The sequence below is a fragment of the Dipodomys ordii genome, unplaced genomic scaffold (genome assembly GCF_000151885.1).
Source record: "Dipodomys ordii isolate 6190 unplaced genomic scaffold, Dord_2.0 Scaffold194, whole genome shotgun sequence".
Lineage (NCBI taxonomy): Eukaryota > Metazoa > Chordata > Mammalia > Rodentia > Heteromyidae > Dipodomys > Dipodomys ordii.
Window position 1 is genome coordinate 721,957 of NW_012267410.1, and position 144,179 is coordinate 866,135.

Below are 144,179 nucleotides of genomic sequence, written 5' to 3' on the forward strand. Positions count from 1 at the left end.
TAGCTGGAAAGCATAGAGGTGAGGGTCCCAATATTCCCTTCAAGAGCACACCCCTAAGACTAAACTTCTCCTAAGATCTCACTTCCAGATCCTACCACTCCCAACAGTGCCATGGACAAAGCTTCAAACACACAGCTTTTGAGGAACATTCAAATATTCTATAAACATTCTATATCAAACTATCAGCTCTTATTTCCTAAGTAAACTTTCTACACCCATGTACTTTTAGTTACTAGTTTTTAGTTGACAACAAACTCCTCTGCATGTGGGCCATAACAGTAACAGTTGATCCAGCTTGATCCACATTAACAAAGCCCATCAATTAGTCCACACACAATCTAGGCAGGTGGGGCGGGAAGTAAGGCCCCCTCCCCCCATCTCCACAAGGCTTGCCTACCTTGTGAATGCTTTTTTTTAAAAAAAAAACAAAATTCAAAGCTAGTGGCCTGTTTCTGTCACTGGTAACCTGAATTGCAGTTAAGACAGACAGACCCAGATGAGTTACATTACATTACAGCATACTGACAGGAAATAAATCTAGGGGAAAGACTAACATGGCTATTTTTAAATGTTATGTGACATCTTATATTTTGACACATATAAAATGTATATATATAGTATGCATAAGGTATAATTATTTTTGTATATTGTATAATTATACAACATAAATATGCATACTATTATATATATATATATATATCTCATGTAATATCCATATAAAATATGGATAGAAATTCAAGCATGGCTGTGTAAGTTCCTAACATCCAGTTGCTTGTGGACATACACTATGATGTCCACACAATTTAACTATCTGACAATTCTTGAAGTGTGTAACTTTCATTAAGTGACACATGACTACCTTATAATGTTTTCCAACTATCCCATAAATCAGTTTTGAACTCTGGGCTTAAATTTTTTGGCATTTTTACATTGAAAAGCAGAGACTGAAGTAAGGTGGTCAGGTCTGGCTGGCACCATATTGGCCACATGGTGGGTGGTAGGGTCTGGCATCTTCATGTTGGGGAAGGAAATGCCTTGGCCTCCCAGGTGATGGGCGTGCCCAGATCCCTGGAGGCAGGGGCAGGCACTTGGCTGATAGGTTACTGAATCTGTCAGTCCAGTGCCTGGGATTGGGAATTTCCTGTGGACCTGTCCCCTGTGCTGGCCCTACTTAGGCCCAGACCAGTACAGACCCCATTATGCCATGCCACGTGTTTCTGTGATCATGTCCTGTATCCTGTCTTCTGGCTTGTCTCTGGTCTTCACTGCATCCCAATTCAACTTTCCATCAGAGCTGGATTGGTTTGTTGGTATGGTTTTGTTCTTTCTTCCCTCTCTGGCCTGTTTCTTAGCTGTGTTATGTGTATTTGGGGGCTGCAGGCCTTTGTAACAACTGGCTGCCTGCAACCTGCTATGTAATAAAGACTCCAATGTTCCATTTTCCAAAATACGGCTTCTGGGATAATTCACCTTACAAGACATAGTTGAATAGTAGATTATGTGCTGGATGCTGGTAGCTCATGCCTGTAATTTTAGCTACTCCTGAGGCTGAGATCCAGAGGATCTCAGTTAAAAGGCAGCCCAGGGGAGAAAAGTTGTGAGACACATCTCTAATCAGCAAAAAGCAGGGCATGAAGTGTGGCTCAGGTGGCAGAGCACCAACTAAGTAAACTTGTGAAACCCTGAGTTCAAACCTTATCCAAGGAGGAAAAATTTACCAACAACTTAGCACATAGAAGCCTAAACTCAAATTGTTTCGGCATATAAATGGTTTGTTGATTCAGTGGGAACCCCTGTAACGTCAAAACACTTTTAATAGCAGTTGCCTGTAAGTCACTTGTGAAGGGCTTAGTTATATTACACATAGCAATTCCCTGGGTTTCCCAGGGGAGGTTGATGCACAGTGACAACTGTAAATAAGTATTGTGATTACAGGCAGGTACCACCAAGCCTGGCTAAAACACACACATACAAAAACCAACAAAAAAACCCCCTATGTTCCAAGTACTTGTAAAATTATGGTGCTCAGGTCAATGTTCAGAGATTACAGAAGCCACTCTTACCCATAGCCAGTCACCGGTGAGGTTTCTTACACACACACACACACATACAGAGACACACACATAGTTGTCATAATACTTTTTTTTATTACAATATCCAAAAATCTTGAGTATGCAAGTTTAGAGGATCTCAAGACCCCCTTCTTCAATTGTAGGAATGTGCCATCTCAAGACTCTATATTCAAACTATAAAGAAGTTCAAATGTAAAGAAAAAAGAAAATGCAGTATTTTCATAAACATTCTGTGTCTCTTACTACCAATCACATATTCTTTTGTAAACCCTGAAAAATTTCCCTGTAAAGCAAATAATATATATATAATATACATATATTATATATATATATATAGTGTAGGTATATAAAGTATTGGTAGCTCCCCTTCCCCAAAGATCAGCTGTTTTCCTTAATCATCTGTTATTAGTGTCAACAAAAGGCTACAGATACCTATTACTTTGAGAATTAAATACATAATTGTGAAATTCAAACAAGCCAAAGGGCAAGAGGAAAAAAGCACTATATGGATGGCACATGGTCGAAATCACCAAAACATCTGTCTCTCTGCATCAGGGCTCTCTGTTGCACTCCCATGAAAGTCTTCATTATTGCAATCACAGCCTCAAAGGCACTGGACAGTCTCCTTACTGCCATCTCCCTGTGGTTCCAATATTGCTCTGCAAATGCACCAATTCCCGGTAGGGTCTGGAACCAACTGGGGGCACAGGCCTGGTACTGGGGGCTGCTGGCCAGCCGGAACCTGTTGTGTGGACACAGGGGAGCCTCAGCCCTCTGATGGGCTTTCTGAGGGGTTGAGGTTCACTCCATTGCTAAGCTACGTATGGCCTCACGTTTCCAACTGCACCCCTGGCCTTTTACTGGGGATTCTACGACATGAGCAATTTGAGAGGATCACTGACCAACTGTTGTTTCCAACTAAAAAGAAAGTGAACAGGCTCACCTGCCCCTCTACCTGCCACTCTCAGTGGGCGTGCACGAGGCTGTAAGGGCCTGGGGTGGCAGATGTGAAACAAACCGAGCTGAATAGAAAGATCAGGCTGTGAGGCTGATCCAGGCTGGACCCTGGATGCTGCAGACCCTCAATGGGTGGCAGAGCCAGGTGGGCAGCGGCTCTGGTGAGGCCCGGAGCTGGTGTGGCATGGCAAGGTCACTGCACCACTGTCACTGCAGGGCTCTGACGAGGTAGAGCTTCTCCCCATGCTCGCTGGTGAAGATGGGTGCCTTCTTATAGTGCTCCACCAGCTCGTCCATGCTGTGGAATCGCCGCTGCCCAATGCAGTAGACATTGTCCACGAGCTGCACCTTGAAATGCTTGTTCTTCCCTGATGCTTTGAGAGACACGGAGAAGTCGCTGGGCTGGGGAGGAAGCAGAGGGGAGTGAGAACCAGCACCGGCAAGAGAGTGCCTTAACTCTGTTGGGGTCAGCAGCCTAGCTCTGCGGCATGGAACCAGACCACCACCTAGCATAGCTCCACTGTCGGTTATTACCCAGAATGCCAAGGATGCCCAAGGCAGGTCAAGATTCCTGTGCTCTAAGTGTCCTAAGTACATTTTGATCTTTTGACAAGTACAAAGTCGAATAACCGCCCTCACCTGGATAGTGAAGAAACTCGAAACTGTCACTTCCCAAACTACTTTTGATAAATTAGGAACAATTCAAAGTGGTTTGCATGAAAGGAGCAGCAGCTACATGTTCCATCTCTTCTTGACTTGCATTAGCAGTTTACAGGTTGTGTTTGGCAGATCTGTGTTACCTCACAACTCTTTTGCTGTAGATGCATTATTAAATAAAGGTTTTGTGAATTTGACACTCAAATTCAAATTTGATGATCTGATAATCAAGATGGTGACTATTGTGTGGATAGTATATACTGTACAGATATACTGGACAAAGGGTGACTCGTATCCAGCAGGACACAGAGGGGGATAGTGTAAGATTTCACCATGCAATACAGAGCAGTTTGTGATTTAGGACTTAGGACTGTTTATTTCTGAAGTTTTCCATTGAATATGTTTAGACTGTGGCTGACTATGGGTAACCTAAACTGAAGGAAAACTAAGGATTCCACCAAGGGCCACTGTCCTCTGAACAGCCCCAAACCACACTCTTAAGTGATTGAGGGGCTGCACAATTCTGAACCTATCTCTCTTTTGGTAGGATCAAACTACAAGATGGATACAAGTGGGATCTTTCAAGTTAGTTGTCATTCATGTAGTTTTGAAAGTAAAACACACTGCAAATGAAGCAGTTACTTCTCAGCAGGTTCACCACCAAACACCATGGTCACTGTGAACAACAGTCACCGATCCTAGCGACTCAGGAGACTCACCAAGGCCAACTGTACAACTGTGTGCAAGTCACAACCCGAAATACCCAACCTTCTTTCTCCCTGGCTTCAGGGATCAGGCTCCTGTTGTTAATAATATTAATTTCTATGCTAGAATCAGAGTCTTTAAAAGATAGAGGACAGGCATGGTAGTGAATGACCTTCTAGCTGTGCAGGAAGCATGAAGGATCACATATCTGAGGCCAGCCAGCTCCAGGCAAAAAATGGCAGACCCTATCTTAAAAATACAGCAAAAATAATTGAGAGCATGCATCATGTGGTAGGTCATGGGTCTAGCAAGCACAAGGCCCAATACGACCAAGAGAAAAAATAATGGAGGTGATCTCAACTTTGCTTACTGTGCTAATTTGATACTCTAATCAGCACACAGACAAAGCAGCCTCATTTTCAGGGAAGGTGAGGAGCAATAAGTAGTAAATGTATGCTACACCTGATGTTAATTAAGTCCAATGATCAGCTGATAATTTTGAGTACAGAAATTTGCTTTTGAGTTTCTTAATTGACCATCTTGAGTGTGTGTGTGTGCCCGCATGCGTGCGTGTGGTGTGTGTGTGTGCACACACATGCATGCCACAGTAGTAAAACTATGCAGAAGCTAATTTTTTAATTCCACAGGCTCATGAGCAGAAACTTTAAAATTAAGGGCATAGGACCAACATATGCTAAGCAGAACTGTGGAAAGTTTGGAAGTATTCTTAACTCTGACCAAGTAGACTTTTCATAAGCAATCTCAAAATGAGCAATCTGTACTAGTATACTCCTTTACCTATTATAGGCGGTGGCTATGTCCCATATCCAACATCTGCTTGGGACCAGATGTGTTTTAGATTTTGGATGTTTTGAACTTTTGAACATTTAGCCATTTTGGGGGTCTAAAACACCAAATTCATTTATGATTTTCATTACACAGTTTTTATGTTTATGCTTTTCATTACAGTTTCATGGTATAAACTTTTCTCCTTGTGGCCATACCATAAACACCCCTTCCATGAGCAGCAGGGTCCTGGCAGCATAAAAACTTGCTTGGGGATAACATATTTTGGAAGTGTGCAGTGAGGACACTGGTGGAGGCTGCAGTCATGGATGGGATGCTCACCAGAACCACGTGAGGTCCGTTTGTGCTGTACAACATGCTGACTGGCTTGTCTCAGGTTGAGTGACTGGAGAGGGAGCAGAGAGGCCCATAATGCTATATAAGTTACCCGCCACTTTTGCCACATTCTACCCATTAGGAGAGAGGATCAAGCTCTACCTTCCAAGAGTAGGACACTGAAGAATATGAGAACATCTTTCTATGTCAGCCATAATGTCACACTCATTAGATCTATAGCTGGACTAAGACCTAACTAGGTTCCTTTTTTTTTCTCCTTCCCTTCCTTCCCCCTACCCTTCCCACCTCCTCCTCCATTTTAAAATATCCTTCCCTCTTCAATTCCCTCTTTGGCTTCCTCCACACTGTTCAAGTGTTCTTATTCCTTTCTTCTCCCAATCTAGTTTTGCTAACCACTGGGCTGATTGTTCATAATCTCTTATGCTAGACCACGTTACTGTCACTTCCTTTTCTGACTACTCCTCATAAGGAATTAAGTCTGCTATTCTAGTTGCAGTTTTTAAATCAGAAGATCCAAAGAATTAACAATTAATTCATTGCTCTTTTTTTTAGGAAGGCATTTTCCAGGTGGAATCTGAAGATATTTAATGGGTTTGGTAGAAAATCAGCCTCTCTGGGGGCCCTTGTGATCATAGCTTTGCTGAAGTTTTAGGTCTCCAATTTGAATATAATCCCCTTTAAATCCAAGGGCCTGATTTAATTCCCCACTGGTATCAGGGCTCAAAGTATCTGGTGCTGGATAAATGCAATGAGTTAGGAATTCCCAATTTGGGCCACTTTTTTTCTACTATTCATTCTATAAACTTATCTCTGAAGTATTTATTCCATAGTCCTAAAGGCAATCCACATATAAAATGATCAAATATTAAATAAACAGGAGAATCTTAATAAAGCAAAATCAATCATCAACTAGACAACAATCCTGGCAGTCCCATTTACCTAAATCTTTTTAAACACATGTCACCTTTCTTATTCTTTTCCAAGTTAGGATATATTCTTCATTTATCCCTTCTCATTCCTTTCTAGTATTATTTTTTAAGTTAAAGGTGCACAGTTCAGTTCAAAGACTCCGAATAATGACCTTGTAACTTTGTCTTTTCAGTATCAATCTGATTGTAACCAAATACAGCAATTTAGAATAGAATTTTACTGTACATGTAAATACAATGTAATAATGAAAGGGTAAACCAAGTGTATACACCATAACTCAGTGGTTCTCAAATTTGAGCAACAGAATCACAACAGAATCACAGTGTGTACACACACACACACACACACACACACGGGAGATTGAAGTTCAACAGGCTGCAGGAAGAGAACTGGTAGTTTGTTCACTGGTGATCTGCCACTCAAGCCATAGTTTCACTTCTGGCTTTTTGTTGGGTAACTGGCAATAAGATCCTCCATGGACTTTCTGCCTGGGCTGGTTTCAAACTATGAGTCTCAGATCTTGGCCTTCTGAGTTAGCTAGGACTGGAGGCAAGATACTTCTTCTTCTTCTTTTTTTTTTTTCCTGTATGGTCCTAGGGCTTAAACTCAGGATCTTTTTGCTAAAGTTTTCCCACTTGAGTCCCAGCTCCACTTCTAGATTTTTTTTTTTTTTAGTGACTAATTAGAAGAGTCTCATGGCTGTCCAGGCTGGCTCCAAAACTGTCATCCTCAGATCTCAGCCTCAGATCTGAGTAGTTAGGGCTACAGAGAGACTCCCATTTTAACCAACATAAAGCAGATACAGTGGCAAATGCCTGTCATCCCAGCTACATGAGAAGCACAAATAAGAAGACTGCAAGCCAGCTTGGACTAAAGAAAAGCAGCAAAGCACCACTTAAACACAAGGAGAGCAAAAAGAAAATTTAAAAAAAAAGCAAAGATGGTTTATTTTATATAAAATATATCTTGATAACAATTTTGTAAATGTTAAGTACTAATCTATAAAGGTTTCTGAAATTCTGATAGAACTTCAGGAAACAAATCCAAATGGCATACTGGGAGAGGAAGCTGTGTTCTTCCTGCCACAGAAGCCTCTGATAGGGCTGATCAGTGTAGTCTATGGCTGGAGGGGATGGAAGCACACAGCAGTGGTGGACCAGGGAGCAGAGTTAGAGGGATGTTCTTGGGCAGCAAGGATCCCTAACTTAGTGAGCTCGAAGGCAATCTGGCTGCGGTGTGGGTGCATTCCACTAGAAATCACAGCTTTTCTCCACCAACAATGACCATACTGCACCTCTGGAGCTAGGAACAAGAAATGTAGAAGCCATCTCTATGGGGTTGGGCAACCACCTTCCTACCATGTATCTCAAGATCAAAACAGAAAGGTTTCCTGTGGTATTTCTTTGGCAAGTCGCAAAGCACTTTTCAAAGGGCACCCTGGATCTCTCTGCTGGGGGTGGGGGCCAGTGAGGAGGGAAGACTCTGCTATGGAGAGCTTCTGCCTGTGAGAAAATATTTCCTGAGGTGCCTGTTACCCAGGGCCACAAAACGGAGGGCTCCCCCACGTGAGAGTGACGTACAGGTTGGCAGTGGTGGTGGTCTGGGTAGTGGCGGAACCATCTGATAACACACTACCCACTCAAACAGGAAGCACCCCAAAAGGGCCAAGGAGGCCGCAGCTCCAGAACATCCACTGCATCTGCATGTATGCTTTGCTGAAGAAAACATTACTGTTCAAAGGAACCTGAGGCCATTTGATTTCTCCTTACTGCTTATTAAAACTGAGTGATGGTCATATGCCTCTTCATAAAATAAGGTATGACTCTGTTATGTTCTATGGGGTAGACAAACATATTCATGTTTTCTGTAGCTACAGCCAAGAAGCCAAAACAGAACAAAATCTCCAGAAGGTTTATGTTTATGTTGGTGTTATACACTTATCAGCCCCATATTTGCTTTGATACCTAAGTGGTAAGAAAAATTAGTGTCAGTGACTCATGCCTATAGTCTTAGCTACTTGGGAGGATTGCAGTTTGAGGCTACTTGGGCAGAAAAGTTAGTGAATGTTTCTCAACTGATGGCTGGGTATAGTTATCCCAGCAATATGGAACATGGTTCCAAGGCCATCCATGAAACACAATAACCAAAGCAAAAAAGAAGGGCTGAGGGGCATGATTCAGGTGACAAGAATACTTGCCTAGCAAGCAGGGATGGCAAGGCAAGGTCTCTCTCCAAGAGCTCTGGCTCACCTGAGAATCAGGAGAAGGGAGTCAGGTGATGAAAACTGAATTCTAGGGCTGGGAAGGTGGCTCAGTGGTAGAGCACTTGCCTTGCATGCATGAGGCCCTGGGTTCGATTCCTCACCACAACATAAGCAGAAAAAGCCAGAAGTGGCGCTGTGGCTCAAGTGGTAGAGTGCTAGCCTTGAGCTGAAGAGCTGAAGGGCAGTGCCCAGCTCTAGAGTTCAGGCCCCACGACCAACAAAAAACAAACAAAGCAAGCCCTGAATTCTAGGAAAGAGTCCATACTAGACTGTCTTCTAGAGCTTTCTAGGATTAAGAATTAAATAGGATTAAAATAAGAAATATTATAAAAATCCAGGCTTAAAACTTCCATTTGGTACTGGGCAAAAAGCCTGGCAATTAAAAGTAACTTGTTATCTTTGAAACAAGACAGATGCACACAGGCACTATTCATGGTAGCCTGCCTTTTCTTAATACTAATGTAGTCAGGAGGAAAGAGGGCAAGCGATGGGAGGAGAGCTGGTCAGTAATCCGTGGAGGCATTCACTCATTCCATTGCTCCTGACCTGGAGGAGTGTGAACTTTGACAAAGAGCTCTTTCCTACTACTCTAGCAGAAACACATGGTTAACTACAGCTTTATTTTTAAACTCAAAAGAGTAAAAACTGTTGACAGCAAAACATTTTAGGAGATGAATGCTAGTTAACAAATGCTAATAGCTTTGTGTAAAATTAAACTTCAGGGTAGAGTTCTAATTTTAATAATAACTGCTGTAAAAATGTATAAAACCGTCAAGAACACATGATTAGGGGTAGGGGTACAACCCAGTGGGAGGATGTTCTTCCAGGATGTTCTACCTTGAGAGAAGGTCTGAGAAAACTGTGGTTTTCTACTATATGTGTGTGTGTGTGTGTGTGTGTGTGTATGCGTGTATGTGTATCACATTAACATTTACACACAAATATCCATACAAATATATTTACATACACTCACATATATACACATGTATACGCATACACGCAAACACACACATATATTTTCCAGCCTCAAAGTTTGCCCTCAGGGGCTCAAGCTTGCTTGACATGCTTGCTCAACTGGCACTCTACCACGTAAGCTATATCTTCAGTTCAGCATTTTGCTGGTTAGTTGGTGATGGAATTTAATGGACCTTTCTGTTCAGGTCAGCTTTAAACTATGATCTCTTGGTCTCAGCTTAAGCCAGTGGAAGCCAGCAGAAATATTAAAATGTACAAGTACTGTAAGGAACTCATAAGTCTTTTATTTCCTGATGAAGTAATATTACTAGTTAAAAAGAAAAAGAAGCTGGATGTGGTGGCTTACACTTGTAGTCCTAGCTACTCAGGAGGCTGAGATCTGAGCATCTTGGTTTGAAACCAGCCGGATTAGTAAAGTCCTAGAGACTCTTATCTCCAATTAACCCCCAAAAGCCATAAGTGTGGCTCAAGTGGTAGAGTGCTAGCCTTGGGCAAAAAAGCTCAGGAATAGAAACCAGGACCTGAGTTCAAGCCCCAGGACTTGCACACTCTCACACACATACAAAAGGAATGTGTACTCACTGACTTTGTGTGTTGGCAATATGCACATTAAATCGTCCTTACCAAGATAATTTATCTCTACCTGAAATGAATGTGTTGTCTGCCAAGAAAATAAGAAAATAATAATACACAGGAGGGACCATTTGCTCAGAGATGTCTCCCAGACCTCTGGCTGATGCTACCCTATGTCACCCCAGCCTCTCAGCACCTTTTCAGACCTACCTAAATACTGACTGAGCATCTTCTTAACACTCAATACAAGGATGACAGATGGAGCAACTGAGAAAATAAAATGCTGATAACTTGCACAGCTTGCTCCGAGTATAGCTTCCGGGTCTCCAATCAATCAACATAGGCGGATATGTAAGAACTTCTGAGCATAGAGATATAAGCAGAATTTTTTTTACACTACAGAGGTGTGGGTCACTGGTGGTCAGAAAATTAAACATGGAGGACAAGAAACAAATTGTGTTCCTTTAGCTGCTAAGGAAAAATGGCAATGGAAATAACAAGTCTACTTGTATCTTCATCCCTTGGTGACTCCGACATTCTGATAATCCCAGATACATGGATATGGCAAGGTTTTAGTGTGCTTTTCCTGCAGTGTACATTTCTTCCATCAAAAAAGAATTCCCAGTGTTCACAAATAGCTCTTTTACTTTTTAATGGAGGAATACGCTTTCCCCACTTTCTTCTCTTTTTGTGCCAACACTCTTGCATACAGCTGGCACTCTATCACTTGAGCCATGTCTCAAGTCCAGTTTTTTTGGTATTACATTGAAGATGGAGTCTTGCAGACATCTGCCTGGGCTGGCTTCAAACCATAATCCCCAGATCTCATTAGTTAGGATGACAAGTGTGAGCCATTGGCACCCAATGTGAGCTTGTATACAATCCTGGCTGAAATTTTGCATTGAAATGTTTACTATTTCTAGCCAGGCAGAAAAAAATCTATGAAGCTCCATTTCTAATTATCCAGCAAAAAAGCAGGGTTGGGCATGGCTCAAGTGGTAGAGTGCCACGCCTTGATATCATACTCCAGTGACCTCAGATAAGATGGGAGGTAGGAGGGTTTGTAGACCAGCTCATTTATATGACAGCCACTTGGAATATATGTTAAAATGATACCTATTTGAAGACAGGCTTCCTCCTGCCCCCCAGCTGCTATGTTTATTTAAAAAGTCAGGCTTCTGACAGGATCCTGCAACAAGGGGAAGTCCCAGGCTAGATGATGGAAAGAAAGCAATAGTAAAGAAAAAGAAGATAGCTACCTCTAAGCCCCATACAAAGACCAAGTCCCTTGTTAACCTTTCTATCTCTACATATTGTGCTGTGTGATTATGTCTGATCACAAATCTAAGGGCTCTTGGTGGCTTAAAAGATGGTGGTGAAAACCAAGCTCAAATATAATAAATGCTGACATGAACAGGAAGGGAAGGAAAAGAAAGATGGGGGCCTGGGAGCAAGGTAGGAAAACAGTAAGCAAGGACTTTGCCCGCTTGTCACCCATGGACAAGTCGTCCTCCAGGGCCATGCTGTAGAGGAGAGCTAAAAACAGACTGGATTATGGAGCCCCGTAGGGCCTGGCATACCCTTGCCATAGGCCTGCAACCAACAGCTGAGGACAGCTATGTCACAACCAGTCCACGAGGATGAGCTGCCCAACACAGCAGCAGGCCCAAGGCAAGGCCATATGCGTACAGAGCCAATGGATGTCCCTGTCCTCATGAAGCCCTTTGTGTCCCCTGCACCTGGACTAAGATCTGGACATGAGGTTAGGGTGTCCTATCTTGGTTTCTTCAATGCAAACAGAGTGTAAACAAATCTGGGAGGATATCCATAAAAATGGCCCACACCATTACTGTTTTATTGACAAAACAGTCACTAGTCTAAAGTAAGACAGATGAGTGGTCCTGCCTCTAAGAGGATTTGACCCCAGAGTTCAGACAGCACCAACCACCTCCATGTGTCTCACAGGAAAGCAACAAGACCCTTTGGGTCATGATTCTGGATGCCACTCTTCTCACTGACCCTCTACCTAAGGAATTTTCTCTCCTAGTCCCAAATATGAAAAAACCAAATGGGGCAAATTTCTCTATGTCTTTTCTGCCCTTCCCATTCTACCTTCTAAGAAATCTCTTAAAGGCTAACATTTTAAATTGAGCTAAGTACTCTGAATTGGTCACTTTCTACTAAAAGTGGCTTTTGAAGGACTGCTCTCAAGTTTCTGCTCTTCAGAGTTAAAAAGCACTGCTGTGCTCCATTCCCAACAGGTCCCTCACTACTGTGATGGTGAGGAAGTTCACAGAGCTTCTGTCCATAGAACAATTCTATGTGATGTTGTGCCAGCTGCGATAAGCTCAGAGTTCATGTTTTAGCTGCAGTTTGCTTTCAGTGTGCTATGGGAACCCCAACAAAGCTGCTGACATCATAAAGGGGGTCTAGTTTCCACCAGCACAAGGCTCCTTATGCTTCAGAGAATGGACCACGGTAGGTAGGCCCTCTCTCTTAGGGGCTGTGCATTCTTTTCTGATCAGTCAGAGTGGGGGAAAGTGAGCTTATTATACTATCCCACTCAAAAGGCAATAATCTAGAGCATGTGCTTACATCTTACAGAAGAACCTGAACCAGTAAAACTTCAAACACACTGAATGAACTAGGTAGACGGAGTATTTAGGGAGATGTGTACAAAACTGGCTGAGTAGACCTGTAAGGCCCAAACCAAGAGACTACCTTGTTGTGAAGCTGCCTCGGCCTTCCAGACAAGCCCAACCCACACAACCCTCCAATTAACCACCTGCTGGAGGAAGATCTGCTGCCCGCCAGACAAGTGGCCTCATCCTTGATTCACTTCACATCCAAAGCCCATCTCAAGCCAGGGATGTAGCTTTCTTTTCAATTCAGCTCGTAAGTGCTTTTATACGCCGTTCAGAAATGAGCTCAGTAGAGAGGTCTGAAGCTGAAATGACCTCAGGATTATATGATTTAAAAAAAAAAAAAGGCAAACCAAGTCACAAAAAAGCTGCATCAGAAACCAGGTGCCATCTTGCTGAGAACCCTCTGTGTGGTTGGGACAGACAGAGCACAGTAAATCACCCCTGCATGGGATGGGAAAGCAGTGTCTCTAGAGTAAAGGCGGTCAGAGAGAAGAGTTGTACCTCAGAGAGATACAACTTTCAGGAGTGAAAAAGTCCTTTCCAGATTCTTCCCCCTTATAATGGAGGCTGCCTGCTGACTTTATCCCAAATCCTACTCACCTAACCACTGAGGGTAGGTATCTTCACAGGACCTGGAAGAGGAATGAAGGGCACCCCAAGGTCACACTATAAAATCGACTTCCTCACTGTATGCCTTTCCTCCATCCTGGGTATGAACAAGCCCCCAAGTGGCTACTAGAAATCATGGACATACAGAATCCCGGAAATAACATATTTTGTTTCCCCGACATTTTACAGATCCACAACTAATAAAATACAGCAAAGATTACAATGTGGAATAATAAAAGTTATTCACTGGGGTTGGGGGGGGGAGATTTTTTCATGAAATGTCAGATGTGGGTGGCAGTGGGAAACTGAACTCAGGGATAAAATAAGCGCGGGTTGGGAGAGGGGGAGACAATGATTCATTTCCTTTCCTCCCAGGATCCCCCCCACTCCCCAGGCCATGGGCAAGCCGGGCACTTACCGAGGACTCGCTGTCCCTAATGAGGAAGTCGCCCTCGACGCCCCGCTCGTTGAGCGCGCACTCGGCCTGGTGGCGCGTCACGTTGCCATAGTACCACTCCCGGCCCGCGAAGCGCCCGCTGGACGAGGGCCCCGTGTAGCTGATCTGCGGGGCGTGCGCGGGGTGCAGGGCTGGCCCATCACTGAGGACCACCACGTAGTTCTTGGGGACAAGGCCCACCTGGCCCCGGGAGTTTTTGCATTTCCACCACTCGGGATCATTCTCGGGCTTCTCGATCACCTCCATGGTCTCCCCCTTCTCGAAGTTGAGCTCCTCCTCTGTGACCGAGCTGAAGGGGTACAGGGTCTGCACCACGTGCAGCACCCGTGCGCCCTGGCCATTGCTCATGGCGCCGCCCCTGCGCAGGCTCAGGAAGCTCGGGGCCTCCGCCGCCGCCTCGTCCACCTCCTCCAGCACGTAGTTGGAGGGAAACCAGCCAATCTGCCCGTTGAAACTGCCACGCCACCAGCCATCGCTGCACTTCTCCATGACCGTGACGCGCGAGCCCTTCACCAGGGATAACTCGTCCTCCCGCTCGGCCACGTAGGCGAACTTGACAAAGGCGGGGATGTTGAGGTCATAGATGCGGTCGGCGCCGCTGCCATTGGCGGGGTACTCTGCATCCGTGCTGGGCGTTGGGGATGCGTCCCGTGCGCTCGGCTTCCTGCGCGTCTTGCCCAGGCCTGCGGAGACAGGGCAGGGACTCAGTGGGCACTACGCACCGGTGGGGCACCTACCCAACTTCCACACTGCCAGGGCGCCTGGGTATGTTACCAAGGGGACAGTAGAATGGTTACAAATGGCAGTGCCCGTTGGGAAAACCAGGGTGTCTGTTGGTGGGTGGTGAAGTTACTAAAAACTTAAAGTGAAATTCTCCTTGGCCCCAGCTGGCCTGGGACACAGGATGCAGTAACAGAGGAAAAGATTAACTTTGCTTCCGAAAGGCTGGTCCAGTTTTAGAAAGCCACGGTGTCAGTTTGGGAGAAAAATATGGCAGAAAGGCACAGAGAAATATCATCTAAACATTCTAAACAGGAAATTGAACTGAACAAATTCAAAGATCTGGCCCAATTCTGGAGGGGTCGTGTCTTAGCAGAATTTGCACCCCTGCCCCTGTACCTCTCTTCTCCCCTCTCCCAGGCTGACTGTGCACCACCCTACCTGCCTGGACATAGGCTGGCTCTTCCTGCAACTTCCATGTCTCTGCCTTTTCTTTCAAAACAGGGGACTAATTTTCCACAACAGATGGTATATGAGTTAGTAAAAAAAAAATGAGCTAATAAACATTGTGATTGAAAACGCACAAGTGGGTCATCAAATGAGCGGAATGGGCTATGGTCTGCTTGTAGATATGTAAGGGTAAAACACAATCTCAGAAAGCATCGTGGGTAAGATTAGGAAGGGTTCTTTAGCTCCATGAGAATGAAACACATTCTGCACAAAAGAAAACAAAGTTTAAAAAGTCCAAAAGTGAAAATGCTTTCACCCTGCTAGTATGTACAGAATTCCAGGAAAGCATGTTGGTGGAGCGCTGGGAACCAGCCCTGCAGGGTGGTGGGGGAGGAGGTCACTGGCCTCACTCCTTAGCTTTTCCAGACACAGCTACTTACCAGACAGCTCTGCTTCAGCCTTTAGTCACTGGGTTAAGTTAGGGTGGTACAGGCACAGTAGGTGCCAGTAGCTCACACCATAATCCTAGTTACTCAGAAGGCTGAGATGTGAGAATGTGCATTTGGAGCTAGCCCAGGAAGATAAAACCTTGAGTCTCATGTCCAATTAGCCAGGACAAAGCTGGAACTGGAGGGTGGGTTCAAATGATAGAGTGCCAGCTGAACAAGCAAGCAGAACAGGCCCGAGGCTCTGAGTTCAAACATATGTATTGGACAAGAAAGAGGGAAAAGCAAGACTACAATGGTACAGTTTTTTTTCTTTAAACTCAAGGCCTGGGGCTTGCTCAGGGTTGCTTGCTCGGCTGGTGCTCTACAACTTGAGCCAGGTTTGCAGCCTAGCTTTTTGCTGGTTGTTAAGTCTCACAGACTTTTCTGCCCAGGCTGGCTTCAACCCATCCTCTGGATCTCTGCCTCTCAAAAAACTAGGATTACAAGTGTGAGCCACTGGCACTAGGCTCATACCTTCCTTCTAGCTTACTTTCCTCTCTTTATTTTCATTTTTTGCCAGTCCTGGGGTTTGACTTGGGGCCTGGGCACTGTCCCTGAGCTTCTTTTGCTCAAAGCTAGCACTCTACCACTTGAGCCACAGCTCCATTTCTGACCTTTTCTGTTTATGTGGTACTGAGGAATCTAACCCAGGGCTTCACGCATGCTAGGCAAGCACTCTACCTACTAAGGCACATGCCCAGGGCCCTCACTGTATTTTTTAACCTGCAATAAGGCTGATTCTAAGAAATACTTCTGCTTTTTACTTTCTGCTTTGCTGAGCATGCAGGAGGTCAATGCATTAAAAGCTGCAACACCATTGTCCAGTGAGGCTACTGTCCCTAGGACATGTCTAGGTTCAGAGCCTGGAGCAGGTGAAAAGTGGCCACTCCCACAGGACTGACTTAAAGGGAACACTCCAATTCATTTAGATAATGACATCTGCTGTTTTCTTTCTTTTGTGTATGTGTGGGGGGGTCCGGTCATGGGGCCTGAACTCTGGGCCTGGGCGCTGTCCCTCAGCTCTTCAGCTCAAGGATAGCGCTCTACCACTTGAGCCACAGCGCCACTTCCGGCTTTTTTCTTTTTGCTTATGTGGTGCTGAGGAATCGAACCCAGGGCCTCAGGCATGCAAGGCAAGTGCTCTACCACTGAGCCACCTTCCCAGCCTGACATCTGCTGTTTCATTTCAGACCACATTTGACTCGAGTGCATGAGAAAGGCAAAATAGAGAGGAATAGGATATAAAGTTCAAATTTAGATTTCTACATAGGGCTATCTACCTTTATAGGAAGACAGGATATGCCAGAACTTACAACTCATTTTTTCACATGACTGCAAATGTAGGATAGTTTAACTATATGATGAGAATACTGTGATAATTTTATAATCCAACAGCATACAGTACAGGTTGAATACCTCCCAGTCCAATAATCTGAAATCCAAAACTGCTCCAAAATCCAGAACTTTTTGAGCACTCACATAACATTGTAAGTGGAAACTTTCACATTTGACCATGTATGATAGGCCTACCAAAATATAGATGCATTAGTAAAAATTATTGCCATTTCCCCTAAGGAAATATTGTATAAAATAATCTCCAGGTCATGTGTATAAGTCAGTTTCTTGGCCAAACTTATAGTTGTAGCTCCAAACAAATCTTATGTAAACAAAAAATACTATAAAGTATGAAGAAAAAAAATACCTGAAATATAAAACACTTCTGGTCCATGGCATTTTGGAGTAGGAATTCTTTTTAAAAAAATTGTCAAGGTGATGTACAGAAACGTTGCAGTTATATGTAATGAGTACACTTTATTGTCAAACTTTGTTACCCCCTCCTCGATAAGGTAATGCTAAGCAAAATGAACTCCTACATATGGAATCAAGAGGTTTTTGTTGTTGTGTGAAATTATTTTTTTCTTCCATCTTTCGCCTCCTTTGGTTTATCCCCTGTTGTCACTGTTTTTGATTTTGGTACTCTGTGTATCGTATATACAGTTATCTGAATTGGGGAAGGGAAGGGAAACAACAAAATGGTGAGACAAAGGACAAAGGGTGAACCAGTGCAACAGTGATACTCACAAGACATATATTCAAAATGAACTTTACAACATGGGGGGGGGGGAAGAGGGAGAAAAACAACAAGAGTAGGGATTCTTAATTTTTGTACAGAAGGCAGTGGTGTCCAAAGCTTGTCAAATAGGCAGAAAAATCTCTCAGCAAAGAACATGCTGATGTAGCCATGACCAGACAGAGTGCCATTTTGATAATGATGATGTCAGGAAATAGTACTAGAAGTATTTTAATAGGCCTTGTTAAATGTGTGAGTCACCAAAACTACCTAAGAGGCAGGTCTTACACTCACCAAGACATGAAGACACTGGGGCAGAATCCAACAGAACAGACACAGACACTGGCCATCACAATGAACTGTTGAAGACATTTTGGAACTGACTTGTGACTATGCTGTTACTACTTTCAAAAACAAGGTAATTTCAGTGAACTCGGGCAGCAACTGAGACTTTACAGAGTGAGATGAATAGACAGATGTGCTTGCTGCCCACCTGGAACTCACATTCCCTGCCAAAGATGGAGCTCTCCGCACCAAACAAATGATGTAAAATGATGTGAACTGATGTTAACTGGGTCACAGGATGGCTTAGGGCAGGGTCTGAAAGAACTCCAAGTTGCCCATGGCATGTCTGCTTACTTTAGCATCACTGTATGAAGTTATTTCCTTACTCCTACAATATAAGTAATACCATGCTGGTTTTCTTGGACTGTCCTAACACAAAGAGTCAGAGACTGGGCACTTAAACAGCAGACCTATATGTCCTCAGAGTCTGGAGGTTTGCCTCTTCTGAGAACTATTCTTCTCTCCCTGGCTGCTCCCCTGGTCTCTCCTATACACCTTTATCTCTTCTAAGAACATGTCACACTGGGTTGTTTTAACTCATCAATTACCTTTTTGAACCCCTCTTCTCCAAATACAGTCACAGTTCTGAGATAAGGGAGGACAAGACTTCAACCTGTGACTTTGGGAGGGATACTGTTTCACAGGTCCTAGTTCAAAGGATTTTTTTTTTTTTTTGGTCATGGGGCCTGAACTCTGGGCCTGGGCACTGTCCCTCATTCTTCAGCTAAAAGCTAGTGCTCTACCACTTGAGCCACAGAACCACTTCTGGCTTTTTCTGCTCAAGTGGTGCTGAAGAATTGAACCCAGAGCCTCCTGCATGTAAAGCAAGCAGTCTACCCCTGAGCCACCTTCCCAGCTCCCTAGTTCAGAAGATTTGTATCAAGTACACAACTGATCTTAACCAAGTGACAGCTTTTAATTCCCTTTTACAAAGAACACAATTTTTCCAAACAATGCCCAAAGTCCTCTTGAAAGATGCTTGGCCATGATCCCAGCCATTGCCAGACGGCCACTGAGCTAGAAAGTGTGCTTGCCATGCTTTTGGCACATAGAAGCAGATATCCACCCACCAACAGTAGCAATGACATATGTAGCTGCTGGTGCGGTGAAATTTAAGAGGCAGTCAGTCACCTGGAGGTCAGAAGGGACTCAAGCATTGCTGATAATAATGTTAACTGTTATAACAGTCCTTGATGAAACTAGTATTGTCCTCTGTCAGTAGTCAGGAACTAAGACTGGAAAGGGTTGAAGAACTGAACCTAATGCCCTCAAGCCAGTGAAGTGGGGCAGACCAATGTAATCAACCAAAGCCTAGTTAATCCATGATTTTCAAGGTACCAGTTCTGTCAGAGATTGGTATGTTTTTTTTTCTAAAGAAAACACCTCTGAGACTTTGAATTGAATGTCAAGAAATTACCAACTTCCCTTCCCTGATCTTAGGGGATGACATGGTTCCAAGTAGGAGTAAGCCAAGGCCCAAGATCTGGGTTAAGAGATGTGATAAGGGTCATAGACGTAGTGCTGGGTGCCGGTGGCTGACACCTGTAATCCTAGCTACTCAGGAAGCTGAGAGGTGAGGATCACCGTTTGAGGCCAGCCTAGAAAGGAAAGTCTGTGAGACTCTTGCCTCTAATAAACTACTCAGAAAAAGCTGGATGTGACGCTGTGGCTCGAGTGGTAGAGCTCAAGCCTTGACCAAAAAAAGCACAGGGTCAGTGCCTAGGCCCCAAGTTCAAGCTCCAGGACTGGCAAAAAAAAGTTATAGGTAGGGACGTTAGAATAGTAGACAGACAGCTAAAGCAGCTAGACAGTGCTGGGGTAGGGAAGCACTGTGTGCAGGTGACAAAGTTACTTGGGCTGCTAAGAAAAGATGTTCTGACTTCTCCTTTCTTCCATTATTCTCCTCCTCCTGCTCCTGTCCAATGGCAGAAAACAAGGTCATGTGGCAAGAAGGGATGAAAGACCTTGAAGACAAGGCAATATCTGATTTGTTTTACCATTCCCCACTGCAAAGATAGTCTTCTCTTCTGTGAGGAAACTTGTAGACTGCAATCCAAGGGTCAGGCCTGTAGTAGGACTGCTTATGGGTGAGGGGCTGGGGGCCTGATGCTCTCTTCTGGCCTGGACTTCACCTGAGACTGTAACCCAGCTATATGAGACAACTACAAGAGGTCACAACAGGCAGCCATTCATATGTATGTCAGACAAAGACAGAGCTGCCACACACCTGACTCAGGGCAAGTCCCAAAGGAGCGTCATGCCTTGGAATGCCACCCATGGCGCAGCAAATGGCCCTTTAATTTGGAGACAAATCAATACCATGACCATGCAGGTAAAGGGGGACAATCAATACCATGACCATGCAGGTAAAGGGGGACCATGAGACTCCAGTGTTCCTAACTTTCTCCACATGTACTTTTTCCTACTCATCTTCTACTCATCCCACCAGCTCCTTCTTCTTGTGATGGAAACACTCTGAACCCAACATAATAACAGGGTGGCATGCTTTTATTCAAAACTAGAGGCAAGCTCTCAAACCCATTTCTAAACACAGATGCTTCATTAACCAGGGCTTATATTCATTGTTTACACCATATGCTTGGAGAGAACATTTCCTAACACAGTCTCTAGGAGGGGACTATTCATCTGTAGCCCAATAATGATGCCTGGTGCAGGCTGCACAGAGCACCAAAGCCCTTCCAAAGGGCACTAAGCTGGTGCCCATAGCAGTACCCAATAAGAACCTGTCTCACAGACATATTCTTTAAGTATGTGAGCTCTTGCTCATACAGGACCCTCAGATGCTCCCAGTGCTACCATGTTTTATTTACTCTGGGACATAGTACACTGTGTAGAAGGGTGTTTTAGCCAGGTTTTATATAAATTCAAATGATGTGTCCTTGTAATTCTCATGTTAGTTATAAAATATGACTGCACAGAATTTACTTACTGTGTGAGTGTTTTGGTTGAGTCGCTGCAACTTGCTCTGTATTATGGATCAGAATATCTAAAATGTGACCTTAAAAAAAAAAAAGGACTTACCCAATTGCTGGTAAGCTGTTTTTAGGTCAGGTGAAGAACATTTGTTTGCAAAGCACTAACTTTGTAGCCTATCAATAATGTACAAACAGCAACACTTTTGCATGGGGGGAACAAAGAAAGGAATAAAAACAAGATGAGCAAAACAAAAGCAAGATGCCATCTCTTGGGGCCCCTGCTCAGGGTCCAGCAGGATTTTAATGCTGACATTAAAGATTAGGCTTAGAGACAATCTCATTCTCCTTAAATCTCTCATAAAATTCTGAGTATTGGGCTGAGGGTTTGGCTCAGTGATAGAGCACTTGCCTAGCATACCTAGCTTGCTTTGTGTTCCATCACCTGCATGAAGAAAAATAATACTTATGTTTAAGATCAATGAGAAACGGAAAATAATCTGCCCTGGCTACTATCATGAAATAGCATAGAATGTGTAGCTTAGAAACTACCAAGAATTTATTTGCACAGTTCTGGAGGCTGGAAATAAAAAAATCATAGCACCAACCAATTTCAGGTCCCGTTTGGATCCATTTCCTGGCCCCACAGATGGTCCTCACAAGGGGGAGAGGTAAAGGGTCTCAATGGAGCTTCTTTTGTAAGGGCATAGGTCCTCTATTTTCAGAAATTCTGCTTTCATGATGTACTCACCTTCCAGAGGTCCTGCTTTTCTACTGCCATCACATGGGGTGAGGACTTTGGGGAAGAAACATGCATTCAGTTCAAAGCTGGTAGGCCAGTGGTTGGTCATCAGTGGGGAAAGGACCAAGGAGTCCTGTGTGTGTACTGCCAAGGAGGACTGAATAAGGCAGGAGGTTCTGCTATTCATTCCCACCTCCTCCTGTCCCCCTGCCCAGAACAGGTGCAGCTGCAATGCTGTTTGCTCTAGGGTCTCCAGCAGGAGAGCCCTCAACAATGCATTCTGTAGATGAGACAGCCTACAGTCTTAGAAGGAGAGCCAGCTGGGAGATGCCCAAGGATGGTAGAGTTTTCAGCCGTGGAACAATGTCACCAAGCTCTCTGATGAAGTTACCTCTGTGGGTGTCATTGTGCAATGGCCTAATCTGCATTTAATAATAACAATAATGAAACACAGACACTATGATGCTTCTTGCTTTGTGAGCGGAGGAATGGCACCATGTTAAGTGGCAAACAGCTGAGTTGAATTTAAGGGTATACTACATCTTTCCACTTTGGTGACAGTTTTTCTAGCTGTTAGATCTCTGATCCTGAGCTCCATTTTTATTGACAATAATAGGCACATTTTAACTTTCCTGAATAAAATTACATATATTGAAGATAGAGTTCTAATAAAAGCTTGAAATGTGTCATACATTATTAATGTTGGTGATTTAAAAGTCAAAATCTTTTATATACTCTTCTTAAGATGAAGGGATATTATAAGAGACTCCTTTAAAACATGGTCTCACTGTCATCTTCCAGCTGGAGTTCTAGAGACATAAGATAAAACATCAAATGAATTTGATAACTCAGAAATATATTCAAAGCAATTCATTAAAAGCTCTATGAAAAAGTCACTTAATTTTTGCTATGAAGCCAGATTTATCCGAAAGATTCCTGGTACTTATAATACTATTTATATAAAGTTAGAATTAGAGGTTATTAACTTGTGGTTATTTCCCCTACAAGAGTGAGGACCAACCATCAACTAAAAATGATGAAGGGCTTTTTATCACTAAAGGCCACCACATGCCAAGGAGCTATGACAAGATCTGATTAAGAAGCACAGTAACCACAGTACATTTTTATGGAAGAGTTAGTACGCACTTGCTGTCTGGTTGCTAACAGCGTTTCATGTGCTGGGTGATGATTCAATTCATATCTAGTTATTCAGATGTGCTGATAAGATCGGTTTGCACTTATTTGGAGTACCCAGTATAAAAGCTCATCATCAATCAGGAAAGATAAAATTCAAATTGACTAAACTTAAGCATGCTTGAACAAGGTGACCGGGTAACAATGAATGCACTGATTCTGTTGTTTTCATCTGACTAGCACTTTTTAACCTCTTCTCTTATTTAAAGGTCCCTGCCACCCATGCTAGGCCATGGAAGGACCACCTATGTCCCTGGTCTTATATGCACTAGACAGCAAGTTGACTCACATATAACCCCAACCCACCTCCAAGTCTCTGTCATGCTGTCATCAGGGCCAAGTTCCGTGAGGTCCCAATAGTAAGAGAGAAAACTATCCCCTCTTTTGACAGCCAGAATATGCTAGAAACAAAGGAGATTAAAGACTGGATGAAAGTTGGCCCAGGAGCCTTTGTTCCTTTCAATGGGAGAACTTTATTTAAAAAATAAAAGCCAGTATCTCTTTTAAAGCTGAATCAGTCCCTGGATCTCCCTAAGCAAGTCACAGGCAACACAGCCATGGGAAAATGCCCTGGATACATGGGCAGGTGACAGTTTATAAGGGACTAGTGTGTTGTGGGCCATCCCTCACAGTCAAGAGCTATCTCAAAGATGGCTAGCACCTAGATTCAGAAGAGCACTACAATGCTGCGATAGGTATCCATGAGGGATCTGGCTCATAACCGCTCCTCCCCACACAGGTCTTACAGAACCCACCACACCAAGGTGTCTCCCTGGGCATGACCATGTGTAGTCTCTAGTGTGACCTCAAGGCCTGGCACAGGCAGACGTTCAACCATGGTTGGCTCAGCTGATAAACTCTTGATTACTGAAGCTACATCCACACAGTCAGTACCTATACTGCCAGAAGGGTGATCAGGGGATTACCCAGGAAGACCTATTCTCAGATCACAGAGCATATATCCCACGAACCCTTCCCTACAGTGAGTGTTTCTTCCTCTCTCAGCAAAGCTTCAGGAGCATAGTCTACACAACGGAGGCTGAACTGTCTGATAGTTTCGCATTATACGACTCCCTGATCCACCCCAACTTTCTTCTTTTTCCACAGTGGAATTACCCAGACTATTTCATATACCACATAATAAAACATTACCTCTGAGTGCCATAGAAAATTCCTCCAAGTCCAGGGAGAGGGCACTATACAGGATAAAAGTGAGGGGAGAGGAAACGATTTCTAGGGAGGATGGAAGCTGTCACCCAAGGCAAGCCCATGTGGGGGGCTGTCACTGCTCACTGTGTGTGCAAGAGTCTTTCTTCCAGTAGGAGGCTTGCCAGTATCCAGCTGGTAAGGAAGTGTTGAGGAAGGAGCTTAACAACCCACTCTCTTTCCCTACCATTGCACAGAAGGACCTTGTGCACAGGGCTTTGAAGGTGAACTCCCATGTGTGGTTGTAACAAAGAAATACCTTTTTGAGCAGGCAGGTGAAAAACATGACTGAATATATAAGCTTCAAAATATAAAGTTTTGAAGTATATGGATTTTCTAAGAATGTGAAAGTCAAATGGCAACACAGATGCCAATGAAAAGAACTTTTTTTTTAATTGTAATTTTCAATTAAAAATACATATTTAGTACCTCTCAACACATACACCCGATCCAGGAGCTGGAGTACTTTTGAATATGCAAAAGAGTATATGAAATGTGGCACCGACTACATGTGACATTCTGGAGTGTGATTTGAAATATCACTGCATGGGCCAAAGTTCAGCACTCACACCGAACTTTTCAAAGCCACACCTGTTCCCTGAGATGAAATATGATAAATGAGTGAAGGGGAATGTACAAGTGGTGAATGGCAGGTGAACTATGGCATGGTTGAGCCATCCTTCAAACTTGGCATCCCATCTCTTAGCTTTTGGCCTCCAGAATTCCACAGCATCTCCATCTGTACCCGGATGTGGAGGCCACTGAGCACAGCGAATGGTGTACATACAAGTCCAAGTGACAGCTGATGCTGTTTGTTGTCAGCAGTGACAGAGGCGAATCAAGCACAGAATGGAAGAAGTGGGGCTTTCTCAAGATAGATGCATGAACCTGCTTTTCTCTTAAGAGGCTTCTGAGAGGACCAGGTCTACCTCTCCTGGCTTCCCCTCTTCCTGTGGGAAAGGGTAGAAGCAATTGAGACATGAAGATACCTATGCATCGTCATAAAAAGGACATGCAGTCAACACAAAATGGGTCAATGGAAAGAAGAAAAGAGCAGCCTGTATCTCAAGTAAGAGTGTTAGAAGATCTCCACAAACCAGAGTCCTGGGTGTTCTCTTTTTACTTCCACTCAGGAGAAGGGTTTGGAGGGACCTATCATCCACTGATAGCCTACAGTGGACAGTGCCTAGCCTGGTTTTGCAGGGTAACATGTTAGCAATGCTGGTTAAACCCCAAATGCCTGACCATCAGAGAAAACTACTGATTCAAGTAGACTGAACCATGGAGCACAGTTCATTTTTAAACTATATCTGAGGGTGAAAAAAGCTCATTTTTAAAACATTTGAGGGGGGAAAACCATGGGGAAAGATACAAAAGGATCCAGTGGTCCTTTGGGGCATCTCATAGATAATTTTTTTTTTTGGTTGGTCGTGGGCCTGGACTCTGGGCCTGGGCACTGTCCCTGAGCTCTTCAGCTCAAGGTGAGCACTTTACCACTTGAGTCACAGCACTACTTCCAGATTTTTCTGCTTTTGTGGTGCTGAGGGATCGAACCCAGGGTCTCATGCATGTAAAGCAAACACTACCACTGAGCCACCTTCCCCATAGCTAACTTTTGTCATTGCTGTATTTTTCTTATTAACACAATAGGTTAAACACTATAGATCTGATCAATACGTTTACTATTCATTCATGCTCTGCTTACAAACACCCACTTGTAAATTTTACAAGTTAGCCAATCAACTGTCATGTCCTTTAAAGAAACCAAAACACAAAAGCAAGCAGGATTTTCTGTCAATACCACTACAGCCTGGCCTGCTTCCTTGAAGAAATATAATTGTCCCTAGCCTCAAAAAACAGAGCTACCCCCCTGGTGGCTTCCACAGCTGTGAGAACCACTGAAGACAAACTGAGTATACTCACAAAACCCACAAACTTAGACGTAGAGATGGAAAGCAACAGTAGCTTAGACAGACAGAGCTCTGGATGAAACATGACACTTGAAAACATGTAGGTTGATGTGCAGAAAAACATCTAGTCCCATCTGCTCTGCTAGCATATGCAGGAGCTCTCCCAATGTCTACTCTACTACGGGACAGATAGAAAGAGGTTATGATCAGCAGGAGTTACGATCAGCCTTGCTCTAGTACAAGAGACTCAGCAATCAGCACTACACATCCATCCAGTTAATAATGCATCTAGGTAGCCTTGTGGCCACCCCCTGGAACAGACACTAAAATGGAGTAGAGGAAAAGGAATATTTTAGACCGAAGGATAGGAGTTAAAAAAAAGTTGTGCAGGCCATATGGAGAAATATGGTCCTAAACCTGTTAAGAAGACTATTCTCATCTCTAGGCATATTTAATTCATACCTTGATTCCATGTCAGTAACTCTTTAGCTAGGAAGGGGTGTTCATTTCATTCTTTAGAAAACTGTGACACAATGAGATAATAAGAAGTGATCAACATGTCATCACTGGGGATACTCCCACAGATTCCACAATCTACAGTTAGCCCAACTCCCTTAAAAAAGGCTATAGTGTTTACACAGAACCTACAAATATCTAAACCATCTCGAGCTAACTTACATCACTCGATCATATAAGGGCTATGTAAATAGTTGTGAGATAATGCTATATCAGTACTGGGCTAGAACTCAGGGCCCTGGGCTCTGTCCCTTAGTTTTTCCACTCAAGGCTAGTAATCTACCACTTGGGCCACAGCTCCACTTCTACAGACTCATCTTTCCCCCCAACTATTTTAATCTACTTGTGTTGGTAGTACCCGTAGACATGGAACCTACAGACAGATTTGATACCTATCTTTCATCAGGACACAAGGGGTTGTCACCAGCCCGCTTCCCAGTGGGGAGAGCAATTTGGGTTTCACATACCCTGCAAGTACTCCACATCTGCTTCTCCATTAGTTTTCTAAGGTTCAGACCCTATCTACCACCACACACGTCTCTCAGTCTCTCCTGGCTTTTGTTCCATTAGTAATTTTTTCAAAACAATCTGCCTCTATTTATTCTCTAATTATCTTCCCAATAATCCTTTGTGAGTTGTTTTATGTATTTGGTTCCAAATACTTAGAAGCTTATGAAATACAAAAACAAAGCCTGAGTTTGAGTGTCTGGCACCATACTACTGTCGAAGTTTCCATAGTACTCGGGCAGTATACGTGAAAGCCCATTTCTATTGTAAATGATCTGGCAAGAAAGCATTGCAATGAATGCTAAATTACAATATGAGATGTATAATGCATGCTGTCACAGTGATGCATGGTATAACAAAGAAGGAAAAGTAAACCTGAAGTGTTCAGTGCAACTCTGAGCACCCACAGTTCCTGGCTAAACGTGGTGAAGAGATGATTCACAAATTATTGGAGAAGCTGATCATTCACAATAGAATTGAGACATCTTTATTTTCTTTTTTTTTTCCCTTTTTAAGCATTTTTTAAAATTTTTTATTGTGAAAAAACTGTACAGAGGGGTTACAATTACATGGGCAAGAAAATTAATACATTTCTTATCAAGCATTGTAGCCTCCTCCTTTGTTTCCCCTTCCCATCCCTTCCAAGCCTCCCCCTCCCAATCCTTCCCCCACTCCCCCACCAAAGTTGTAAAGTTCATTTTCGACATGACAACTTGTACTTGTACTTTATTTTCTTCCTTAGCTTACAGGCATACTTCCCTGGGAGGTAGCTTGGCTTTGTCCTATTTTTACAATGAAGAGGTGGTTTCACCAAGAATGGCTTAGTTTGGGAAGCACGTTTCAATGATATGCAGGATGACTAAAAGGAATTTTCTTATCACAAAGAACACTGGATGCAGAAAAATAAATGACTTCTAAGACAGATGTATAGGTCAAACATCTACTGAAAAGAGCCTGATTATATCTAGCTTAACTGCATGATGACAGTGAATCTTAAGAACAGCCTGATTTATAAAACCTGATCCTGACAATACATGTATATAAACACTGGAGAAGTATGCATAAATTCTGTTTATTATGGAATTATGAAAACACAGGATTCATTCTCTGGCTTAAACTTCTCTCTATATTCCAACTTTAAAAAAAATATGCCTGACTTTAAAGACTAGGGTCACCTTGAAAGTGGATTTGTGGGTCAAGTGGTAGAGTGCCAGCATTTAGCAAAAAAGCCAAGTATGAATATGAGGCCCTGAGTTCAAGTCCCAGTACTGGTGAGTGCACGCATGCACACAAGCATGCACGCACGCACGCACGCATGCGCGCGCGCACACACACACACACACACACACACACATATAACTCTGTTAGACTTTAGCTAGGAACTGTGGCTCATGCCTGAAATTTCTAATTAACCTGCAAAAAAGCTGGAAGTGGAGATATGACTCAAGTGGTAGAGCATCAGCCTCGAGTAAAAAATCAAGTGGGGGTATGAGGCCTTGAATCCAAGCCCTAGTACCAGCATGTGTGCACTCTTCTCTCTCATTCATACTTTCTCTCCTTCTCTCTCTTTCCAAAAAGAGTGAAGGCAACTGACTAATGACTTTATAAATACAATCCTAGGAAGATCTGTTTCACCTGTATCACGCCAAGATCCATAAAGGGCAAGGACGGCTGAAACGGTATTGCATCCCTTACCAGTACAATGTAACAGGCCCAAGTCTATAGCCAAATTACAAATCCATTTCAAGAAAACATATCCCTGCGATACTGAGCCTCTGGACCACGTGAATGAATAGATGAATGAATGAATGAATGACTCTTATTTTTGACATTCAAGAACCAGGCACAGTTACTAAAAAATGAATCCTTTGGGGCTCGGGCCATGTTCATTGAAGTAACTGTTGGTTAGCATTTTAGGGCCGATAGCAAATAACCAAAACAGCTGTAGGACTAGTGGCCAGGGAGCGGCTGAGTTCACTATCACCACACCACCAGACAGACATCTTAATCTCCCACCCTAATCTGAGTCTCTAATTCCTAACACTGAACAGCCTAAAAGAGACTAAAGTCAGCCTGATCTGTGTTTGAATTTGAATCCCATTAGTACTGTGTGTTCTTAGTGTATCATTTAACTTCCAACGTTAGGAAAAATAAGGTTATTGTTACTCCCCTCTTAGGGCTATAGAGATGAAAGATGGATGTGCCACCTGGAGTGCTGTCTGATGCTGTATGGCACAAGCTGCTGGCCATTCAACATATGGGTGTATCAGTTGGGGACTTGGTTTGGGTTTTCTGTTGCATGCATCTCTGCTTGGTTTGGTGTATAGGCTGTGCACTTTTTACTAAGCAGGAAGGGCAGGAAACAGAATATAGCACAGCACATTCCTGGACACCAATTACCACACGCTGTCACAAGGTGTCTTTGAACTGGCCTTTCTGACAGGAAGGGCTATGGGGATGGTATCTGGGGGGATGTTTCCTCCTGTTTCTCCCTTCACTTCTCCCTAGTATTATTCAAGCTGTGTTAATGGTTCAGAACTATCTGCATGCAAAGAAAAGGAGGCTGAGTACTACGGGTGACTGAAGCCAATAATCCTAGCTACACAGGAGGCTGAGACCTAAAGGACTGTAGGTTGAAGCAAATCCAGGAAGGAAAGAAATATTAAGACACCATCTCTAACCAACAAAATACTAAATTAGGCACATGACTCAAACTGTAGAGCATGAGCAATGAGTAAGAAAATCAAACAAAAGCTTGAGGCTCTGAGTACATTTCTTAACAAGCATTGTTTCCTCCTCCTTTGTTTCCCCTTCCCATCCCTTTCCATCCACCACCACCCCTCCCCCCCAACCAGAGCTGTAAAGTTCGTTTGTCCACATAAAGTTTTCTACATCTCATTGTTGCAATGGGTCCACCACTTGTATCCCTATTTAAACAATTTTCTTTTTCCCTTCCCCTCCACAAAGTATACCAACATCAAATACAGTGAAAACAGGGGTTATATCGTGGGGAAAGGACATACAAAACAACAAAGAAATCATCTTATGAATACGTTAGAAACAATCGCAAGTAAGAAAAAACATTTGAACCCTTTGGCTATAATCAACTCTAATAACAACAGATGCTAGAGTGGATGTTGTCAGAAGGGAACCTTACTGCATTGTTGGTAGGAGTGTAAACTTGTTCAACCACTTTGGAAAGTAGTATGGAGGTTTCTCAAAAGACTCCACATAGAGCTCCCCTATGACCCAGCAATCCCACATTTGGGCATTTACCAAATGATCACAAAACAAGACCATACTAAAGCTACCAGCACAACTATGTTTATTGCAGCATTATTTACCATACCCAGGTGCCCCTTAGTAGATGAATGGATCAAGAAAATGTGGTATATATACACAACGGAATTCTATGCCTCCATCAGAAAGAATGACATTGCCACCAGGTAATTTCTACGACACAAAAACCTGAAATCCACGGAGACAGGATGTGCTCTGCTTTTCAAATTTTCAAATGGGTTGGGAACTAAACTGCCAAACAGCAGTGTGAGGTAATGAGATCTTTCCAAAGTGGGCAAAGAATGGGTTAACGCCATTGAGTGGATTATTAGCACAACAGTGGGCTTGTTCTAAACGTAGCCCCTTCTTGCTCTCCCATGGTGCTCCCAGCCCTTCTGCCTTCTGCCATGAGATGATGTAACAATAGAAGCTTTCAGCCTCCAAAATGAAATAATTTCATTTTCTTTACCAATCACTTAGTCTTTGATGTTGCTGTAGAAGAAGAAAATAAACCAAGACAATTTGGGGAGCAGAAGGCAAAAATGAATAGTTTAAATAGGGATAGAGGTGGACTCATTGCAACAATGAGATGTACAAGACGGTATGTAGAAAAATGAACTTTACAATTCAGGAGGGGGGGAGGGGGATGTAGTTGTGGAGGCGGGAGGGAAGGCATGGTAGGGGAAAAACAAAGGAGGAAGCAACAATGCTTGATAAGAAATGTACTCGTTAAAGGATTGGAAAAGGATCTACCAATCAAATGCCCCCAGTAAGAAAGCAGGTGTAGCAATCCTGATATCTGACAAAATAAATTTTTCATTAAAATCGATACAAAAAGACAAGGACGGACACTACATAATAATACAGGGAACAATCCAAGAGGAGGATATTACCCTCATCAAGTTATATTCCCCAAACATTGGTGCACCCAGATATGTTAAACAAATACTCTCAAACTTACAGAATAAAATAGATCCCAATACGATAATACTAGGAGACTTTAACACCCCACTCTCACCAAAGGACAGATCTATCAACTGGAGGATTGGTAAAGAAGCTACTGAATTAAGTGAGGCCATACTTCAAGCGGAATTAACTGACATCTACCGAGTATTTCACCCTAAAATAACACAGTACACATTCTTCTCAGCAGCTCATGGAACTTTCTCCAAAATAGACCATATCATAGTTCATGCAAGGAACTTACGCAAATACAAAGGGATCGACATAATCCCCTGTATCCTATCTGATCACAGTGAAATCAAGCTAGTTCTCAGTAACAAAGCATACCGCAGAAATTACTCTAACACATGAAAATTGAACAGCACACTCCTTAACAATGTCTGGGTAATGGAAGAGATCCAAGAAGAAATAAAAAATTTCCTACAACTCAATGAAAATGAAAACACCTCGCAAAGAAACTTGTAGGACACAACAAAAGCAGTCCTGAGGGGCAAATTTATTGCCCTCAGTGCCCACATCAAGAGAATGGAGACAGACCAAGTAAATAATCTCATGTTGCAATTCAAACAGCTAGAAAAACATGAAAAAACAGAACCTAAAGTTACTAATGGAGCCAGATAACCAAACTAAGAGCAGAGATTAATGAATTAGAGAATCGGAGAACCATAGCCAAAATTAACCAAACAAAAAGCTGGTTCTTTGAATAAATAAACAAAATTGATGGACCATTGGCAAGATTAATTTAAAAAAGAGAGGAAACCCATATTAACAGGATTAGGGATTCCACGGGAAAAATCACAAACGTACTCAAGATATCCAAACAATCTTAGCGGACTAGTTTCAAAAGTTATACTCTCTAAAGGAAGAAAACCTGGCAGAAATTGATGCATTTTTAGAGAAATATAAGTTGCCCAAACTGAGCAAAGAAATAAATCAATTAAATAAGCCAATATCATACAACGAGATACAGGAAGCAATCAGAAGTCTTCCAACAAAAAAAAGCCCAGGACCAGATGGATTCACAGCAGAATTCTATAAGACCTTTAAAGAAGAACTAATACCCATACTCCTCAAGCTCTTCAGAGAAACAGAGAAGGAGGGAGCTATCCCAAACTCATTCTATGAAGCCAATATCACACTCATCCCCAAACCAGGCAAAGATCCAACCAAAAAAGAGAATTACAGGCCAATTTCCTTGATGAACACAGATGCAAAGATCTTTAACAAGATTCTAGCTAACAGAATCCAGAAACACATAAAAAAAAATCATACACTATGACCAAGTAGGCTTCATCTCAGAGATGCAGGGATGGTTTAACATACGTAAGTCAATAAATGTAATCCAATACATCAACAGAGCCAAGGTCAAGAATCACATGATTATCTCCACAGATGCAGAAAAGGCCTTTGATAAAATTCAACATTCATTCATGCTGGAGGGGATGTGGAGAAAGAGGAACCCTATTACACTGCTAGTGGGAATGTACACTTATCAAACCACTTTGGAAAGCAGTCTGGAGGGTCCTCAGAAAGCTATATATTGACCTCCCTTATGACCCAGTCATACTACTTTTAGGCATCTATCCTCAACAACAAGAACCAGTATACAAGGACACATGTAGCTCCATGTTTATTGCAGCACTGTTCACAATAGCTAGGATATGGAAACAACCCAGACGCTCCACCACAGATGAATGGATCCAAAAATTGTGGTATCTATACACAATGGAATATTATGCAGCCATTAGAAACGATAAAATAATGACATTTGCAGGGAAATGGATGGAGCTAGAAGAAATCATGTTGAGCGAGGTAAGCCAAGAGCAAAGAGACAAACAGTACATGTCTCCCTGATAAGTGGATGTTAAATCCAAAATGTTAGGTGATACGACAAAATTAACAGGACTTAAGAAACAAAGAACTCCCACTCATCTGATCGAACCACTACTAAATAACCCCATGCTGCTGATCACATGTATGGGGTATATGTGTACACCGTTATATGTTATAGACTGTGATAGACAATTTGCTCCAGGAAAGTTAGAATGAGTTTGTGACTTTAAATGAGTATCACTATCCCACAATACTGTGAAATTTGGGAAATTATGTAATCACTTAATCACAATAATAAAAAAAAAACCAACAAGAAAACTAGAAGTGGTGCTATGGCTCAAGTGGTAGAACATGAGCCTTGAGCTGAATTGCTCAGGGACAGCTCCCAGGCCTAGAGCTCAAGCCCCATGACTGACCAAAAAAAAAAAAAAAGAGAGATCTTTCATGCGATCGTTTCTAATATATTTATAAGTTTATGTCGTTGTTGCTTTGTATGTTCCTCCCCCACAGTATAACCCCTGCTTTCACTATATATGATATTGGTATATGTGGAGGGGAAGGGAAAAAACAAATCGTTAAAACAGGGATACAGGAGGACCCATTGCAACAATGAGATGAACAAGTCGTTACGTTGAAAAACGAACTTTACAACTTTGGTGGAGGGGGGACGGGAGGAGGATGCAAAGGGATTGGAAGGGGAAACAAAGGAGGAGGCTACAATGCTTGATAAGAAATGTACTCATTATCTTGCCCATGTAATTGTAACCCCTCTGTACAATATTTTCACAATAAAAAATACGTTTATAAAAAAAAAGAAATGTACTTGTTATCTTGCCCATGTAATTGTAACTCCTCTGTATAGTATTCTCACAATAAAAAAAGAAAGAAATGTACTTATTACCTTGCTTGTGTAACTATAACCCCTCTGTACAGTATTTTCACAATAAAAACACTTATTTAAAAAAACCTAAAAATTAAAAAAAATTACAAGAAAAAGAAAGTAAACTAAGACAGTTGTGACAAAACTCAGGATGATTTTGAATCCTCTATGCTGGAGTCATGCCTGAAGCATCTGACTTGCCAAATCCTCTAGACATCCTGCCCTCGGCACAGCTCACATGGTTTGCTCGGCTCAGTTTCTCTTCCTGCTTTCCTAATTCCCTATTTCTGTGGATTATTCAGGCTCAAAGCACTCAAGTCATCTGTGATCAATACTTCTATCATCCTGGATCAAATAAATAGAGTCTAGAGGTTTCCCTCCCAAACTCCCTTCTTTCTTCCCATGCTCACTGCTGAGCTCAGGGCTTGGGACATCAACCACTGCTTTGAGGCCTTGTGCTCAGTCTCTGCTCAGTCTAGGTTTGGTCTTCTAATCTCATTGTGAAGAGCAGGATCTGTATTCTGCCATATTCCACCATATTCCACCAGCCATGCAGGAATACTTAGGATTCTCTTTTCACATGGAGTCACTTCTGCTGTTTTTGAGGTGGAACACCCTAACATCAAGGCCTCCTGGCAGCTCCTGACCACCTTGGCCACTGACTTTCAACATCCTTTCATAGGCATAGGATAGCTGGCCATACGGATAGCTGGAGACCAGGTGTAGACACCTAGCCAACCTCTTACTTGCTCTCCGAGTTACCTCAACTGAGAGCCCTCTCCTCTTGTCCTGGCCTTGGCCTAGACCAGAATCACCTTCATGATGACTTCACTTAATTCTCAGAACTTTGGTGACAAAGAAAGACCTATCCCCTTATGCAGCTGATGCAAATGAGGCTCAAAGAGGAGAGAAACCCCAAGAAGCCACTCATCTGGCAGGTGGCAAAGGCTGAACTTGAAGGCAGGCATTCTTCGACTTCTGAGTCCTCCCACTCCTGACCCCTATATGACGCTTTCTGAATGTCCAGTGGCTAAACTACAATTCAGCCCTGGCATCCACTGAGGCAGGAAGGACACTGTAGCAGTATTATTCCTCCCACCAGATGAAATAACATCTGACCATGCTCCCTTATCTGATCTGTACATACCCTATTACACGGGGGGCAATCCCCACATAATGTTTAACACATCCCTATTTCATAGCCTTTGGTTATTACTTGCAAAAGTCACTCAACAGAGAATGCAGTAGCATAGAAGAGATTTCTTGGGCATCAAGGAAAGGGCAGCCCTAGCTCACACTCAGCTTCCACAGTAATGAGGCTGTAGGATTCATTACTCAGGTTTGAAACCTGTGCGTTTGTTCATAAGCAGAGGACAGATCCATCATCTCATAATGCCTAAATGAGAATTCCTGACAATTAGCAACCAGTGAGTCTGGGAGCCTAGGAGTCCACATATGCCCCTTGCCTCTGTTATAACCAAAGAAAGACAAGTGAACTGCTCAGAATCCAACTGGGAAATACAGCAGGGGTTTCCTCACTTGTGCCCTACAGATAGGAAGAGAGCAGTAAAACTTTCTGTAAACCAATGAAGCTCTCAGTTCTTAGGGGAACTACTGTGAACAATCAGCTGATCGTGTGGGCATGCTGTTTCCCTTACATTTCAGGTCTAATTGAATCAGACACTCAGTGATGTACTCTAGTGTCTGAAGGATATGGGCCAAATGGAAGTCACTGTAGCAACTGTAAATGCTTAAGAGAGCTCAGAGCCTAATCACAGCATGTTCTAGGTGGATATCTGACTTTCTGGCCTAGTATAGTCTCTAGGCCACTCCTGGGTTTGTAAAGTTTACTGTAACAGCAGAATTAACGTATTTTCCCTGACCCATTTGATGCAAGAACCCTGTTCCCTCCAACACTGTTATTTCCACAAACAAGAACTTTCCATCAAATTCACAAAATTTACACTGCAGCCATCTACCCCAGGGACCTCATTCAAATTCTGCTATTGCAGACCTACTTTTTCATTTCTAGAATGAACATGGTATTGCTGAAATGTCTGCAATGTTTCATATTGCTGACTCTGGGGCTGTGTTCCATTTCAAATGCACAAAGATGTTTACCACTAAATCTAGATAGTCACTCTGGTACAAGAAAAGTATTGAATTTAGAGCTGAAGTCCTCTCCATGCCTCCTATCTGTGACTAGGGTATTTCTAGGAAGGTCAAAGGATTACTAGGACTTAGTTTTCCCATCTGGAATTAGCAACACTATCAAGGCAAGCCTGTGGTAGTGTGTTATCTACTTTAATATCAATTGATATTTCCTTACATTTATGCCCTGTAACAAAACACATCTCACTTAACTATTCTTCCACACTATACCTTCCAATTTAAGTCAAATCAACATGCTTAATATGGGCACAAATTGTCTGAAGTTCCTGAGTTCTGGAATATTAACTTTTTGGTTGTATTTATTATTTTTTTTGTGGGTACTGGTAATGGGGCTTAATCTCAGGGCATGAGTGCTATCCCTGAACTTTTGTGTTCAAGGCTAATGCTCTACAACTTGAGCAACAGCTTCAGTTCTGGCCTTTTGCTAGTTAATTAGAGATAGGAATCTGACAGACTTTCTTGCCTAGGCTGGCTTCAAACTATGATCCTCAGATCTCAGCCTGAGTAGCTAGGATGAAAAATACAAGTAGGGTACACTGCTTAGAAAGAGGAAATGTGTGGTATACAGTGTAAGCAGGTGGTCTTTTCATGGTTGTTTTGCAGGGATTTGCTACAGGCATTTATTGACCCCAGTCAAAGCAATCTTCTGTTCTACTTTGGTCCTGAAGCCTGGCTACTGCCTCCGGTTTCTTATAGACTATACATTAAGTCAAAGAAAATTACAGGACAGGCTGATCATAGGATAAATCACTGTATATGACTAAGCACACATAGTGTCTTTTGTGATACACAAGTGTGCTCTAAAATGAGAAAGACCTAAATGACACTAACAGTCATTCAGGCCCTGGGGAAGGAAAATGCTTGGCTCTGTGGGGCACATAGCTTCTACAGGCAGGCATTGGCTCATTTCCTTTCACAAGAACATGGTGCCCTGAAACTTCTTGATGTTTAAAAAATGTTAAGAATGCCAGTTATTGAAACTAGGTAGATGTCTGTATTTTATACAAAGAAAGAATTCATGGACTTCACTCAAAACCCAAAGTTGGATTTGAAAAAAGAGTAAAAGAGTCACATAAGAGAAATTCAAATCTCCTTAATAAAGATATGTATGTCCTTAACTCATTTGAAAGTGGTACAAGGCTTTCTACACACATTGATCTAGTCCCTGCTTGCATCCAATGGGCTCCCAGGCCAAACCAGACCTGCCTTAGTTGCTTGGCTTATGCCCCTTCCTTTCTTCCTCCACAGTGCAGGAAAGGAGCCCTGGGGTCTTACCTGGGAGCTCTCCCTGAGTGGACACAGAGAAAAATTCAGTATTCTGTTTACCACACAAGTTAGAGGGGAGAGAATGGTTACTAGATTGAGAGAACTAAACATCCTGATAATGCCAACTCCCTCCAACGTTCCCTCTCTCTCATGGCTCCTCACCTCCACCTGCCACTCCCCTGTGCGTTCCCTGTTTCAGGCCTCTAGGCCTTCTGTCTGTACAGTGTATGCTTGTCTGCTTCTCTTCCAGTTTTCTTTACCCCTAATTATCCTCAACTCTGCAGAGGACCTCAGAACACCTCTGTTCAAATATTCAACTGCTCATGAGCATCCAGACACGCAGTTTAACTCCTGTGCATGGATCTACAACCTCATTATCTGTCTCCCCACTATGAACTTTATGTTCCAGCAAGAGGATGCTACTCCCTATTCTGAGGTAAATCAGGCTTCACAGGACCCTGAACCTGAACAAAACAAATGAACTCTCAAGAACAGAGGCTCTGTATATCTATTTGATTTCCAGGACAAAGATTGGCACTTGATAGATGCACTCAAAAAAGACTAGTTTCAGGAAGCCAACATTGTCCCCGCTGGTTTGTATGTAGGAGGGGACTCCCATCACTCCTGGAGTCTGGGTTTGTAAATGTCTTGTAGGGGGAGAGACTTCTGTGAACCCTGTCAATTTCACCAATAGGAGCCATTCCCACATCCTTATCAAAAGCATAGATCAAAATAGGGTCCAGCCTATTTGTAGACAGATACTGGAAAGTTACCATCAGAAGCCTCTCTGGGTGTGCAGGTCTGGAAGGAATCACAGAGGAGGGTGTTCTGAGGGACATGGTCACACTGGGACAGGTACCGGAGGAACAACCCGAAGGACAAGTAATTATGCCTAGAGATGCCCAAGGAGGTGGTTAGCAAGGGACACGTGTGAAGGACAGCCCTCTGGAGGGGAATAGTAGTAAATGATAAAAGGAACTTTTGGGATTCATGGACCTAAGTGAGCCATTAAAAGGAGAATTTGATTCTGGGGGACTGTGGTGAATTCCAGCTGTTATCAGAGTGGTAGGTAGAACTGTTCCTCAGTAACTTGCAAGAAATGTTTGAAAAATACCACCCGGGGAGCAGATTCTCTGTTTCAAAAGCTTTTCAGCACAGTGCTTTTCTAATGCTTCACCCACATGGTTTTTAAGTCAGGTTGCAAGGTCAAGTCCAGATGGCAGCCTGGAACCTCTCACTGCTGAGTTCGGAACTGTGAAGTCTGAGCCCTTCAAACTATCAAGTGCATTTTGCTGGCTGAAATCATTGCTGACAATTGTTCCTTGTTATCTGTGGAAAAGTTCTCTTGACTATTCATGGTAATATGCAGAACATGAAAGAAGATCCACTGCCACGTGAGAGAGTAAGAGCTTATATCATTCTATTCAGTGACAAATTATTAAAGGAAAAGAACATTAACACTTTCAGAATAAATGGCATGGCTCTCAAGTGGTAGAACACCTGCCTAACAAATGTGAGGCCCTAGGTTCAAATCCCAGTACTTCCCCAAACCAGAGCAAAACAAACAACAGAAAACACCAGTAAGGTTAATACTTTCATAAGAGAAGAGAGAAAATAGAGCAAAGAAAAAGGAGAGAGAAAAGAAAAATGCTTTCTTCAAGTTGCCTAAACAAACTACTGTGTGTGACAAAGTTAAGTTCACTACCAACTTTAGCACCACAAAGAAGTCTAAGAAAACAGGAGGGAAACATACAGCTAGGCACCTGTGGTTAGGTGTACGCTCACATTTTCAAACACTATACCCCAGTGGAGGAGTCCAGAACAATCTATTCCCAACAAGGCAATTTCCAGGAAAATCCTACTGTGCACATTAGAAGCGAGAGGATGTACACAGAAGTAAAAATGACATGTTTCAATGCTGCTTTCACTCGTAACACACAGCAGAGAGCTTTTCTGCAGTCTCCACTATCAGTTGAAAAACCATGCTGTGATTATAAGGACACACAGGTGACAGTAACTAAACAGGAAGCTATAAACACTTTGGTGCCCATCTTCTTAGCAAAAGAGACTACTAGGAGATAGGAGGGGCTACTAGGCCCTCTCACCTTCCTTCTTGTCTATGTGCTCTGCATGGAAGTCAGGTTACAGAGAAAGATGCTACTCCAAAGGGAGGTTTCCTATCAGGGGCGCTATCCTTGCTCCTCAATAACGCTTCACATAATACAATCCAAAATTCATGCAAAACTCAAGCTGAGGTAACAAGGAACCTGTCTGTCCAATGCATAGCAAGCCTTCAAGTGGGCATGATAAATACATCCAAACAAAAAGATATACTAAAAATGGGAGCCGTTTCTCCGATGCCTAAGTACTCATCTCCAAGGGCTATATGAAACACACTCTAAGTATTTTTGCAGTATATCATACTTCATGCAAATGTTTCCAAAGAAACGCATGCTTGAACAAAGTCTGAAGCCCACGGGAGAGCTGCCAGTCTACAAAAGAGAAGATTTGCTCAGCACAGCCCTAGAGGGCAAAATGAGAGCCAAGGAGAGGAAGTGGAAGAAATGCAAAAATTTTATTCTATTTAAGGAAGTGCTTTCTAACAATCTGTGTTCTCCAAAAATGGAATTGGCCCACTCTAGATGCAAACGTGTTCCTGCAGAGCTGGATGGCCATCTGTCAGGGACACAGTAGCAGCCCAGAGTGGAATATGTGGGTGCATTTAAGAGAAGGGACTATGTGAACTTGCCACACTGATGTCAACTCAGGGAAAAAGCCAATAAACCCACTGGCCAGAAGACCTGGTTCATACTTTCACTTTGAGGCTTTGTCTTTTCTCATTCTAAGGAAACGAAGAAGTGAAAGGAGAAGTCATTCCAAGGAATTTCTACATAATCTAGAGGGTCATTTTGCCTTCTTCTACTTCCTACCAGTTTGGGAGCATTTCATACTTTAATTGAATCCTGAAGACAATAGTTTGTTATAGTTTTGGTGGTTTTTTAAAAGGCAGACAAACAAGCCAATAATGTTTAATATGCTCAAAAGGAAGGTAGTTTGGGGTAAGAGGTTGAAATTGGAAAGGATAAATATGACTACTTTCAGGAAATTCTAATGTTTATCCATTCATGCTTTCCTCATTTTCTTACCAGTGGAAAGGACAGGAAAAGAATATTCCTTTCTCATGACATGTGTATGTAAGGGAGTGGGGAGGGAGACTAAGGAGAGAAGCTTCAGTGGAAAGAGAATCAGAATGCCAATGGGACATGGAATTTCTAAATCAGCCTCAGAATCCAAGATACACACTGACCTGGTGTAATCTACCCAAAGTATCTGCCAAAAACTATCTCTCTTCTTTTTCCCAATCATGGGGAAGAAACCGCAATCATAACACAAAAATACCACCCAACAAATGAAGGCTTTCAATGATTTTGAACAGATAGTTTAGACTTCCCAGGATTGTAGAAAATGAAAGATGTACATTTTCCAACACCCACCACATTTGGCATAGAATTTTCTTTTCAAGTTTTCCCCATGTATTCCTCTCCCTCCCCCATAAATGAGACAAAATCTCTCTCAAGTCCTAAAAAGCAAAACCTATGCAAATAAAGTACAGGTGATAACATTGGCTTACTTTAACACAATCTGGAAGTAATAACCCAGTAGTACCTGCTATATACAATTTTATACTCACATAAGCAGGTAATAATTGCTAAAATGTCAGCTCAGATCATTCACTTATTTAAAGGGGTCATCTCACTTATGTTCTCAGACAATTTGAAGTGAGCCCAATGCACACCGCCCAAAGGAAAGCGGGGCACCATTCACATCACATGACATGGCAGTCTACATGTCTGTGTTTGAGCACATCCTCCTATGGTCCCTTGTGTTGGAATTTAACTTTCAGTTTAGAGGTGTTAGCAAGGTGGAAACTTAATCCTAGTAGGGTGTTTAGAGGTTAGGATTTCAAGGTGGTCACGAGGGTTAAATAAAAGCATCAGAAAAAAAACCCCAGCAGAATTGAATGCTGGTAGTTTTAAAGGAGAGAGATACTGAAGCAGGCGTGGTGGTGCGTGCATTTAATCCTAGTGTTAGGATGGTAGAAGCAGGAGGAATCAAAGTTTGAGATCCGCCTGTGTTACATGAGATTCTTTTCTCAAAAACAAAACATAACAGAGATAGAGATAAACAGAGAGAGAGAGAGAGAGAGAGAGAGAGACCTCATGAGCACAAAAGACATGCATACAGTGACACTGAGGAAGAAAACTAAAGGAGAAAACAAGACATCATGATGACTGAACACAGGTAATGGGAGATAATCTAAAGCCAGGCCCTAATGACAACTAATGCCACTGATTCCAGCTGCCAGCTGATGAACAGTGCCTGGAACTGTGGCATGAAATATTGTTAACTCAGGGGAAAATGTTCTGTGCATGAAAGCCAAATCGATGAGATTATATGGAAGAGTAAAAGAGTTGATGGGAGGACACAGAGGGACACTTTCAGGTAGCACTTCTATCTCAGGGTCCTCTGGAATTTTGACACAGGAGACTGACACTTGTGCAGGAATACAAAGCATATATATGAGCCCAAATTCTACAATCTCCAGAAAATGAGAAACAACGTATTTCTATTTCTTGATCTCTTAATTCTCATGGACTGTAGAAAAGACAACTAGGAGGAAGTCAACATTTAAATAGATCTTAAAACAACAAAACAAAGAAACCTAGCATTGGTGGTGCACACCTGTAATTCCAGCTGCTCAGGAGGCTGAGATCTGAGGATCTCCGTCCAAAGCCAAGCAGAGCAGAAAAGTCTCCAATTAGCCAGTGGAGGTGTAACTCAAGAAGAAGAGCACCAGCCTTGAACAAAAAAGCTTATGAAGAGCTCCCTGGCCCTGAATTCAATCCCCAGTATAGACACAAAACAAAAACAAAATCCAAGAACTGGAAAAAGGATCCATCCTGCCTGGAGACCAAGGCTTCCCTCTCCAGGTCAGGCAGAGGGCTGGCTGTAGACCCTGGGTGGGCACTTACCTAGTGTGTCCTTGAGGTTTTTCACCAGGGATCCCTTCTTCAGGCTGTTCTTGCGCTCCACATAGTTGGATGGCACATAGCCCGTCCTGTTGGCTGCATTCCTCACCCGCCACCACGTCTTGGAGTCATCCAGCAGCCATAGGCGCTCATTCTTCTTGATGTCAAGCTCCTGGTCCTGCTGGGCTGTGTAGTCCCACTTGGCTATGACAATAACTTCTTCTGTCATCTTTCATGGAGTCCTTCTGCCAGCAAAACATTTGGAGACACTCGTTAGAGAATCACCTAACCACTGTATCCTTTGACCAACTCGAACAATTAGACAATGGCAGAGCTCTTCTTACAACTCTGCAGAATCTTGAAAGTTCACGCTTGAAATGACCTTCTTTAAACCAGCATTTGTGTTTTCCTTAGAAATAGCAACTTTATAAAAGAAATCTTGTGTTACTATTCCTGGTGTATTAGGAATCCCATGTATTCTACCAAAATCAAACAAACTTGCAACACACTCTAAAAAACAATGATATGTGAATGTGCTCATTTGATTTAGTAACAATGGCTCCTTTGCAGCCAACAGGGTCACACTCATTTTCTCAGTCTATGCTGAAGTTTAAGAATATGTTTGGGCTGGGAAGGCGATGCAGTGGTAGAGTGTTTGCCTTGCAGGAGGCCCTGGGTTTGATTCCTCAGCACCACATAAGCAGAAAAAGCCAGAAGTGGCACTGTGGCTTACGTGGTAGAGCTAAAGAGCTGAGGGATAGCGCCCAAGCCCAGAGTTCAGGCCCCATGACAAAAAAAAAAAATACATTTTAAAAATACAACACATACAAACAACTCCCACACATTCATTATTAGAATTAATGTGGAACTAACACAATGACATCTACTGGGTTTGGATCATGAAACAGAGAAAAGAAATTGTTGGAAACACTGGTGAAATAGGAATTAAGAATGCTAGAAGGGGTGTCATTGATCAAGATATATTGTATTCATAAACTTCTTTGTTAAGTGGCATCTCCTTTGTACAACTACTTAAATAATAAGAAAATTAAAAAGAGTACCAAATCAATGACAAAGCCTTAGTTTTTTTTTAAAAAATCTATTTTTAAAATTGTCTTTAAGTAATTGTACAGGGGTTTTAACTCAACAAATCAGTTTATGAGTACAATGAATCTTGATCAGTGTCACCACTTTCATCATTGTCTCCTATACCTCCCAACCCCATCCATCCCCTCAAGTTCCCCGGGTTTATTTTCATATATGTACCTTTTAATCCCTGCATTCATCCACACTCATTTACCTTCCTCCTGGTATTTATTTTAAGATGCTCATTAGTTGTTCAGAGAAGTTACACCACTAAAATCCTTCCCCAAGTATATCATGCTATACTCAATTTGTTCATGTTTATATGCATATGGCCCTGTATATATTTTCATGTATGTTTATAATTTTGATCTACTAGCTTAGCTTATTAAAACAACTAATAAGTAATCATGGTATATAACATAACACGTGGCCCAAGTCAACTTGGGAATTAGAAAGCAATAAATATGTCAAAAAAGTTACTATATTTCAGCAACTCCATACTTCCTAGGTATAACATGGGTAAGCACTCTTTTAGCAAAAACAAAACAACCCACAACATTTAGCAAGGTGCTGATAGTGGCTCACACTTGTAATTGCTGTTATTTGGGAGACAGAATTCAAGAGGATCACAATTCCAGTCCAATCCAGAATGGGCAGAAAAGTTAGTAAGATCTCAGACAGAGAGGTAGGTGTGGTGGCACTGTCATCACAGCTACAGTGGGAAGTATAAACAGGAGGATCAACGTACAGACTACCAGAAACAAGAGAAGTGAGACTCTACCTTAAAAATGATCAGAATTTGGCACTGGTAGCTCTCACCTGTAATCCTAGCTACTCTGGAGGCTGAGAGCTGAGAATCACCGTTCAAAGTCAACCTGGGCAGAAAGTCTATATGTCTCTTAACTGCAGTTAACCAGCAAAAAAATCTGGAAGTAGAGGCATGGCTCAAGTGGTAGAGCATTAGCCATGAGCAAAAGAGCTAAGAGACAGAGTGCCCAGGTCCTGAGTTGAAGCCTCAGTGCTGGTGTGCACATGTGCATGTGTGTGCATGTACACACACACACACACACACACACACACACACAAACACCCCAGAACAAAAAGTGCTAGAGTCATAACTCATACAGTAGGGATGATGAGAAGCCACCCTTTCCTTTGGAGTTTTGGTCACCTTATAGGGAAGAAACCAAAATACCAGTGATTTCACAAAAGCATGAATACTAGACAGTAAAACACTTATAAACAATAAATATTCTTCTCATTGATTCCACTTTTATAGATTAAATCTTTTAGGAAAGACAAACTTCTTGTACCCTTGTATATAATGTACACAATGTCCAAGTGGGTAGAATTTACACAACACTCATTTCAAAAGTAGAGACAATCTCTTACCGACATTCAGACTTAGATTATACTATGAAGCTCACACATCTTACCATCCTACCGGATTGGACTTTTCAAAGGAGATTTTCCTTTTAAGTAATGGACAAAGATAATAGCAGTAACCAAAATGGGGCTCAGAGAGAGAATTGCATTTAAATACCAGGCTTATTTCTTAATTACACAATTTCTAAATTTTAATAAAAACCATTCATCACTTAGGCCAATGATGATCTAGCCAACCAAAGCTTATCTAACGATTTTCTTCTGCCTGAAGAGCAGTTAAGGAAGGCTCTGGCTATGCAGATGCATTTCAGTGCATAGTGGACATCATGAAAATACCATTGTCTGAGTTCTGCCCCTAAGCAATCATACTAAAATCTCTATGAATGAGGTCCAGGGACCAACTTCCTACTCTTTCCAAGTGATGCTAAGGCCTGTGCCTTAGGCTACAAAAACCAAGAAAAGAACTCAGTTCACTGCCTCTTCATGATGCTTCTCTGAATCTGTGAGAATGTGGGAATGAAGGCACAATAGAGGAATGAGAAAGTAAACTTAGATCTTATGATGAGCACATGATTCTCATCAACTGGTTTAAATCTGAGAGCACTCACTTTTGGGGAAGTGTTATCTTTCAGGAGACTAAGGATCACAGTGATTAAGTAAATTGTGTAATAACAGCATGAGGATCCATTTGAGCCCAGGTTTGTGGCTACCAAATCAGTGCTAAGGAACTACTTCTGGATATTAGGGTGACTGGGGTATAATAATGTGGTCTATATGTTGATAGGCTAACTTCAATCCAAGATATTTAGCTCCTGTACACCTAGAAAATGTCTGGCTGTTTCTTGACCATCACAATGGGTTTTAATCCTAGTCTAATTAATTAATGGCCTCCACTCTTCAATAAAAATGGTTTCAACTGGGTATAGTGGTTCACACACCTGTAATCTTGGTGTTAGGGAGGCTGAGACAAGAAAATACTAAGTTGTAGGCTGCACAGTGGGATCATCTTAAAAAAAAATAGGAGAAAAAGAAAAAAAGAAGGCCCATCAACTACAGAGAAATCTACTAATCACCAACTACCTGGTTCCCAGTGAGGTTGCTTTAGAGGGAGAGCCTATCAAAAACTACCTCACTCCAGTGAGACTGCTTCAGATGGCCAATTACAACTATCATTCCAGTAAGAGTGTTTCAGAGGACCAACCAATCAACAACTGCCTTACTCAACAGCTTCTCCCAACTAATCAGCTTCTGCAGACCAGGTGTTTACATTTAAGAACAACCAATCCCTAAACACTTTCTTGAAACTGTGTTTTTCCAAAACTTTTTATGTATCCCAGCTTTCTGAATAGAAATTAGTATTCCGCCTTTTCTGCAGTGAACTATGGATCCATTCAGTTTATTATTTTGATGCCAAGCAGTAGCTAAGCATAGATAAGACAAAATAAATCAGCCTGTATTTCTGTAATGTCAGAGCTTTCTACTCTTTGCCAAAAAGGTTGCAAAGGCCAGATAAAGTCCATTCTCTTGCCCAGACGTGGTTCCTCCCAGCCTTCCTTTAGGTAACTGATGTTTAGGAGCTTAACAATAACACATGGTTATTGCCAGAATGATCTGCTATAATGCAAAGCAGAATGGACTAGAACAGAAAGGGACTGGAGGTGAATCACTGTTCCACAATAATGTGAGCTATGCACACTGACTTAAATGTAAAAAATCAGAAAGCCTGTTTGCAAACAGAAAATAGATCTGAAATGGTACATATTCTAACTATTGAGATTAAATCAGTGATGGTATACTGATTTAGGCTAAGGAATAGAAGTATAGAGATCAATATCAAAGCATAAGTCACATTTCTCTCTCCAGCTAAGGTAATTAAAGGAACTTTCACTTTTGCCTTTGTTGAGTATAGCTGATAAAGGTCACCATGTTGATCTATCCTCCAGGGAGAAAACTGAACAACTCTAATATTCGAAAACTTGATTACATCTTGCATGTCACATGACTTCTCTAAAACAGAGTTTGGCAAATCCCCAAAGTTATGATGAAAAACAGCAGCTCTCAAAGATTTTCACAAGTGAGGCTAATTTTGCAAGTCTTCAAGGGGAGAAGATTCAGAAACTGAATAAAAGAGCTATAAAATGTTTACTGGCTTAATAGTTCTAAATAAAATAAACTTCTAAAGTAACACTGATACTATATTCTTAGACTCTACATCATAAAAAACAATTCCATTACTCATATCATGCATAAATGTCAGTGTTCCCACAACACTCCAAACAGGCATAGGGAACCAACTAGGTGAGGCAAGGGTCTGGGGCATTGAGTATCTTCTTAGAAACGCCCTTCTTTGAACTCCTTACCAATGTCAGTACAACTGTCCTGGTCTCAATTTACTTCCTTCAGAGCCTTTGCTTACTACAGTGCTATCTGAGATGACCTGTCCATGTGTTGTCTGAGGCCCCATTATATGTTATATGTTGACAGTGGTTATTTTGGCTCATCATCTGGCTTAATGGAAGCTCAAATACAAGGCAGATCGATGATTAAAAGTTAACATTTTTTAAAAGTTAACATTTATCTACCTCATTTATACATCTATTGACTTAAAACCCTGGCCTGCTACATAGAAGACCACAGTCACAGAGCCTAAAGCTCTGTTTACCTCAGTTTGCAGAAGAAACATTAGGCCAATGAGAAAACATAGGGATTTCCAAAACTCAATTCAAAATACATGTAAAGACTGATTGGCAAAATAAGCTCTTTTAATATTCAAAGTCCAGGACAGTGACTTGAAATTTCAGAAAAATACTATGTGGACATACTGATTTAGAGAGGTAAAGGCAGCTGTTGAGATTTTCCTTTTTCAACCTGACTCATTGTCAGAATTATTCAAATAATATCATTTTCTCTCCTAAAAGACTCACGTTTGCATTATATCATGCCTTCGGGGAAGAAATGTAATCAACTAGTTTACAGAAATGCATTGAAATGCAAGGCTCTAGTAAATATATAGGCAGATGTCCATGTTCTAACCCCAGCACCTGGGCCCGTGACATTGCAGAGACAAGGTGAATTCAGGGTTGCTGACTACTTTCCCTCAAAGTAAAGAGATGACCACAGATTATCCGGGAGGGCTGCAGGCAACCACCAAAGTCCTTGTAGATAGGAGACAGAGGTAGGAGCCTCAGAGAGATTTAGAGGTACTACACTGCTGCCAAAGGATGAAAGAAATCTCTAGAAGGTTCCAAAATGAATCTAACCCATATGACCCCCCAATTTTCATCTGCTGAGACTGAAAGAGAACAGAGTATTTGTGACGAGGCTGTGAAAGAGGTCAGAAAATGATGTGTTATGCCAATGTCCGTCTAAAGAAAGAGACAATTTTTGTTTATCTTCTCCCACAGTATGTATTTGCAAATATTTAAAAATAGTGAGTTTGGATTAAGGAGACTGATTCATGAGAATGCCTTTGAAGCAACTAAAAACTCTTGATTAAAATTTCAAGTTGTGTGGTAGACCAGACTTGTCAGATGCCAACTAATGTGACCAGAGTTGGCAGAAGCCTGTGGTCTCCTATGGGGAAACAGACAGGACAGTTGGTGGCCTTTTACAGCAAGTATCACTAATTACAGCTCACGGACTGCATCTCTAACTAGGACACAACATGGAATCTCATGGCTGTTCCAACTCTCTGTAAGTTAATTGCGTTGTGACACAAGTCAAGGACTTATCAACTCCCTATGACACAAAAACAAACTACATGTAAATGAGAATAAAATCAATAGTCCTTCACCAAGCACTGAGGATGCTGCTCAATGCCTAAATGTCTAAGGTCTTCAGTGTTCACATAAGTGACCATGGCTCATGTGAGTGGTTCCACATGAATGAGCTCATCAGGTGTTCATCGTGAATGAAATACATATTGCCTATAGATACACTTCATAAATAAGGCAACTGGGGTGGGAAGATATTAAGTAAGTCACCCAAATCCATGAAGCCAGGGAGCTGGGTAGGATGAGCTTACTAGGAGAGTCTCCTCACTAGTTCTAGCTAATATTCTTACCATCCCATAGTTACTTGGAGGCAGAATTTTGTTGCACAGATTAAAAAACAAATCCCAAGGGGAAGATGGATGCTAATAAACACTGAATTTCAATTTCTTTCAACAAATGAATCAGTGAAATTACTAAGGGAGAAACAGCAATAGTTCCTCATCTTCCAGGCATGACTCAGGAGACTCAGATTTGTTTTTGAATATTTTACTGGAGAGAGCTAACAGGAAGCTCTCAGAGGAGTTACAAGGTAAAAGTGTCCTGGCTGCAAAGCACAGAACTAAATGGTAGGGTTCCTCTCATTGTCCCTCTCCTCCAGACAGTGAGAAATAAGCCCTGACCCTCCCACATACTGCTGTTTAAGGACAAGCAAGTTCTGGCTCCTGAAAGTTATAGAGTGGAACTTGGAGCCAGAAAGACCTCATTAGCTTTCTTGGGGGTGATCTTGGAGAGGGTCTTTTCATGATTTGTTCTAGGCTTTGTTGGATCAAGGTGAAATGTTATGACCTACACAATCTACCTCTGAAATGGGCACATTTCTCTCCATCTGAAAGCCAGCCTTGCAGCACCTAGCTGAGTGGCCCTGGGGGGAAGGTACCAGGGCACTCTGACCTCCATTTGTCTTTGCAGAGTTGCTCTGCACATTTACAAGGACTAAATAAGACATCGTGGGAAGCAGCCAATGCCTGTTCTCACTTTATTCATGTCCAATTATGTGAGATAGTATGGGCCAGTAGGCTTGCATATCATCTTGTCAGGGACTCCCAAGGGTATTTGCATTAGCTTATGTCTATCAGTGCAAAGGAGAGAAACTTTTATTCATTTTTCTCAGCCACTATTTTGTTGTTGTTGTTGGTATTGAAGCTTGAAGTCAGGGCCTCACATTTGCTAGGCAGGCACTCGACCACGTGAGCCACAACTCCAGCTCTGAGGAAACCTGGCAATGCTCAGAGACAGTGCTCTTAAACCGGCATGTCACAGTATTGTGGACCCAACTTAGAAAGTTTTGCAGAGGGACAGTGACAGGTTTGCATCCTGGGGGAGTTTCCATGGCCTCACATTACCTTCTAAGATGCATTTTAACCCAAGCAGATATAGCCAACCTTTTATTTAAAAAGCACATTTAAGAGGTAGGCACCAGTGACTCATATCTGTAATCCTATTTAGAAGGCTGAGATCTGAGGATAATAAGCTTGAAGCCAGCTTGAGAAGGAAAATCCGACTATCTCCAATTAACTACCAAAAAGCCTGGAGGTGTGCCTCAAGTGATAGAGCACCAGCCTTGAGTAAAAATAAAAAGAAAGAAAAGAAGAGCTAATGGACAGCATCAAGCATTGTATTCAAGCCCTAGTACTGTGGCACGCACATGCACACACATACATGTGTACACACAATTACGTGTTAATTATTGCAGACAATCAGCCAGTAAACACAGACCCTTATAAATTTGGGATGGTGCCCTGATGTATTCAAGTGTCACTCTCCCCCTGCAACTTCCACTGCATCCACCCAAGGAGCCCCTGTGGGCTCATCTATTCCTAGGGCCATTACTCTGTCCTCTAGGGCACACTCACAAAGTCATAGCCACAGTGACTCCCTTGTGAATGGTGATACGGTATTACTCTGTAGAATTCTGAGTGCACAATACACCATGCAATTTTTTTAAATCATAATACACCATACGTTATTCTAAGTTCAGTGACTGGATGAAGTCTGTCCACATTGTGCAACCATTACCAGCACCTATCTCTAGAATGCTTCCCTTCATTTCCCTTCTCCCTGTGCCAGCCTCCTTCCCAGTCTACTCCCTGTCTGGGACCTCGTGTAAGTGGATATGGTATTTGTCCTATTTGTATCTAGTTCATTTACTATGATGTTCTCAGAGTTCATCACTTTTGGCTTTGATATAAAAGCCAAGCTTTCCTGCTTCTTGGCTGTTGTGAAGCAAGCAGTGTCCTCTGCCAGTCACTTCTATCATGAACTGCTGCCTCCACACAGGTATTGAAATCACACACCTGTATGTTCTACATTTGGGGTATTTAAAAGTACAGAGTTTCACTTAAAAAGTGTTCTAAGTAAGCAGGGCACCATCGACTCATGCCTGAGATCTGAGGAACACAGTTCAAAACCAGCCTGGACAGTAAAGTCCATGAGACTCCTAACTCCAATTAACTACCAGAAACATGGAAGTGGTACTGGGGCTCAAAGTGGTAAAGCACTAACATGGAGCAAAAAAGCTTAAGACAGTGTTCAGGCCCCGAGTTCAAGCCACACAACTGACCAAAAAAAAAGAAAGTGCTCTAAGAGGGTAAAAATATCCTAAAAATTATTTTCAGTATTTTGGGATTTCTTCTACATTTACAATCAGACATAAGCCAAATAAACCTCAGTAAGACAAAAACCCTCATAAATATTTCCTTCCCCTATATCTAGCTCCAATCAAATCTCTTACCTACTATTCCCTGCCCACTGCTGGCCCAGGGCCTCAGAGGCAACTGCCCCGACTCCTGTGCTCCCTAGCCCTACGGGCCTATTCATACCTTCCAGACCCCCTTTTCCCCTTCTTGCAAGCCTCATCTCAGGCAACAATTGGAAGCTTCCCCTCCGCTATACCAGTGAATCTTCCTCAGTCCCTTGTGTTACAGGGGTGAGCTGTCAAAGTGCTCCATCCATCTCAGCATTCCCAGCTATCTGAGTTTCTGGAACATCTCATTTGGCATAAAGCACGAAGCAGTATCTCCTCCTCAAAAGCTCTCTCCCTGTAATTTTTCAACATCACCCTCAGTTATGGCCTCTGAGCATCCTCACAGCAAGTTGTCTGCTGTGCTGCTCCGCTCCCTCCACCATTGTGTGGTGTGGTTTTTACCCCTTCCACAGTCCTCATGTTACCTGCACGGGTCAGCAGCAGCCCTTCTGTCAGTGTAGGAGTCACTGGGCTGCCCTGCAGCATCTCCTTCCTGGTTGACTAGTTCTTCTTAGTCTAGCTGACTCTGCCTGTTTCTGTGCTTGAAATAAGAGGCCACCTCTCCTCTCTACCCATGCTGCACCCCAAAACAGCCCAAGTCATATCTACCCAACTACCTACAGAACATCTCATGGGGATATCCAGTGAGTACTCCAAATCTCCTACATCCACAACAGATCTCTTGATTCTACAATGCAATGAACAGCAACAACCAAATACTAAATCATGTAGCAGAAAGCCACTCAGCATACTGCCTGGAGATTCTTGATCCCTCTCCCTCTCCCCTCCCCCTTCCCCTTTCTCTCTCTCTCTCTTTTTCTCCCCCTCTCTCTCTTTCTCTCAACTCCAACCACTTCCTACCCCCCTCCACTGCACAGTCCTGACCAGGGATCTAGATTGTGCTTTCTCCTAGTCCAACTTGTTTCTACCTCTCCCAGCAAATGATTAGGGTGGCAACACATCTAGGAGGAATAAAGTTTAACAAAGGGCATGAGATTGCCAGGAAGGCAGCATGACACTACATTATTTACCTGATGAAATGTTACCAGCTTCTTAAAAAATTCCAGCCTTCGGGGCTGGGAAGCTGGCTCAGTGGTATAGTGCTTACCTTGCATTCATGAGGCCCTGGGTTCGATTCCTCAGCACCACATAAGCAGAAAAAGCCAGAATTGGCACTGTGGCTCAAGCAGTAGAGTGCTAGCTTTGAGCTGAATAGCTGAGGGACAGCACCCAGGCCCAGAGTTCAGGCCCCACGACCGACAAAATAATAAATAAATGCATAAGTTAATTAATTAATTCCAGCCTTCAAAATTTGGTACTTACAGCTATCCTTTAATTAAAAAAAATAGGCCATTGAATCCTGAAACATCACAAAATACATTATGGCCCTTTTGGCAGAGCTGTGAATACAAAAATATATTGTTACATGAAAATATTGATGTTTATAAACAGTGGTAATCACCATTACCATAGTGAAAGACAAAGTATGGTATGACAGTGGGTTAGTGTAGAAATTTAACAGATTTTCCATGATCAAAAAACAGTTAAAAACTCCTAGCTTACTCAGGAGGATTACCTGAGGATTGCAGTTCAAAGCCTGCCTGGACAGGAAAGTCCATGAGACTCTTATCTCCAATAAACCATCAGAAAACTGGAAGTGGTACTGTGGCAGAGTGCTCTCGCCTTGAGCTGAAGGCCCAGGGACAGTGCCCAACCAAAAAAAAAAAAAAAGGTTAAATATATTTGTTTAAAAATGTTGCAAGCCACATACATAATTACAAAAACTCCTACAATTCAAAGAAAAAAAGACCAACAAAGTAGGCAAAAGACACGGACCTTTGGACAGGCATCACAAATGTTGCCTAAAAAAAAAACCATTCTGCCTCATTCATCATCTGAAACCAGATTTTAACACTAGCTGAGTAAAGAATGGAAAAACGTTGATATATAAGTGTTTAGAAGGCCATAAAACAACCTGAGTCATGTGTTCCTTTGGACAGAGGAAAATAGAGTAACTACTTGGGCAAAAAAGTAGGATTATTCTCCAAAGCCAAACACCAATCTAAGTACAATGCCATGATTTCATTCCTACTTAGATTCCAGATCCCTTCTCATATGACAAGGAAACGTGCACAGTGAGATTCACAGTGGTCCAGTGAACAGTGGAAGAAGAGAATGAAGAGAAACATCAATCACCCAATCAACAGCAAGGAGACAGGCAGGTAGAACAGACAGTCCAGAACTCTACAGCAGGGAGAATGAAGCATCTGGCATATCCCATAACCATGTAGGTAACTGTGACAAACAATATAGAACCCAGGGAAGTATCCAAAGACCATGTGCTGCATGGTTCCATTTTCAGATCCCTACACATATTCTAGGTGAAATTCATTTCCAAAGGAAGGCAGTAAGTGATAGTGTAAATAAATGGGGAAGAAGAGACAAACCTCACGGGCAGAAGCATTCTAGATAACTTTGGCCAAGTGCACTCAGGGAGCATCACAACCTGCCTTCAGGTGTAGCTGTGCTTAGATGTCCTTCCACAGAGCACGGTGTGGAAAGGAAGGGGTGACTGGAATGGACAGACTTGTGAGTTCTCAAGATCAATACTAGCAGGGATCGTCACAATGACAATGTCCACCTTTGAAAACAATGTGAATAAGAAAGGTGCTTCACCTCTGTGGTCTTCCTCTAAACAACCTATAGTTCCTGTCTGCATATGAGAAAAACCATCATGTAACTCTCACAAGGACTTCCTACAAAATATCCGACCTGTCAAAACCATCAAGTTCATCAAAATAGAGTTTAAGTTGAGCCTTGGCAGACAGGGAGACTAAATACCATGTGATATCCATGCATCCCTGGAAAAAGAAAGGATATTTGGTAAAGATTTTAAACTTCCAAGGAGGTATAGGCATTAGCTCATAATAATGTGGTGGCCACACTGGCTCTTTAGTTGGGTGCAGTGTGACACAGTGATGGATGTGCTAACATGAGGAACAGGAGGTAAAAGTAGACACTGGGCATCTGTGAGGACTCCACACTGCCTTCCCCATGTAACCTGGGAGCAATGGGACAGGATGGGGCAGAGAATACCACAGTTCCCACAGTCCAGCAATACATGAGCATTTAAGTTGAGACATGGCCAGTAAATACTGTCATTATGCCCCAAAGCGAAAAAACAGCAACCTGCGCGTTTTGTTCCTATCAAATACACTGAATCTTACAAAGGCAGTGTAGAGGCTTCAAAATGACATGGGTACTTAGAGTTAGCATGTCACTAAGTGGCATTTTCTGACACTTCCTGGCACAGGAGTCAGGTAGCTGTACTCTTAAGTTTGTACTTTAGTGCTGGGCCCTGAATGAAGGGATCAGTTCTTTGGGGTTTGATAAAAATGATACCTACATCTAAACCACAGAGAGATGGCGTATATGAGCTCACATCCAGAGTTATGGTTTCTATTAAAGATGACATTTGGGCAGTAGCCATGATCTTTCTGCAGGCACAGCTGAAAAGAGGAGTGAGTGCCAGCCCTTTTCTCCATACAGTGTGCTGCAGTTCACTAGGAAGATACACAAAGCAAGTACATTTGCACCACAGCCTAAGGGATGAACCGGTTCTGTCAAGTCAGAAACAAGGATAATATGGAGGCCATGCACATGGGTCACTTGTTCAAGATGCCACAGGTAGTCAAAGACATGCTGAGACTTCAGCTTGAGTCCTTGGCCCAAGTTTAGTACTAGTATGAGCACAACCATGAAAATAGGCACTTCATTTCCAACATCTGGCATGGCTTACAAAGCTGTCTATTGGTTTTTGGCCTTGTTTCTTAAGACTTAGCCAAAACAGAGCTTAAATACTGCATTCTACACTGTTTTGGTATATTGTGTTTGTATGTATGCATTATGTGTGATATGGATACACATGTGTAATTGTGTGTGGTACTGTGTATGGGAGACTGTGTGTAGATGAGATTATATGTGTGTATAAACAAGACTAATGTGCATAACCATGTATAGGATCTTGTGTCATTGTGGGGAGATGCTATATGTGTATGTATGTAACTGGGTATATGAAACTATGTGTGTGTGGTTGTAGTATATACATACATATGTGATGGCATGTATACAACACTATATGTGTGTGGCTTTATGGGTATGCGTATAACTAGATTACGTGTATGAGACTAACTGTGTATATTACTAGATGTATACATGTGATTATATCGTATAATTATATGAGTATGTATATAACTGTGTGGCTGTATATGACTGTGTATATCTGGCTGCATGTAACTATGTGTGCATTATGGGTGTGTGTGCACATGTACATCTGTGTGGGGACTATCATGGGGTTTTAACTGCAGTAATCTTAGTTAATGCACCCAGCTTTTGTTTTATTTTCATATGATAGACATTAAATACAGTGTACATTTTGAGGATTATAATTGTGTGTGAACACAAAAAGGTATGGTTAAGATCTCAAGAAATCAAGGAAATCTCTTGATGAGGAAAATATATTCTACAACAACATTCAACTTCCTCCTTGCCATCCTATTCTCATTTTCCTTTTATGAATATCAACTGCTACACAAAGTTAGAAATGTCCTAGATTTCCAACTATAGACTACTGCAAAAAGAGGAAATAAGTTGTCCTTTAAAAATGTTTGCCTTTTCAAACATGTTTAAACTTTGATTTTTGAAGTACATATTCACAGGGAATGACAAAGCTGGTATAGGCTATCTCGTACAAGATGAAGCCTAGTTCTTCCTCAGGATTACCTGTTACACAGCTCAGTATAACTGCAAAACCAAGGCACTGACATAGGGAAGAGTGTATGAAAGTTCTGTCATCACATGCATGAGTTCACATAGACGCTCCACAATCAAGATAGAGAGGACTATCCAGTCTACACAGAGCTCCCTCTTACTCTCCTTCTGAGTTACCAATCACTGCTAGTCCCAATGGGCTCTTGGCTATCTTCAATCATCACAACGCCATTGAGGCTGAGAATTGTATGCAAGAGGATTCAGGCAATATTTGAACTTTTGAGACTGAAGTGTTTGTTTTTGAAACAAAAAATTTTGTTGATTTTTTTCAAAGGATAAGAAGACATCATGATTTTCTGGCTCAGGATCAAGTTGAAGATAGTCCATGTTCTGTGAGTGTTTATACAGGATGTGTGTTCTGTGGTTCCTGGGAAGAGGGTTGTGCTAATCAGATCTTGTTAGCTGATGCAGTGCTATGTTCTTCGATGGCCTTGCTGATGTTCTGTGGTGGTGTCCGACCTACTGTTGAGAGAGGGTTGGGGAGGTCCCAAGTGCAACCATGGACATGGTTCCCTTGTAGTTCTAGCACATGTGGCTTTACTCATTTCACAGTCCTCACATTTGGAGGTACAAAGTGCTTTGTCTTCTTTGAAAAATATGGCCCTTCGTTGGAAAGCAGTATGGAGGTTCCACAAAAGACTCCACATAGAGCACCCCTATGACCCAGCAATCCCACTTTTGGGCATTTACCCAAATGATCACAAACAAGACCACACTAAAGATACCAGCACAACTATGTTTATTGCAGCATTATTTACCGTACCTAAGACATGGAACCAACCCAGATACTCCTCAGTAGATGAATGGATCAAGAAAATGTGGTATATAAACACAATGGAATTCTATGCCTCTATCAGAAAGAATGACATTGCCCCATTTGTTAGGAAATGGAAAGACTTGGAAAAAATTATATTAAGTGAAGTAAGCCAAGCCCAAAGAAACATAGGTCCCATGGTTTCCCTTATTTGCAATATCTAGTATATGTATGAGTCAAGCAGAAAAGGTCAGATAATGTGATGTTAGGAAAATGAACCCTAAGATATGTATTTAAATGTTTTTTCTTTCATGAATTTGTTTCTAACACATTTATAAGATTATTTCTTTGTTGCTTTGTATGTCCCTCCCCCACAGTATAACCCCTGCTTTCACTGTATTTGATGTCGGTATAATTTGTGGAGGGGAAGGGGAAAAACAAGTCATTTAAATAAGGATACAGGTGGACCTGTTGCAACAATGAGAAGTACACGTTGTCATGTCGAAAACGAACTTTACAACTTTGGTGATGGGGGGGTAGGGGGAGGCTGGGAAGGGATGTGAAGGGTAAACAAAGGAGGAGGCTACAATGCTTGGTAAGAAATGTACTCATTATCTTGCCCATGTAATTGTAACCCCTCTGTACAGTATTTTCACAATAAAAATTAAAAAAAAGAAATACTCAGGAAACAAAAAGACACAGACACTAAAAAAAAAACAGTGACAACAGGGGACAAACCAAAGGGAGAATGCTTTCACTGTATTTGATGTTGGTATAACTTGTGTAGGGGAAGGGAAAAAATAGTTTAATTAGGGATACAGGTAGACCCATTACAACAATGAGATATGCAAGTCGTTATGTCGAAAAATGAACTTTACAACTTTGGCTGGGAGGGGGGATAGGAGGGGAGGATCGGGCTGGGGGAGAGGGGGTAGTATGGGAAGGGGAAACAAAGAGGAGGCAACAATGCTTGATAAGAAATGTACTCGTTATCTTGCCCATGTAATTGTAACCCCTCTGTACGGTATTCTCACAATAAAAAAATTTTTTTAAATGATCAGGCAAAAAAAAAAAGAAAACATAAACAAAACAAAAACGAAGAAACAACAAAAACCCTCTTGTATCCTTATCCTGGAGTTCATCTCAATTAGCATCATTTTATATGGTCATATGTGCATTGAGTTATTATGATCCTCTGCTAGGATTACTCTAGGCATATACTAATTATTACAAATGAGGGAAAACATGGAGCCTATGTTTCTTTGGGTCTGGCTTACTTCACTTAAAATGAGTTTTTCCAAGTCTTTCCATTTATGTCATTCTTTTTGATAGCATAGAATTCTAGTGTGTGTGTGTGTGTGTGTGTGTGTGTGTGTGTGTGTGTGTGTGTGTGTGTGTGTGTGTGTGTGTGTGACATTTCTTGATCCATTCATCTGCTAAGGAGCATATTGGTTGGTAATGGTAAACAATGCTGTAATGAACATAGTAGTGCTAGTAACTAGAGTGTGGCCTGTGATTGGGTAAATGCCCAGGAGTTTAGCCTTTTCAGGAACCTCTACACTGCTTTCCAGAGTGGCTGAACCAGTTTACCTCCCCACCAACAGTATAGTAGCACTCCCTTTTGGCCACATCCCTGCCAATATCTACTACTATTTGTTTTCTTGATAAAAGCCATTCTAAACTGGGGTAAGGTAGAATCTCTCTTTCTTTTATGGCCAGAAATCATGAACATTCTTCATGTGTCTATTGGCTATTCTTATTCCCTCTCCAGAGAAGTTTCTTTTTAATTCTTTAGCCCACTTTATTAGTGGGGTGGTTGCTTCTTTGAGGATTTGTTATTGGGGGTTTAATTTTTTGAGCTGTAGGCATATTTTTGATATGAGGCCCTTGTCCGTTGTATGGCGAGTGAAGATCTTCTCCCAATCTGTGGACTTTCTAAAATAGTGTGGCTCATAATTTAGAGGTTTCAGTCCACAGCTCACTTGCTCCACAGCAGTGAGTTTGTGGTGAAAGAGAGCCTCATAAAGACAGAAGTGTGCCCAGGCTCCTCACCTCACAGTAGCCAGGAAGCAGAGATAGGAAGCACATAAAGTAACCTACTTTCTCTCACCAGACTGCGCCTCCTAAAGTGTCCAGTACCTCCAAAAATAACACTATCAGCTGGGGAACTGAGCCTTCAACACACAAGCCTGTGGGGACATTTCATAGACACACAAAAACACGATGATATAACCATTCTGCTTTATTTTGTGAACATTCACACTGGGCACTTTTCTCAGTCTTTTTTTTTAATATACATACAGATATCTAAAATGTCTTTAAAGTGTGCCAAGTTCAGACAAGGCAGAGAAGGAAGCTCTCAGGGGAAAGGAAACTTAATGTTGAGAAAAGTCAGAATAGGGCCAAACCTAGAAAGGGTCCAGGACTACACAAAAGAGTTCAAGTCCTTTACCACGTAGTCTATCTAGTATGTGGTTCTGATTTGGGGATAAAACTCTTAATGGTTTATTGTTATGATTTTGTAGAGAAAAACAAGTGAACATGCATTCTATGTGTCAGTATCTTTATATTTTCCATTCCTACAAACTGTCCATACTAGACGCCAACTGCCTGACAGAAGATGCCCAGAATTCTCAAGGATATGGAATATAATTATTTTGTATAACCAGAATCTCTATCAAAATCATATTACCATATTTTTCAGTACTGGAGTTTGAACTCAGAGCTACCATCTTGTTTAAGGCAAGTGCTCTACTGTTTGATCCAGGACTTCGGTCCTTTTTTGCTCTGGTTATTTTAGGGATATTTTTGGTTTTCTGTTTATGCCAGCCTGTACTATGATCATGCTATGTATCTATGCTTCTTTTCTGCCATAGCTGCGATGACAAATGTGCATTACCACATCCAGTGTTTGTTGTTGCTGTTGTCTAGAGAAGCTTTTGCCCGGGCTAACACTGAAATGCTGTATTCCCAATCTTAGCCTCCTGAGTAGGTAGAATTACAGGCTTGAGCCACTGTGCTTAGCTTCCATCACGACCTTACACAGATGGGAACACCAGTCTTAAAGATCAGCCAGTACAACATAAAGAATCCAATCCTGAGGACAGGAAGTTCTGACAAGGTAACAGTATATGCAAATGATCTGGGGAAGAGAGAGGGTCTGTACTGACAGAGCAAAGTTTGCACATACTTTGTTCTGAAGTTTAAGTATTTCCCTTCCTGAGATGCTCTGAAGTAGTCTAATGTCTCCCACTAAGAAAAACAAAGCCCCCATGAAAGTCCCTGGGAGGAGAGAAATAACCCTGTTTTGCTGTGCGATTTCTCTGGCGACTTACTCCAGGATCTCACCAGTCCTCAAGCTAGGACCTCAAAAGTGAAAAATACAAGAGTTGGAAGAACTTTAGAGCTCCCATTTCTGGCATGTGCCCTAGAGCTACAGTGTCTGATGGTATTTTATTCTGAAAAAGATACATCCCACTGAGAGTTAACTCACTATCAGGGTCGAAGATCAGAATCTCTAACAAACTCATACCAGTCATGGATCACCCAAAGGAAGATTTTTGGAACAACACAGAAGTCCAGGCCCATTCGCCCACTCCAGGCTGATCTGGAAAGGACCATCCTAGAAAGGACCTGAGCATCTCCAGATGGCCCTAGGCTTCCTGCCTAGGAGCAGGCTTCCAATGGCCTAGGGGGATACATTATCTGTCTTATCTCCACTCAATCCCCAAGCATGAATCCTGTTTCAGTTATCTCCTATCTAAGTCTAACCCTCTGAAAGTAAGGCCAAAAGTTAACACATAGTAATGGGTACACACAAACCTAGAATATGCATGCTGCATATGCACACATATACACACGTGTATACAGAGACCTCTGTTCTGAGCATGCACAGAAGAGGCTTGATACCTATCCACTGGAAAAAATATAGCCAGCATGGTATGAAACTCTTAAAATTTGAGTTCTCAAGTCTAAGATGTGGTCCCTTGAAGATAGCCTGTATGATCTTCTTACACAGGTATTGAGAAGAGGCCCCTCCAGTCCCAGACTTTGCACAGGGAGGACAGTTATCCCCAGCTCTGGGAATCAATGGCTGTCTCTAGTGCTTCCTCTTGGTGAGCACAAAATCTTAACTCAAAAACCTCTGGGTAAGTTGTCATCTTGGATCCTCTAAGAAAGCAAGCCTCACTGAGGGCTGGGTTTTCAGGTCTGCTGTATTGCCCACTCATTCCCCCAGGTCAGCAGTGCGGCTTGAGGCAGAAGCCAGTAGAGGAGTCCCATTATCCCATATTTTGTGTTCGAAGACCACACAATTTATGGTCAGCCACAAGACTGCTATCGCAATGAAGAAATGATCATACTAAAGACACCACACTCATGTAGTCTCTACGACAGTATACTGCCATTATGGCTCCACTATTAGCCACCGTTTGTTAATTGCTTCTGGTACCTGATTCATAAATTATAAACTTCACCAAAGATACATATGTATAGGAGAATACAGAGTATCTATATGGATCTGGAAGTACACATAGGACTAGGATTCCACTGAGGTCCTAGGATGCACCTTGCAGGTATGGAAGGATTACTGTCTATGCAGATGTAAACTGTATACTAAACATTCCTCGATATGATCAGTGGGAGGGGAGGCTGTCACTCACACATGAAATTAGAACAATTGAAAAACAGAACCCAAAGTGGAATGTTGGCAGCAGAAGAGACAAGCTATTTAGAAAAAGAAAGAAAAAAAAAACTACTAAAAATGCCAAGTCTAGAGACTCCTTCCACCCCATGTCCCCAGAGGGGATAAGCTGTCTGGGTACTTGGGAGGGATGTCACCACTTAAAGAGCCCTCTGGCTTGAATTCCACGCTGGCAGGGGGCTGCTGCTGACAGTGACTTGGGCAAGCTGTGACCTTTAGAAAGGAAGGTCACAAAGCAAGGGCCATGGTCAGGAAATAGGCACAGCCTTTCAAAATTACAAGCATGCTTACTTCATGAAGAGCAATCACACTCACAGCATATCAATGAATCTGTTTTGTGTCTCTGAGAGGCCTGGAGGGCACATGTCAACACATAAGGAGATTCAGTGCTGGCCTCCAGGATCACAGATATGGCAGAAGACATAGCTAGCTACCTGTTCGCACAAGCACTGAGGGTCCTTCACTTTAATTCAAAACATGCATTTTGTTTCTAGCTTGCTCCTTCATTCATCTAGCACCAAGAATCATGCCTCACAAACTATGATCTCATATGGTCCAATTGATTCATGCTTTTAATATCCAATTTAATGTCTTGGAGCCAGTAATATTTCCAAAGAAAATATTTACAACAATATAATAAAAGTCAAGGGAAAACAAGTTCTTAGTGGAGGAAATCTGACACGCGGCTGCTTTGTCTCCCTGCAGTGAGGGCTTCCAGTGGCAGAAGTCCCACCTCCAGAGACCTGTATACTCCAGCGCCCCAGGACATAAAAGACATATGTGCCCTGTAGGTCAGCACACGTTAGTGGTATCCCATCTGGCATTCTTACACTGACATGTACGTGCCACATGTGTGTCTCAAGGCAGGGGTTGTGGGCTTTTAGCAAAGTCGACAATGTAAAAGTTTATTAAAAATCAAACTGCTGTCAGAAGGTAGAGGTAGGAGGATACAGTCTGAGGTTAGTCAAGGCAAAGTGCAAGACCCTATCCGTAAAACGAACTGAACAAAATAAAAAGATGGGGCATGGCTCAAGTCGCAGAACACTTATCTAGGAAGTCTGAAGCTCTGAGTGGTCCCCAGTACTGTCAAAAAATAAAAATTAAATAAAAATAAAGCTCTGTATGATATCCTTCTTTTACTATTATTTTCTCATGTGCTTATCATCTATGTTCCTCATCTGGAGGTTCTTCAAGTAAAAGAAATACTATTAGGCCAGCATGCCTGTAGTTCAACCTTTAGGTGTCAAGACCGGGTCATCATCCAACCTTGTACAAGGTAAGAAAAATAACCTCTCGGGCTGGGAAGGCGGCTCAGTGGTAGAGCACTTGCCTTGCATGCATGTGGCCCTGAGTTGGATTCCTCAGCACCACATAAGCAAAAAGGAAAAAAGCCGGAAGTGGTGCTGTGGCTCAAGTGGTAGAGCGCTAGCCTTGAGCTGAAGAGCTGAGGGACAGCGCCCAGGCCCAGAGTTCAGGCCCCATAACCAGACCCGCCCCCAAAAAAAAGAAAAGAAAAAGAACTTCTCTTCTCATATACATTGGGTTCATTCTCTTCTTGCATATAATAGATGATGAAAAATGAAATCCACATAATATTATCTCAAAGAAAACTCATGGAATGTTTTTGTAAACTCTAAGGTACGAATTCAGAAACTATTACAGACCTTGTTAATCCATGGAGGATATACTCCAAGACACTCACAAACTATTACAGACTACTTCGTTAATCGATGGAGGATATACTCCAAGACACTCAGTGGGGGCCTGGGCCTATGAATCACACCAAATCCTATATGCAAATGGTATAAAAGCCTGACAGTCAATGGCTGACAGAAGGGTAGTGTACACACAGGTACACTGCCCAAGGGGACAACTCACAGCCTGGCTGGACAGGGCAGGAAGATGTCAGCACACTCAGAACTGCATGTAATTTAAAACCACACGTTTTTTGTTTCTAATTTTTTCCATTTTATACTTTCAGAATACCTGACTACAAGGAACTGTAACTACAGAAAAGGAAACTTCAGATAAGAGAGGACTACTTTAGTTAACAAGTAACCAGAGTATTATATATCCAGCATCTACAATCTGTCATAAGAAAAGGAGATAGGACAGGAAGGCAGGAATTTTATTTATTTATAATTTGTTTGTTTGTTTGTTCCTCTATTTTTTTGGAAGCCATACTGCAAAAGCACAGAAGAGAAAAAAATAAAACTTCACGGCTTAACTAGTTCATGGTTACACAGTTCAGCCATGAGAAAATGACAAATTTACTGACCAAGTATAAAGATGTTAAATCCCAATGCTGAGAACTGCTCCATGCAGGCTCCTTGGGAAGTATGAGAGTCCACAAACAGCCCTACACAGGAAGTGGCTAAGAAATACACAGCCCTCTCACCTCTACAGGTTATCTCTCTCTCAGTAAGTCTGATGTAGGTCCCGGATGACCCTTAGCACAACTCAGGAATAGCACTCCTGTGGCTGGAAGACCAGTGTCCTCCTAGCCTCAGCCCAGCCTAGAAGGGCCACTACAGTCCCTCCTGGCCTGGCAAGGCCACAGGAGTCCCTGTATCCTCCCTGGCAACCTGCTCACAGCCTTCCCTCACTATCCAAAAGTGACTTCCTTTACTTTCCAAAATCAGTATTACTGGCTGGAGAGTTTTCTATTGAGGGTGGGGGAGAGGGGGTAAGATCGAATGAAATTTATATTGCATTAAGAAGGAAAGGCTTTGAGTTAGGAAGGAGTGGGTTCCTAGCCTCCTCTGCCTCCCATTACGTGCGGCTTTGACCAGCTGTTTGATTTCGCAGAGCCTTATCCAGGTTCAAGATAAGTATTCTGGGAATGGATGGTCACTGTGTCATTTTCAGGTACATCAAGAATGACAGGAAATAGACCAGCAAGAATATGGGCAAAGTCAGTAATATTTTTGTCTTCCATGCCATGCATGGGGTAAAATATCTGCACCGGAGGCCAGAAAAGATCCACAGAGGCAACAGGCCTTACACCAGGTGTTTGCAAATGCAGGGGCTGCTTCCAATGAGTGGAAGACTGTTTCATCAATTATTACAGACTACCACAGAACCTGGAGCACCAAAGGTTGGAACCATCTTGTGAAACTCTGAACCCACCTGTGGAGGAAGAAGCAGTCAGTTCAAGTAGGATATCTCTTTGGACCTCCAGGGCCTCAGCTGACAATAAGGGGGCCAGAGGTTCATTCCTACTTGCACAGAAGCCATTTTGAGGTGCAGAAATCACTTTTAGGTACCAGAGCATCTCTAGTCCTATACCTCCAACAGCAGCTACAGACCTGAAAACTTAAGGACTGACCAATGGCCTTGTCTATAAAAAGTCTTTCTCAATAATTCTTGAAGAGTGGCCATCTCTGAGACTGCCACTGGCCAAGAGCTGGAGTGTAATATAAGGAGCTGATTTTAGGCAATTTTTCTAAAACTATTGTTACCATTTGGATATAGTTTGAGGTCCCCCAAGGAATGGTGTGTTGAAATCTGATCTCCATTGTGAGGTACTGAAGGGGATAGAAACTTGAGCTGAGTAGTTTTTGCCGGTTGATTAGATCCAATCATCGGGGTGGGTCTCCATGATTGAATCCTAGAGGCTTTGTGTGGAGAGGGAGAGACTCAAAGACAAGCACAGGTTATCCAGCTCTTCCCATGTGATGCCCTGTACAACCTCAGGGCTCTGCCAGCAAGGTCATAACCAGATGAACTTTAAGAACCTCCAGAATTGTAAGCTTAAACCAGTTTCTTTTCTTTAAAAAGTTACTCATGCCCAGGCATTTCATTACAGTAATAAAAACAGACTGACAACATTTATAAAGTCTAGGAAAATGGTTCCTATGTAAATCCAGGTTCCTATGAATATATTTAAAAAGGCATAGTACTGGATACATTCTTAGGAAGATCAGATATGACCTGCCTGGCTTTTCATTTTCCCCTGCTGAATTAAGCAAAGCCAACTGTTGTTTCTGTGGAGGATGGAAAGGATGTGTACAAGATTGTGGCTGATATTTACACTTTGGCTATTCCTGTGAACAACTGAGAAGTTTGTGAAATCCAGGTCTTGTTTACTTAGCTTAGAAGTCTTGCTGCCTAAGCCACTGTCTTTTCTCCCTGGAAAACCAACATCCTTCCATACATTAAAGTGCTTTTCTTCTGAAATAGCCTCCAATAGCTTTTCAAAACCTCAAAGCCCACAGCATAGTGTACAAAGCTCTTCACGTCCTTCAACCACAGCAAGCAAGCAACAGCCAACCCCTCACGACAGGAAATGGCACTCAGTTTTCAAAATTGGGAGCAAGAATAATGAATAGCTTGTGCATTTGTAAACAACCATCTGTTGTTGAAAGAGGTGTGTGCTCCCATCCTCTTCCCATGGTCAACACTCCCCAAAATGAGCATGGCAGAGGCAGGGAGTCTCCCGTGGCTTAAATGGTGAGATGAGATTCTAGGCCAAAGAAATCTAAGCCCTAACTCCTCAAAGTGCTCCCTCAGTTTTACGTCAAGGGCAGATCTAGTAGCAGGTCATACACCTTGAGTACCTGTAAGTAGGAAAAACATTCAAGGCTGACATTCCACTCACCATCCTTCCTGGCCAGCATAGCTTTCCCATCTTCTGACATACCAGATGGTAGAGTTTTTCAAAGACCAATCAGCATATGCCTGGCCTCTAACTTAATGCTATATGCCTCAGTCTTCAGAATCCATTAGACAGCTAGTCCATACAGCCTGCACTCTCTGTCCAGGTATCTTCTCATGCTCTTAAACTTATTCTAATTGGAACTTCCTCCAGCTTCTTTAGAGCCCTTCCCACAGGGTCTGTGCAGCCCCACCTCTGGCACCAGGGATGGCTATGTATTCTATTCCTAAGGCAGTCAGACAGGCCTATAACAGCAGGGTCCAGCCTATTCTGAAGGCTGTGAAAAAGAACAACACTTTACCTGGTTTTGTAGGTACTAAAATGCAGTACTAAAACAGCACTGTTGTTTTATGATTGGTATTTGCAATAAGTAATACAAGTAAATGTATCTCATGATTTTCTTAGAGAGTATCTTTCAAAAAACAAAAGTGAATTTGAGTAGGCAAATAAGGTTGTTTGGTGTAGATGTCAAAAACTTCTGAAATAAACACAGTCCTTTAAAATGACACGAGTGTAGACATTTTGTTGTTGTTTTTTTGGTTGTTTTTGGTTTTTGTTTTTGGGGGTTTTTTTTTGTTTTTTTTTTTTTTTGTCGGTCGTGGGCTTGAACTCTGGGCCTGGGCACTGTCCCTCAGCTCTTCAGCTCAAGGCAAGCGCTCTACTACTTGAGCTACAGCGCCACTTCCGAGTGTAGACATTTTGATTAGTATGCATGCACTGATAATTTGTGTGTGGCTCTCTGACACTGCCCTGACATGCATTAATGCACCTTATTGGGTGCTTAGGCCCAGTGAACACAGTAATCCTCACTTTTCTTGCCATTTCTCCCCTAAATTCCGGAGAAGGGCTAGCAATTCCAAGTTTGCTCATGCCACTGATGATTAAGAACTTCAGGAAGTAGCATCAGAACCTAGAACATGTTCCCTTCAGAACAGAATTTACATTCTGACAGATTGACAAGTGACTGCATTTACAAATGGCAAAATCCAGAGAGGTTCCAATAACTATTTTTAAAAAATTTAGAACCACCAGGAGTCTGAGAGCTTTGTTATATAATTAAATCTCAGGATTGGCATAGGGAACACCCTCCCTCCCCCCAAGCCCACCCAGATCTTGGTCTTGCATAAAGTCTGGGAAACTCCAGAAAGGCAGGCAGGGACTAGTAGCTCAATGGCACCCCTGGTGGCAAAACCTAGAATATGAAGTATAAAGGGAAGGCCTGGGAATCAATCAACCAGCTACTCAAACTCATTTCCACACCAAGCATGCTCTGATAATTAACAATGTCCTAATAAGTGGAACAACATACCATTTTCTCTATAAAGAATATCACAAGGATAACAATATGGAAGCATTGGGATACTTAATCCTACCCTCATGAAATACTACATGTTCTCATGAAATACCACATACTCGATTTATAGCCTTCTGAATGTGATACATCAAAAGAGGCATAATTGAAATTAAGAAGGTTCCACAAACATTTTAAATGTGTTGAGAGCAAAGTGCTGGTGGCTTATGTCTACAATCCTATGTACTCAGAAGGCTGAGATCTGAGGATCTGGTCTGAAGCCAGCCTGGGCATGAAAATCCATAAGATGCTTAAATCCAATTAAGTACTCCTTCCTTCCCAAAAAAGCTGGATATGGATCTGTGGATCAAGTAGTAGAGTGACATCCCTGAGCAATAAAGCTCAAGAACAGTGCCCAGGCCCTGAGTTCAATCCCCAGGAGTGGTGCATACACACACACACACACACATGTGCGTGCACATGTGTGCACGTATGCAAACACACACACACACACACACACGTGCACACACACACACACAAATGTGTCTGAGGAGAAACAGCATATTAACAAAATGCCTTAGTAATCACTTCAGACTAATTTAAAAGAAAATTCAAACGTAAGATAGCAAACTGATGGAAACAGTTATACCAAGAGATTTCAGTCTGTAACTTCAACAATATCACAGAAATCTAAATAGTAGAAGCAAAAGATGGTTTTCAAGGAAAGATGAAGTAGGTGTTATTGTGGGTGTTATCCCACAATCTGAGACATAATCTGACTACCCAGCTTGATTTGGGCATCTAATGAACTGGATTACCCAACCACCAATAACTCACAGGAAAAATGTTTCCAACAATGGTTTAACGGATTATTTTTGTGGGCTGAGGACATAGCTCAGTGGTTGTTTGCCTGGCATGCATGAGAACCTGGGTTCACTCTTTAGTCAAACACATACATGCATATACCCATGTACACAGTGTACGTGTATCTATTCATGCATGTGAACATACACAAGTTTTGCCACACAGCCATGTTTTTGTCTACAAGTTTTTGTCTACCTGCTACAGGATACGATGGAACTTCTGAGTGCCAGAATCCATGAGAAGTAGATCTCTCACACAACAGAACCTTCCTAAGAATTTTTATTGTTTATATTTTCCTTTAATGGAGACTTATTTTCTCAGAATCAAAGCTGGAGTGAAGGATTTGCTAGGGAAAAAAGGTGCTTAGCGGCCCTAATACAGTGCACAACAGGCTCCAGTTCAGAACATGTTCTAGAAACATGTGCTGAGGCAGGTGAGGGGAAGCACTATCCTGACTTACAAGTGCGATATGTCTACTGTTCTACATCTTCCCTGTCTACAGCCATAACCCATCAATTTAAAGTTGGAAAAGGGAGATTATTTTGTTATTGTTTGTTTGATACTAGATATTCAAGCCAGAGCCTCATGCATGCCAGGCAAGTGTTCTGTCGCTTGAGCAACACCCCAGAATTTTTGCCCTTCTGTGAACTCAGGGCCCAGGTACTGTTCTTTAGCTTTTTCCACTCAAGGATGGCATGCTACCACTTGAGACATACATCCACTTTTTAGTTTATGCTGGTTAACTGGAGACAAGACTTTCCTGCTTGGGCTAGCTTTGAACTGCAATTCTCAGATCTCAGCTTCCCAAGTAGCTAGTATTATAGCCATGAGCTACCAGCACCTGGCTTATAAATTTGTTTTTGACATAACGTATCTATACCTTTTCCCAAAGTGGCCTCGGTCCTACTTCCCAAGGAGATGGAATCACAGACATGTGCTACCACCTCCAGCAGTGATCCAATTTTTGAACTGGGTCCCTTAGAAACTTAATTCAAGGCACTTCAACAAATCTGAACTGTGTTTAATGGTCACATTCCTAGTTTAAAAATTACTGGGCAAATTAAGCATTTAAAACAAGAATAGCAAATCCATCTGCTTGTTTTATGAAGAAAACAGAAGACTTACCTTTGGCACAAAGCAACAAGAGGTGACTGGCAAACACAGATGAGGTTTTTAGCTGATGATATCACCGCTGAACTTACAAAGATGTGGAGATCTGACAAACTCTCGAATCCAACTCAAATCTCAGTGAATCTTCATCTGGGACATCACTTGCATTAAAGGAACCTATGAAACCTATAAAGAAGTAGAGAGGAACATGCATTAGATGTGCATGTTTGATCATGTCTGTATTTTATCTACACAGGAGGCTGGGATCTGAGGATCTCCTTCCAAAGCCAGCCTGGAGAGGACAGTCCGTGAAACTCTTATCTCCAATTAACCATCAAAAAGCTGGTATGGAGTTGTGGTTCAAGTGGTAGTGTGCCAACCTTGAGCAAAACAGCTAAGGGTCAACACTCAGGCCCTGAGTTCAAGCTTCACACACGTGTGCATGTGTGCCTGCATACACACTCTCTCACACACACAAATGTGTATGTTTGATTGAATTTTACCACTTTAAATAAATAAAAGTACCCAGTGATTTGCTTGAACACAGTATTTTTGAGCCTATTCTAGAGGAACATTCCATCTTTGCTTCCCTGCATTAGTTCTGCAGCAGGAGTCATAGAGGGCTGAACCACACATCCTGTGGCCAGCAGTTGGAGGAGGGATAGGAAAGAGGGGCAGGTGGCAACCATGGAGGAGGCAACTTAGGCTCCTCAGTGCCTTCCAGCACTCCTCTCCACAGCCCAAGTGCAAAGGAGGCAGGTTCAGGAACCCTAAGAAAAAAGGTCTGCAAAGCATGAAACTGTGGGAAAATCTGGTTCTCTCTTGGAGTCCCTAACACTGACTATTTGCTGAGAGGAGACACCAAGTGGATCCCTGATCTTGGGTTAAAAACATCAAGAATACCACTCTAAACGGCACCAACTTAAAGGGAGATGGAACTGATACAGGGGCTACAACTCCTCCCTTTTTGTACTGAGTCCAATATTGCTTTGCCTTGCCAATTCTTAAACATCCCTGCCCTTGACCAGCATTTTTGAGGAGACCCCAAAGGGCTATGTAGACTTCTGAGTGAGTTCACTGGCATCTTTAATTACATTTCAAACCCAAAAGGGATCTGCCTTGACAGTTCACTCAGAGGCGATCTATTAATTCATCTTGAGCATGATTATGATCCAAAATGTTAAATACCCTGCAGAAAAAAAATCGAATTCTGCTTCAGTCAGACAGAAAAAGATAATTCAAGTAGGGCTATCATAAAAATGCTAAAAGGCAAGTTCATAAATTTTGACATAAGTATCCTTCTTTATGTATTCTCCTGTATTACCATGAAATCACCGTGAGTTTTAAAAATACCTATGATTCAATGCAAGACAAAGTGAGCAGTAAACAGTAGGAGTCTAAACAGGTCAAGATTCCAGTGCATACTACAAAAGTTATTGCTCCCCACTCCATGCTTATGATCACGTGATGGGTCCCTAAATGGAAGTTCTAGTATGTGGACTTGGGTCTTGAGCCAAGGTTTTTATTTCCTCTTGCTGACATCAATGGTTTTATTATCTATGCCACTTACCAAGGAAACACAATACACAGAAGTGCATTAGGCACCCATCCTCCCTGAACCATTTCCAATTCATATTTTCATGAGCTATTTTAGAAATAGGCAACATTTCTAAGATTTGAATTGAAAAGTGAATTGGTCTGGAATCATACTTCCCCAGGCCAATGCTAGGTTAAGTTCACAATCAGACAAGTGATATTACTGAACCTTCCTAACATTTTTTTTCTGATAAGATGTTAATATCCAAATTTACTTAGGAGTTAACTTTCTTAGGCTCCATGTCAGTTGGCTTACCATCACTATACCAAATACCTGAGATTACTGACTTATAAGGAAGAACGGATTATTTGGGTTCAGAGTTTTAAGGTTTCTAGTCCTTTGTCAGCTGACTTGGCTGTTTGTGGCCTGTGATAAAGCAAAGCTAATACACTCAGTTCATAACAACTAGGAAAGAGTCCCAAAAATCCCCCTCAGGACACACCCCCAATAACCTAACTTCCTCCTTAGGCTCCACCTCCCAACAGTACCATGAACCAGTATCCAAGTCTTTATCACATGATGTTTTGGAGAAGTTTAAGGTCACAAATATGACAAGGTCATTAAATATTTTCCATAATAGATTTTAGAGTTAGAAATTCTCTTGGTTCTTAAAAACCCAAGTCCAGTGAGCTGTACATTCACCCAAACAGAAAACCAAATGCTAGCAAGTTAGGTCTAGACCAAAGCAAAAGAACAATGAAATGGGGGGATATGGGAAGGGATGGGAAGGGGAAACAAAGGAGGAGGCAACAATGCTTCATAAGAAACGTACTCATTACCTTGCCCATGTAATTGTAACCCCTCTGTACCGTATTTTCATAATAGAAATGGGTTTGAGATGTTGAATCTTTTGAATCTTTTGTTAATAGGCCAAGTCAAACCACAATGCCTCTGATCATTGTCCAACAGAAAGAGAACATGATTTGATAAGTAGTTGCAATGCAAGTAAAACAACGTAAAATTCACTTCAAGGTGCCAAAGTGCCTTGGATTCAAGTGTGAGAAATGAAGGTTGCAGTGTTTATTTGAGAAAAGTACTGCTTTGGCAAACTGTCAGTGCATTGCATGCCTCAAAATCAGAAACATAGTGACCAAAACTGCACTCTCATTGTTTTGTTTTTGTTTTTTTTTTTTTGGGGGGGGGTCCGGTAGTGGGGCCTGAACTCTGGGCCTGGGCGCTATCCCTCAGCTCTTCAGCTCAAGGCTAGCGCTTTACCACTTGAGCCACAACGCCACTTCCAGCTTTTTTCTTTTTGCTTATGTGGTGCTAAGGAACTGAACCCAGGGCCTCAGGCATGCAAGGCAAGCGCTCTACCACTGAGCCACCTTCCCAGCCCACTCTCTATGGTTTAAATGAAGTTCTCCACTACTTCTGTCCATGGGGCGGGCAGGGGAGGGGGAGGGGGCAGTCACTCAAAACTTCTGTTAAGGGAAGTTTTCATTACAAACTGTAATCTACACCCATCAGAAAAGGCAACACTGAAGCCAAACTAACATACCACCAAATAGTATCATGTGCATGCTCAAGTTCAGAGTAGAAGGCCCTCAAAATAGAATTTACTCAAGGATTTTCTGAACAGCCAGGCTCAGATACGAATATATGAAAGGGAGGGAGAGAGAGAGAATTTAAAACAAATTCCACAAACACATGCATACTTCCCTTTAGGAATAAAAAGACGAATTAACATGGGTATCATGTGTACTTTTACTATAATTTGGAGCCCTGACAATACAAAATTTGACCACTAAAAAATCTAAAGGAGTGCCTGACTTCTCTGTAACATTTGGATTTTCTTTCCTTCAACTTAAAGCCATACTCTAGAGCTTGACACCTTCTGTTGGGAGGGCCTTCCCTCCAAAGAGTATAGATTAACTCTAAAAGCAAGGCATCATGCCTTGGCCTGGTGTACATCCCAGCAGTTTAGCTGTCTGAGGTGCACAGGTGGAAACCAGAAACTCCTGAGCCAGTTATCACAATCCATTCTACTCCTAGGACCTATTATAGTGTCTGTATGGTCTGAGCCCCTTCCTTCCAATCCCAACATTCGTAAGAAGGCTCTGAGCCTTATTCTAATGACAGCCAAAGATCTGTACCTTCTGGGCATGATACTGGCAAATACTACGACTCTCTATGCTTCAGACCTTCCTATCTGCTCGTGTGGTTGATGTTGTCAATATGTAGAAGTTCCATGTAGAAAACTTAAAGAGGCCCTGTTTGTCCTTTCCCCAAGGGACAGAAATCCTAACAATCAGAGATGTCCAGTGACCCTCCTGTGACACTCACTGTGACTTCAACTTAACTCCAGCCTCACCAAGCTGCACAATGCTCATCGTAGGTCAAGAACAGCTCACCAGACACCCTACCACCAGCATGGAACATATGCATGTCTGATTTCAAAGCCAGCATGCCCTTGCCTTGTAAAAATCTCCAGGAAAGAGCTAGTAGACAGTGTCAGTTGCTGCCATGTATCTAGAATACCTGCCACCCTACGCAGCCAACTTTAACCTCTCAAACCAAGTAGTGTCAGTGTTGGGCTGTGTCAAAAAACAAACTCAAGAATGCACAGGACTTTCAAGACCTTCATTTTCAAAGGCACCGCTTGTCTTAGATGTCTGCACAGAAAAAAAAAAAAAAAAAGACTTGTCGAGTAACATTATCTGGCTGTAAAGTAATACACAGCCTAAAGACCCAGGTATCTGGTCAGGCACCTGGCAGCAGCTCAAAAAACAGCTCTGAAGAGCCAATGTTGGCAAGTAAATCCTAAAATCTTTTTATTTGCAATTTACCAGCAAAAAGCCTGACATATAAATTATTGAATTTGTAAAGTGTCAGCCTTGAGAAAAAAAAAGCTAAGGGATAGCACCAATACCAGTATTTAAAAAAAAAAAGTCTACTAAAGATATGGAAACAACTCAAGCGTCTACCGAGGGATGGAAAGATTACAAAAATAAGTGATATATACAGAAATTAAAATATGATTCAGCCCAACAAAGAAAATGCTGCCGCTGCTACAAAATGGATGAGAACACTATTCCTAGTAAAGTAAAATAGGTACCAAAGATGAACACCACACAACTTCACTTATGTGTGAAATCTGAAGATGTTGAACACACACAAAAAAAGAGAATAGAGAGTTGGTGGCCAGTGACTTTGAGGTGGTAAAAACTAGAAGATTTAACAGGTACAACATTCCAGTCAAAAGATGAGTACATTCTATAAATCTAATTTATATTTGTGTTTAAAAATTAGCAATTTTAAAAGCTGATAGTTAAAAAAAACTTACCCTCTACAGACTTACACTTACTCTAATTGTACAAAAAGAATTTAATATTGTCATGCTTTTGAGACAGATTTAGCTGTTCTCAAATATTCCTAAAATTGTCAGAGCACCGTCACCCAGACTCTCTCTCCACACACAGCTGTGTGCCTTTGGGTCTTTATTTTTCCCTTCTTTTGGGAATGCTTCTGTGCCCTTGGGGTCCATAAAGTCCCTTCCCTGCCAAATCCCACTCATGGTTCATGCGTGAATTTAAATGTACTCCCTTCAGGGATGCTGACCTCCCTACCTTATTAAATAATACTTGATAAAATCCCAGATTGTCATGGATATGGTAGGCCTCCTATGCATACATGCAGGGTCTCAGAGCAGGCCCACATCTGCATGACTCTTAGCAGCTTGCTAGTGGCCAGCCCTCTCTTCCGTATTGTGCCTCTATGACTTGGAATTTCCCAACTCTGCAGCATCTGGTGTCATACTAGCCTCACAATGTTCCCTCAGATTCCAATTCGAGACACCAATCTCTTACATAACTATGCCTTTGAGCCAGCTCATAAACACCAAAATGGAATCCTAAACACAGATAATAATGTCAATATGCCCAAATTAAATGACAGTTCCACTTATAAACCATAGTTCTTAATCTCAGGGCTATTTTTGCTTAGGTATTTCATTTATTCAATGAATTATCAATGAGCCAATGAAAGGGACTCAATCCAAACGTACTTCTAAATTCTAAAGCTCAAAAGCATATAGATGACTTCCTTTGGCAGCCACCCAACTAATGCCATCCACACACAAAGTCATTCAAATACTGTCTGGGCTGAAATCCAATTAAGCCACTGCTGTCTGAGTATCCCCCAAAGAACTGCCTGCTGAGCTGGAAGTAGAAATAATCAGAAATGCCAATTTAGCTGTGAAAGCACTTTCAAGGCTGAAGCCAAGCTACAGCAGAGAGATCTACAGGCTTCCCCTTTTAACTGGCTACAAAGAAACAAGAGACTACACTGGCTTCATGGCAGAAAGCCACTCCCATTTCTTGTCCAGCCAGGTCTTGCAGACAACCCTCAGCGAGCACAAATGTCAATGGAAACCTGTGGTCTATTCATCCACACCCATGTTTACAAGGAGCAGCTTTGGCTCCATAATGTGAGTCTGTACACCAAATAAACACTGTCAAGAAGAGATGTTTAAGCTTTCTTGGGATTTTATAATTCTATCAATGCCTTATAAAATACATCCACAAAATCAGCACATTTTCTCTATGATGTGTCCCACAAAAATGAGCAAGAAAAAGAAATCAAAATGAGCTAAATTATCCTCCTCCTTGCAGTGATGAACCAACTCACAAAACAGTATGTCCAGGTTAAACTATGAGTGCTCCTGGCCTGGCTATTCAGGCCTACAGAATTAGGAGAGGTGCAGTTTATAAATGCTCTCAGGTGGTTAGGATGCCCAGTGGTCAGGACTGCAGAGAAGAAACAAACAACACAGGGCTAAATCAAGAAACACTCAAGACATAAATACAGGGCTGCCTGAGAGACCCAGGTAAGGAAGTGAGCAAGGCTCCTTCATGAAATACTAAGGACACAGACTTTCTTTTAAACTGGAAAAACATCCTGCCCAAGTCTACATTGTCTATATTGTGTTGAAGTGGCCACTGAACCTCAGACTATGCTTTCTTACCAGTGATATTTGTCACCATGCTGGTAAACTAAATGAGTCATACTCAATGCATTTTTTGTTTTTATTGTAAAGATACTGTACAGAGGGGTTACAGTTACATGAGCAAGGTAATGAGCATATTTCCTATCGAGCATTGTTACCCCTCCTGTGTTTATTCCCTACTATGCCTTCCCTCCCCACCTTCCCACCTCCTCACTCCTCCCCCCTTCCCTCACTCCCCCCGCCCAAGTTGTAAAGTTCATTTTCAACATAGTGTCTTGTATGTCTCATTGTTACAATGGGCCAGCTATATCCTTGTTTCAGCATTTTGTTATTTCCCTTCCCCTCCCCAAATTAGAAAAATGTATAAACGAGATGCAGGGCACCAGAAGCAAATACAGTGACAATAGGGGTTATACCATAGGGGAAAGAACATACAAAAGAAACAAAAAAAAACATATAGTGCATTAAAAACAACAGCAACAACAACAACAAAAACCTCTTATGTCCATATCTTGGGATTCATTTCACTTAGCATCATTCTATACAGTCATATGTACATAGCTTTTTGTAAGCATTATGCCCACCTTTGGTCCTCAGCTCCACCCAGACCTGAGCTCCTCCCTGCCTGGAGTTCCTACCATACAGCTGGCCCCTCCCTCTCTCTGCCCAGACACACCTGAACTCCCATCTACTTCACTTCCTAACCCCCAGACCCTGCTGCTACCTAGATAGCAGAGGCAGCCATGTGCTCTTTCCAGGAGAAATCTGTCTCCCCTAATAAACCTTGTAATAATCTTTCTCCTGTGCCTGCCTGCTTCCGCATGGTCCTCTGGCATGGGTGTGAAGGATCCTTTCATTAATCCTTTCACTTTTGACCTTTTCTGCTTGTCTGATACGATTATCCTAGATGTATACTAGTTATTGCAAATAAGGGAAACCGTGTTTCTTTGGGTCTGGCTTACTTCACTTAATATAATTTTTTTCCAAGTCTTTCTATTCCCTAACAAAGGAGGAGATGCCATTCTTTCTGATGGAGGCATAGAATTCGTGTGTGTGTGTGTGTGTGTGTGTGTGTGTGTGTGTGTGTGTGTTACATTTTCTTGATCCATTCATCTACTGAAGGGCATCTGGGTTGGTTCCATCTCTGAGCTATGGTGAATAATGCTACGATAAACATAGTTGTGCTGGTAGCTTTAGTGTGGTCTTGTTTGTGATCATCTGGGTAAATGCCCAGAAGTGGAATTGCTGGGGCCTAGGGGAGCTCTATGTGTGGTCTTTCTTTTTCTTTTGATAGTACGGGGTCTGAACTCAGGGCCTTGCATTTGCCAGGTTCATGGTACCCCATGTGAACCACATCACACTGGACCTGCAAAGGATGCACAGCCAGGGAGGAGCAAGTGGCTGTAACACAGGATCTTCGTGTATCCTGAACATCCTGTTTTTTTAATTGGATCATCTGCAAGGTGTATAACTTTTTTTTTGGTTGGTCGTGGGGCTTGAACTCTCGGCCTGAGCATGGTCCCTCAGCATTCCAGCTCAAGGCTAGTGCTCTACCACTTGAGCCACAGTGCCACTTCTGGTTTTCTGAGTGGTTGATTGGAGATAGGAGTCTCACAGACTTTCCTGCCTGGGCTGGCTTTGAACTGTGATGTTCAGATCTCAGCCTCCTGAGTAGCTAGGATTACAAGCATGGACCACCAATGCCCAGCTGTCTTGGTTGTTTTAAGACTTCCTTTTTGCTCTGGCTACTCTGGACTATTGACACTTCCCATCATAGCTAAAATTCTAGGCATGAGCCCCCACACCCAGCTTTTTTTCTTTTTTTTTATTGTGAGAATACCATACGGAGGAGTTACAATTATATGCGTAAAATAACAAGTACATTTCTTTTTCTTTTTTGGGTCCGGTCGTGGGGCCTGAACTCTGGGCCTGGGCGCTGTCCCTCAGCTCTTCAGCTCAAGGCTAGCGCTCTACCACTTGAGCCACAGCGCCACTTCTGGCTTTTTTCTTTTTGCTTATGTGGTGCTGAGGAATCGAACCCAGGGCCTCAGGCTTGCAAGGCAAGCGCTCTACCACTGAGCCACCTTCCCAGCCCAACAAGTACATTTCTTATCAAGCATTGTTGCCTCTCTTTGTTTCCCCTTTCCATACTCCCCCCTCCCCTCACCTGATCCTTCCCCCAACCCCCCACCAAAGTTGTAAAGTTCGTTTTTCGACATAACGACTTGTACATCTCATTGTTGCAATGGGTCCACCTGTATCTCTAGTTAAAGGATTTGTTTTTTCCCTTCCTCTCCACAAATTATACCAACATCAAATACAGTATACCATGGGGGAGGGACATACAAAGCAACAAAGAAATCATCTTATAAATATGTTAGAAACAATTGCATGAAAGGAAAAAAAACATTTGAATACTTATCTTGGAGTTCATTCCCCTAACATCAACTTATCTGACCTTTTCTGCTTGACTCAGACATATACTAGTTATTGCAAATAAGGGAAACCATGAGACCTATGTTTCTTTGGACCTGGCTTATTTCACTTAATACAATTTTTTCCAAATCTTTCCATTTCCTAACAAATGGGGCAATGTCATTCTTTCTGATGGAGGCATAGAATTCCCTTGTGTATACATACCACATTTTCTTGATCCATTCATCTACTGAGGGGCACTGACATGAAGTCTCATGAACTTTCGAGTGCTGGACTTGAACAGCAATCCTGCTGATCTCCACTTCCAGAGTGGAATAGCTTACTATGCTATGCAAATGTATCAGATATGTGTCATGTGCAAACACTACATGGGGAAGGCACAGCATATACAATAAACTTAGGGAGTTCAGGCTAGGGGGCATAAAAGTCAAACATGAGAGGCCGATGCTGGTGGCTCATGCCTGTAAATCCCTACTCAGGATGCTAAAAGCTGAGGACTGCTATTTCGAAGCCTGGTCAGGAAAATCTGTAAGACTTGTATTTCAAAAAAAAATACATAAACACACACACATACACACAAGCTGAAAGTGGAGCTATGGCACAAGTGGTAGAGAACCAGCCTTGAGCAGAAAAGCTAAGGGATAACGCTAAGGCCCTGAATTCAAGCCATAGTATCAACACCACTCCCCCAGAATAAAAGTTAAACACAGGACCACACAGCAGGAATTCTTCATATGTTCTAACAAAATGTGCCTTTAAAAACAAAGAAATCACCTAAAGTTTTCCAGGTAGCTCCTTAAACATAGGTGTGCTGTCCAAAATACCTACCTTGGAAGAAAATATTCTAAGGAAATAAGCTAAATGAGAGTTAATGTTCACAGGACTGTTGCAGATAAAAACGAATTTAAGAGTTTCATTTTGCCTCCTGGAGACTGACCTTCAAAGCCAAAGGAATGATGACATTTCTTTAAGTACAAAAATGAAACAAAATGAATAACCTCCCTAACTTGACAAGTGAAAACAAGCCATCCCAAACCTTACCATCCTATCACTATGCTTGTAGACATATTTCAAGTTAATTCACCCAACAGTATTTCCTAAACCCTCACTCATACTGAGATGGGTGCCAGACACACAACAGATGAGACAGATACTTCCTCATCCCCACAGGCATCTGAATTCAGGTGTCATTGGTCAGTATCCTTGGCTGGAATGTGTGATACACTTATCACATGGGGATGTTTACCACAGAACGTGGCAACACTGATGCTATAGGCATGTTCATGTCACTGGTACCCTTGCAAGCAGCAGAAGCTGGCACAGCTGGGCTGGCCTCTTCAGCTACCTTTGGGACGTGGCTTCTGAGTGGAAATAGAGGGTCTGTGCAGGTTCCATGTGCCCATCCTACTTTATGTAGTCAGCCTCCATCTAGAGCTGAGATCCTCAATGGATGACCCACCATCCATTCACTCATCAACTGCCCAGCTGGTGAGCATGTTTCTGTGTTTGTATCCAAACTGTTGTATAATTCATGGTCATGGTTCTTTCATATTTGAGGTTTTCTAAAGAGCAATGGAGCAAAAAAAGAGTATAAGGGAGCCCTTGTGTCTGGTCAATCACTGCAAATCCACCTAACAGTCCATAGGCAGGGAGGTGAGGCTATTCACTGATACATTAAAAACAAAAAACAAAAACAGTGGCTTAGGAATTTATCAATTCTCCAAATCTGGAGTAGTGATATATACCCGAGACCCCAGCCCTTGGAAGACTAAGGGAGGAGGATGATAAATATGAAGCCAATCAGGACGACCTGGTGTAGTCTTTTCTTTGTACCAGTACTGGACTTGAACTTGGAGCCTTGAGCGCTGTCCCTTAACATTTTTGCTCGTCTAGCACTCTACCATTTGAACCACATCTCCACTTCCAGCTTTTTGCTAGGTAATTAGAGGAGACTCATAGGTTTGTTTTCCCAGGCTGATTTTGAACTGCAATCCTCAGCTCTCAGCTTCCTAAGTAGCTAATAGGCATGAACCACCAGCACCAAATTATAGTTTTATGTAGCCAGGTTTACAAAACAAGACCCAGTCTCAAAGCAAACAGCAAATGAGCTCTATCACTTAACTGGTGACAAAACTTACTGCCTCAGCTGAATTTTCTAATTTGCTAACTAGAAGATAAAGAGGAAGAATTATCTTGGAGATTGGTTACACACACTAAGTAGCATCAACAGCAGTAAGTTCATGAAGAAAACACGACCCTGTTCCCCCAACTACACATTATAAATGGGGCTCAGCTCAGGAGTCACTTGGCCCTTGAACATCCACCTCTTGAGTCCAGTCTTCAAGGAAGAACAAGTTCAATTCCCAGCTGCTATGAAGGAGAGGGAACAGGAAAGTAGAGGTGGGGCCCTGAGCCTCTCTTCCATCACTTGGTACTGGCACTCTGTCTTCCTTTTGCGTCATGGACCATTATCCTTCTCTCTACTCAGCTTATAACCACCACATGAAAAAAGGACTCTCTCCCATGCTTTTTCCTCAGTTTTTCTCTTTTTCTGTTAATATTTCTTACCTAGTATATAATGACAGTTAAGAGTTAAAGGAGAAAATGCCCCAGTCATGTATGCTGTGCACAGGATGCTACATAGCCCTGGAAGGCAGGTTGTGCTATGTTGATGGATATAGAGAAGAACCAGAGCAGAAGTTCTCTGTAGATGACCACACCCTTGTCTGTGATGGTCCGGAAGGCCTCCGAGGGACAAGGGAGAGAAAGGTCCAGGGTGAAAAGAGATTTTCACATTAAAGATTAAAGGGTGCATGCAGAGGGAGTCTCTGTCAATAGCAAGCCACACTGCATCCATGTGAGGAAAAAGCTGAGGCTCATTGCTGCTAGCTTATAACTCCTTCCATAATCTGGTCCAGTGTCTCTCTCTCCTACTCTGTCCTGTTCTCTGTGTAGAAAATAACACTCACAAAGTTATAACCTTCTAATACTTCTCTCCTGAAAGAAGCCTGGGGAACACTCAGGGAAGCTGCCATCCACATGGAGAGGCACATAGTGCCTAGGAACCTTGGGCTCTGAATGCAAGGCATCCTCCTCTGATACCTCCCAACTCCCCATGGTGAACTCGGGTTCCTTCTTCATGATACTTGTTATACAGGATGTGACTGAAGATTCTTCCTGACAAACAGCACAACCCCCCACCAGATAAACACGAAAGATAATCAACTATAATCCTGCAGCTGGTCATATCACACCCCAAGCACTGAGTCTCTTCTCCACATCCATCTATCTTAAGCAGACTGTGCTGCCTAGCTTTTCACCACTATGACAAAACACCTGAAGGAAGAACTTAAAAAGTGAAAAGGTTTATGTCGGCTCAAGGTTTCACAAATTCCAATCCATGGTCAACTGGCCTACTGCTACTGGGCCTGTGATGAGACAGATAGGTCAACATGGTAGGAGCAAATGCTGCAGCAAGGCTTCTCATCCCATGGTGGTCAGGAAGTAAAAAGAGAAGGGTAGGGTCTCCCAAATCCCTTCCTAGGGCACACCTCCTAAAGGCTCTCCAACCTACCAACAGTGCCAAAGACTGGGGACCAACCAAGCCTTTAACACATGAGCCTTTGAGGGGGAATGGCAAACCATAACAAAGGCCAAAAACAGAGGAAAACCTTTTATTCCTTAGAACATCACAGCTAACTTTATCCGGGTCTCAGCTTTCTATGGGTTCATCACAGATCTCTCCCCTCTCTTTCTTCAGGATGAAGATCCAGCCAACAGGGTTTCATGCATGACCACTCTCTCCATACTCTTAAACCACAACAGTCCTCCTCTGAGATCTCACTCTGTGCTTTTAGTAACTCAAGGTTAACCAGGGTGAGAAAACATTCCTACTCCTCTGGGGGCACAGACACTTCACATTTATTATAGTAAATGGCTGTCATTGCACTACTTTCTTATTAGATGCTCTTGCTAATCTCTTACTGTGCTGATTGGTAAGGTAAGCCTTACCATTGGTGTGAATCTATAAGAAAGCACAGTATATAGGGTTTGGTGATATTAGAAGATACAGGCCATCCTAATACCATACACCCTAGTTTCCATTGCCTTCAACATTCAAGTTTCTCGCATGTGTCTTGGAGCTGCATATACTAAAGAGGAATGGAAACAGACCAATAATAACAATCTTTTGCCAGGTGCCACAGACAATGTTACATACTTACCATGCAATGTTACATTCAGTCAGTCCTACCAGAAGAATGATACCACATTCCCCCATTCACAGCAGTATGTGGAAACATGCCTAGGCAGACAGAACCTAAGTAGCACACTCTGAACTGCAAAGCTGCTGGCTTTAGAGTCATGGCCTTGGCCTGTGTCTCCTATCCCTTGTGTTGGGCTAAAGACCAAGAAGGACCAGATCACACAGCACGCAGGGCTGATAAGTGGCACTGGCTTCTCCTGCCTGTGGAGCATACGTTGAGAGGAAATAAGTAGTAAACCCCATTAAATGCTGATGCAGAGATCTAAGGAAAGCATGTGAAGAGTGTTTCCAAGTAAGAGATTTCCTTGTCATCCAAAGCTGAATTTATTTAAAAAAAAAAACTTTGGGGAATGCTTATATCTTTCTAAAAGAACGTCTGAGAATTCTTATATACTTTTTTAAGTGTACTTTTCTTTTTCTCCCTCCCTCTCAAAAAATATTATGCCATTAATGGTTTTCAGTCAAATTATCTCCGATAGCCAGGAGTAAGAGGGGCAGTCAAGGTAGAGTCTTTTTACAGTAGTGGAATTTGAACTCAGGACCTTGTACTTTCTGGGAAGTCCTCTATTACTAACTATGCCCCCAACTTTTATGTTGTTTTGCTTTAGTTTATGTCTCATGTAGTCTCATACTTTTCCCTAGAGCTGGCCTCCTAACCCATAACCCTCCTATCTCTGCCTCTTACAACTGGGATTTTGACATAGAGCCTCCCATCTCTGTTGAATGCATAGGTGGGATTATAAACTTTTCCTAGGACCAGTGACTTCTTTCAATAGATAGTGCAGATCCTTTTTTATTCTTTTTGGTGCCAGTCTCACAGACTTTCTACCCAAGCTGGCTTCAAACTATAGTCCTCAGATCTCAGCCTACTGAGTGGTTAGGATTACAGGGGTAAGCCATGGGCACCCAGCTCTACAGCCTCTTTGGACCAAGAAATGGAGAAAAATCATATGCCCTCTTCCTCTTGCTGAAACTACTAAGTGGCTTTTTAGTGCTACTGTCCCACTTTCTTATGTTCATCATACTTCTTGGTAAGTATGAGATACTCCCTGGCTACCAAATTGGCACATGCTTCAAGTTCCTTATATAAAATGATACAATATTTGCTTACCTTCCCATAAACTTTAAATCACCTCTAAATCATTTCTATAATACCTAACACTATGTAAATGCTATGTAAATACTTGTTATATTGTATTATTTGCAGAAAAAGATTAGAAAAATAAGTTAGTTCAGTACAGATGCAATCTTTTTCCAAATAGTTTCCATCTGAGGTTGGAGAATCTTAAGTTGGGTGAGTCTAAGTATGCAGAATATGAAATTGGTTTTTTTTCCTAGATTTTTGACATAGTGTTGCGTTTTATTTGCTTTAAATAGCAAGAAGTTATCAAAGGATTCATCTGATCCATCATGGAATGGAATAGGAGGGGCTAAATATAAGCAAACAGTAACCCAGAAAGCAGTCCAAGTGCACAAGGTAGGAAGCAATGAAGGCTGCTACCTCCTGTCACTGGGGAAAAGAACAAACAAATGGCAATAAGCTATTCTGATAACCCACTCAAGAAAACCTGGGGATACCTAAACTCTGCAACAGGATGTTAAACACAGCTACAATTATACACACAGCTACAATTTTCAGTAGAAAAAAATGCCAGCACAGAAGGAATATGAAAGGCATCCTTTAAACCCCAAAGAACTTAACAACAACAAAATCTATGACTCCCAAACTAGCTGGACACCAGTGGCTCACACCTGTAATCCTAGCTACTTGGGAGGCTGACATCTGAGGGTCACAGTTCAAAGCCAGCTTTGGGGGGGAGGGGCAGGGTGAATTCATGACTTCCTTATCTCCAATTGACCAGCAAAAAGCTAGAGAGGAACTATGCCTCAAGTAGTAGAGAAAAAGCCTTAAGATGAAAAAAAAAAAAAGCTACAATTAAGGGACAGTATCTAGGCCTTGGTTCAAGCCCTCATTTGGTCCCAAAAGCAAAGCAAAACAAATGACAACGAAGACTCCAACCAAAAAGAAAGATGACTTTAACTACAGAAACCCCATGACTTTTTCTTTTTTCTTCTTATTCTTTTTGTTTGTTTGTTTGTTGATCATGAGGCCTGAACTCTGGGACTGGGTGCTGTCCCTCAGCTCTTCAGCTCAAGGCTAGCCCTCTACCACTTGAGCCTCAGCACCACTTCGGGCTTTCTCTGCTTATATGGTGCTGAAGAATCAATCCCAGGGCCTCATGCATGCAAGCACTCTATTACTGAGCCATCTTCCACGCCCTCCACCCCCCTCACCCCACCCCCAGCTTTTTCACATATCAAAATACACCACGGGCAGATTCAAACAACAAGAAGCCAGCAAACAACATACCCAACTTATAGAATGAAGGACAAATCTAATACAATCCGAGTTTCCTTACAATTGATTCTAAGAAAAGACCAACAAGCCAAGAAAACGAAGGACAAAGGAAACAGAAAACAAGCATTACGTTTCCCAGTATGTGAGACAGTACCGGACATCATAATAAAATAAACGTAAACTACAACACTAAGACATCACTTCTCACCTGTCAGACCATAAGAGATGAGAAAACAAAAAATCCCAGCACACAGGAAGGTGACTTCTAGATTTTAATAGCTGAACACTGCTGCTATTTAAGCCGAACTGCTATTTATTTCACATTGGAGAAAGTCAAGTGAGGGCTAGATAGGAACTGCTGGCATTACTTTTACATGCTTTTGAAGGCCTGTATTTATTTCAAAATTTAATGTTAAAAAGATGAACAAATTTCATGGTGAGAGAAGACAAAACTGTCAAGACTGTGGTGGGGCAGGTCTCCTCATGCCTGTGGTAGGAATGTAGAATGGTGCAGTCCAGGTAGGGCAAGTTAGTGAGACAGAGCAAATTAGTGAGACAGAAACGGCTTGAATGTCCATCAGTAACTAAGCACACAGACAAAGTGCACCTGTATACTAATAGGCAATTCTCAGGTAAAACTGTGATCTCTTTTTTAAATTAGGGAAGACTTCAAAGACAAATTAACTCAGAAAAATAAGGTAAGAAGACTGTATGATTATCCCCCAAATTTATCTGTCTACAAAGAAAAGAAAGGTCTGCTGCTTGATTAAGCAGTTTCACAGTATGCACAAACTGTCTGTTCTCATTACTCTGAGATTCATTTTCCTACACTGATTTAATTACCATAAACTTGGTGGGTTCACTCCAGGCTTCCCCATCTAAGTGATCCATAAAAACATTTTAAATTCTAAGCTAAACAGGTCTTTTGGGAACCTCAGTATTCACAGATAATGATATAAAGATTGTGTGTACCTATGTCTTTGTGTGTGTGTGTGTGTGTGTGTGTGCGTGCTTAGAGCTGGGCACTTAGCTTTTTCACTCAAGGCTGATGCTCTACCACTTGAGCCATGGCTACACTTCTTGCTTTTTGGTGGTTATTTGTAGATTAAGAGTCTCATGAACTTTCCTGCCTGGGCTGGCTTGGAATGTCAATCCTCAATCTCAGCCGTCCTGAGTAGCACTAAGCCTAAGATTTTCAAAACTTAATTATTTTATTTTTGAATCATCATATGTTAAGAGTTTTCTATTCTGATTACATACCAGTGCACTTTGGACAAATTTATGCCCTCTACCATATTCCAATTCTTGCCCTTGAAGATGAAAACATTTTTTTTCTGCCAGTTATAGGACTTGAACTCAGGACCTCAGCCATCCCTGAGCTTCTTTTGCTCAAAGCTAGCACTATACCACTTAAGCCACAGTGCCACTTCCAGCTTTTCTGTTTATGTGCAAGAATCAAACCTGGGACTACATTTTAGGCAAACATTCTACCCCTGAGCCACATTCCCAGCCCTCTAAAGAGACTTTTTGGTGGTGGTGGTGGTTGTGGGGAAAATTTTTAAATGTATATTTCTTCTTCTTATAACCAATCCCCAAATCCTGAGGTCATTTTTTTATTAAATTTAAGGATAATTCACATACCATCAACATCTGCCATTTGAAAAAGGGCACACTCCAGTAATTCTATCTGCTTTTAAAATGTAGATGTTAGGAGAGAGCTATCTTTATTATATAAAAAGAAACAGGGAGAGCACTGGAAAGAGACAAAATGATTGAGGTAAAATCAGCAGTTAAATGTTTCTAGAAAATTCTGAACTTATACATAACAAACTGGGAACCCCGCCCCTGATGAGGCTCTGAGTATTGGAAATAGGAGAAAAGCTTCTCTTCAAGTGTAGTTTAAACTATATGCTACTTATTTTTTGTTGTTGTTTAAAGTGTTTGTGTGTCAATAACTATAGTAAAAATAAATTTTATAACAAGCTAACATTAGCTCCTATGCTTTTTATAGATTAAACTCTAAAGGTACTTATTTTCAAAAATGCATCTTCTCCAGGTAGGAGATAATTTAATATTGGCTCTGAAATAGATGGATCACAACTGTAAATTAATGAAAATGTAGTTATAATTCTGTTCTCTGAGGAAATGAACTGAATCAGATTAATACAACACATCACCCTACAGCCAGACCTTACTTGAGATGATTAAACTGCTAAATCTGCAGATAGTGCCTCAAGATTAGAAACCATAAATTAATAAGCAAATGTCCACACCAAATTACTTAAAGAGTTTTTGAGTGCTAAACATACAAACTGGTTTTCTTTTCTAGGCACATCCTGTTTCTAGAGGAAGGCCATAATGACAGACTGCAGGCTGCCTTGTGGGCACTTTCTTCTTTGAGCATGGATAAGAGAGATCTTGCATCTAATCTCACTGGGGGAGAATCACAATATCCCATATTGCTTAGGAATCCTGCAAGCCAAGGAACTCAAAGTTCACTAGTAGTCCACTCCATTCCCAAGGGTAATATAAGAAGCACAACAAGCCCTTACCCCTCCTCACCCATCCTGACCCTGGGATGTCATCAGGAGTCTGGATTTCCTTGAGCATGTACAGAACATTGGGGAACCCCTCCCACTTGTTCACGCAGCCTGGCAGCAGGCTGCTTGGCCAAGCCAACTCTTGCTCTTTAGAACAGCCTGGAAGTCATCTTTGCATTTGCACTGCACAATATGGAAATACATGGCTGCCAGTTCCTTCTAGGTCATGACATGACATTTACTATCCAGACATGGCAAAAACTGGCTTTTATTTCCTATGTGGCAAAGATAACTGAGCCAAAGCTTCAGAATTTTCAATATTTGAAAATTTTGTCAAAATACAAATAGAAGGGTTAACATAGAGCTGAGTTCTGTTCAAGAGCGTGAATGTGACCAGAAACTTTAGAAACCACTATTTTGGAGGAGGAAACAGATGAGGAAAAATAATAAAAGAATCATGGAGATAAACTGAGAGCCCAGTACAAAAAAATAATCCATTTTTGTCTTACAGACATACAGTTAAAATCAAGGAGGAATTCTAATGACCAAATCCACCTCTGAAAGACTACCCTTGTAAACACCATTGTAAGCACCCACAGGGGTGCTGAACCAACCAGAGAAGAGCTGAAGTTTACAAGTCAAATACTTCACAAAATTTATTCTATACAACCAGCTCTTAAGAGAGACGAAAACCTGTGAATTGTCACCACTAATATCCATAACTACTCTAATTATATACAGTCCCTTCTCAGGGAATAAAATTTATCTCGTTATTTACTTGTGTCAAAGAGAAATGTTAATTTTTGTTCTCCCCATTCATTGAATTCACCTAAGAGAAGTGTTGGGAAACTACAAAGGAAAAGAAGATAAATAATGCTGAGAATTTTGGAATAACAGACCACCAGACATTCTTCTTCTTACTAAATGGAAGGGAAACTTTACCCTAAAACCATCATCCCAAAGGAACACCAGCTATGCCTACCTAAAACATCACATACATACACTCCCAGATCTATACACGTTCCTGAGTCATCTCTCTGCCAAGGAAGCACATCTCCAATCCTTCATGAGAGTTTGTATATATGTGACCTTTAAAAGGACAAAGAGGCTGAATTGCTGACTCCTCCGATTACATGAAATTGACAGTCATGAATCACTTAACAATGGAGACAGGATGGGAGAGATGCATTCATTAGTAGGTGATTGCATCACTGCAGGAATATCACAGACTAAGACCGCCACCATGTCACTAGGCAATATAATCTTATGAGTCCACCATCATATCTATGGTCTTCCATTGGCTGTAAGTAGCTTAAGTGACTCTTAAGTGACTCTTTCATAAGCTAGTAAAGAGAGTAACAGGAAATACTGAGGCATGAAAAGGTTACACTGACCATCAGAGTTCTTCGTATCTATTAGTGGCAAGTCACTTCACAAGAGCAGCAGCAAAGCTGCCTACCTTCCCACCAATCACCAGACCTGTCTTTGAATGAGCACCTTTCTATCACAAAGGGAGACATCCCAATAAGCTCTAAAGCTGAAATGCCTAGAACAATATCAGTGCCTGAAGATGACTGTAATCGCTTTGAAACATCCAGTCGGTTTTCCATGTGCAAACACCTAACAAACAAGCCTGCTTCCCTGAGACCTGTAATAAACCAAAATTAGTTTTCTGAAAAGTACTTGGTTGCATACATGATTTATACCAGAGTAAGCATAACAGAGCTCTGAAGAGCTAAATTAGGTTTGCACTGTATGCCTGCCTGGTAAGAAAAAATAAAATAAAAAACCCACTGGTGTTCTTTTGTCTTTCCATTTTATTTTTTTAATTTTTTATTTTTTATTGTGTAAATACTTACAGAGGGGTTACATGGGCAAGATAATGAATACATTTCTTATCAAGTATTGTAGCCTCCTCCTTTGTTTCCCATTCCCATCCCTGCCTTTCCATTTTAAATGATTTTTTTTCTAAAGTCCTGCATTTAAGTGTCCCGTTTTCCTCTAAGAGCAGAGAGGAAGGTGAAGGAAGGAGACAGGAAGGAAGGGAAAAGAGAAGATGAGTGGAGAAGGAGGGACCCAAGCTCTCAATGCCTGGTTGAAATTAGACAGGAGAGTAGCATTCTGTCCTTTGGGGACAGGTAATTCTTGATTATAGGGCTGTTTTAAACATAGTAGGATGTTCAGTAGCAGGCCCTACCCTGACTTCCTTGAGAGGGGCAACCAAAACTGTCACTAGGCATTTCCAAATGTCTCTTGAGGAATAAGGGATACAGCAATCCTGGTTGGGGATCACTGAACAACTACATGTAAATCACATAAACAGCAAGAATAACACAGGAATATTCATGTATTCTCTAGTTTGACATATGATTTAAATATTTAAGCACCAGTTGCTATAATTACCCTTTCTAAAATAACTGAATAGACATATTGAATGTGATTCAGTGTCATGATTATCTAAAGTTATAATATGCCACAGAATTAGGAGATAATCTTAGGATCCCACCTTGGGAAAAGTACAGAGAATAGGCTGTTGCTTTTTAAAGGAAAAAATATTAAAAATATAAGTGTATGTATATATGTTTCTGTTCACATTAAAAGTAATAAATAGCAAAATAAATAGCAAATATTTATTGGACAATGACAGGACAAATTCTGTACATGTACAGTACAGAAGTGCCTGTCAGGAGCAACAACACAGTGTAACATTTTTCATCCAGTATTTACTGAACTGTGGATCCAGTACCCTGGGGATCCCAACAGACCCCAACGCACAGATTTTAGAAGGACGAATTCAATGCAAAACCAGCTTGCTCTGAATAAACCTTGCTTGGCTTGGAAACTATGTAAATAGTTTACATCATAATTGCTTAGTGCTAGCTTTTTAATGTCAAAAATTAAAAGCAGCCTAAAACAAGTAACTAAATTACATACTAAGTTGGTGGTATAAACACAGAGAAGAATTTGAACTTGAACTGCAATAATTTGATAGTATTTCCCTACTAAGACAAACCTCAAAGACAAAACATTTTCAGCTATATCAGCACACATATTGTTAGTAAAATGTGTACTGAATATGTTCATATATACAAAATGTCCAAGCCCCTACCAGTACTGGGGCTTGAACTTAGGGCTTTACATACTCACTCGACTTTTTTGTTCATGACAGGTTCTCTACCACTTAAGTCACACCTCCAGTATTGGTTAATTGGATACAAGAGCCTTGAGGATGTTTCTGCCCAGTCTATCTTTGAACCCTGATCCTCAGATCTCTCAGACTCTTGAGTAGCTAAGGACTATAGATGTGAGCCATTGATGCCCCACTATGGTAGTTGTTTTAAACATTAACATGTGTTAAAAATGAATAATCAAACAAATGTATAGATATATCCAGGGACAAAGATTTTCAGCAGATGACTGATATAAATGTAAAGCTTTTATAATTCTAATTTTGGATAAAAAATAGAGTGTAAATTTACAATTGATTACGTTTGAAAACAAAACAACAAAACAAGCAAAGAAAAACAACAAAAACCCTTTGTCTGCTGGAGAGGCCATGAAACAATGGCCAATCCAAGCCATGTGCATCCTTAATCCCACAGTGTGATCTCAGGTTCCACTTCCTACTAAAAGACCATAAAGAAACACAAATGGAAGGGGTGACACTGATCAAGATGCACTCTACTTATAAATGATATGTTTAATTAAGACCCCTTTGTACATCTACTTAAATATAAGCAAAAGAAGGGAAAGGGAAAGAGAAAGGAGGCAACTCCAACCCGTGGCAGGCTCCATCTGGAGGAATCAGCAGCCTACAACTCCCTGGTTCTGATGTGACCTCACAAATGTGAATAAGTGGCAAAACAAAAACACAGGCAATCATGTCAGGCAGTTCTCACTGGCGAAAGCCAGGGCAATCTGGCTGTCAACTACCTCAGATGAAAATATCTCAAGAGATATGTGAAGTCATAGGCTCATAGATACTCATTGCTGTATGATGAAGCTACATGCCCATAACCATTGTATGTGTTGACAACACATTATTAAGACTGCTTTAGGGGCTGGGAAGGTAGCTCAGTGGTAGAGCGCTTGCCTTGCATGCTCAAGGCCCTGGGTTCGATTCCTCAGCACCACATAAGCAAAAAGAAAAAAGCCGGAAGTGGCGTTGTGGCTCAAGTGGTAGAGCGCTATCCTTGAGCTGAAGAGCTGAGGGACAACGCCCAGGCCCAGAGTTCAGGCCCCACGACCGGACCCAAAAAAAAAAAAAAAAGACTGCTTTAACTATATCTAGCCCACAGAACACCCTAGCCTCAGCAGCACAACAGCATACTGTGGACTGCTTGTTCTCCTGTGATTGTGGTTCCTGCTATTGTCCAGCAGGGCAATAGAGTGTCATACAGCTCATTGCTAGCCCCAAAATGATACAAATTCCAGCCTCAAAGTACAGTTCCTTTCTGCCTATCACTTTCAAACCATCTTAAAGTCAAAAAAAAAAGTCAAACTATCATTAAGTAGAGCCTATGTTCTCTTAAAAAGCAAACTCATTAGCTGGTTTTGGAGATGCTAAGGAACCCAAACTATTTACTTTGAAAACTTACAAAAAGAGGGAAAGCCTTCCTTGCATAGATTGGACTTTATGTTAAGAGTTGAGTGTGCCTTTTATCTAGCTGGTAAATGTGGAATGAACCATTGACCAGTTACATTTTGCAACCCTCACAAACAACACATGAAGATCATGACCACCAGGCTGTTCACAGGTGCCTGCCCAGACAGAAGCATTCATACCACAGAAAATACAACCCTTCCAGAAAATGAAGGCAGATGGCCTTAAGATCTGACCATCACAGGAAAAATTCAGATCTGATCCAGGAATCACAGAGCTACAGTCAGCACATGCCAGACTATGAAAGGCAAAGGAAAATGTATGCTCTCTCCAATAAAAAAAAATCTTCAATAGAAAGAGGGGGTGGAAAATGGGGGTAAATAAATCAATAGACTATCCAACTTACAGATCTTATTTGCATCTTCTTGGCTTGTCAAAAAAGAATCACTTTCTATTTGTTGGAAATCTGAGCACTTGACTGTATGATTTTTTAAGGAATTACTGTTACTGAAATAACATGAATAAATATCTGGAATTCACATTAGAAATAATCAAATGGGGGATTAGATGAAACAAGACTGGTCATCAACTGAGAAATGCTAATGGAGGCAATTCATTCTATAATTCTCTCCACCTTAATAACCAACATTGAATATGATTAACCTGGCAACTAAAAAAATCACATCTTACAAATGTCAAGATCATAATGAAATGTGACAATCTGAAGGGCCTTTAGAAACAAACAGGCTGAAAACTACCTGCCATGTGTGAAGTCCAGCAAAATACACCCCTCCCAGGGTTACAGTGAGTGATGTGGCCAAGACCCATAATCTCACCCATCTCCAATCACCCAGAATAAGGGTGATCAAGCCCTACCAAGGCCCAGGAAGAGGCTGGGGAAGGTCTTGGATGAACTGTGCAAAGCCCACTCAGAATTTGTCACCTTGTTCCTTAGAACTAATTTGCTTTTAAATGCACTCTCCTGTCCCTGCCCTGAAAAGAAATAGTCTTGGTAGCTGGAACTCCAATAACCCAAAATAAAATAACCACTTCATTCTTAAGAATTAACTCAGATATACAATACACAACAGATATCTAAAAACATTTAGTGACACAAAGTGTTAACTACCAATAGCAACAAGAGCACAAAGGAAACTGCATCTGCCTCTCATAGCTGTAAGGAGAATGTGCATCACTGGTTTGTCAGAGTTATAACAGTAGAAATGCTAAACCCTGTATCAGCACTAGGTTATTGTGATCATTTCTATTGTGAATCAATCAAAATGCTCCCTACTCTAGAGAAGTTTATCACACAAAATGAATGAACGTGTACTGTGTAATAAACTTATCTGGAATGAAGTCAACAGAAAGAAAAAAGACATTGGAAGGGAGGTGGGCAAAGCTAAAGCTTCTGCCTTACAATGGCAGATGAAGATAGTGAGAATGTTAAGAGGGGAGAAGATATGTTCTCCATATTGATGGTTTTAAGCTCCACATATTTCCTGCTCCTATCTGCCCCAAATAGCAGAGAAAGTCCCAATTTTCCTGCTCACAAAGTTAATAATTTTCCATACCAAGAAAAACTGAAAAGCAGGCTCTAGAAGTTACTTAGGAGAGATGAAATACAGGACCCACTGCTTATCAGTGAGGTTGTAATTTATACTACTTCTCTAGATGAATGAACTTTCTTCATCTTTCCCTATTTGGATCCCCTTTATGTTTGCATCTTGTGCTCTTGCTGGCTTTCTAATACTAAATTGTAGAGAAGTGGAGAGAATGGACATCCTTATCTCATTCCTGAATTCAGATGAAATGGCTTTAGCTTTTCGCCATTAAGTATAATGCTGGCTGTAGGTTTGTCATACACAGCCTTTTTTATATTGAGGAATGTTCCATGGATTCCTAGTTTTTCCAGAGCTTTCAAATTAAGAGGTTGTTGGATCTTGTCAAAATGCTTTTCTGCATCAATTGACAAAACCATGTGTTTCTTATCCTTGCTCTTGTTAATGTGATGAATTATATTAATTGATTTGCCTATGTTGAGGCCAGTTTTGCATCCCTGAAATGAATACTGTTTGATCGTGGTATATGATTTTTTGATGAGTTGAAGTCGATTGACCAAAATTTTGTTGAGAAGTTTTGTATCGATGTTCATCAAAGAAATGGGTCTATAGTTCTCTTTCTTTGATGAGTCCCTGCCTGGTTTTGGGATGAGGGTTATGATGGCTTCATAGAAGTAGTAGTGAATTTTCACTTCCAGTTTCACTGAACAGTTGGAAGAGTATTGGTGTGAGTTCTGCTTTGAAGGCCTTGTAGAATTTAGCTGTAAATCCATCTGGTCCTGAGCTTTTCTTGGGTGGGAGGGTTCTTATTGCTGTTTCTATTTCAATGCTTGATATGGGTCTGTTAAGTTGGTTTACCTCATCTTGGTTTAGTTTGGGCATGTCAATATTTGCAAGAAATTCATCCATTTCTTCCAGATTCCCAAGCTTATTGGCATAAAGGTTGGAGAAGTATTCCCTTATACTGTTCTGAATCTTGGTTGTTTCTGTGGTGATATTTCCGTTTTCTTCTCTGATTTTGTTTATTTGGGTATGTTCTCCTTTTTGTGGGAAGATTTCCTAAGGGTCTGTCAATTTTGTTATTTTTTTCAAAGAACCAACTCCTTGTTTGTTGCTTTTTCTATGAGTTTTTTGGACTCTAATTCATATAATTCTGATTTAATTTCAATTTGTTTCCTTCTATTGGATTGGGGTTTGGCTTGTTGCTCTTTTTCAAGGAGCTTCAGGTGCATCATTAAATTGTTGATTTGAGATCTCTCCAATTTGTTGATGTAAGAACTCAGAACTATAAACTTGCCTCTGAGTACTGCCTTTGCTGTGTCCCAGAGGAGCTGGTGATTTGTGTGTTCATTTTTGTTAAATATCATGAACATTTGAATTTCCTTTCTAATCTCTTCTATGACCAACTGGTTTATTGCAGCATTATTCACCATAGCTAAGATATGGAACCAACATGGAACCAACCCAGATGCACCTCAGTAGATGAATGGATCTAGAAAACGTGGCTGGCCATGGTGGCACACGCTGGTAATCAACGAGGGTGAGGCAGGAGGATCATGAGTTTGAGACCAGCTTAGGCTACCCCTTTATGAATATTACAACTTTGGGGGGGGAAGAGTTGGGGAGGTGGGGTGAGAAGGTATGGTAGGGGAAAAATAAAGGAGGATAACAATGCTCCATAGGAAATAGACAATAAAAAATATATATTAAAAAAAGAAAAAGCAATAAAGGGAATCGATATGATCAAAGTACATCAGATACATGTATAAAAATGTCACAATAAAATTCTTCTATACCTGTTAAGGAAAAAAATTTTAAATTAAACAATGAATGAACTTTCTCTTAGAAATAACAAGAACTTAAATCCTAAATGGGAAGAATTGAAGAGCTTCATCTACAACCCCTTACATTTAACAAGCAAGAAAACAGAGGTGCAGAAACAGCAGAGCCCAGGCTACCCAGTTTCAGGATGACTCCCTCATGCATTAATAACCACTCTCAGTGACATTCCTCAAGGGTACTTTGACAGCCCCAACATTTCTTTCCTGAGCTGTGGTCAAAAACACCCACATGGTGCTGTCTAATTCTTATGAAGCTCTAATGCCAAAAGCACAAGCCTAGTTTCTCTTTATGGCTGATGGACACTGAGGGCAAAGAAACTTAGGAATAGAGGTCATACTGACCAACTAGGCCTCCCTCTGGAATCATGCAGAGGCCTAACATTTCAGTTGGTATCCGTCATGGGCTTGCCAGAGGCAAGACACTCACTCAGCCAGCAGCCTTAAAGAAAGAGGCCAAGTGGCATCAGGACACATTCCACCTATTCATACATCTCTCTCCCAGTGCTGAGAATGGAAGCAAGGGTTCAGGAGCTCCAACAGCCCACTCTAGTGAGAAGCACCTCCACCTAAGAAAAGAACAGGTGCATGAGATGTCCTATTAGCACTAAGACACCTTAGGACTGCTTGGCCCAGTTTACAAAGGGCAAAGTAGAGAAAGCCCAAATGTGGCTTTTCTCACATACCAGACCACCATCCCTCCCAGTGCCAGGGCACAGGACAGGACCTGTCCTGACAGTCTGACCACCTGCGAACTTCACAGCACCAAGAAGCCCACATTTACTACCAGTTCCCACTTTGAGTCAATCATGCAGGATGGACTATAAATAGATAGTAGGCAATTACACGTGCTGCAGGAAGTCAAGAAATGAGACTGTCAGTTTAATCTGATCAAAAAATTCTAATGACAAGAGCACTGTTTCTTAATGGTTTACTTTCATGTCTGCAAGTTCAGGTTTATTTATAGGCTTTGAGGAAGAAGCAGTTTACCATATTTTTAGCTCACTTCAACTTCTAATTCTTCCTCCTTTACAAACAAGAAACAACACTGTACACAGAAGAGGCAATAAAAATCCAGATGTTTTGAAGGTAAGTCAGTGCTGCCTCTCTGCAGTCAATATATGAATATACTACAATGATTCATGTGCATCTACTCCAAGAAGTTAGTGAAGCCAAACTTCAACCTCTGTGTGTAGGATTTAGTTGAGGACTGCTCATATCGAATCTGTATAATCCTCTGTATCTGATGGAGAGCCGTCATGCCTCAAGTTTCAGAAATGCAAACTCTGAGGCCCACTGCAGACAACTGAAGCAGAAACTAATAAGTATATGGGCAGCAACCCAAGTCTGTGTGCAGGTGTATGCGTGTGCGTGTGTATACACATGTTCATGTATGTGTGTGTTCACATCCATGCACGTGTGCTACTACTGAGGCTTGAACTCAGGGCTTGGGCACTGTCTTGCTTTTTGTTCAAGGATAGCACTCTACCACTTGATGCACAGCTGCAGGTCCAGCTTTTTGCTGGTTAATTGTAGATAAGAGCTTCATGAGCTTTCCTGTCTAGACTGGCTTCAAACTCTGATGCTCAGATCTCAGCCTCCTGAGTAGCTCAGATTACAGGCTGGAGTTACCTGTGTTCTGAAGCCCAGGTCTTTATGAAACTATGCAGCAAACCTAAAGAATACTAAACAGGGTATATCCTCCTCACTAGCACATCATGATGGACAATAAGGGCTTTATAATCTGACCCTCCATCATATACTCTTGCCCTCTTAAGCCATGATCTACACAAATGTTTCCAACAGAAGGACTCATCAGGAAACTTTCTTCAGTTGAAAAAGTATCTAGATGCAAAGAAGTTGGATATACTCTGTGAAACACCTAGGGATACAAGTGCCACCTCTAACTGAGACTTTGGCCTCTCACTGACCACCAGAAAGCTAAGGAGCAAGAGCCAAACATCTGGTCAGTCAGTTAAGGCAGGCAGGTGGGCCATCTACACTCACGTGAACAGTTCAGCAAGGATCCACAGGAGCATCTTGTATAATCTGTACTAGTGGCCTAAAGATGACTGCAGATGGGTGGGAATACTAAGAACTTGTCAAGAGGAGGTGAAGATAAACGATTTCAAAATATCAATCCCTATTAACGGCAGATGACTGCCAAATTAATCATGGTCATCCATCTTGCAAATTTCTGATCAAAGGACAGTCTGAAAACAACGTATGTTGAGTAGAAACCATTCTTCCCATTTGGATCTTTTTCCAGAATAACCATACGCAGTTGTATCCTCTCTAAGGGCAGAGGTAGCAAACCACAGGTCTCAGTCAGCTCCACCATCACAAGGGGAAAAACCCATGCTCCTCAGTGTGCTGTGTGGTCAGCATTTTTCATATAGGTATTCAATAAATGGCATGAGATAATGAACACTTTATTGTAAAACAGGCTTTGTGAGGGATGGTTCTGCTCAATGAAGGCTAACATTAAGTATTGTGGGCAGGTTCAAGGTAGGCTGGGATGCTTTGTATGTTAGATTGCTAAATGTATTTTCTACTTACGTATTGTCTGCCAACTTATGATGGCACCTATATACAGAACAAAAGAAAAAATAAACAAGAAGGAAGAAGAATAAAAAATCCATCTTGATGTGGCTGACAGATATAAAGAAGTGAACTCTAACCCAATGGCTTTACTCCATCAAAGAGCAAACTAAAAGCTTCCAGGGCCCAAACATCCTTTAAGCTAATAACAGCAATAGCATCTACATTTTCTATCTTTTCCCTCCAATTCATATAACTGCTTTGAAAGACTCATTTTATCCCAAATTGGTCTCCTTCTTTCTTCCCAACCTCCCACTTCTAACCCTTTCCAATAATTCAAATACATAAAAATGAAGTGAAAAGAAACTTTCCCAAAGCAAGCATCCTCATTTCTGTTAGAAGCAAGATGACCTAGAAAAGAGGTGCATTCCCACTGTGATCTGTCACTGGCTAGAGGAAAGTGGAGGTGAAGAAGGGAGGGAGACCAGCAGGAAGCCCCAGGTCCACATGGTACCTGAAATAGGCTCAGTGGTCTAGATGTGCGATTCTCATGAGTTCCGCTTAGGCAAAATTACAAGAGAGCAATGGACTTCACGTCCCATTCTACTCCACTATCATCAGGGAAAGAGCAGAGTCTTGTTTCCAAGCCTGAGGGAGCCCAGCCAGTAAGCATACCTTTGTCAGGTGAGGAGTACACCAGTATGAATAGTGCTGAGCAGACACAGCAAGGGTCCAAGTGAAGCAACAGCATTGCTTAGTTGCTCTAACAAAATGTCTTAGACCTTTATGTCTCACAGTCCTAGGAGGCTGCAAGTCCAAGTCCAAGATGCAGGCAGGTCCTGGTGAAGACTCTTTTCCTGGCTTACACAGTCAACTTCTTACTGTGCCCTTCCATGTGGCACAGAGGCAATAATCTCTCTGCTGTCTCTTCTTAAAGGGCACTAATCCCCTTAACTCTTCTTAAAAGCCCAGTCTACAAATACAGCCAACCTGGATGTTGCCACATTTACTTCACTGCACTCTCACGCAGTTCCAGGTGGAACTGCATCACAGCTGAAGTCAGATCCTCATTTTCTACTGTGCTGAGCTAAGGGCCCATCAGTGTAAGGTAATGGGGGCACCAACCAAATAGGCAGACCCAGGAAATGCAGGACTGAGAATGAGGTGAGGAGAACCCTCATGGCGCTACAGGCAGAACTGAGGAATACCAAGGAAGAGGAAAGCAGAGAACACCCCTCTACCACTACCATCATCCCTAGAAGATACCAAAACTCACCTCCTGCAAATCTAACCACTGTCCTATGGACCTGATATTGGCATCACCATGGAGAGGAGTACCAAGTAGCAGAAGTCAAGGTCCTGCTCAAGGATAGCAGCCCTAATGAGGGGGCAGAAGTGTCAAGAGGCCATGATAGGAGGAAAGAAAAGGAATTCAGGAGCAGGGAGGGAGAGGCCAGAACAAAGCTAAAGAGGAGAGGCTAAGAGTGGAGGAGATTAAAGGGATAGTAGGGGGAAAACATAGGAGGGGGTAACAACGCTCGAGGAAATGCACTCGTTACCTAACTCATGTAACTGTAACCCCTCTATACAGTATCCTTACAATAAAAAATATTTTAAAAAACATATTAACAGTAGTGGAGATGAGGGCCACACCCTAGACTCCCACAGGAAGGCAGGCAAGGATGTAACAATATGGGCTGACATAGCCCATGCTGACTGATCCTCACTCACAAGCCCTGCAAAACACCTCCTTCTTCCTTCTTGGCCTAAATGTATGGACAAGACTCTCAGCTAAATGATCTGCTTGGTGTTTTGTGCCTAAGGAGGAGCCAAGAGCCCTGTGGAGACCAGGGTTGACTTTAAGACTAGAAGCTGAGGCTCCCATACAGAAATGTGTCCAATCAACCTAGTCTTTCAAACCTCAGGCTGCATACACTGGGCTTCATGGCTGTTCCACAGTGCTCAGAGCAACAAGCACACAGCAGAGTGCTCTATGCAGACTCAGGGCAAGTGTTATCTGTCTGCTCCCAGAGTTGTCTGTATATGGATTCCCCACCTAAACTGGGTGCTTCAATACCCTCAATTAACCATTCCATCCACAGCACTGAGTATGGGGCCCTTAGCAGAACCAAGAATCAATAAAAGGTTGGCTGGATGAATGGACTCATTAACTGACCATTCGCATCAGTGAAAAGGATACAAGTATAAGGCAAATAAAGCAGAAGGCAAATGAGAAAATCTACACATGGACGAAGATTAGCCACATGCATGTCTAAAAACAGCTGTGTGTGTGTATGTGTGTATGCAAATGTAGTAGATACAGGAGCAGGGACTGCCTGAGTAATTTGTATTTCCTCAGTCACCTGAACCAAAACTACTGCACCACTACCACCAGCCATAATATTTATTCTCTTCAGCAAACCAGGTAAGAGCCAATAAATAAATAGACATAGCACTTACTAGGAATTGCACATCTTTCATCTGGCCTGCTGTTAAGCTCTAGGGTGACATTTGTGTGTGACAGAGTTCTCCCAGGCCTTTGCTCACTAAGCACAAAGGCAAACATGACCGTGTGCTGGGTGGAGCTGGACACACTACTGTGCAGAGCCACCCAAGACCATGCTGGGGCTACACAGCTCCCACTCGCTGGTGAGATAGACCCTCTCCCTGCATTCAGGCCATGAGTGCTTGTCTGTGGGTACTCCTGGGCTCTCAGAAGAGTGTACAAGGAAGCATAAACATAGGATTTTTTTAACTTTAAATGTTTTTTATTGTGAAAATACTGTACAAAGGGGTTACAGTTACATGAGCAAGGTAATGAGTACATTTCTTATCCAGCATTGTTGCCTCCTCCTTTGTTTTTCCCCTGCCATCCCTTCCCTTCCACCTACTTAGCTACATGCCTCCCCCCCCCCCTTGCCTAAATTGTAAAGTTCATTTTTTGGTTCTTCTGGTGGAGACACTCTGGATGCTGTTTCAACTTCATGGATTTGAATAAGAATAATTATACTTATGATGCTTCCCTCCGCCCCCGCCAGCAACAGCCTCATCACTATAAAATGTCTACAGACATTTCAAGGGAAGACATCTTCCAACTAGGTTCACAAATGCCAAAGTCACCTAAGTTTCTAAGCAATACTACAAGAACCACTGCCTGCTTCAAAAATCATTTTTAAAGCCAGGTGTGGTAGTTTATACCTGGAATCCCAGCTACATGGAAAATAGTGGTAGGAAGACCATACTGAAGCCAGCCCTAGGTTAAAAAGCAAACAAACAAACAAAAGAAAAAAAAAACCCTTCAAGATCCTGTCTGAAAAATAACTAAAGGAAAAAGGCATGGGGTGTGAGTCAAGTAGTAGAGTACCTACTTAGTTCAAAATACCACTAAAAAACATTTAAAAATCATTTTAAATAGAAGGTCACACCTGTCAGTACCTCCTTTTTCTCAGCTCCATCCATGTATCCCATGATGCCAGTACCTCTCCATACTGTAAGAAGGTTGAAAGGGTATACATCACAATCACCTGGGATTACTCACAGTCAGGAACAGTGGCTGGATAACATAACTGACATACCATATGTCCAGACAAAGCCTCTGCCCCTTGGTTCGCAGCTTCACTGGACTAAGTGAGAATGCTATATGGAAAGCATCTGTATCTTCTGACTTACCAACACTCTTGACTTAAATGACCACAATTAGCCAGGTGCTGGTGGCTCATGACTGTTGGCATTTGGGCTCATGCCTAGCTATTCATGAGGCTGAGATATGAAGATCTCAGTTTGAAGCCAGACTGGTCAGAGAATCCACAAAATTCTTACCTCCAATTAACCAGCAAAAAGCCAGAAAGCGGAGCTGTGGCTCAAATGGTAGAGAGCCAGCTTTGAATGTAAAAGCTAAGCAACAGTGCCCAAGGCAAGCCCTGAGTTCAAATCTCAGTACCAGCACGTGCGCAGGTAAACATATGCACACACACACAATGACCTCAATTACAATACAACAATGATGAAAACCTATTTATTCTTAGCTACATGGTAAAGACCCACAAACAGCCAGGTGCCAGTGGCTCACGCCTGTAATCCTGCTCAGGAGACTGAGATCTGAGGATCATGGTTCAAAGCCAGCCCGAGCAGGAAAGTCTGTGAGACTTCTCCAATAAACCACTCAGAAAATCGCAAGTGGCTCTGTGGCTCAAGTGGCAGAGCACTGGCCTTGAGCTGAAGAGCTGAGGGACAGCGCCCAGGCCCAGAGTTCAAGCCCCACAACCGACAAAAAAAAAAAGACCCACAAACGTTTCCAGGTTGTACTTCCTTTCCCTCTTCCCTAGTGGGACAAGGAAAGAAAAGGATGCATGCCACTGTATTCTTTTTTTTTTATTGTGAAAATACTGTACAGAGGGGTTACAATTACATGGGCAAGATAATGAGTACATTTCTTATCAAGCATTGTAGCCTCCTCCTTTGTTTCCCCTTCCCTTCCCTTCCCATCCCCCCACCACCACCAAAGTTGTAAAGTTCGTTTTCGACATAACGACTTGTACTTCTCCTTATTGCAACGGGTCTACCTGTATCCCTATTTAAACGATTTGTTTTTCCCCTTCCCCTCCACAAATTATCACGCCACTGTATTCTGAGCACAGTTTCTGGCAGATAGTAGAAATCAAAAACATTTCTGAAATGCAGCATGCCCCTTTGCTTTGATAATGCCAACACTAACACTTATTAGCCCCAACAGGCTGCCAGAAACAGCCTGCCACATACTCAATGAGACCCTTGCTTCCTGGCTCTTCTCAAACCCCTGCCCTCCCTGGGATAAACTAGGATGGGAACAGGACAGCAATATTGCAATATGTGCTTTCTTGGCTATCAAGGAATGTCATCCCCATCAAATGCCATGCCCCAAGTTCAGGGTGCCGGTGGCATGCCATCGCGAACAGAGAACTACCCACTGTGACCCAGGGTTCCCAATACAACAAGGTGACCTGAAAAGACAAATGACACTCTATGTTTGGCAGGCAAAAGGGTGTTTCATTTTGTCCTGAAAATTCCAAATTTATCTATATCACTCACAAGGCAATCACACACAGAGAGGAGAAAAAGGCTCCTCCCGTTTCTAAGAGTTTCCAGTGGCAACTCCCGCACTGAGTGAAAGGGCATCAGAGGTTGCTTGGGGACCGAGGACCCTAACACTTCCCTTGAAAAGCATGAGGTCTTCATTTTTTATCTTTTTCTAGAGAAAAAAAAAAGATATATAATCTATTTACGAAAGGTTACTGCCCTGCATATTATTGAGTTTCTTCCTGCTAATATATTTTACGATCCTCAAAGACATAAGCTCAATCAAATTCACCATTGTTCCCCACTAACGGCCTCCTCCTCAGTAATTGGACTCACCTTTAGTAGGGGCCAATATGTGTCAAGTCTATACCGCAGGTGCCTAGATGCCCAGGCATCCAGGTGCTCAGGGAGCACCAAATCTGCCTCCAGCTATTCTTACTCCAAGTTATAAAGCATGTTGGTCACAGCCCTGGATGAATGTGGGCATAACTTTACAACTAGCTTTGCTTTTCACCTTCATGAGGACCAAAAGTAACACAAATCTACCTGCACAATAGCTACTGTCAATATCTCAACAGAACAAAACTGACAGAGGCTCGAGAGTCCTTTATCCTGTCCTCTGCCTTCCCTGGGTTGGAATAAGTTCATTTGAAACTTTTCCTTCTCCCAGTGCTGGCCTATCCAATTCCATCATTACAGCTGCTTAGTGGGCTGGGAAATATGGCTTAGTGGTAGAGTACTTGCCTAGCATGCATAAAGCCCTAGGTTTGATTCCTCAGTACCACATAGACAGAAAAATCCAGAAGTGTCGCTGTGGTAGAGTGCTCGCCTTAAGCAAAGGAAGCCTAGGGACAATGCCCAGTCCCTGAGTTCAAGCCCCAGGACAGATAGATAGATAGATAGATAGATAGATAGATAGATAGATAGATAGACAGACAGACAGACAGACAGACAGACAGACAGACAGACAGACAAACAGACAGACAGACAGACAGATAGATAGATAGATAGATAGATAGAGCTCCTTAGTTCCTCTCTTACACTATCTTTTGGTGACTTGCTCTTTTCCTTCCATTCCTGTTGCCAACCTGATATACAACCTCACTTACTCAGTAGATAAGCCCATGGCTTCCAGGAATGAGGACAGCAGCCAGCTTTGGTGTGCTAAACCAGTGTCATGTCCACTCATAGAATCATTCTTCCTGTCTGCTTCTCTTTGTGCCATTACTGGGGCTCGAACTCAGGGCTTGGGTGCTGTCCTGTCCACTTCCCACTTTCTGGACATTAGTTGGAGATAACTGTCTCATGGATGTTCCTGCCTGGGCTAGTTTTAAACTTTTGATCATGAAATCTGTCTCCTGGGTACGTAGGCTTACAAGCATGAGCCACCAGCACCTGGCTTACCTACTGTCTTGACAAGGAAACTGGGTTTGAATGGAAACATGCCATGGTATGTGAGGATGGCTCATGAGCACTGCCCTCAAGTCACCTGAGTTCAATCCCTTCCCAGACCAGTATCCACCAAGTCAAGGCCTGTAAGCTATGTGCTGGCTCCCCCAAACCTCTACTTCATCATCCCCTGTACCTCTCCACTGAGAAGCCACACTGTTTCATCAGGGGCTGGAGACAGGGCCATGCTCCCAAGAGCCTTCTGCTGACTTGGCTCCCTGCCACCACATGTGCTGAAGAGTTTCCTGCACTCACCTCGAAGCTTCTCCTATATGACTAATGAGAAGGGACAAATGGTGTCCACATGCCATGGGCATCCAGACTTATAGTGATCACATGGAAAGAGTACAATCATTACTCTATATTTGTCCAGGATGGATGTGTTCCAGAACCCTGCTTGGATTTCAATATCTGTGTATGGCTTAGTCCCTTATATAAAATAGTACAGTATTTGCAGAGAAGATACGTACCTTCTTCCATAGACTTTAACTCATCTCCACACCGTACCTTCCTCAATGCAGATGCTATGTAAATTGTTGCTGTGCTCTGTTGTTCAGAGAATGATGGCAAGAATCAAAAGCCTGTGCATGTTCAAAACATATAATTTTGTTCACTGTATTTTCTATCCACAGATGTGAAACCTGCAGAGAGCTTGACTGTATGCACCTGGCCAACCATTTATTCCTAGAAAATCTCTCAGATCTGAGCCAGCTGAAGCCTGCCTCTGCTCCGCAGGAGCCCCCAGAAGGGCGGCTGTGACATCTCCTAAGACAAGTTTCAGCTGCTCCCAACTCTTCCCTTCTGTTTCACAAGAAACAGCGTTGTCCACAAATGTTCGGGGTGGCTGTACATGTCATTCATCCAAGGCCTCTTGGCATGTCTCCTCCTTGGCCTGGGCTCAGTAGGCCCCTCTGTGGCAGGTAATGGTAGCAGTGACAGTGGAGGACCAGCATGTGACCAAGATTCAGGATACCAGGTTCCACAGCACAGAAACATTTTGTTGACTCAACTATTCTTAACAAGAATGCTCACAAAAACTGAAGCTTTGAAGAGCTGAAGACTAAACAGTGTCTCCGCAGCTGTCACCTTTGTGTCACTGGCTGAGTGGCCAGGAAGCTGGCATGTGAGTTAAGTGGGATTGGGCACACCGAGTACATTGCAGTCAGCATCTTATTACAAACATTATCACTGTCACCATCACCCCAGAGTCCCTTTGACAGAAATGGATAAATATCAGCATCTTTATGGGCTCAGCCTCAAGAAACTAAGGATTGAGCAGAACCAACTTTGTCCCTCATGTAAAAGAACAAGGGTCCACAAAGAGTAGAGAAGGCAAACAGCACCCAACTCATACCAGGGCCAGGGTGAAGCATCACCCAGAGAGGAAGAAGCAGGCCATGTACTTAGAGCCCAGGACTGTCAGAAACCTTTGTAGATAAACACAGTAACCCTTGATACCTCAGCACAGCCTATGGGAGTCATGCAGAGCCACAGGGAGGGAGGGGCTTGGCCTGTCCACTGTTGCCTACATAGCCCAGGAAATGTGTCAGGGAGAGAGGCTAGACCAGGCAGGGACAGGAGACAGGAAGCAGCAGGCAGGAGATTCAGAAGCAAAGCAAGCCAGGCCCGGCATGAGGATGGCATGAGCAGCAACAATCACTCAGCCCAATATCAAGGCAGGTCATCCTTGTGTCCTAGGCCTGGGATGACTTTGTAAAGAGCCAGGCACGGCGGCTCACACTTCTAAACTTAGCTACTTAGGAGGCTGAGATTGGGAGGATCATAGTTTGAAGCAAGTCCATGCAAAAAGTATACAAGACTATCTCAGTGGAAGAAGCTAGGTAGTATCGAGTGTGCCTGTCAAACCAGCAACCATCAGAAGCCTAAAACAGGTGAATCACAGAAAAGGAAATACCTAGAGATAAGGCTCAGCATTACAATACCTACTGAGCAAGCACAAGGCTCTAAGTTCAAACCTCAACACAGAAAAAAAAAAGTATAATCCTTGACAATTGAAAACAGAAAAGCAAAGAACCAAATGAATCATTCTCAAGTTCCCTTTAGGCTCCTAAATAATCCTTTAGCACACATGACTTAGAACTCCAGGCAGGGAAGTCTGACATCACCCAAGAAGTCTGAGAAAAGACCTGTTTCCTCTATAAGCAGAGCCTTGGCCCTTTCAACAAACCAATTATTATCAAAGCTCTAATTCACACATAATTGGCTTTTTCAAAAACTGTAAACAAATGTGTTTTCAGCTCTTTTCATGCATGGCTGAGTACATGTGTTTCTCTTACTTACTGAAAACTCAAGAATAGCCAATGCTCTGGTCACATGGCCTTCCAGCTTTTCTTATGAGAACTAGCAATGTTCATGTTACAAGGACACACCATCCAAGGCCGTGAGTAAAGGAATGAAAACCTACTCTCACACCAGAAAAGCTAAATAAACTAGACTATCTTTTGCTCGTTTTATCTACAGCAAAGGAACTTATCTACAATGAAAACAGCATTGCTGCCAATATATTCATGAATTTGCAAATGTTTTCTCTATCAGACAAAGGCTGATCTTTGTCGCTTAGATCACACCCTCCAACTGAAGTGACTCTGTAGAGGGATGGTCTCCTTCAAATGTCTCTTTCTACCACAGAGTAGTTGAGCTAGCCCATTCCACAAACAAGCCAGCATCTAAGAGTGAACCAAGGTAAGACCAGCAGGCCCATCAAGAAACATTTAATAAATGTTCTTTCCATTATATCTAGACAACATGAGGCGGGCCCTTCATCCAATCTGATATGTGAAGACAGACACACAGGGCATACACCAAGTGACGACAAAGGCGGAGACTGCAGTGATCGGCTGAGAGCTAAGAAATAAGAAAGACTGTCAACAACCCCAGAAGCTGGAAGAGACAGGAAGGACATCCCCATGGGCTTTCAAGCAAAGCTCTGCCCACACTCCAGCCTCCAGGACTCTGAGGCAATAAACTTCTGTTGTTCTAAACTTCGTGGTTTATGGACTTTGTTATGTCAATTTAGGAAACTAAGTTTCTGGCAATTTCCAAGGCAATATTGTGGCTATCCTTCTGAAAGATTCATGCCCAGACTGCCAGCAGCCTCACTGCCAGCAGCTATGGATGGATCCTACAGACATCATCCAGGGGCTCAAGTAGGAACAAAGGTCCAATCTATTTTCTCTTCAATTGTGAAACAATATGGGAAGCTTTCAAAATGACCACACGTTCAAACATGGAGCCTTCGGAAGTCTACAATTTAAGTAGACTCAATAACATTCAAATACTGGTGATCAGACAAGGAGAAAGATACAGCAATCACTGCTGGACCCAGTAACCAAAGATGTTCTGTGGCCTTCCAAATGTTCTGAAGAACATGAAGAAATGACTCAAGCACTTAAGACCAAATTAAAAGCTATGAGAGGGGAGAATCAATAGACTGTCATCTCCAAGGAGCAGACTGGCTTCTTACTGTCACCAACTATGGTAAGTCATATGGGATGCTGCCATCTTAGCTTTCTAGCACTGTAACCAATGCCCAAGACATTCAACTTACAAAGAAGAAAGGTTAATCCGAGCTTTCGGCTCATGGTCAGTTGGCCCCATTGCTTTGGATCAGTGGTAACATATGGTAAGAATGAACACTGGAGCAAAACCATTCACCTGATGGCCAGGATTCAAGAATGGAAGGAAGAGAAAGAGCTGGGGTTCCACAACCACCACCAAGAGCATGCCCCTAGTGACCGCAGGACCTCCTAATGCTTCCTGTCCTCCAAACAGAGCCAAGCTAAGACTGTATCTTTAGGATATGTGCAAGATACAAATGACAGCAAATGCTATCACTAGGGAAATGTGGGTGTGTGCTGTCATCAAGACTTTTCTGTAAACCCGAAACTGTTCTAAAGTTTATTATTTTTAAAAGCCAAATGTCAACACAAGTAAGAACAACATCAGTAACAGTAACAATTACTAAAGCAAAGCATGATGGTTCACAACTGTAATTCCAGTTAGGAGGAGGCATAAGTAAGAAGAGCATAGTCAGAGACTGCCTTGGGCAAAAAACAGACCCTATCTGAAAAACAGCTGAAGTAAAAAAGGGAGAAGACATGACCAATGGCTAAGTGTAAAGCCCTGAGTCCAAACCTCTTTAATGATAAAAGAACATTCAAGAACACATTATTTTATACCTCAAATAGATACAATATATAGAAGAACATGGCTGGGGATAGGCAAACACATCACATCTTAATTTGTCCTGATAGGTCCTAAAGTGTCAATAGAGAACAATGGCTTCATGTCAGATTCTGCCCTGCACCATCCAATGTCCATCTACCTGTGAGGAGAGGAAGGTTTGTGGGGAAGACATGGTCTAGAATGGCTGTCAACTTCATTTGACTGTCTAGAAATCACTAAGGACATAGCTGGTACCTACTATAATCAATTCACTCTGTGAAGTTCAAACCCAGGACCCTAATTTCCAAGGAGGTCTGAGAGTCCTGGCTACAGTTTAGGTATGTGGGACTCCCAGGGATTTGTGGGTTAGAAGCCCATCCCTAACGCAGATGTTGGGAGGTGGTAGGACCTTTAAGAGGCAGGCCTCAGTTAGAGGTGACTGGAGGAGTAGTTCTTGAGAAACTCCAATTAGTTCTGCCAGAGACCTGGTTTAAAAGAATGAACCTGGTCCCTCCCCAGGCTCTAGTTTCCAGTCTCACCTGTAGCCTCTCCCTACCACACCCCCCTTGCCTGCCTTGAAGTGCTCACCAGAGGACAAATGGCACTGTCAATATTAAGACTTTTGGCCTCCAGAACTGTGAGATTAAATAAACCCTTCTCCTTAATAAAGTATCTGGCCTCAGATATTTCATTATAGTAATGGGAAGGAGATTAATGCAACCCCTCCCCCCAGTTTAATCTCCAAAGCTCCCATCAGAGTTTCTGAGCACATTTTATGGGGTACAGGACTGACTCAATTGCCAGCTCAGGTCTGTGGGGGATACCATCCATCTTCCTCATTTGGGATAACTGGATCCATCAAACCAAGAGGGGGAAGGAGGAGAGAAATAAGAGAGAGGAGAGAGAAAGAGAGGAGAGAGGAGGAAGGAGGGGGGAGGGAGCAAGGAAAGGAGGGAGGGAAGAAGGGAAGGAAGGAGAAGAAATCATCCATCTTCCCTTATTTGGGATCTTTCAAACACATGGGGGGGGGAGAAAAGGAGAGAAGAGAAATAGGAAGAGAGAGGGAAGAGAAATAGGGAGGGAGGGAGAAAGGAGGGAGGGAGGAAGGAGGGAGGGAGGGAGGGAAGAAGGGAAGGAGGGAAGGAAGGAAGGAGGGAAGGAGGGAGGGAGGGAAGAGAGAGAGGACAGAGAGGAGAAAGACCCAGCTAAGTATCACCCCAAAACAGTGTAAGACAAGCTCATTCTAGGCACCAACAGCATTCAACACCATTGCATTGCAGTTTCTTACTATTTCCCTCCATTTTTACATATTTCTTCGAGTGAACCCCAAAGTTAGAGTCTGCCACCTTTTCAATGCTAATTCTGTGACAGCTGAGACTCAAGCTCATTTTGCTGGTCCAGCTGTTTTGGCAAAAACAAAGTAGAGTGCAGAAGACTGAGAAACACCTTTCCGGCTTTTGTAACTTGCTTAAGTCTCCAGGCAAGCAGCTTCCCGGTCTACTTTGTTCCCCAACTGCTTCCCTCAGGCAACAGCAGGAATGTGTTATAGGAGCCTCTTCTGAAATTCAGGGCAGTCCTGCCCAGGAATCCACCCAGTCCACCAAAACAAAAGGCCACAGATGGTGGGGCATGTCAGCAACAGAACATTCTGAAGTCATTTCTGACAGTTTTGCAGGCTAAAGTCCAAGATGGAAGCATGGGAAAGTTTGGTGACTGGTGAAGATTTGTTTCCTGGTTCACAGACAGCACCTCTGTCTGTGTCCTCGCATAGGGAGGGGCAAAGGTCTCTCTATTCTCTTTTAGAAGGACACCAATCCCATTTATGAAGACTTCCACTCATGATCTAATGACCACATAACCCCAGAACCCTGGGCGTGGAATCATAGCATATGAATTCTGTAGGAACACAAAGATTCAGACCAAGCAATGGTCACACTCTGACATATGACTGCTTTTTTACCATTCACAATGGTGTCCAGGTGAAGGTTACAAAAAGCATGAGTTTCATTTAAGACAATACCCACTTGAACAAGACACAGGCCATGAAGGAGAAAAAAGATGGGGATGAACATAATTTAAACTCAGACACTAAATGAAAATAAAGGAGCACGTACATGCATGTAACTGTCAAAATGAAATTCATTCTTTTTTTTTTTAAGTTGTGGGGCTTGAACTCAGGGCCTGAGTACTGTCCCTGAGCTCTTTTTTTTTGGGGGGGGGGTCCGGTCATGGGGCCTGAATTCTGGGCCTGGGCACTGTCCCTCAGCTCTTCAGCTCAAGGTTAGCGCTCTACCACTTGAGCCACAGCACCACTTCCGGCTTTTTTCTTTTTTCTTATTGGTGCTAAAGAATCAAACCCAGGGCCTCAGGCGTGCAAGGCAAGCGCTCTACCACTGAGCCACCTTCCCAGCCCCTCCCTGAGCTCTTTTGCTCAAGGCTAGTGCTCTACCAGTTTGAGCAACAGCCCCACTTCCGGTTTTTGAGTGGTCATGTGGAGGTAAGAGTCTCAAAAGGACTTTTCTGCCCTGGCTGGCTTTGAACTGCAATCCTCAGATCTTAGCTTCCTGAGTAGTTAGGATTACCAGCATGAGCCACCAGGGCCTGAAGTATAAAACTCCTTCTTTTGTACAATTAACATATGCTAAGATAAACAGGTTAGATGGATATTTCATTTAGGTAAATTTACAAATATGCAAACCAAATCATAGACATGAATATCTGGTAGATATCTAAATATTTGCGACAATCAGGCCCTAAATAAATCAAGATCCTGAAAGTAAAGGTTGTCTGATTGGTTTTTTGCCAATACCAGGGTTTGAACTCAGGGGCCTTAGGCTTGCAAGGCTGACACTGTACTACTGAATCATACTTCCAGCCTGGCTTTTTGCTGGTTATTTGGGATATTGAGTCTTTCAAACTTTTCTGCCTAGACTGACTTTGAACTGCCATCCTCCTCCAAGTCTCAGCCTCCTGAGTAGCTAGGATTATAGAAAGAGTGAGCAACTGACGCCCACCTACAGCAAAAATTTTAGTATTGTAATGTTCACTTGAAAAACAATTCTGCATTCTTGATTAATCTTAGAACCAGAAATTTAAAGGAAAAGTATACTTCATTTTTAATGCATGCAAGATATGCTTGGTAGGAACCGGATAGGAAGAAAGAGAGGCAGTTTGTGAAGCACAGAAGCAAACTAAAGAAGTGAGGGAGGGAAAACACAGGAAGTGCAGGGTTCACTCCATGGTGAAGTAGGTGGGTACATTTAGGACAGCACCAGGAAGCTGGCAGGAGGCTTACCACACACAGGTTTCACAAATCCAGTGATACTCTCAGGCTATTTTCCCCAGGTCAGTTCTGCCTGTTCTACAGCTAAGGAAATTAATCCTGTCATACAGAATAGATGACTCCACAAAGCAAAATCTGTGCTAGGGAATTGCTGTGCCTGTATCTGGGAGTGTGCACTTTGAGCTACAGGCTAACAAAGAGGCCCAATTCAAAGGCTGCAATATAAGCGGAATGAGCGTATATAGGTCTTTCTTCTCCTCCTCCCTGTGCCACATTCAGGATTGGAAAAGCCAGTTCCCTCCTGCATCTGCCCACAAGGTCAGGCATGCAGTGGAGTAGGGGTCCACACCCAGGGGCTACAGTCTGCCCTTGGAAACCAGAGTCAGCTGGAATGCTGCAACCTAGCAACATGTCATTTGTCAGGGGGTAAATGGGAACAGTGCCACATTCTGCTAGGTAAGTGCTCTATATGATAATCAGATGGCAATCAACTTAATGCATCCCTTTGGCTATGGGTTTAATCTCACCATGAAATACTCAAAAGAGTGAAAATTTAATCTAACCATGGGATTTAGAAGTAGGGTCTCTGGGAAGTGATTAAGATTAGACAGGATCACAAAGATGTAGCCCCTGTGACTGTATACTGGTAGATTTCTAAGAGAAGGGACAAAGACCAGAATACACACACACACACACACACACACACACACACACACTCTGTTGCTATGGGATATCCTGACCATAATTAGTAAGAAGTCATCACCAGACACAGTCCCTTGACCTGAGCCTCCAAGTACCATGAACCAAAATAAAACTAAGTACAAAGCAGATCAAGAAACCTTTCAAATTAATAGAAGTCCCTGAGTTCCGGTCTTTAGGGATAATTCTAACAAATACATCTTACTATTGATTCTCAATAAAAATTGTTTTCACTTATTTCTCAAAGTTAGTATTTTAAGGACACGGACTATCTGAGCTTAAAAGAGTTAATGTTCTTAGCGCACATTCATAAAGTGATTTCTGTAATAGCCATGATCTTGCCGTACATCATTACCCAGTAGCAACAAGGACCTGAACTCCCAGCCTATGGAGAAATGTGCAGAAACTCCAGGTAATGATGACCATGATTGGCACCATCACTGCAGTCTGTATTACTTGTGACAGACTGCCCTGCTGGCAAATCCCACTTGACTCTGACTGAAACTAATGGCTTCCTTCTGGGCCACTGCTGCCTATCCCCTGGTCCCATGAGGTGGTAATCAGGGCAGGTGTGTTCTTACACAACACTATCTCCTTCTCCACAGAGCATAGTCAGCTAATTGCCTAGGTGGGCAGCTGGCTGAACTGGGCCAAACATGCCCTTTCTTGAGGGCTGAAATACTGAGCAGATCAGACCAGTCTGCTGGACACACACACCCAGTGCTGGGGAGGAATGGCAAGTCTATATAAAGTATGGATAGGGAAGGGCTGAGAGGCAGCAAGCTTTCTAGGTTCTCCCCAGTCTCCTTCAAGCCCTCAGACCCTGACCCAGGGGCCTGTTGACTTTCCTTCATCTTCTCTTTACTTACCCTAAATTCCTCTCGATTCAAGTAGCTCAGGGGATTCTGACATCTACCCAAAGCTCCTGTGAGCATGGCTCAAGAAGACAGGAAGAAAAGACCCACAGAGACCAGAGAGCTATAAGCCTCACAAAACCTAGATCTACAGCAAAGGACTTTCCTTGATTCAAAGACAAGCACGAGCTGAATGGATAAGCAAAATCAATTCACTATTGGAGGACTCTTGTTATCTGTCATTGCAGCATACAACAGCACAGAAAAGCACAGGGTTTTCAAGATCACTTGTGTTCTTCCCCTACAACAGGAGTAACTAACTGCACCTAGGCTTCAAAGAGTGATTCTGTCCCTATACCTACAAGAACCAGGGTACACATTTGCATTCAATACCTGGTAGGGGAGGGACACAGGCACAGAGGTATCCAGTCCCTATTCCCTGAAACCTAGCTGCACGTGAATAATTTATAGCCATTCCCACTGGTTAAAGTGGGTCATGTCAATTTTGTTTCAGATTTTCCCAACTAGGTGGGTGTGCACATCGCATCATTAGCATATTTTCCATACTCCACTTCCCCTGACCCACACAGAAAAGATGAACACAATCTTCCATGATCCACCCACTCCATACCAGGTGGCCAAGCACTGGGTCATTAATTCTGCCCACACTCTTGGAGTCTGTGTGCTAGCCATGACCTGCTGGTATCAAGGCTACACATGCCCTACTCTGCATAGCTGGGGCTAGAAACCTGAAAGCTACATTTTTACAGGTCCTTGCCAGCTGGATTGTGGCTAGGGTCTGCTAGGTTGACACTGGAAGGCAGGAGGAAGGACAAAGACTTACCTATTCCCCACTTCTACTCTCAGCCGAATTTCTAATCTGTTCTAGCTCTTCATACTCATTTGTAACCATTCTCCCTGGTCTAGACTGTGGGCATAGGAAATACCTATGAGGCTTCTATTTACTAACAGAGGCCAGCAGAGTGACGCAGAGGCCATCCAAACAATGAAGCCAGAAGTGTGATGACTAGTGGTTGAGTCAAAACAGAAAGAAATCAGAGGGATGTGTCATTCCTCCATCACCTGTGGTATGGTTCCAAATCATCCCCAAAACCTGGGCACAGATTAGCCCTGCTGGGCTGGCTGAGCTAGAACCAGCAAGGACAGCTGGAGGAGGAAGACATCTGGTTAGTCCATCTGGCTGCCACTAGATGAACCCTAAGAAGTCTCAAAGTTCCCATTTACAGAGATCCTCAGGTGGGCCAAGGGACCAGCCATGGCAGTCAGTGTGCAGGAGGCTCTCCATGGGAAAGTGCCAGGCGATCAGGAAGCAGCCTAACCACAGCTGGAGGACTGCAGGCCCTGGAGGGCAGCCAGGACTAGACTGTCAGAGGCTCAGTAATAAAGTCAACAGCCGTTTCCAGAACTGTTGAAATTTCAAGACATTACAAGTACTTCTAGAAATAGGGGTAAAAAGTTGAAGGATGTTCACAGAAAGCCAAGAGTATATAACTGCCACAGCTGGAACTTTCTGGGGTGTTCCCAGAAAGGGCATGTAGCAGTGCACAGGAAGTAAGATCTGATGATGACCCTGAACAGTAGAACACACCCAAGGGGTTCCCTGGGGAAAGGCCCAGGCATGAGTGGCCCACACACCTGCTTCTCCCAAGAGGTGCCTGCAATCATGGATGCTCAAAATTACAGCCAAAAAGGGCACACCAAAACACAGGAGGGCACCCTTTCCAGATATTTCCTATGTGGAAGACATTAATTCCCTAAGCCAATGACGGTCAGTTATACCTTGTGCTATTTATTGTTTGGATTTAGGTAAATACAGGGAACCTTGACAACCAGCTTTCTAACCCTCTCATTTCCCGATGAGGAGATGAGAAGTATGATTTGTATGTAAGAAAACAAAAAGTCAAAGCACCAAGGCTCAAGTGACTCAATGTAGGTCTGACAACCTATGCCCTACTACTCATTATGACAGCCAGGCACTAAGGGCGAGAAGGTAACAAGGTGGGAAGTCAATCTCCAAACAGCCATAATTAGCTGATTGCTTTTCACTTGAAAAGAAGCATGAAACAGCTCTTTGGTCTATAGCAGAAACTAATCCACGAAATTGTAAATAATGTGTAGAACCCAAAGACAAGAAAGAACCTATCAAAGGATTACAAGATGACAACTGAGAAAAATACACAAATCAGAGGCAAAATAATTATGCTCAAGCAAAAACAATTTACAATTTTTAAAATTCCATTCAAGTTAAAAATAATAGCAATGTTAGCTATTAGTGGCTCACTCCTGTAATCCTAGCTACCCAAGAGATCTGAGAAATGCAGTTAGAAGCCAGCCCAAGCAAGAAAGTCTATGACTCTTATCTCCAATTAACTACCAAAAAAGACAGAAATAAAGAGCTGTGGCTCAAGTGGTAGAACACCAGCCCTGCACACAAAAAGCTAAACAACAGCACGAAGGCCCCGAGTTCAAGCCCCAGTACCAATACACACACACCAAAAACTAAATAATAAAATCAAAAGCTGAGCATAGTGGCTCATACGGAAATAAGAGATGAGAGGAGTATAATCCAAGGCCAGCCAGGGCATAAAGGTTTGTAAGACTCGATCTCAACCAATAGCTAACAGGATATATAGCACATGCCTATGACCCCAGCTACAGGGGAAGCACAATGGTTGGCACAGTGGCACGTGCCTGTTTATCCCAAGGAAGAGCAAGTAGGAGAATCACAGCTATAGCAATACAGCGTATAAAGTGATGCTCTACCTTAAAAATAACCTATGCAAAGCCAGGTCCTAAGAGCTCATGCCTGTAATCCTAGGTACTCAGGAGATCTGAGAATTGTGGTTCAAAGCCAGCCTGGGCAAGAAATGTCTGTGATATTCTTATCCCCAATTAACCTCAAAAAGCTTTCCCTGCTTCTTAGCATATAAAACACTCTGTTCCTTAAAATTGCTATGCTAATAACTTTTATTTCTTAAATCCAAACTCCAGTATTTTGAAATAAGCTAATAAAAACTGTTCTTCCCCTGATGAGGTTAAAGTTGAAGGTGTTATATTTACAGGTCTTGGAAACAACTTGTTAAGACTCTTTTTTTTGTTTTGTTTTGTTTTTTTGGGGGGGGGTCCGGTCGTGGAGCCTGAACTCTGGGCCTGGGCATTGTCCCTCAGCTCTTCAGTTCTAGCGCTCTACCACTTGAGCCACAGCACCGCTTCCGGCTTTTTTCTTTTTGTTTATGTGGTGCTGAGGAATCGAACCCCGGGCCTCAGGCATGCAAGGCAAGTGCTCTACCACTGAACCACCTTCCCAGCCCCTTGTTAAGACTCTTGATATGTAATGTTTTAAGACGGTCTTAAGCTTTGGTCAAATTTTTATTCTTACCTAAGATGTCTTAAACTTACTAACATTGTCATTATAAGAATAAAATACACTGTTGTATCTTAATGGAATCCTTAAATACTGTTTCACTGGGAAAAAAAAAAAAGTTGGAAGTGAAACTGTGACTCAAGTGGTAGAGCACTAATCTTGAGCAAAGAGTTCAGGGACCACACCCAGTTCAAGCCCCAGGGCACGCACAAACACAAAGAGACACACACACACACACACACACACACACACACAAACAACAGCAGCTAAAGGCTTAGTTTAAATTATAAAAGGCCTTCTTAATAAGTGTGAGGCTGAGTTCAATCTGCAGTACCACCAACAATAATAATATCAAGAAATTATGAGCCAGGCAGGGGTGGCTCATGCCTATAATCCTAGCTACTCAGGAAACAGAGATGCAAGGACTGTGGTTTAAAGCCAGCCCAGGCAAGAAAACTTGTAAGACTCTTATCTCCAATTAATCACCAAAAGCGGAAATGAAGCTGTAGCTCAAGGGGTAGAGCAAAACAGCCTTGAATGAAAAAGCTTGGCAAGAGTGCCCAAGTCCAGAATTCAAGTTCCAGTATTAGCACAAAAGGAAGGAAGGAGGGAGGGAGGGGAGTGGGAGGGGAAGGAGGGAGGGAAGATTACATGGCATACAGATGTTATTTGCTTTAAGTAACTCAGTAGGGAACACAAGAAAGTGACTGGATGGGGAGGTGAAGATGAAGCTAGTTTGGCACTGAGTTCATGCATACTCACACCTTGTGATGGGCACATAGGCTTTGGAAAACTGTAATTTAAAAATCCCCATCTTGAAAAGTTAGAAATTCACATAGAAACAGCAAAGTTATCAGCAGGGAAGCACACACATGCCACACATAGTGCAGATTACTTAGAGCAGGCCTAGCACATAAACACCACCCCTCATCAACTGTCACATTGTAATGACTTTTTCACAAAATCAAGTTAGCATCGGATGACAAGGTACTCAAATGACATGGCATGACTTGATTTCTAAATGACTCATCTGGTAATGATTCTGGGAAGCATTTTTTCAACTGGAATGCATGTAAAATTTCCCTGGCTATATTTATTTAGCTAGACATACAATTCAAAAAGAGACTTTAGACACTGTTGTCCCTTGATCTCCACAGAAATTTTTTCCAGGGAACCCCTGCTCTTCCCAATTACCGAAACATCAGACCAAGTCTTCTATATAAGATGATGTAGTAGCTGGGTGCCAGTGGATCACACCTGTAATCCTAGCTACTCAGGAGGCTGAGATCTGAGAATCGAGGTTCAAAGCCAGCCCAGGCAAGAAAATCTGTGAGACTCTTATCTCTAATAAACCACTAGAAAACCGGAAGTGGTGCTGTGGCTCAAGTGGTAGAGAGCTTGCCTTGAGCTGAAGAGCACAGGGACAGTGCCCAGGCCCAGAGTTCAAACCCCACAATTGACAAAAAAAAAAAAAAAGATAATGTAGTGTTTGCACATCTCCTACATACTTCCAATCATCTCTAGACGACTTAGAAGACCTAACACAATGTAAGTGCCATGTGGATAAGAGCTATACTGGATTGTTCATGGGGATAAACACAAGAAAAAAGTCTGTGTATGTTCCATACACACAATCATCGGACACATTACACATCAGCAACAACATGATATTTTCAGTCTCAGATTAACTGGATGTATAGAAAGTGATGGCCACAGCTTCTATTAAGTGCTACAGTAGGACTTGGGAAATGGGAAGAAAAGATTTTCTTACTTGAAGATGCACAGATGACAAGTAAGCATGGGTGTCTTTCTGCTGAAGGTTACCTGCCCAGTAGGTTCCTAGATTCCAAAGGCAGCACAAATGGAAATGCCCAGAGGATATGGGAAATGAGGAGGCATTCCACACTGCAGCCCGGCTGTGAGGAAAGGTGCAGAAGACAGATCAAACCTTCACACTCAACTGAAAGGGAGAAGACAGATGGGCAGTTAGAAACCAGAGGGACAGAGAGGGCCCCAGTGTCAAAGGAACCAAGGAACAACTGCATTTGTTCATGTGGAAAGGACAGATGAAAGCTCCTGGCAGTATCTAAAAGGAAGGAAAGCACCAGGCAGGACATGTGGGCTGAGGGCAGAGGGACCAGGAAGGTGGGCACGGCCACCCAGGATGCAGAGTGGGTGGGGAGAACTCTGGCTCCAAGGTCACTGTCAGAGGCCATGTATTTTTGCCCTTGTGCTCTCTGTATCTGCTACATTCATGGTGATAAGCTGAGCTAGTGGGAGTGACATGCAAGTCTTGACTCAACTATGTAACCAAAACATAAGGCAAAGCCCAGTGCTGAGCAGGAGGAGGAAGGAGCTACCATGAAGCCCAGAACAAAGCCTATGTTTCCCAGGAAGGAAAGAAAGGAGTATTCATTCTCTTTTCTCTAGGCTTTATACTAACTAAACACACAGCAGATGGCAGGATGCTCAGTTCTAGTCACTGCAAGGGCTGGAAGCGCTCCTTTGGGACCAAGTAAATAAGCGCCTGTTTCACTGAGCCTTGAGAAAGTCAAAGTCAACTGTCTAAGTTTAAAGACCATGCTTCTCAAATTGAGGGCCAGGGATCAAGCATTCCCATGAGAGAATGCTGGGAAGATATGGAAAGAAATCACTTCAACCTCCCCCAGACCCCATCCTGTCCACCCTTGAGATTATTCACCCAGGCCAAGTCACAAGCCCTGCCCCAAGCCCTGCCCCTTCAGCCCCACCAGGGTCCCAGAAGGAGGCAGGCTATAGGCCAGAGTGGTAGTTAATATTATGGAAGATCCAGGCCATTTCCACAGAAAATTACTTCCTTCCTGTGAGGGAAGAAGTCAGCCTGGGGAAGCTCCGGGAAATAGCTGTAGGGAAAATACACAGGGCTTCACCAAGGAATGAAAGGCTTTAAGCGCAGAAGAGTTTTTGAGTCAACAAGAAAAGATCAGGAACTACTTTCAGTGGCCCATGAGCTTATTCTAGAAAAATATATGGACTCAACCTCTATTGAACATTAGCCTTAAATAAAAAAATGCCTTTTGGTTATAAGAAACAAAGATTAGTTTCTACTGAAAGAACATAGTAAGAATGGGAAATATTCCTAAAATATTTGTCCAAATTAGCTGGCAAGCTTCTTGCAAGAAACCCAGAATAAAAAAGGCATGAGACAGCACTACTGGTGACTCACACCTAATATCCTACCTACTCAGGAGGTTGAGATCTAGAGATCAAAAGTTGATGCTGGACCAGCCAGGAAAGTCCCTGATTCTTACCACCCAAAAAAAAAAAAAAAAAAAAGCCAGAAAAACAAGTGGTAGAGTAACTTAAGTGGTTGAGTGCCAGCCTTAAGCAAAAAATAAGCTAAGGGACAGCACCTAGACCTGAGTTCAAGCCCCAGTACCTGCTCAGGTGAGCATATATGTACACAATGAGAGAGAGAGAGAGAGACAGAGAGAGAGAGAGAGAGGAAAAATAAAGAAAAAAGTGGGAAAGAACAGAAAGCCATTGATAGTAACATGAAAATCAACACTAGAGAGTAAGGTTGTGACCTCACCTATTACCTAAAGCAACTTAGGTTAAACCACATTTTTGACATTATCTTTCTAAACCCACTAGAATCCTAAGTATAAGGTAATAAAAAACAATTCGAGTTACTATCAGTGAGTTACTATCAGTTTCCACATAATAGACTCTAAAATCTGGTCTGCCACCACATATAGACGCTGAATTGTGATCTAATCATGTTACAGACAAATTACCTTTCTAGAGCAAATGTACACCTAAAAAAGTAACAGATTCTACAGAGTCCTCCTGCTAAGGAAATTGCTTTAAATATGATCATTTATATAAACATACCCACGTTAAGTATGATCACTTACTTTAAGTTCCAGGTCTTCTTACAAAAGAGTACTGTTTTATCAGAGACATGTGTATCTTACCTATCTATCTAAAAGACAAAAACCAGATGTAACTGGGCACAGGTGGCTCACACCTGTAATCCTAGCCATTCAAAAGGCTGAGATCTGAGGACTACAGTTCAAAGCCAGCCTAGGCAGCAAAGTCCATGAGACTCTTATCTACAATTAACTACCAAAAAGCCAAAAGTAAAGGTGTGGCTCAAGTGGTAGAGCACCAGACTTGAGTGAAAAAAAAAAAAAAAAGTATCCAGCCCTGGAGTTCACGCCCCAGTACTAGCAAAAACAAAATTAAAAACGAAGGCCAGATGTAAACATCAACCTTTAAGATCTTTACATTAGATACAGCCAGTAAGGGTGTCTCTAACTGAAGTCACATGGGCATTTCAATCATGTTCTTCAACTTTAAATCAATTTTAACGTACTCTATATAAAGCCATGTTCAGCCATGTTCAGAATATTAAAACTTATTTTAAAACCTCTTGGCCTTAGAAGTCCTGTAGCAACCATGCTCTACTTACCCAGTTTCATGAAGGTTCTCTTCCACCTTTCTCTCTTAAAATACTCCTTTCCTTTACTTGTCAATGCTATACATTATAAGATCAAAAGCAAAATGCCTAAGTAATGCTATTTGCCAGGTGCTGTTCCTCACATTTGCTTGGGTGTTTTGTTTTGCTTCGTGATGCTAAAGGTGTAAACCAGGGTTTCACAGTACTAAGGTGAGTGTGAGCCTTCCTAGTCCTAGCTTGCCTGCCTTTTTAACTCATTTTAATCTATGGAAGTAATTTCCAGTGAAGACAACTCAGGTATCAAGAGGTAATCAACCCTAGTAAAAAGACAATGGCAAAGTCAAGATCTGATACACACATACTCCAGAATCTGTGAAGATTCCAGAACCTGTAAATACCACAAACCCCAAGCCTGGGGGTTTATTTCAATATTCTCCGGGCCCTGGGTTCCATCCCCAGAGCTAGGAGAGGAGTGGCAGTAGGAGGGAGGACCAGAATCATACAAGGAAGAACGTAGCCACACTGAGGACTTGAAAACTAAAATCCTATTTTTCCTCCCCTCTGGCTTCTCTCCTACAGTATTGTTACCAACAGTGCATTGATACACACATTTCATGCCATGGGCTCCCTCCATAACCGACAGGTACCTCATAGCAAGAGTGGTGTAAATCTCTGGAACCTGCTTGCCATGTCAAGTCTGATTCATCCAGGAGGCAGTGAACAGGGTGGTGGGTTTACTTCCACACTCCAATCCACAGAAAACCTACAGCCTATCTCCCACAACCCAGTTATTCTGTAAATTATTGTAAGCAGAGTCACAATTTGTGTGCCGCTTTGAAGACATCTTGTATCTCTTAAGCTTTCCTAGAAATGTTACTATATTTTCCCTCCATTTGCTTCCTGCTAACCAAGAACTGGGGGAGTTACCAGCACAGTGATAGTCATGATTACTCAGCCAGAGGGCAGAGAATGTAAAAATAAGAAGACCTCTGCTCACTCAAGAGACATGTTTTAAATAGCACTCTACCAGCTGGGGATAGAGAACTGGCAAGCTGCACCCTAGGACTGCCTTGTCATAGCACAAGAAAAACTGTCTTTGGACTTTGTTCCTGATTTCTGTTCCTAAACCCCTTGGGATTTCTTGAGTGATAATAAGTGTCTTTTGTTGTTCACGATGAGCCCCCATTTTATACCCTAAAGAGAACACTGGGTAGGTCCCTAGGCAGCCTAACAATAAAGCATGATCACCAGAAAGCCCTGCCCTGTGCTCAACACCACCACTGGGAGGGAAAGGGGATGACCATTTAATGATACAACTCAAAAAATGGGACTTGGGAAGTTCCAGGGTTGCTGAGCCCAGTGAAATGCACCTCCCTTCCCCAGCCTCCTCCCACCCACCCACCCCCCACATTCTGCAGGCTGTTCTTGAGTTTTTAGATTGCCTAACAAACTAGTAATAGAAAATAGGTTGTTTTTCTAAGTTCAGAAAGTTGTCCCAGCAAGTTATTGAACATGGGTTAGCTGTGGGAACCACCAACTTACAGGAAATAGGTCAGAAATATAGGAGATTCCAGAACCTGCAACTGTCATCTCCGATGGGGACAACCTTGTGAAAACGGTTCCAACTCTGAGAAGCTAATGTCAGAAATGAACTGCAGGACATTGGCTGATACCAGAGTCTCCAAGACTGTCCAGTGTGGTCATTGTCCACTGGCCACAAATGGCTCCCAAGTACTCAGAATGTGGCCTGTCAAGTTATGCTGTGTGACTAGATACAATACACACACACACACACACACACACACGGGACCAAAAAATAAAATTAGTAATTTCTTGCATTACATATATGTTGGCATAATATTTGGGTTATGTTGGGCTGATCACTAAAACAAATCTATTTTTCCTTTTTAAAAAAATGTGGTTACTAAGAAACTGAAAGCCACCTATCTTGTTCATATTTGTAGCTGGCATTCTAATCCCACCAAATAATATGCTAAGATGTTTTCATTTCTAAAAATCTAAGCAATGGAACTATTTTATACCTCAAACATTCACGTGGATTAGAGCCAGCTTGGGGACAGGGGGAGGGGAAGGGGAGGCAGGGGCAATGAACATTTCTGAAAGGCTTTTATCACGCCAGAAACTACCCAGTATCTCCCATGACTTCACCTGACTGAACCCTCAGCAAAGGGCAGCCTCCCCATCCTGCCCTAGAAAACGACACAGAGACCTTATGGGAGCAAAATGTAGGCAAGGCCTCAAATTAAGCAGCTTCCAACTGTACCCCTGCACCTCCCCGAACACCAGGGTCAGCATACTTCCTCCATGAAGAGCCTGGTAAGTATAATATTTCAGCACTTGCCAGCCACACAGTCACAACTCCTCAAATCAGCTATGAAACCATAAAGGCAGCTACAGACAACACAGACACACACACAGACACACACAGACACACACAGACACACACACACACACACAGACACACACACACACCTGTGTTTTAGTGAAGCCAAATCCACCTGTGGGAGGTGGTTTGCCAGCCCCTGCTCTACACCCTAGAGAGAAACAGGTATACTAAAATAAATGAGTGTATCAATCATCAGTACACCAAAATATAACATTTATTCAAGAAACCTTTTACAAAGCACTGATTAGGTTACTGTTAAAGCAAGATTCAATTAAGAACATAAAATTCTCCAAGTTAACTCACTGTCAGGCTTCTTCTTTTATCGGACATCACAAATAAGAGTTACTAGGATAATGTCACTGGAGATATTAAGTGAATGATAAATGACATTTGGGTCACTAATGTATGTGACATAAAATTTAAAGGGAATAGAATGGAACCCATGATTAAACAGAGAAGGGCCAGACCTTCTGGGCCAGAACTATCAAAGTTCTGCAGAGGGGAAGAAACTCACTTGCACGCCACCCAACACCATGTGTGTGACATGGCCTGTCTGACCACACTATGCAGGTATCACACACCTGGTGACAGAAGTCAGTCACACTTGAGCATGTCCCATTCTCTCTTGGACCAACTTTACCTCCTCCTTCCTTAGTCCAACATTCAGAAGACAGCAGGCAGATGGATTACGCTAGTAAGCCATCATTACGCTAGTCTGAAGGTCTTCAGAATATTCATTCATAAAGCTAACTACAGAGAGAAATGGTACAGAGGAAACAAAATGTTGGTATACACTCGTTGTGGAAACGTTTGCAAACAAAAGGCAAAGCACCTGGAGAGACACTTCTCACTGGATTTTCCTGCACATCTATACAGGCGTCTGAAGTGTATTTGGCAAGCAATATGAAGGGGAAGGTAGTACTTGAGAAAATAATCTCTAAGTAAGAAAGGGAAAAATGAACACATCAAGTTCTTCTCACCTTATTGTTCCTCCCAGACTTCCCACAGCCCACCATACTTGCCAGGTAGGATGGGATTGCCCACATTCCCATATTCATGTTGCGAGCGAGCACTGTGGCTTTTCACATGTACTTTTCCTCTTCAACACACTTACACTCTCCCTCTTCATTCGCTCAGGTCCTCTACAGATCTTTTTTTAAAGTTACACTGCAAAAAAGTAGCATAGTAGCTTCAGCTATGACAGAACTAGCTATGCCTAGGGAGTTCTGCTTTGTAGAAACAAATTCTGAACACAGAGCAAGAGGAACAAGTTTGTTGTATGCACTGTGTTACTCCCCTGCTGCTGAGTAACAAATCAATACAAATTTAGCAGTTGAAAGATACACAAATTATTGCTAAGTCTCCTGTGAGTCTATAGTTTGGGATGGATCCTGTGGGTTCTTAATTATACAAGAAGTAGCAACTGTAAGGGCCTATACAAGACATACACATAGACATTTCTAAACAGCATCCTCAACAGGTCATCAAGCCTGTTACAGGCAAGTTGAACTGACCAAAAAAACAACAGGTGTGGGCCACATATATATGTATATGTGGGTCACATATACATTGGTAATTCCAATCGATTACAATGTAGCTATTGACTATGTCCTGACTGCCTCTTGTTCTCCTGTGCTTAATTTCATCTTATGTTGATTTCATGACCCGAGGATGGATGGATGGATGGATGGATGGATGGATGGATGGATGGATGGACAGGTGCATTCATACATACATGTAATTCCCTATCACCTACATGTGCACCACAGATATCTGGTATTTCTATACTGTAGCTGTTTGTGCAAACATGACTAAATCACCTAATGATGAATTTCTCAGAAGAAATGGGAACTCTGAGTGTCTTTAGAGAACAGATTAACAATTAAAATAGTAATTAATCCAGCTGGATGCCAGTGGCTCATGCCGATAATCCTAACAACTCAGGAGGCTGAGATCCATAGGATTGTAATTAAATGAAGAAAAGCCTTCAAGACTCCATCTTCAGAATAACCAGCAGAAAACCAGGCTGGAGGTGTGGCTCAAGTGGTAGAGTCTCAGCCAAACAAGCAAACTGAGGAAGCAAACTCTGGTACCAACAATAATAATAACAATAACAACAATAATAATAGCACTAAAAATAATAATGATAATAATGAATTCCTAGGTAGATTTGACCAGTGATTTAAAACATGGTAATTAAAATCACTGCCAACTTTATATCCTAAGCAAGGTTTCTGAGAAAAGTTTCCTAACAAAACAAAAAAGAAAAAGAAATGCTACAACCATAGACGTTCTGTCTGCTGTCAGGAAATCCCTTAGAAGCATAGGCCAAGACTGCTCCAAAGCAGTGGGGTAGGTCTTAGTCCAACCCTGAGGTAGTACTAGGTCAGTGACTGGAGCCCTGTTCCTGAAACCTGAGGACTGTTTCTGAGGAAGCCAATTGCAAAGGACACAGTAGTCACAGTGTGTTCAAATTCTAGTCACTTTGTTTAAAAACAGCAGCAACACTGTTTTCTAACCACTCAGGGTTCTCTGGAATAGATGAACTCAAAGAGTAGTTTGGAGGCATTTATATTCTCACTTCCAGAGGCAACAGTTTGGGTAAAATGATACTTCTATGCTCCTGAAAATTGGCACAACCTTTTGGAGGGACAGCCATAGGATGTTCATATCATGAACTGGTCAGTCATCTCTGAGGAGTTTATGTCAAGGAAATAATTCTATCGGAGAACAGAAAATGCCCACAGATACCTTATCTGCCTCAGAAAAGATTTAAACGACAAATCAACAGACTTTCTGCAAGGGATGAACTTTCTACTTTTTGGCACAAGATTAAAAATGGCTGGGAAGGTGGCTCAGTGGTAGAGCGCTTGCCTTGCATGCCTGAGGACCTGGGTTCGATTCCTCAGTACCACATAAGCAGAAAAAAAAAGCCAGAAGTGGAGCTGTGACTCAAGTGGTAGAGTGCTAGCCTTAAGCTGAAGAGTTGAGGGACAGCACCCAGGCCCAGAGTTCAGGCCCCACGACCGGACCAAAAAAAAAAAAATGGTAAAGATTATTTATCAAGTGTAGAAAAGTTTCAAATTGACAAGAATATGAAATTATATAACATGGACAAACATGAAATGTGGGGTTTTTCATTTTGTTTTGTTGGTACTGGGGCTTCAACTCAGGACCTCACACTCTTGCTCAGCTTGTTTGCTCAAGGTTGTCACTCTACCACCTAAACCACTCCTTCAGTCCAGCTCTTGGCTAATTAATTAGAGAGGGGTTCTCAAAGGCTTTCCTACCTGAGCTGACTTTCTACCTTAATCCTCAGATCTCTGCCTCATAAGTAGCTAGGATTATAGGTGTGAGGCACTAGAGCTCAACTCAAAATTACAAAGAATCTTCTTTTGCAAAAGCCTCTGAAGAGTTAGTCTAGTGTGCTTGCTTTGACAGCACATACACTAAAACATACATTAAAACACTGGAATAATACATAGATTAACATGGTCTTGTGGCTAGGATCACACATTATCCCTGATGGATTCCATATGATTAAAAAAAAATCCTTACCATTACAAGAAAAGCCACACTCATACAAATCAAATAAATAGGTAGCAGTGCCAGGAAGATGTGTCTCAGCAATCTGAGCGCTGACAAAACTGCACTCTGTTTTCAGGTCTTAAACATGGCATTGCTACACAGCTTATTGAGAAGACCAAACCAAAAGACAAGGACCCTTCTGCTCCTTCCCTTCCACCTTTCTCAGTCAGATAAAACAGACTGACACATTTTGAGTCAACTCCATCATGTTTTGTTAGGGGCTGAACTCTGACACACTAGAGCAAGCTGCAGGTTCATGCAAGAATGCATCTGGAACAGTGGTCATTGATAACCATGAAGTGTTCAGATGGTCACAGAGAAGGCAGAGCCACTGGAGATGCTTTGGTATAATGAAAGGATGAAGGATGCCTGCCCACATGTTCCCATTAACCTGCACACCACAGGGACAAAAGCAGCCATGGTCAGGACGGAGCACTAATACAGGGATCTTCTACACATACACATGGAAACTCTCCAAAGCAAAACTGTGCTTGGATAAGATGCTTAGCTTCTTCAAGTTGGTCAATTTCATCTGTTCAACTGGGCAGAGGGCAGCCACATAAGACTGTAGAGTAAAATTGAATTAGACAGCGTATGAAATGCTCAGCTACATGAAGTGCCCAATAAACATCAGCTATTACTCCTGCCACATTAATCCTTTGAAAATGCACCTTCTCCATTCCGTTATTGTAAGTGAACATTTCTGACAGCTGGTATTCTCTGTTCCACACACAGGGAACCATCATGAATCAAGTCTTTTTTCCCAATTTTCTTTATATTTTATAGCAAGCATGCTCAAACTCACTAAGGGCCACTTTTCCCTAATACTCCTGAGAACTAAAAAGCCAAATTCTTTAATGTGTGAGTTTTTTTTTTAAGTCCCTGACATTTTCCTGATAGTGGAAGTCATTACAAACCTCTAAACCCCAATCCACAACCCAACCCAACTGCCATTATATTAAATAACCATAGATCCCAAAACACAAATTTATATTAGGGTTTCTGTTAGCTAATAAACAGAATATGTATTTTCATGCCACAACATTGTAAATAATTAAAATTTACAAAGACAATAACTGTGCTTTCATCCAACTTTTTTTTTTGGGGGGGGTCCGGTCGTGGGGCCTGAACTCTGGGCCTGAGTGCTGTTCCTCAGCTCTTCAGCTCAAGGCTAGCACTCTACCACTTGAGCCACAGCGCCACTTCCGGCTTTTTTCTTTTTGCTTATGTGCTGAGGAATCGAACCCAGGGCCTCAGGCATGCAAGGCAAGCGCTCTACCACTGAGCCAACTTCCCAGCCCCTTATTTGATTCTCTTTTGGAGAAGGGATTTTTCTCTTCTTATGGTGGACAAAATACTGCAGCACAGGAATGAGTTTTGCTGGGCAAACAGTTTTGAGTTACTTTTCTGCAGAGCCTGTGTAGACTGTCTCGGGTGGGGGGGAGGGGGGAGGTCATAGGTTCACTTGTGTCACTGGAAGACACTGCCGTGTACCTTTGAAAAAAACATCTTTCGAGGACCTGAAAGAATGGAAAGGGAGGGTGTTAAGCAGGTTGATGAGGAAAGGTACATGTGAAAACTCACAGTGCTCATTTGCAACATGAATATGGGAATGTGGGCATCCCACCCCACAAATGTTTGGGTTGTGGGAAGTCTGGGAGGGACAACGGGGTCTAGGCTAGGCCCTGCCATCCTCTGCCGTGCCTCCTTTCCCCCAAAGCAAAGTGAGAACTTCTTGAGGCTCCTTCTCAGACACACCCCACTGCCACGTTTTAAATGAACTTTACTTTTAGACAATTTAAGTTATTAATATAACATAAAAAAGAAATATTTGAGGAGGCAATGGTGGCTCACACCCATATTTCTAGCTACTCAGAAGGCTGAGATCTAGAGACTCACAATTTAAAGTCACCTAAGCAGAAATGTCTGTGAGATTACACCTCCTATTAACCAGTAAAAAGTAGGGCTAGAAGTGTGCTTGAGTGCCAGCCTGGCAAGCTCAAGGACATGGGAACAAACCCTAGTACCATCAACAAAAAAGAAAACATATACATACACATAATCAGCTTTGTCCAGCCCAAGTCTATGGACTCCCATCAAATCTACCCACTCCCTACTAGAAAGGTTCCTTAGGTTCAGGGCTCCCTCTTTAAGGAATTATTCCGTACTTCTTGTCCCCCCACCCACTACCTTCCTACCACTACTCTCAAGAGGTACCATTACTGAAGGGTGACAGGAAATAGGAATTAGCTACCAGCCTTAACTATGACCTTTTATGCACTCCAGATGATCAACTAATCAATCCCTTCAATGCATACTTTCTCCCTTCCCCCCTCTCCCTCTCTCTCTCCCTCTCCCCTTCCTCTCTCTCTCGCTCTCCGCCTCTCTCTTTCTGAAAAGAGGCCTTCAAGACTCTTCTCCAAACAGCTTCGAAACATTTCTCTATACCTGAAGCCCATCACAGAACTTGGGGTAAGGCTCTGGTAGACTCTGGCCCATATCTACAGATGGGAGTTCTGAATCCCATGATGTCAGGTCTCTTGGCACTGGGCTGAAACCACTGTGCCACCCTATCATCCTCTAGAGCTTCCACAGGGAGCACCGAGACAAAGGTTAATAGCCAGATCCCAGGCCACAAAAGCCACTTAAGGCCATTGCCCTCCTACTCCAACCAAGGCTGTTGCTTGAGCTGCATGATTGTCTCAAAGCATAATGCATCAGACACATTGGAAATCATGAAGATCTGCTGGAGGATTCTGACCTGCTCCAACCTGCCTGGTATTTAGGGGCTTCCCTACCCTGGTTCAGGCATTTCCATAATAGAGCTCCCAGCTGTCACTGTAGTTTCTGTCTACTGAGAGTGTGACACCATCAACTGGGGATGTGGTGTTGTCTACAAGGTATGTGAAAGTCTGGGATCACTCCAAGGATTCGTTGCCCAGAGCCGGTGAAAACCATGGGAAGAGAGGCAAGACTTGGCACGGGAGTTGTTGGCCTGTACGCCACACAAAAAAAGATGTGTTCATAGCAAGCACCAGTGACCCCACAGGTAGGAGCAAAGAGTTGGAGGGTCTCAAATGTTAATGCATGACTGAGGCTCTCAACTTTACACAGACAATAGGTCCACCTGTGGAACGTGTTCAACAGAGAGAATTCCTGGCCCAGGAGACCCAATCAGTAGTCCCAAACAGGTCTCAGGAATTTTGGTCTTCGCATATCCCAGGGCCATATTCTAGAAGCACCATGCTCAACCCCATCTTATCTCCTCACCCACTTGGAGTGCCACTGGTCTATGCTGCCGTGCCTTTTAACCTCCATGGAAAACTTTCCTCCCCTATCAGGGAGGAAATCCTCCTATGAGGAATCTTCCACATAGAATTCCAAGGATCAACAGCAGAAAATAACCCCTCCATGGGATGAAGCCTAACTCCAGGCAGCCTAAATGACTTTCCTCAATGATCACAAAGGAGGGAAGAAAGGAAAAGATGAACTTCATTGTAGAGAAGAATTGCAAATACTACCTCGGTTCACAGGGACATGGTCAACATTGGCAGTGACAAGTCATGCTGACATTCTGTATCTTTGATATGAAAAGAATGGAGCTTTGCCTCTATAGTCATAACCCTCCTTTGGTCGTGAGAAAGTATCTGATACTTAAGAGATAGCCTACCAAACACCTGACCAATATCCCAAACTACCAAGGTTAGCAAATCTTGAGAAACTGTCACAGACCAGATGAGTTAAGGAGATCGGGATAAATGAAATGTGAGGTCCTGGATAGGATCCTAGAACAGAAAAAAGAAATTATGTAGCTACTAAGTAAGGCCACTAACACACGGGCCTTAGTTAATAATGGTGCATTCATATTAGTCAGGATTATGATTAATGCCCTGCATCTGTCAGATGACAAAGTTACGGGAACCTTCTAGACTATCTCTGGAACTTTTTGATAAATAAATTACAATCTTATTTTAAATATATGAGTGTATATATATATATATATGTATACATATACATACATACACACATCTATATAACATGTTATAAAAACACATATACACAGTATACTACCACCAATTTTAACTAAAGCAAACTGAAGTTTAGAAAGACTGGGAAACCACCAAACTCAAGAAAAGGAGAGGGCCAGTCATGGTGATGCATACCTGTTAATTGCAGCTATTTAGGAGGTAGAGACATGAGAATCAGGAGTTAAAAGAGGCCAACCAAGTTAGCCAGGAAATACTATGTCAAAAATGAAATATAAAACCAAAGGACTGGTGACATAGCTCAAGTATTTAATTACTAGAGTGTTTGCTGGCATGTGAGGCCCTGGGTTTGAACTCCAATACTGTACACAGAGAGAGAGAGAGAGAGAGAGAGAGGAGGAGGGAGGGAGGGAGGGAGGGAGGGAGGGAGGGAGGGAGAGAGAGAGAGAGAGAGAGAACTACTGGGATATAACTGGTGGGAGGATACCTACTTAGCACAATCAAGATCCCTAACACTTTAGTTAATCAATCCTCTCAATCAATAAACAGAAAGGGGTGAGGGGAAATAGATAAAGACACCTATTGATTAGCTTAATAATAGTGTTTTAAGTATGTAAAATGGTATACTGCATGAATTTGCAAATGAAAAAAAAGTTCTCTTAAATGATACTGAACAAGGACTTATTTAAGGCATTATGTTTTCTCCTAAAGACCTAAGAACCAGGAATCCAAGTATTGAATCTACCTCTAAAATTACATCCCAAAATTGATATCTCAAAATAAACTTGTCTTATTCTTAAGTTAAGCTCAAAAGAAATACCAAGTATTATAGTCTACCATTAATTATAGTTATTGCACAAACAATATTTTTCACTAATCCACATCATCAAAAGCTAAAGGAAATGCAGACTGATTCATCATAAGTTCGAAGAAGAACCACTAATAATGACTCTATTTGTTTTGAAGGTCAGCATTATTTTCAGATGATAAATGGAGCTTAAAAGTAAACACTGTCACCTATCCACCTTTAGAAAATAGTTGTGTAATGCCTTACTATCAAAATAGCTTGTGTTTAGTGTGAGCAGACCACAATCAGCAATCTGAAGTACTGCATCCAAAATATATACAAAAGGTTTTCTTGGTTCAACCCCAACAGACAGACAGACAGACAGACAGACACTCACACACACACACACCACACACACACACACACACACAAGCATGCATGCACAAACACAATCTATAGTAGAGTGAGAAACAGCTTAAATTTCAAAGGAAACATACTCCCAATTAGACCATCAGGAGGATAACCTTGTGAAATGTCTGAACAGGATTGATCTGCATTATTCATCACAATGCAGGGTGGTAATCTGATTAACTAAATTTTCACTTGGTTAAAATGACATTACTACCTACAAGCCAGTATCAGTATTAACTGGTCAAATAATCTTTTGCTACCTGATGCCAACATTCTATTAAAAACAGCAAAATAGTCTTACCAATTTTGAAGAGTTTAAGGTGTTAAGCACAGAGCCAGTATAAGAGTTTACATTATCTAGGCAGTAAGGACTAGCTGCTCAGTATCCAGTGTTCATCATATGTAAACATAAGGTCTCACTGCCCCATTCAGCCTCTGAAACAGCAAATGTGGCAAGAGAATGATTACATTTGCCTTAAGTGCAGCCACTACCAAGGTGACAACTCCAGCCTCCAGGAGGTATTTTTGCATCAGAGTTTCTGGGAACTTGCAGAAAACACAATCATTTCCTAAACATGCTCAAAATAAATTCTACCTGGACTTTAGTGGGAGAATGCCCTGGTGGCTCCCCACACACATAAAGGTAAAGAACTATCATTTATACACTCATTAATTAAGCACTGGTTTTATAGGTCTTTTGAGGGCTTGAGGGTTTTGGCTGGTTCCCATAGCCCTTGGCACATAGCAGGGATCAACAAGAATTAATCAATTTAGTTGAACATATCCTGAAAGCAAACCAATAGTCCAATCTATAGGTGGAATAATGATAAATATATCTACGTCTATAGAGACATCGCTGTAACTACATATGTAGCATATATGCACAATTAGCATGGATAATTCAAATGGGCTTCATTGTATTTCAATACACATACACAATGTACTTTGATCAAACCCACCCACTCTAATACTTTTTCCTCCATTTTAAACAATTTTAAACAGGTTTTTAAACGGGTTTCACTAGTCTACTTTCGTATATCTATATAAAGTACTTGGGTTAAATTTATACCTGTTCACACTCACTCATAAACAAAAATGTTTTACATTATTATCTTTCATTTTTCAGGGCTAGATTCCATGTGTGGGAGAGAACATGTGATATCTGTCTTCCTCAATCTGGCTAACTTTGCTTAATTTGATGATCTCTCGTTTCATCCATTTTCCTACAAATGACATAATCTCAACTCTTCTTTATGGTTGAATAATATGTCATTACATATGTGTGTATGTATACCACAAAATAATGCTATTTTTTTTCTATCTTTATCCTCATTCCCCTCCAACCTCAAATATACTCAGAAAAATGTACCAGCAACATAGATTTAAGTCATTCATTGTGAGCTGATTTTAAGGGGAAAAAAAAAGCTCTTGGCAAACATTAGCAGCAACAACAAACACTAGTTTCATAAAAGACAATGACAGGTGTCAAGCAGATAAAATGAATTGGGTAACTTAGCCAAATCAGTACCAGAGGAAAAGGAGCCCTGCATCTCTACTTATATGAATCAATATTGTTGAAGTTCAAATTTAAAAGAGCTATTCATCAAGTTCGGCATGATATAATTTAATCTCGCTCCTCTTAAAATGGAAAGTCAGAAGCAACTGCTAAAGGCTATGTTTTATTGGAAGGAGGATAAAGTCACAATAGAGCAGAGTTTGCAGCTTTAGATTTGGGGTACTCCTTAGCCTATCTGCATCTAAGACCAGATCATTGGCTAAATCCTCTCCAAAGCCTCAGAACTGGGATGCCTACGAACCAGCAACAGTGACCTATAATTTTCTCACCTACAAAACAGCTGATTCAGAACAATCCCTCTCCACACAAGCAGGAGGAATCCATGATACAAAGCCCAGTGTTAGAAACAAAGATACGTTTAACAAAAATACTTGCTGCTGTTTTGCAGCAATAACATCAGAATGTTATGTTCCTTTCAGTCCAAAGAATTACTATTCATCTTTAGTGAGTTTTCTCTATCTACAAGAGATTAAATAAAGATGGATTGGACATCTAAGGATCTCAGGAAGTTGGCACATTTGCAAAAGTGCTGATTCTGTGTTTACCCTGGTAACAGAACAGGAAGAGGGTGATAAGAAACAACAAAGTCAAAAGGAAGAGCACAAGAACAGGAAATAATTTACACAACCCACCCAAGGAACTGTCCAGTTGACAGGCCTCTTGATTTTCTAGACTTTTACTACTTGATCAGGTAAGAATTCATTTATAAAGAAAAAGAAAAGGTTCAGACAGCAACATCATATCTCAGGCTGGCTAATAGGCAGCTTTGCAGACGCTGAAAGTCAGCAACTAACAGCCAAATTAGAACTCTCCCTTTCCTTTTCCTCCACAGGGTTTAATTTGTGATATTTTTGTTCTCTCCCCTGAAGAGTTTTAAAACCATATCCCCCTTAAAAAAAATCTAAACATTCAAAAGCTAACACATGACCAGCTCAAAAATGATCAGACTGAATCAAGAACCCTATGAGCTTTACTAATAACAAAACAAAAAGGCTTCTGAACTAAAATGGCATACATCTTTGACTAGCCCAAACTCAACAAAGCCATTCTTTCTTTTTGACCAGGCTGCTGTACCTGGGCTTTTGTGCTCAAGGCTAGCGCTCTATCACTTGAGCCACAGTTCTATTTTTAGCTCCTTGGTGGCTAATTGGAGATAAGAGACATGAATTTTTCTGCCTAGGCTAGCTTTGAACCATGATCTTCAGATCTCAGCCTCCGGAGCAACTAGGATTACCAGTGTAAGCCACCAGCACCAACCAGGCTATAGTGACTGATAAAGTCTCTCCAATACTCTCAGAGTCATGGGGCATCCTAAGGCTCTAATCGCATCCCAGCTATCCAGACATTTCCAGCAAAAATTATCTTGTCCTACATGTATGATTAAAAAAATATGCTGAATTAGAAATATTTTTAAAACAGTTGGCACCGGGCTTTAATACTAACATTACAAAGAAAACTCAGTTAAGTCAATTATAATAAATTAAGATTCTCTTTTACATATTTAACTGCGCAGATGTACAAATGGTGTTCGGGTCTCTACAGATGTATTGCTTTTCACTGTGTTGGTTAAAACAGAAGAATGAAATTCTTCTGGTGTAAGAGAGTATATATGTCACTGATTTAAGACATCTAACAGAGCAGAGAAGCTTCACTTTTATCTCTAGACTGCTTAAATATTGGCATTTTGAACCAGCTAATTCATCCTTGTGGGCTACCTCATTTATTATGGAATGTTCAGTACATCCTGGTCCTGTACCCACTGAATTCCTCCCAGTAGCATCCCTGGGCACAACAATTAAAAATGCCTTCCGAGAGGGCCAAATGTTCCCATGGGAAAAAAATGCCCCAATGGAGAACCAATAGTTTACATACACAAATAGAAGTGGTTCATGTTTCGGTCAACTTTTCCAAAATATTGACCTTGAAAAAAGTAATTGTGGTCTGGCAAAAGTGACCTGTCTATATTTTATAATCCAAATCTAATAGCTAACCCAGCGCACTAACAAGAATCTACATGTATTCACATATAGTGTGTTGAAACTGCATTTTCCTGAGGCTTTTTTTTGGGGGGGGGTTTCCTGTCGTTGTTCAGTTTTGTTTTTTTCCCCAGCAATGGGGCTTAAATTCAGGACTATGAGCACTTGGTTTCTCTACCACTGAACCACTCCTCTTGCCTGAAAATGATTTCTTCCTTAGTGTTGAAAATGTGTTTCTTTCCTTAGACCTGGAACCCTAGACCACACACAATAGGCAATCATGAAAAGACATGCTTTAACAGAACATGAATTCAAATTCTCTGCCCATGGTGGCTGAGCACCTTAAGTACATGGCTGGATCCAACTTAAGAAGCAACTCCACCAAACTCTTGATCTATAGGTGGTCCAATCACATGAGCTTTAGTTCCTTCCAGGAAAGCTCTAAAATCAAAGTGACCACAACAGAGTCACACACCCTTCCTTTATTTTTTACACAATAATGCCGTTTCTTCATAGCTGCCACTGGGTCTTGTCTCCTGCACCCCACATATAAGACTTCTAACTCCAAGCTACCTAGGTTCTAAGAAAACAATAACTGAAACAAGGAAAGGGAAAACCACAAGTGTCACTCAACAGACCAGATGGCAAACATACCAACTTCAAGATAAATGGCCAAATGCAGAGATGTCAGAGACACATATAACTGTGAAAATGTTAAGGGAGAAAACCAAAAGCATGGAAACAATGGAAATGAGTGGGTCTAATTTCCTTCAAATTTCTTGCTAGATACTGCTAAATGTGTTTCTTTTTTTTTTTTTGAAAAAAAGTCTAAAACCAAGTCCCAGTGACTCATATCTATAATCCTAGCTACTACTCAGAAGGCTGAGATCTGAGGACTGGGGTGTGAGGCCTGCCAGGGTAAACAATTCCTCAGACTCTTGTCTCCAAATAACTAGTAAACAAACAAACAGAAGTAAGGGTGCTGCTCAAGTGGTATAACTCCATCTCTAGAAAAAAAAAAAAGGCCAAGGCCTAGATTTCAAACCCCAGAACAGGCAACAACAACAACAAAGAAAGAACTAAAATAACTAAAATTGTAACTTTCTGAATCCTTTTCTTGGTTTTTGAGGGAAAATAATAATAATTAATAATAATAATGATTCAAGGAGCTTGTGGTTTTATGTCTATTCCCCAAGAGGGTTTCCCTCACTCAGAGCAGTAAGACAGAGCCATTTCCAGCACTTTTAACCACCCCCTCCTCACACTGTCTTGAAAACAGGAATACAAGCTTTTAAAATGATTGTCCTTCAAATGAACACAGCTGTTGAGGAGAGAAACACAGCAAATGTTCTTGTCTTTCACAGTCAGGCTCTTAAGTGACATAATTAAAATACTTGTTGGCTGGCAGACATCCTTACATATTCAACCAAAATTCATGAAGCATGTCCTTGAAGGAAAACCAATGGAGACATCAGTGGACTTGGTCCTTTTGGATGGCCAGGACACCTTTCTAGGCATTTCACTGTGGTCCTGCTGCTTGCTAACTTATGTCTCCCTGGCTAGTTGCACCCATCCCGGCCTGATTATTACAACTAAATAAATCTCTTTGCTGCTACCCATTCTACAGCATGCTCTAGACAGAGCTGGCTCCATAGGTAGCAAGATGATTGCAAATCTAAACTTGTGAATGAAAAGATCTTGCCCAAGTTGGAGTCTCTCTGACACCTAGGGCAACAGGTAGTTATATCTAAATATACTTCAGACTCCTGGCTGTACTGCAAGCCCATCTGCTCAGGAAGAAAGTTGACCAACCCTCTGATAGCCCCAGGAGCCTTTGAAACAAGGAAGGGTAGGTTTAGGATGGCTTGGCATGTACAAAACTAATTTGGAATGGCAGCCAATATCACAGTTCCTGTAGGGACCTGGTAGCAGCTGCTTGTAAGAATCTAGATTAAGACATGATGACAAGGAGACCCAAAACCAGTGCCATCTTGGAATTCTTCAAGACCTTTACAGATGTCATAAGGTATCAAGGAAAAGCATGTAGTACCATCAGCTCTCACTACTGGCAACAAACACTCTATTCACCTACACATGGATAATAGCAACTCATTAAAAAAAAAAATCACACAGCCAGAAAGAGACATTTCAGCCCTTCAGAGGTGAGAAATCAAGAAAGTACCAGAAGACACTGGCACCAGCTTCCCCCACTAAGGGGGAGATTGAATAGCACCCCCCATATAGTCCTTTATGACACACACTAGTGGCGTGGTATCTACAAGGCAGGCTACAAACTTACCTGATGAGCACTTTTAATATGCAAGAGTGAAATCCAAACTAATTCAAACTCCTGTACTTTTTGAGCCACAAATGGAAAATTCCACCTTAGTCTCATATGACAAAATGCAGTCAAAACACAGACACACTAAAAATATTGTTTAAAATAAACTTTAAGCTAAGTTAAGGTATATGGGAATCATAAATAAATCTCCTGATTAGATTTAGCTTCCACCCTCAAGTTATCACACTATGTATTTTCAAATATTCCAGACTGTAGAAAAAGAATCCCATGTCTGAAACATTTCTAGTCCCTTTAGAGAAGGAATACCCAAAGTGTACTAAAATGGAAATGACTCCCTACCCACCTAGTGGTTGTACAGATTCCTCCAGTGGAACTTTTCAAAGTGTGATGCCCATCCCATACCACCTGAGAATTGATTAAAACAGCAAATTTCCAGGTCCCACCACAAACCACAGCATCAATGGTCTTCTTCTAGGGAGCTGGTGCTCACCTACATTGGAAAGTTGGTCAGTTAGCTTACAGAAGAGTGCAGTGCAGCCAGAGAAAAGAAGCCAGAGAAGAGGAGCCATGTCAATGTTACCCTTCACAGCTACCTGCTCATGACCACCTGAGCAGGTATCAATTATTCATTTCATTCATCCAAAGTCCAGGACCTCCTCCATAGCATGGCTGATTAGAAGTTGCCAGCATGAATCTTTATATCCAAGTTCTATGCCCTAACAACAATTCTCTATCAGTGTTCCTCAAATCCTATGTAATCGTAAAAGTTTATGACTCTGTTTTATGTTCAGATAGATACATCTTAAGAGGGGATGGTGGCCGGGAGGGTGAGTGTGAATTCCATGGGCCATGGAGCCAAAGGCTACTCACAATTCTTTTCTAACCTTTCCATAAGGATAGAAACAAAGTTCCTGACTCAGTTCTGATGAGGATGTAATGAGTTACTACATGCAAAATGCAGTAATTACAATGTCTGCTATGTGGTGTGTACAAGTCTATGTGTGAGGAAGAAGTTAATGATACCTTTTTTTAAAAAAGGTATGATTTTAGCTACTGTACTTATGGACTGAATACTTAACATGTATCAGAAATAGGGTAAAGACTGATTCCTTCAAAAGATGTTTTACACTAGCAAGTTAACCTCTAGAATTAAAACACACCTGAAAAAGATTTGTAGGACTGGAAACGTGACTTAGTGGTAGAGTGCTTTCCTAGCATGCATGAAGCTCTGGGTTTGATTCCTCAGTACTAAATAAACAGAAAAGGCTGGAAGCAGGGCTGTGGCTTAAGTGGTAGTGTACTAACCTTGATCACAGAGAGGCTCAGGGACAGTGCCCAGGCCCTGAGTTCAAGCCTGAAGATCAGCAAAAAAAAAAAAAAAAAAGATTTGTAAAATACACAAGATATATTGATTATATGCATTCACATTCAACCAAATATGATTTTTAGTATTCTACAACTGAATGTACAAAATATCACATTATTCTTTAAAACTCCAAAGGTTGTAACTTTCCCAATAAAGCACAATGATAATGACCACTATTATTTATTCTAAGTTATTTCCACTATGTCTTTTTAGCTATCTTAATTTTGAAAATGTTGAGGCATAAATCATGAAAAGAACCTCCCCATCCACTCTCCAGTGCAGTGGCTCCAGCCATATGTGCCAAATGACCAGCCAAGCTTTATCAAGAAAAAAAATCAAGTTCTGCTGTAAAAATATAATACATACTGGATTTTGAAGACTTCACACACACACACACACACACACACATTCCTATTATGTTTTAGATCAATGATCTGTAGAAATGAAAATATTTTAGATATATTAGGTAAGCCTTTAATCAAGCCTTTAATCCTAACTACATGGGAGGTAAAGATGGGGGTAAGGGAGAGATCATGGTTCAAAGCCACCCAGGGCCAAAAAGTACTGAAGACTCCCACTAACACTCCATCTCAACCAGTGGCTGGGTATTGTGGAGTGAACCTGTTAATCCAGCTACAAGGGATGCACAACAGTCAGGCTCAGTGGCAGTGCTTGTCATCTATATTAACATAGGAAAACACAAGTAAGAGGACTGAGTTCAGGCCAGCCTGGGGAAAAAGTGAGACCCTACCTCAAAAACAATCAATGTAAGACAAGGCTGTAGGCAGGGCTCACCCGGCAAAGCACTTGCCTAGCAAGTTCAAGATCTTAAGTTCAATCCCAGTACTGCTAAAAAGTATGTGTGTATGTGTGTGTATATATAACTAATATTGTTTCTTTTTACATTTTTAATCTTACAAGAACATTTAAATTATATCTGGAAGCCAAGCACTCAGGAACTGAGAAAAGAGGAGCTTGAGTTTGAGGCCTGCCTGGACTACATTATGATACCTTATCTCAATTACACACACACACACACACACACACACACACACACACACACAAGTGGAGCTCACATCTGGAGCTCACATGGCATTTCAATGGGACAGCACTGTTCCTGCAAAGATGGCTTTTACCCATCATTAGCAGATACAGCCCATTTTCCAAGGTCAATCTCTCCTCCCATGAGGGAAAGCCAGGCTCATGGAGAATTTTATGCAAAGCAGTAGCTGTGCAACTAGGCCCTTGTTACAAGGGATAACTCTGAACCAGTTCTAAAACACAGAAGTCTTTAAAAGCCAGAACAGATTATAAACTTTGTTGTCTTGCTGTTACTGTTAACAAACAACTTGGGTGGCAGGCAAGCATTATTAGATTTTCTAGGAATAGTGGGGAGGAGTGAAGCCATAGGCCCACTCCTTTTGTTCACTTGGGACATAGAACTGAGGATAATCAAAAGTCACTAAACACATATGGTGAGCAGACCTGAATGTAAGAATTCAACAGGCGGCAGACTCACAGGAGTGGTAAGAATGCTGTTTTGATGTCCAAATGAAAGAGAAAAAGAAGCAAGCACAGAAAGATTCAGCTGTAAGAGATCTTTCGGAGGGAGAATCAATTGGGGCTGTTAACTGGATTGGGGAGATAAGGGGAATCCAAGAATGAATGGGTAAATCAATGATAAGGAAAATAACCAAGAAGTACAGCTAGACAGTTTGGGACACTTAGTTTTAAAAGTGACCAGTGATAGCCAGGCACTGGTGGCTCAAACCTGCAATCCTGGTTACTCAGGAAGTTGAGATCTAAAGATCTCTAAGTTTGAAGCCAGTCGGTCAGGAAAATCCAGAAGACTCAACTCCAATTAACCACCAAAAAGTTGGAAGTGGAGGTGTGACTCAAGTGGTAGAGAGTTATCCTTAAGCAAAAAAAAGCTCAGGTACAGCACCCAGGCCATGAGTTCAAGTCCCACAACTGGTACACACGTGCACGCACACGCACACAAACACAGACACACACACACACACACACAGAGGACCAGTGACAATTCATGTGAATAGAGGAAAGAAGGAAGAAGGGAGGGAAGGAAGGAGGAGGGCAGGAAGGGAAAACTTCATCTAGAGCTGCAAAGTAGCCAGTCTAGTAGGCACTTCCTGTGTCATCTCCAACAAGAACATCAGAAACAAGACCACAGGGCTCAAGATGCACCTCACCAACACTACCACACAGACACCAGCAAGGGTACTAGCTTACCAGGCTCTGTCACCAGGGTGGCAGCCCAGGCTAGACAAGCTCTTCACCCAGGCCTCATCCAGAGCTAGATAATGCCTTCCTTCCTATATGAAACTCAACAACTCAGATGTTTCTGGCATTTTACCATGGTTACCATAAAGAAAAAGGAACAACGAACAAACCAGTGCTCCCAGCTGAATCCACACATGTGGAGAGGAAGGAAGGAAGGAAGCACCCATAAATGGAACAAGTCAAGATTCTCTCTAATCAATCTGCTTAAAACCTGACCAGCCTTTAGGAGGCCAGCACCAAGGCTTCTTGCCTATTATGGGGATCTCTGACTACTTAATAAGCTGACAGTCCCTGCATGCCTCTGACTGTTCTGAAACCATCCCTGGCAGGTGGCCCTGGATAAACAAACTCCAGATCTGGACTGGTGGGAGGAATGGCACATTCTAGGATCAACCCTGTTTGAAAATAGTCACACTTAAAGGCACAACAACCATGTGCCCTTCCCCCTCCCCCCCACACTTTACACCTGTTAAAGCCTTAACACCCCCCACCCCCTCCAGGTATATAATGGTCCCTTGGTATTGTGGACAATTGGTTCCAGGCCCCCTCAAGTCTTCAATGCTCAGTTCCCTTATACAAAATAATATCGCATTTGCACCACCTCCACACAGCACATCCTCCTGGTCACTCTAAGTCATTTCAAAATCTCTTATCTCTAATACAATGTTATTGTACTAAGAGAAATTACACTACCCTTACCTCTCAAAAAGCCCTGTACCTATTCAGAGCAGCTACAACTTGTCTCCCAAAAATTTTATCTGTGGCTAGTTAAATGTCCTGGGATGAAGAGCCCACAGTGGATATTTGGAGACAGGACATTTACTAAGGAAATAAAGTAATGAGGATGGAGCCCAGATCCAACAGGGCTGATGTCCTTATTGGAAGAAGAAAAGACACCAGGGCATGTCTGTGTCTACAGAGAAGGTCATGTAAGGTCAAATATAAAAGTGAGCCAGGGGAGAGGCCTCACAGACACCAACCCTGCCAGCACGGTGATCTTGGACTTCCAGCCATAGAACCATGGGAAGGCAAATCATGTTGCTTCCACCTCCTAGTCTGTGAAATTCTTTCCCGGAAGCCCAAGCAGACTAATGCAGGAATAAACACTCCAGAGTAGGAGGTGGCTCTCCAGACCAACTGTGGTCCCTAACAGGGACACAAAGACACTGACATTGCTTCTGTCTGCCCTCAGCTCATCTTCCAAGAGTCAGCTCTCAGACAGGACCCCCTCCCATCAATAGTTGCACATACCTGTAATATGGCATGGCACTCTCTCAAAGGCCCAGGACACTCTGCTCCAACTGGGCCTTCAATGAAAACACCTTCACCCAGTGAATCTAGTATCTTATCTACTGCCTGCTTAGTTAGCTTACACCTCAATCTCCTCACATAGAAATATGGATGAGAGCCAATTCTGCTGTGCTATTCAGAACACAAACTCAGATAGCACATATGAGAATTCTGTAAGTTATAAATTACCATACAATCATTAGTGTATATTACTCTTCTCTCATTATTGCACCTTAGGCTTTCATTAACAACTAACTGACCAGTAAAAGCATCCACTCTTCCAAAACTGTCTTAAGACAGGCACTGGTGACTCATGCCTATAATCCTAGCTATTTAAGAGGCTGAGATCTCAGAACTGCAGTAGGAAGCCAGCCAAAGCAGGAAAATCCATGAGACTCTTATCTTCAAGTAACCAACAACAACAACAAAATAAAAACAGAAGTAATGATATGGTTCAGGTGGAAAA

The 144,179-nt window shown here is 42.1% G+C and overlaps 1 protein-coding gene across 2 annotated transcripts; it reads right to left on the bottom strand.

The window, feature by feature from the left end:
- Window positions 1–2,066: 2,066 nt before the first annotated feature.
- Window positions 2,067–69,841, bottom strand: Nck2 (NCK adaptor protein 2). Of its 2 annotated transcripts, XM_013034699.1 has the most exons (4): window positions 69,703–69,841; window positions 42,495–42,736; window positions 13,948–14,669; window positions 2,067–3,431 (listed from the first exon to the last, which is right to left on the bottom strand). In XM_013034699.1, exons 2-4 carry the CDS (start codon window positions 42,718–42,720, stop codon window positions 3,237–3,239), a joined length of 1,143 nt encoding a protein of 380 aa, XP_012890153.1. In that variant the 5' UTR covers window positions 42,721–42,736; window positions 69,703–69,841; the 3' UTR covers window positions 2,067–3,236. The 2 variants fall into 2 exon arrangements, with proteins under 2 accessions (XP_012890153.1, XP_012890154.1); XM_013034700.1 differs by lacking the exons at window positions 42,495–42,736; window positions 69,703–69,841 and adding an exon at window positions 21,745–21,902.
- Window positions 69,842–144,179: the final 74,338 nt, after the last annotated feature.

Coding starts and splice junctions, on each gene's coding strand:
- Nck2 (XM_013034699.1), bottom strand. CDS start 42,720: ATGACAGAAGAAGTTATTGTCATAGCCAAGTGGGACTACACAGCCCAG. Junction 14,670..42,494: donor AAACCTCAAGGACACACTAG/GTAAGTGCCCAC, acceptor CTGTCTCCGCAG/GCCTGGGCAAGACGCGCAGG. Junction 3,432..13,947: donor TTAGGGACAGCGAGTCCTCG/GTAAGTGCCCGG, acceptor CTTCCTCCCCAG/CCCAGCGACTTCTCCGTGTC.